Source organism: Chiloscyllium plagiosum, chromosome 7 (assembly GCF_004010195.1).
Source record: "Chiloscyllium plagiosum isolate BGI_BamShark_2017 chromosome 7, ASM401019v2, whole genome shotgun sequence".
Classification (NCBI taxonomy): domain Eukaryota; kingdom Metazoa; phylum Chordata; class Chondrichthyes; order Orectolobiformes; family Hemiscylliidae; genus Chiloscyllium; species Chiloscyllium plagiosum.
The window spans coordinates 100,856,291-100,994,095 of NC_057716.1; the positions used below are offsets into that span (position 1 = coordinate 100,856,291).

At 41.9% G+C, this 137,805-nt stretch overlaps 1 protein-coding gene across 1 annotated transcript; it reads right to left on the reverse strand.

Annotated features, from left to right (window-relative positions):
- Positions 1–10,120: 10,120 nt before the first annotated feature.
- Positions 10,121–77,498, reverse strand: slc49a4 (solute carrier family 49 member 4). The gene is made up of 9 exons (XM_043694263.1): positions 77,137–77,498; positions 58,598–58,691; positions 48,702–48,970; positions 42,654–42,783; positions 39,419–39,527; positions 38,420–38,487; positions 29,193–29,320; positions 27,262–27,444; positions 10,121–12,433 (listed from the first exon to the last, which is right to left on the reverse strand). Exons 1-9 carry the CDS (start codon positions 77,402–77,404, stop codon positions 12,318–12,320), a joined length of 1,365 nt encoding a protein of 454 aa, XP_043550198.1. The 5' UTR covers positions 77,405–77,498; the 3' UTR covers positions 10,121–12,317.
- Between the last annotated feature and the right edge of the window lie 60,307 nt (positions 77,499–137,805).

Consider the following 137,805-nt stretch of genomic DNA (forward strand, 5'->3'; position numbering starts at 1 on the left):
GACATGGCGCAAACCAAAGACCATAGAAGGGAACGGTCTTTGCGGAAGACAGAGAGGGGTATGCAGGGAGAGAGCTTTTTGATGGTCGTGTCTACTTGGAGTTGGTGGAAGTGTTTAAGGATGATACATTTGATTGTGGAGACTGGTGGGATTGTGGGTGAGGATAAGGGGGATCCTGTCTTTATTGCGTTTGGGGGAAGGGGGAGTCATTTAGACCAGTGGAATGGAGAATGGAGGTGGTGCGGTGGAGGGCTGTCTGGATGACAGAGGGGGGAAATGCACGTTGTTCATCTGGTGGACATCTGGGATTCTTGGGAGTGGAATGTCTCCTAGTCCGAGCAGATGCGACGGGGCAGAGGAATTGGGGAAACGGGATGGAGTTCATGCAAAAGTCTGGGTGGGAGGATGTGTGGTCCAGGTAGTTATGGGAGTCTGTGGGCTTAGTAAAGACAGCCTTGGGGGCAGTGTCCATGTGTATATTTAAGGCTGAGATAGATAGATTCTTGATCAGTTGGGGAATCAAGGGTTACAGGGAATGGGCAAATGAGAAAACTATATCTGCAAGTTCCTCTCCAAGCCATTCACCATCCAGTCTTGGAAATATATCACCTTTCCTTTAGTGTCATTGGGTCATGATCCCAGAACTCGCTTCCTAACAGCACTGTGGGCCTTCCATCAGCACATGGACTATAGCAGTTTCTGATGATGCTGCTCCTTTAACATGGTTAGTTTGTCCTTGTTTTTCTTTCCCAGAGAGGTCATAAATGCATAGATTCAAATATGTCTGGTTTGGAAGGGTTTTAGGGACAATTTGATTATAGCTAACAGATACTGTCTTAGGAAAAAGTCTTTCAAGTTTAAAAAACAAAACACTTGTACGATGAAAAGACAGTGGTCAATTCTCCCAGCTCAGCTTTTCTCTAGTTTGGTTTGGTTTTAGCAAGCAGTCAGGTTTTTTGAGGCTGCTGGTCAAACATACAGCTACAAGGTGTTCCATTCTGAATCTCTCTACCATCTCTCTTCTGTAACACCGTGTTTGATTTTACCATTTTTGCTAAGAGGCGTTGATGGGGATTGTGGCAGGAATTTGGAAATGCATCATTAAGTTGGGATAGTCTGTTGGGGTTTCAAATAGGTTAAGTATTCTATACTCTGTTCTCTTTTATTTGTGTTTCATTCGGTAATCTTGCAAATAAATTCTGTTTTGTTTAAAACTGTGTGGTTAGGCCAGCTGCATCACTCCTGGAATATCCACTCTGCACCTGCTTAAAACAACTAACAAAGTTAGGGTCTGGCCTACTTTCTAGAAATGTTTTGAGGGGGTCTGGCCTGATCCACAACAGACTGGGGGCTCTTTGCTGGATTTGTCCAGTGGTTCCAATTTGGCATTAGGGTTGCTAGACTCAAAGGCAGTGAGTGGTCAATGGTGGTGTCTTTTGTTCTGAATGTTGAATTTGATTGGTTTAAACAGTGCTTGGCGTAGTAATGTCTCTTTCAGTCACTAAAAGTTTTCTGGGGGTGGAAGAAGTGACTTTGGGGGTTTTACAAAAGGTGAACAAGAAAAATCTGTTGGAATTTGCAGACAAGCTGGAGTTGAAGCTGCCCTCTTCCATGAGGAGAAAAGAGATAATTACAGCAATAATTCAGCATTTAAATTTGCTGGAAATGCCAGACTCTTTAGAGATGGCTAAAGTTCAATTGAAAGTGAAGCAGCTTGAGTTAGAGACGAAAGAAAAGGAAAGGAAAAAAGAAGTGAAACTGTTTGAAAGAGAAAAAGAATGAATTGCTTTAGCAGAACAAAAAGAAAAGGAGAGAGAGAAGAGAAAGAGAGAGTGAGGAAAGCGAGAGAGAGGGAGTTTAAGCTTCAGAAATTGGAACTTAGACATGAAAGTCAGTTTACAACGATGGAGATGAAGGCAGTAGGTAAGCTTAGTGAGGATGAGCAAACCCATGGGAACCAAAGGCCTAGTGAGGATCTGTTTAAAAATATTCAAGCATTGCCTAAATTTGAGAGAGAAGGATATGGAAGCCTTTTCCATCTCATTTGAAAAACAAATGCAGTGGCCAGTGACCATGTGGGTTTTGTTGATCCAAACAAAACTTGTAGGTACAGTTAGTGAGGTATTTGCATCGCTGGGGTGTATGGGGAGGTGAAGAAAGCATCTTAAGTGCATATGAACATGTGCCACAAGCCTATGGACAACATTTCAGGAATCTAAGGAGGGACCTTGAGCTTGAAAGGATCAACCAAAATAATTTTGATAGGTGGATATGGGCATTAAAAATAGAGCAAACCTATGACGCTCTTAGAGAGAGGATTATTTTGGAGGAGTTCAAGCATTCACTTGCTGAGGTAGTGAGAAGTCATGTGGAAGAGCAGAGAGTTAAAATGGAAAGATCAGCAGCTGGAATGGTTAATGATTATGAATTGGTTCATAAATCAAAGTTTGGCTTCCAAAATCAATTCCAACCTGTGAGGGATAGAAATTTGAGAAACGAGAAATCATCACACGGAAAGGGAAAGCTGGATCTCAGTGAAGGTCATAAGGACAACTTACCACAGGGTAAAAAAGAAACCCTTGAAGGGGAAAGAGAAGTTAAAAAGTTCTGGCGTTTTAACTGTAATAAAGTAGGCCACATGAAAACACAGTGTTGTTGGGTTAGGAAAAGCGCTGGGAAGCCAGATGTAGGAAAACAGGATAAGCCAGTGAACTTTATTCAAGTGGTGATGGAAAGCACAGTGGAAGCTAGAAAGCTGCACCAGGATGTACAACCTGGTCAGAGGTTGGTTAAGGAGGAAGTGCCAGATCTTCTGAAAGCATATACCTGCCAAGGTAAAGTTACTCACATAGCCAGGAGCAGCATGTAAAGTGGTTACAATATTAAGTGATACAGGATCCTCTCTATCTTTGATGTTGCTAGATGAGGAGATATGTACCTCTGAAGGACTATTGCCAGAAAAGGTGCTAGTAACAGGAATTCACAATGAGACAAGAAACCTTCAATTATGTAGAGTGAGGTTAGTGTCCAGTAAAGAATGGAGAAGTCATGGTAGGAGTACTAGAGAAATTATCAGCTCCAGGAATACAATTTGTCCTTGCTAACGATATAGCTGGTTAACAGGTAAGAGTGCAGTCTACTGTGGTTGAAAAGCCAGTGGAAATTCAGGCAAATGATCTATTGCAAGAGACATATTCTGGGATTTTTCCTGACTGTGTGGTAATGAGGTCACAAAATCACCAGTTGACACAAGAGCGATCTAAGAGTATAGACACAAAAGTTGAAGTGGAATTGGCAGAGACCCTGTTTGATCAGATGGTTGACACAAACCAGAAGCAAAGACGACAAAGCAGACATCTTTAGCTCAAATAAATTAACTGAGTTACAGCAGAAAGATGAACATTTAGAGCAATTGTATCAAAAGACATATTTGGGAAAAGAATGTGACTGCATCCCTGAATGCTACTATCTTAAGAATGATGTCTTAATGAGGAAATGGAAACCATCACATACTCAGGGAGATGAGAAATGGGCAGAAATTCATCAAGTCATACTGCCAGTGGGTTATAGAAGTGATTCAGGTAAGGGGGTCATTTTGGGGTAAGAAAAACTCAAGTTAAAATACAAAAACATTTTTCCTGGTCTGGACTGCACAAGGTTGTAGTTGAATTTTGCCAGACATGTCGCACCTATCAGCTAATTGGGAAACCATGGGCAGTAATAAAACCCGCACCTTTAATACCCATTCCTGCATGAGGAAACTTTTACAAGAGTCTTAATTTATCACATAGAACTCTACCTAAAATAAAAACAAAAATCAGTATTTGTAAACAATGGATTTGTAAATAATGGATTTGTCTACTAGAATTCCAGAGGCTGTTTCATTACATAATATCACTGCTAAAAGGATTGTGGAGATGATTTGGAGATAGCGGTGTTGGACTAGGGTGTAGAAAGTTACAAATCACACAACACCACGTTATAGTCAAATAGGTTTATTTGGAAGCACTAGCTTTCAGAGCGTTGCTCCTTCATCAAGTGGTTGTGGCAAACCACCTGATGAAAAAGCAACGCTCCAAAAGCTAGTGCTTCCAAATAAACCTGTTGGACTATAACCTAGTGTTGTGTGATTTTTAACTTTAGATTGTGGAGGAGTAACTCAAAGTTTTCACAAGATACGGACTACCCACAGAAATACAATCAGATCAAGGGTCAAATTTCACATCAAAATTATTCAAGGAAGTTAGGAGGGTTGTTGTGACGAGGGTTATTCCTAATCTGAAATAAGATAATCTAACCTACACATCCCTCAGTTCACTACTGTCAATGTGCAAGTCCAGCAATCGCTTAAATTGTGGGGGCACGGTGGCACAGTGGTTAGCACTGCTGCCTCACAGCGCCAGAGACCCGGGTTCAATTCCCGCCTCAGGCGACTGACTGTGTGGAGTTTGCACGTTCGCCCCGTGTCTGCGTGGGTTTCCTCCGGGTGCTCCGGTTTCCTCCCACCATCCAAAGATGTGCAGGGTCAGGTGAATTGGCCATACTAAATTGCCTGTAGTGTTAGGTAAGGGGTAAATGTAGGGGTATGGGTGGGTTTCGCTTTGGCGGGTCAGTGTGGACTTGTTGGGCCGAAGGGCCTGTTTCCACACTGTAATCTAATCTAAATCTAAATCTAAATGTCCCTAATGACTCTGTTTCCACCACCACCGCAAGCAATGCATTCAATGCATGCACAACTTTCTGCGTAAAGAACCTACCTCTGACCTCTCCTCTATACTTTCGTCCTAATATCTTAAAACTATGACCCCCTCATGCCAGTCAATCCTGCCCTGGAGAAAAGTCTCTAGCTATAGACTCTATCCATGCCTCTCATTACCTTGAACACTTCAATTAGGTCACCTCTCTTCCTCCTTCTCTCCAGACAGAAAAGTACGAGCTTAGTCAACCTCTCTTTGTAAGACAAGCTCTCCAGTCTCGCAGCTATGTGTTAAGCTGCACTCACTGACAGTTCCTCACCTCACTATCTCGTGGCACCGGTAGCAAACCTGAGATCACTACTCTACTCGTCCTGCACTTCAACTTCCAACCTAACTCTCTGTAGTCACTTTCAGATCCTCAATCCCTTTCCTGGCTATATCATTGGTGCCAATATGTACCATGATTTCTGGCTGCTTACCCTCCCCCTTCAGAATCTTGTAAACCCTTTCGGCGACATCCCAGATCCTGGCACGGGGGAGGCAACATACTTTCTGGGAGACCCGTTCCTGACTACAAGATCTCCCGTCAATCTGTCTAACTATGGAGTCTTCTACCACAAGGGCTTTTCTATTTTCCCCCTCTCTCCTCAGAGCTCTGTTCAAAAATGTGCCAGAGTTTAGGGAACAATTAAATAGAGCTGGGAAATTGGCTAGACAGTGCTTAAAAAGCATTACAGCATACAATCAAACAGGAAACAGACAAGGTATTGGAGATAAGGTGTTAGTGTTCTTCCAGTGATAGGTGAACCTTTAAAAGCATTGTTTCGTGGACCTTATCAAGTTGAAAGGAGTTTGAGTGAGGTGATCTATTTGATAAGGACTCCAGACAGAAAGAAATCAGTGTCATGTGAATATGCTCAAAAGGTATTTTGACAGGGAAGGAAAGCAAAAGGAGACTGTTATTGGTTAAAAAAAGTGAAGAATCAAGTTCAGAGGAGTCTGAATTGGACATTCCCCAACTTGAATTGGATAATGATGAAGTTGTCAAAAATTGGGATAAATTATTCAGTTACCCTCCAGATGAAAATTGAAAATGACCTGAAAGAGTTATTGCTATCGCATGAAGAGATAGGTGAAAATAAGCTGGGAAGTACTAACCTAGGAAATACTAACCTAATTATGCATGATGTAGAGATAGGAGATGCTGCTCCGATTAATCACATCCTTGCAGGCATAACCCTCTAAAGTTGGCACAGGTTCAGGAGATTGAGCGCATGCTCCAAGACAACATAATCAAAGTGAGTTACAGTGAGTGGAGCTCACCCATAGTAATGATGTCAAAATCAGATGGTACCCAACAGTTACGTGGATATTTCAAAATCAATGCCGCTACAATGCATATCCGATTCCACATTTGGAAGACTGTTGAAAATGTGGGACAAGCAACTTAAATTTCTAAGATGGACCTGCTCAGAGGCTACTGGCAGACACTTGTCCGAAAGAGCCAAGACAATTTCAGCTTTTGTAATGTTAAATGGACTGCATCAATATTAAGTCACGCCATTTGGTATGAAAAATGCGCCAGCCACATTTCAAAGACTAACCAATAAGTTCATTTCCAGATTACCCAACTGTATCGTATATAGATGACCTGGTGAATTTTGGTCACACATGGAAGGAATATTTACAACATTTATCAGAATTGTTCAATCAACTTCGGGAGGCAGGCTTGGTGATAAACCTGGCTAAAAGTGAATTTGCCAAAGCCCAAATCACCTTCCTGGGCCATGTTATTGGACACGGACAAATGGCCCCATGGAATGCAAAAACAAACATAATTGGGGAGTTTGCCATTCCATTGACAAAAAGAGCTGGGATTCCTAAGGTTCCTGGGATTGAGTGGAGTTTATTGAAAGTTCATAATAAATTTTAGCAGTGTAGCTGCTCCAGTCACTGAATCGCTAAAGAAACTCAAGAACATTCAGTGCACAGTGTACTGTCAAAAGTTATCTGACAGCCTAAAAGCTGTGTTAACCACTACTCCACTGTTAGCCACACGTAATTTCACAAAGCCATTCAAGATTCAAGTGATATGGGTGTCGGTGCTGGGCTCTTACAGTAAGACAACAAGCTGATTGAAAAGACCTGTCGGGTATTTCTCCAGGAAATTGATCATTTTTTATAAATATTCGACACTTGAGAAGACGACTTTGAGCTGGGGTTGGAGTTACAACATTTGAATGTTTATGTTACCACTTATGTCTGAGACAATCATACTGATCATATCCCATTGAAGTTTGCGGAGAAATTTAAGGACAAAGATTCTGGACTGTTTAGGTGGAGAGTTTGTTGTTATAGCCATTCAACCTGAAAATTGTGCATGTGGCAGGACAAGAAAACATGATTACCGACACATTGTTGAGACTTGAAAAAGAAACAGAGGCATTTGGTGGTGAGAGTAAAACAGACTGAAACAGAATGTAGTAATGCATATTTTTATGTTTATAGACAGTGTAACATGATTGTTTTTGTGTACTATCTGTAAGATTAAGGGGTTTTAAAATGAAGCCATCTTTGTATAGTGATACTTTTTTTTCAAAAAATAAACAGGGTGAGGTGTGATGTTGCTACTCCCTTAACAAGGTTAGGTTGTCTTGGATTTGTTTTCTTTCCAGAGAGGTCATAAATGCATACATTCCGATATGTCTGGTTTGGATGGGTTCTAGAGTCAAATTGATTATAGCTACCAGATACTGCCTCAGACAAAAGGCTTTCAAGTTTTTTAAAAAAGTGTACAATGAAAGGGGAGTAGCCAGTTCTCCCAGCTCAGCTTTTTCTGGTTTGAAGAAAGAAAATGTACAGCCCAGGAACAGGCCCTTTGGCCCTCCAAGCCTGAGCTGATCCAAATCCACTGTCTAAACCTGTTGTCCAATTCTTAAGCACCTATATCCCTCTGCTCCCCACCTACCCATGCATCTGTCCAGACGCATCTTAAATGAATCTACCGCGCCTGCCTCTACTACCTCTGCTGGCAATGCATTCCAGGCACCTACCACCCTGGTAGGTTTGGTTTGGTTTGACTTTAGCAAGTAATCAGGTTTTTGAGGCTACTGGTCAAAGAAACAGCTAAATGGAAGAATGTTTCCATGCTGAATCTCTCCCTCTCTTTGTAAAACAGTGTTCAATTTTACTTGTTTTTGCCAAAGGGTGTTTATGGGGATTGTTGCAGGAACTTGGAACAGCATCATTAAGTTGGGGTTATCTATTGGGTTTTCAGATAGGTTATGTATTCTATACTCTGTTCTCTTTTGCTTGTTTTTCATTTGGTAAACTTGCAAATTTTGTTTTGTTTAAAACTGTGTGGTTGGGCCAGTTGTATCACTCCTAAAATATCTACCTTACACCTGCCTAAAACTAGCAAAGTTAGGCTCTGGGCTACTTCCTTGAAAGGTTTTGAGGAGGTCTGGCTTGGCCCATAAGTTCAAAATACCAGATCATCATTTTCTCAAGGCCAACTAGGGATAGGCAATAAATGCTGGCCCAGCCAGCAACATCCACATTCTGTGAATGAATTTAAAAAAGTTACCTATCATAGGTCCAGTTTGATTCAGAAGAATTGCTGACAGCTTTCAGGCTCAGTATAAGTTTATTGGCCCATCTCAAAGAGATTAATACTTCTTTTTGAAGACATGAGGAAACCTGCCATTTATCAAAATCCATTTAAATAATTGCTTCAGTGGTAGCATACTTTGGTTCATCTTTACCTCCATGTCCATCAAAACCTTAATTCGAAAGTTAACTTTTCTTATTAGATTAGATTAGTTACAATGTGGAAACAGGCCCTACAGCCCAACAAGTCCACACCGACCCTCTGAAGAGCAACTCACCCAGACTCATTCCCCTACATTTACCCTTTCATCTAATGCTATGGGCAATTTAGCATGGCCAATTCACCTAACCTGCACATTTCTGGACTCTAGGAGGAAACCGGAGCAACCCCACACAGACATAGGGAGAACGTACAAACTCCAAATAGACAGTTGCCTAAGGCGGGAATTGAACCCGGGTCTTTGGCACTGTGAGGCAGCAGTGCTAACCACTGTGCCACCGTGCCGCCCAATAGCCTTCTCTCAAAATATGGAACATTTCATCCCCTTATTAAAAGTTTGCCTCAGCATTGCATTTATCCAATTTTACATCTTTGCACATTGCTCACTCCTTCACTGCTAGAGGCTATATAGGGCTTTTATTTGCAAATCTCTTTCTCCAACAGTAGCCTATATACATTTTAAGACACTGTTTAAAACCAATCTCTGAACGAAGCTTTGGTTACCTGCTTGCCCAAACACCTCAACAACAAGGGGCGTAATGTTAAAGAGAAAGGCAAGAGGTTTAAGAGGGATTGGAGGAAGAACATTTTCACCCAGAGGGTGGTGGGGATCTGGAATGCATTGCCAGGTATTTGAGGCAGGAAACCTCACAGCCTTTAATAAGCACTTGGATGAGTAGCTAAGTGTTGTAACATTCGAGGCTATGTGTCGAGTCTGGGAAATTGGTCATAGTATATTTTTGAAAAAAGGAGAAAGGGAGGACTGAGGATGCTGGAGACCAGAGTTGAAAAATGTGGTGCTGGAAAAACACAGCAGGCCAGGCAGCAAATGAGGAGCAGGAGAATCGACGTTTCGGGCATAAGCCCTTCTTAGGAATCATTCCTGAAGAAGGGCTTATGCCCAAACCGTCGATTCTCCTGCTCCTCGGATGCTGCCTGGCCTGCTGTCTTTTTCCAGCACCACATTTTTCAACCGTAGTATATTTTTGGCAGTATAGATTTCATGGGCCAAATGGCCTCTTCTCTACTTAGCAATTTTATGATTTTTTGGGGGTTTTTTTTGCCCTGATCTCAGTCCAGTGTGAAGTATCTTTTTTTGGAATTAAAGGTGCTACCTTCTTAAATCAACATACATAACTTTAAGATACAAAATTACTTGAATGCAAAGTTGACAAACAATAATGAAGTCATACAATGAAAAACTGACTACACTGGCACAAGCCTCATTGATAATATTCTTGTTTATGATCTAATTTTACAACCAAGACACACTGATCCTAATTCTGCTATCATTAAAGCTGAACAAAGTTAACACTTACCTAAGTTTTCTTGTCAGTGATACTGTCAGTCATTAGCAATGTAAGGAATGATGACCAACAGATTTGAAACTGTTATTCGATAATGAGATTCTCTGAATGAAACTCTAGGGAGTACACCAACTATCCAACTGAAAAAATGAATGACAAAGACAAGGGGACTTTACATGAACTATACTTCATTACAGTGAGAAAGTTGTTGTTTAACCTGAAGTAGTGTTATCATGGCTGACAAGATGATGAAAGTAACAAATAACAGCTTCCACAATGTCCACAAGTTTCTTTCCAGACATTTTATTTACATTTCTACAGTTTGGGAACTTAACTAAGATTTGCCCGGCAAAACACATACACAAATTGCATACTGCAATTCACCAAGCTCAACGAACCTGTACATAACCTTGTGCGACGGATTAAAACCAATGATCTACAAGTCATTTTACAAATATTACAACTTAAATGTATATAAACCTAATCCACAGTTGCTCAAAACAGCAAACGTTAGAATTTTTAATGCAACATCATTTTCCAGACAAAGAGCTTAAAAACTTTGCTAAAATCGTAATTTTGTAAACAATTACAAAATAGAACATCCATATAGATGGTAAGGAAAGGCAAAGTCTGTGTTTGATCACTGTTTGTAAATTCTTGAGCATTTAACAGGAAAAGTTAGAATTTTATACATGAAAAAAATCTTTACACCTTACAATGGATTCCCCAAATGCACTTCCCAGTTAGCACGGGAAGGATTGTTATCCCTGGTGTCTATATTTTGCGCAGAACACAAGACTGCAGTTACCAACAGATTCCTACAGCCTCCCTCTAAATACCTGGGTTGGATTTAACAGCAAAAGACTGCTGTCCAAAGATTCTGCTCAAATACTAGTTGTAGGGGCTAACCTTCCAGTTTTGCAACAGGTAACCAATAATTAGGGAATATTGTCACCTTGAACTCAAGATATTCACATTACTTGACATTATTTCTTCTGGATTTGCCCTTTTGCAATACACCTTTTAAAATGTGATCAGAAAATGTTGAAGTCCGCAAATAGTCACCAGTCTAACCTGGAGTCATGCTGGACCATCTTTGATCAGAGAGAACCACATTCTCTCCGGACACTCCCTGAGCTTCAGTGCAAGAAAACATTCCAGGTAAGTTTGCTTCAACCATCCTGGCACACTTGAGAACTTCTGTGAGAAATGGAAGAGCATGGTTTCTGGGAAGCTGGAGGCAGGAAGGGATATGGATGGAGAAGGGAAGAGCCATCTGCAAGCAAGGCAACAATCGTCAAAGTTAGAGGAAAACATTAGCTGCAAATATGGATGTTTAAAAAACTGCAGACTCCTAGACTGGTATCTGTACTCTGACAGTAGGGATGTTATGTACGAAGCTAGAGGATGTTTCTGGATCACTTCATTAAATGTTCTCCTGACGACAGTAAGCACTCAGTTCTTTGGAGAGAACCCAGAATTCTGACATAAGATAATGTGAGTGAACTGGAGCAGGTGGTGAATCTGTGTATTGATGTATCTTTTGGTATCATTGCATCTGGGGCACATTCGTGTTTAGGCAATTCTTTCCATCACAACTGTTTAAAGACATCAATAGCTTGTGATTATTTGTCAGTGATATCTACACCAGACTGCCAGGAAAAGAATTAATGAACAACACAGTTGACTGAGGAAATAAAGATCAACAATAGGTTTGGCAAGACACAACAGCTAGGACTGGCTACATACCGAAATCTCTCAGGAGATAATTATCAGTATAAGCATAGAATATTCTAACCCATTTCCAAGACAAACTGTTAATCTGTATTCAGTCCATTACTAACATCTGCTCTTGGCAGTTTCAGTGCAGTGCAATTTGCAGTAACCACCTGTCTGCACTGCCCATCTAATAGAAAGGTCAAGACAATATAATATTTTAGACTTGAACTTGTTCTGGCAGGTTCCAGTCAGTCATTACATTCAAGGAGGGATATTGCACTTGATATTACCAATGCATATCTGACCACCAACCTTCCTTGCTCAATGTTATTAAATCGCAATCCTTCAGTATTAGCCTGTTCAGCTTGGACAGTAGTACTTGAGGCAGTGAGATCAAGAGGGCGATGGTTCAGTTGTGGTTGCCTCCAGATTTCCTGCTGCCTGGATCCAGTACACAGCTCTTAAACTGCAGCGCAACCTCTCAGATGTCTGCATTGATTGTACTCATTACTAAACAGGAATGCCTTCAAAAACAGCCCTTCTACTCAGAGAACACACAAGTCATCTTATTTTGCTTCACACACACGTACAATTTTACAATATTAAATTAGCAATTCCAACTTCTGAACACAGTGGGTTTGAAGTTAGCAAAAACTCCTTTTGTCATTATAAAAAAAAATTGTGCAATTTCAACCAAGTGTGCATTTGTATTCCAGGAGAAACTTCCAATCTCTTCAGAATTCGGCTGTTCCTTGCATCGCTATATTAGACGGAAACCAACACATCGAGGTAGAGTCTATCGTAGGATTCCTTGAACAGCAGAATAAGGAGAAGGCTGAAAAGACACGATGCAGTCAGGCACCAATTCAACCAGTTAACATCTGAAAAATAAGAACAACAGAATGTTAGTGTGATGAAAAAAAAACACTGGCCAATGTGCCTATAAACCAAGTTAAATTTGGCTGGAACCTTTGTTTTTAATCACTAGTTTGGGTTTGGCTAGCTCAGTTAGCTGGACGGTTTATTTGTGATGTACAGTGATGCCAACAGCACAGATTCAGAGAAAACAGAGGAAAGCTAACCCCCTATAATCCATTGCATAGGTGATTAAAGGCCACTAGTTTGCAATGTGAACTCTTACCCTCCCAAGATATTATCTGACCTGCTGCAAGAATTGGAGTGCCCACTTTCAAGCAGTGAAGGATGCAAGATTCTTTAAGAGCTCTCTAAAACAAAAATGGATAAATATCTGAAACCCAAAAAACTAACAGAAAGTGGGGGGAGTGGGGGAGGAGACGGTGGTGATGGAAAACAAGTGACTAAATAATAGCTCTCTCAGACAGCACAATCACTAAGAGCTGGGCAGTCCTTGATACTTTAGTAATATAAATGATTCAATAATATGGTCAATTTTTAATCTTGTAACATTACACAACAACAAAATAATATCATTGCTGCAAATCTTTAAGCATACATCAGCATTACAACTAAGAGATCATCCAAAGCCAATCCAGTTTTAGGGCATAACAGTTCAATATTCTTGACAGAAATGTGGGTTCTCCTATTTCCTAAATACTGCTCAATGTTCTTTTTATTTTACATATCATCCTAACTGTACAGTGGCAAAACTCATCGTAAATTTTCAACTATATGATTTCTACTCTTATAGAAAAGAGTACCTTTTCTATAAGAGCAGCAGCAGGGATTTGCAGAATTGAGTATTCAGTTATGTTGCAAAGGTGCACAAGGAGAAAAGCAATCCTAAATAAAAAAATGCACTGAACCATTCAGACCAGGTAATTATATGCTAAGAAATTCGGAGTCTAAATTATTGATGGCTGCAAGAAGGATCAGGATCAAATTTTAAAAATGGAGGCCTCACGTCAAAACAGTACTCAGAACCCTCTGATAACTGTCTGCTCTCTGATTAAAACCGTAATGAAGCTTATCCTGGAACACTTGGTTTCCAATTATAGTCATTTCAGCTCAAGCCATGATAAATGCAATAATTCAGACAAACAGACACAAGAGAAATTGCTCAATTTACCAAGACTGTGATTTGCACGATGACCTGTTCCTTGCAGCATTTAAACTAACAGCTTTCTGCAAAGGTTGTGATGAACCTCAAGATAGAACTCAAAGTGAATTCCTTTTTACAGTCCTTCCCCAACCAAACCGTAAGAACCTGCAAATCCACCTTCAGGCATACACACAATGACAGTTGCCCAAGCTGGAGTCACACAGGTTTGTGAGCATGAGTCTGCCTGCTCTTACCACATTCAGTATTCTCACCCAAAGCAAGATCAGAGGGTGGCTTTATCACGAATCATTTGTATTATTTAAGCCGTGCACAAACTATACAAATATTCATGCTACTGCTATAGCATGCAGATTGTGCACATGTAGGGTCTAAAACTATTACCAACTGGGAGTGCAAGATGAACCACCAGAAAACTGTGAACCTTGGTAAACAATGGGACAAATATATCACCTTAACCAAAGAGACTGAAGGATGGAGCAATAAACAGATGAGCTGAAGAGGGTGACGGAGTGGGGCAATTAAACAGTGAAACAAGCACAGAAAGAGGGAGGGAGAAAAGAAAAAATTGAAAAGAGAAAGTCCAAAATCAAAAATTTAAAAATGCACACATTTAAAATTTGCACATTACACAACCATGCTAGAAAGACAAACACAATCCCATTTATGTACAAGAATTACAAAGAATGCTTGCCCAATCCTTCCATTTAGCTACCGTGAATAATATAGTCCAAGAACACGTTATTTCATTCAAGCTTTTGAAATCTGGAGCTCTGTTTACTTTAATGCTTTATCTCTGCCATACATTCAGTGAAGGAATCTCAATTTATTCAGACTTGGACGTGACCTAAGCGAGCATTACTCGTGCATGCTAAATACTTCCTTCATGCCTTAATGATCAGGCAGAAAAGTTTCAATGCTGCCCTGGGGAATCCATAATTCATGAACCTCCAGTCCAAACTTTCAGTCTGCAGTTTGGCAGGGTGAGGGTGCGTGGGGGTGGGGGGTTGGGGAAGGGAGAGAAAAAGGTCACAACTAAGGTAGACAACTTGCAAATTAGTCTTGTGGGCTTAACTCTTTCTGCCTACACAGTTAAACAAATCAAATTATCCATAGCTACTTCAATGAATTACAAAGAGAGATTTCCAAAATGAGCTTAGGGGGAAAAATCAAAAATTAATGGGTAATTTTAGATTTTATAGAATCTTATGTCTGCATCCATTGGAGCACTGCCAACCACAGATTTTACTGGAATTACAACAAAGTCCAAATTCTGCGTACAGGGATAGGTGATATATTTGAGACAAACTATGAGCTTAGATAGCCTGCGTGCCACAACATGCCAGAATATTATGCAAGTGGCAGTGTGCAGATTAACAGATGCACATGTTATATGGCAAGCTAATTCATCAATATCTCATTAATCTTCATTACAGTAAATCTGGGTACAAGAGTTTCAAATGCACACCAACTCCATTTATATTGCTGAAGGTGTTATGTTTCACGACTATTATGCCAATCAGACCAATCTAAACTTACAGCACATTCGTAAGGACAAAAAATTTGATCCCACCAGCCTCAATGCCCTTTCCTGGTGACAAGTACTAATGAGATTCAGTGGAAAACCAATGGAATTGTGATGCAAGTAACATTAGGTGACAATATTAAAACAAGAAAAAGCACAAAATTAAAGCCATCGCACTGTGGAGAGGCATAAGAACGACACTTTTAGTTGAAAAATAGTTAATATGCAAGAACAAGGGAATCACTGAACTGCTAGCATTCTTGGCAAGATTGTTCCTCTGAAATGCTTCACGTGATTATTTCAACACAATCGTAATTTAGAATAAGCAGATTTATATTTCAGCATAAACACATCTCAGCTTAGGCTGTTTCCTTTTGATACATCACTCTGATGCAGTTAGTGAGACAGTAAAAGGCTTTTGGTTTTTAAATTATTAGGACAGTGCATTGCTACCATTCAACACAATAAAAATCGTGTTGATACCATCAGCAACTGCTATAATCGTTACCAGTGAGCCTGCAGAGCTGTGGAGGGAATGTTTATGGATGGGTTGCTTGTTAATGTAGAACTTGAATATTCCTGAAAAGAATCAAACTGGAGAAGTGTCTTTTTTTAATCTCACACTCAAGATGGATACAAGAATACCAAATTCCAAAGGGAACAACAATTTATACTGCACGAGAAATACCCGCTTACGAATGGATTCCTACAAGGTCAGATGATGATCGACTTCCAAGTAAAAATAGAAGAAGCTGGCAGCGACATACTTAACATGTCTGGCAGCAGCTATGGTAAGAAAATAAAATTAATGCTTCAAATCTATAATCTTAGGCTGATTTTCTTTTGTTCTACATATACTGTAAGATCTTCTGATTACTTAAAGCATTTCCTGCTTTATTTTCAGCTTTCTGGCATCTCCAGTATTGCAACATTGTGTGTGTTATCAAGTGTGTTATCAACTTGAAGTAACAGACACGTTCAAATAAAGTCTATACAGTAGTGATTGGAAGCGAGGTAGATAAACATAGCAAGTGTTCTAAACTGGATGTGTTCTTGGTGTTAGAACTACAAGAGAAGGCACATATTTATTTAAAGTATGTGCCTCAGTTTTCAAGGGCACAATATTTTTCTTTAAGTTTTCATGGAATGTAGGGGTAGCTGCCCATCACTAATTGACCTTGAACTAAGTTAAAAATCACAACACCAAGCTATAGATTTGCACTAGGGTTAGGATGCACACTAGCTTTCGGAGCGCCGCTCCTTCATCAGGTGATAGTGGAGGACACAATTCTAAGGCACAGAATTTATAGCAAAAATTTACAGTGTGATATAACTGAAATTATACATTGAAAAATACCTTGATTGTCTGTTGAGTCTTTCATCTATTCGAATACCACGATATAGAGGACACAATCTTAGAATCGTGTCCTCCACTATCACCTGATAAAGGAGCGTCGCTCCGAAAGTTAGTGTGCTTCCAATTAAACCTGTTGGACTATAACCTGGTGTTGCATGATTTTTTAACTTTGTACACCCCAGCATCTCTAAATCATGACCTTGAACTGAGTGACTTGCTGGGCCATTTTTAAGATGTTGAACTAGGAGATCTGGAGGCCGGTTCCATGATATTGAGAGACAAGTTCAAATCCCATCTAGGCAGCTGATAAAGTTTTACTGAAAGTAAATTAATTTCTAACTAAATATGAGTCAGCTACATTGCTGTGGGTCTGGAGTCATATAGAAGCCAGAATGGGTAAGGCTTCCAAAAAGGACATTAATGAATCAGATTGTTTCTTTTTCCAGCAATCGATAACATTTGTCATGATAGTTGCTGTCATGGAGATGAGCTTTTAATGCCAGGTTTATTGATGGAATTAAAATTCTAGTAGCTACTGCTCAATCTGTCCCCATAGGACATTAGCCCAAGTCTTTAAATTATTAATCCAGTGACACTATCACTATGCCACCAAACCAGATCACTAGCTGTGAACAAACAGCGAAACAAGAGTGTACAAAATCACTGCTTATACTGACACTTTCTTTCTCTATTCAGGCTCAGCAGTGCCACCAGTTAAAGTTCACATAACTGAAAGATTAAATATAATTCTCTCACCACAGATCTCCAGCACCTCTAATTTTAGGTTTCCAGCACCCAGCTTCTTTGCTTTCATTTTAGAAAACTTCCTCTTTCCTCTGGTCAATGTTACTGAGGATGCAGTTAGTAACATATCCCCCAAAGGAAAGATGGCTGGTGTCTCAGCAGTGTAGCAGATTTGAGGAACTGTTAACTTCCATCACTATCCTGTGACAATACCTTTAAGGTCCAAAGTTAGATATTGGCTTAATTCCCATTAACGTTAAATATTTGCTAATCACCTTCAAAGATAAACATCAAGCAGCACACAGAATATCAAATATATTGGAACTTAAGAAATCTAAGAAGTGGGCTACATTGCCCTTGTGACTGCTCAGCTATTCTACTGGACAGTAATACCAGTGTGTAGTTATAACATGACAGTGTAATAGTGTGCACCAGCCATTTCCACAATCAATTCCAGAGGAAAATGTCCTCTACTGTGAAGCAACAATCTACCTCAAAACTGCAACATCCACAAAACATGTTAGCTTCTAAACGCTGTATGACTTGCTAGGCAATTTTTAATAGTACACAGAATGCTCAAATTGAAATGCCTCAGGCTATTAAGGATATTTTGCAAAACTTCAATACAGGAGAGGTTGAAATCACAAGAGGGCTAGTGATCCTTACTTTGCAAACAAACAACCGGATGCAAAGAAAACTTTATGGAATTGTAGTAGATTCCCACTTTCCATGAGCTTTGAAGCAATTGATTATGCAATTCCAGATGCTGGAGTTACAGCACAACATTGTAGCATTACGGGAAATGAGATCAGGTTTATTCTTGGTCAACTGAATATTCACATATCATTGTACACTCCTCACACTGTGCAGCAGCCTTGGATACCAAGGCAAGTAACTCAACCTTATCAGCTACTGCAAGATACGTGCTCGTTTATTCTTCCTTCAAATGAGACCGTCAACTAAGTCTGCGTCAAGGGGAATGTAAAACATCCTTTCCAATCATCTTGGGCAGCATTCCCTGCTCCATCTACACCAATAAAAAACAAAGTTGACCACTTATTTACTCATCTATTATTTGTGAAAGTTTATTGCATGTTGGTTGCAAATGTCAACATAACCTATCAAACTTAGTTCCATGAAGATCTTGGAGATGTCCACGATGCTGACAGTTATACCCCCAGCATCCACAAAGACCTTGTCTGATTAAGCATTCACAGACATGAATCAACAACAGCGCAGCAGATGGTGAAAGCCATTCAGTCCATTTAATTCATCCTATCAGAGTATCAACCCTGCAGTCATTCAGTGATTCAGGCAGTTTTTAATTAAGTTCATTCAAGTGTCAAACACTCCCTGCTGATGCATCCCAGCCATAAGTCCCTTTTGTGCCACTACCTTCACCGCCCTGGATTTGCACGGCTACCATTTTTGAAAATTATTAAATCATGCTTCATGTTCTGTCCTGAGTTAACTATTCACTACACCAGAGTAGTGGAAGATGCCTCTTTTCAAAAAGAAAATGTCCTCTCAATCATTCCACAAATGCCCTTTGTTATACTGCCTGTGTATTGAACAACCTGTCATATTGTACTAAGTGTTCAGGTGTTTTCTAAGCAGAGCACTTTATATCTTCAGCACAACTGTTGAATGATCAAGGCAGTACATTCGAGCTTGTTGTTTGCCTTTTTTGCGTCACATATGGAAATACAAAGTGACATTAAAATACTCAGGTTTCAGCCTTCTCTCTGGCAAACGATATTCCAAGTATTCATGCCTTTTTAAAATTTTCAATCTGCTGTGCCATTAAATTTATTTGCATCAAATTGCCTAGAAGCAAGATTCTGGTTGCACCCTGAGTCTACAAGGAATTGATACATTTTCTGTCAAGCGTGCTCCATTTGCAATTTTTTTTAACCCTCTAATGGGATGTGGGCATCACTGGAAGGGTCAGTCTTTACTATTCATCTGAAATTGCCCTTCAATTGAGAGGCTTGCTCGGCCATTTCAGAAGGCCATAACTGCTGGGGTCACATGTAGGTCAGACTGGGCAAGGATGGCAGATGGCAAGGAAGGGCATTAGTGAATCCGATGGGTTTTTAACGTTGGTCATGGTCACTAGTGTTGAAATCTGTGGATTGCAGCATTTATTGAAGGCAGCTCACACCACCTAGGGACACCTGGCATCTAGGGACACAAGGGCAATAAATGCCGACCCAACTAGTCACATCCATGTCCCACAAATGAAAAAAAAAGAAAATTCAAGACTTCTTAACTGAATTGAAATTCCAACAATTGGCATGAACCCTAAAGTGTTTGTCTGGGCCTCTTGGCTGTTAGCCCTGTGACATTGCTATGCCACTAGTTACCCCTCATCTGATTAATTCGGTACCCTGGAGCACTGAACAACAAGAGGTCGTTTCAGATTTACACCACAACGCTAATCACCCAGTTCAAGACAGCTCATTGAACCAGCACCCGGACTACTAATCTTTACACAAACTTTGAGATTGAAGAGATTTTTCAATCAACGTATAAATACATTTATTTGCCCAGAGAGGTAAATATTTATGATTTTCTTAACATATTTTCAATCAAGACCCAAAACAAAAACAAATTTCTGGAGAAATTCAACAGCTGTAGACAGAAAACAGTTAATATTTGGAATCCAGTGATTCAGAACAGATTCATTAAGAACTTAAACATTGGTCATGTAGGTGGATTAGTAATAATCATTATGGTGCCGGACTATACTGCACCAATGATAAATGACAAGTTTAAATGTCAACATGGCATTTGGGGAATGCAAGTTCAGTTGGTTAAACATACCTGAAATAAAGTGTGAAGCTAATACTTGTCACGGTAAGCATAAAACTACTGATTATTCCAAAACTTCAACAGTTTCACTATTAGCAGAAAAGGAAAGAAAGCCATTCTTAGCTGGTCTCAACTCCACTGGACTTTGAACAGAATTCCTACAGTTAGAGAGACCTTCTGGTCCATTGAGACTGCACCAACCCTCCAAAGATCATCCCACCGAGATCCACCCTGACCTTCCTTCCCCGAACCCCACATTTACCATCACTAATCCAGCAAGCCTGCACATCCCTGGAACTATGGGGAAATTTAACATGGCCAATCCACCTAACCAGGCACGGGGAGAATGCGTAAATTCCATCCAGTCATCCAAGGCTGGAATCGAGCCCGGTTCCCTAGTGCTGTGAGGCAGCAGTGCTAACCACCATGCCACTGTTCCACCCATTTCAGATGCACAATACAGTTGACATTTAAATGTCCTCTGAAATGGCCAAAAGCCACTCAATTGTCAAAAGGGTGGTTCACCACCATCTTCGAAGGCATTTAGGGACAGGCAATAAAAGCAGGCTTGCCAGTGATCACATCGCATGGATAGTCAGTCTGAGGAAGCAAAAATACTGACTACATCAGTAAATGTCAACTTGCTCTTAAAAATAAGTGTGTGCAACCCAGTGCATCATGATTCTTTACAGGATTTAGCCTACTCAGCTGGAATTTTTTTTAAAACATTCTTATTGCCTCCCACTCAAACAAATTATTTTCCTGAGACCTCAAACTATGAAATTCTTTAACTTCTTTCAGTATTTCCCACAATCTTCAGATACTAAAATACAAGTTTAGTGATAAATTACCATATAATCAGATTTACCAGGATGTTGCCTGGTCTGGAGGGAAGGTCTTAAGAGGAAAGGCTGAGACACTTTGGGTCTATTCTGACTGGAAAGAAGGTGGCTAAGTGGGGATTGGGTATAGAGACATACAAGACGATCAGAGGATTAGAAAGAGTAGACTGTCTTTTTCCTAGGACGATGATGTCAGCTTGTATGAGAGGGCATAACTACAAATTGCGGGGTGATAGATTTAAGACAGATGTCAGAGGCAGGTTCGTTATGCAGAGAGTGGTAAGGGCGTGGAATGCCCTACCTGCTAATGTAGTCAACTCAGCCACATTAGGGAGATTTAAACAATCCTTAGATAAGCACATGGAGGGTTTTGGGATAATGTATGGGGACGAGCTGAGAATAGTTCACAGGTCGGCGCAACATCGAGGGCCGAAGGGCCTGTTCTCTGCTGTATTGTTCTATAACCCTTACATTATTCTTCAATTCCAACCTTCATTGAATAGAATTAGGGGAGGAAAGACTCTCATAATGGCAATGCCGCTGCAAGTGGGCCTGAAGTTCTTGGCGAAAGTGAGGACTGCAAATGCTGGAGATTAGAATAGAGTGTGGGGTGCTGGAAAAGCAAAGCAGGTCAAGCAGCATCTGAGGAGCAGGAGAATCGACATGTGGCGCTTTTCCAGTACCACACTCTTGACTGAAATTCTTGGTTCAAGCCCCACCTACCTCGTTAATGTGTCACAGCAGGAATATGAAGTAGTTACAAGGATATCAATCATCTTATTGTGGACAGGCTCAAGGGGCAGAGGACTTATTCCTTTCACTAAATTCTATTTATAAATTATAAGTTGCCAGCGTTGGACACCCTGAAGTCACCTTGTAGGAAAATTACATTACATCTATTTGTGTTATCAACACACTTATCTTGCTACGAATTCTACGTGTTCAAATACAATGCATTTCCTTTTGTCCTTTTAAACATCGTTCCTTAGTTGGACTCCATTTTATGTTGACATTAGTTTTCGCTATTTTCCAATTTTCATTTTCAACTTTTCTGCTTCTCATAACCAGACTTATTTTTGTCCTTTCTGAATTCCCTCCCATTCTCCTAACACACTGCACTGGCAACCTTGAAAGAGTTCTAATTGTGACCTTTCGTCACTATGACAAAATGGAAAAAAAAAACACAATTTAACTCGAAAGAAAACTGACAACTTAAAATCTAATCAGAGGATGGTTCATGTCACAAAAAGAGATGCAATTTCCAGTTCTGATGAAAGATCATGGACTCAAAATGTTGCCTGTTTCTCTCCACAAATGCCATGTAACCCACTGATATTTTCCAGGAGTTGACCATATTTATTTTAGATTTTAAACCTGCTTCAAATACTGATAATCAAAGCATAATGTGATTTCTCCAATTGCTACAATCAGCACTCTGAATTTGGAATTGTGAATTATTAATCATACACAAAGAATACATAACTGTAGCATTCTAACTATTCCACATATTAAGAACTGAACGTGTTCACTCTTGCTGTGGTATTGTTTCACGGGAGCCAGCTAACGCAAATAAAGTGCCTTTACTTTCTGTGAAAACGTTGGGTGGGGAGGTGCTTTCCCAAACCCAAACAGCCCAGTTTTAATCTCTCTTCTCAGACCATAAGCTATAGTGGCAGAATGAGGCTATTCAGCCCATTGGGCCTGCTCTGCCATCCGATCACAGCTGATATATTTCTCAACACCATTCTTCCGCCTTCTATTCATAATCATTGATTCCCTTCTTAATCCCTCATGTTTAGTCATGGGCTTGAATTGAGGGGCTGGAAAGGCCATTCTTAGGAGTTGATGGATAACTCAACATCAAAACATGAAGATCCATTTATGTGAAGAACTTGAGATGAACTTGAAATACACAACCTGGGATTAAACTTTATATTGAGCCCCCGAGATGCCAAATAATATGCATATTTGGTCCACAAAGCAAAAGTTTGCAGACAGCAAGGAACACTGATCATTTTATTAAAATTATGGAAAAACAAAAACATTCCAGTGAGTCACTACAAAAAGTTAAATATCTGGAGAGCAGTGCTTATAAAATACAGATTTTTCAGTGTTCTATGAGTTCTTCTCTGTGAAAGGCATTTCATAAAAGCATATCTATTTTCATTGCCGGAAAAGAATCTCTTTCATGTCTTTGCAAGGGAGCAACAGTAGTGTAGTGGTTACGTTGCTAGACCAGCAATCCAAACACCAGGGATTATGATCCAGAGAGAAGTTCAGATTCCATGAGGAACTCAAATTAAATTAATTTAACCCAAGATAAAAAAAAACTAGTAACAGCAACAGGTACCATGGACCATTGAATTGTCAGAAGAACACATTCGATTCATTCAACTCCTTCAGGGAAGTAAAGCTGGCATCAATACTCTTAACTGCTATCCAAAATGGTTTACCACTACTTTCACAAAGACATATTAGGACAATACAATAAATGCTGGTTTTGCCAATGACAGCTGCATCCCACAAACTAGGAATTAAAATACTCCTGCAACAATCTGCGCTGTAACATAACCTAACTCCAAAGATCTGTCAGTGAGAGACGAGAGGGAGCACGGGAATATTTACAGCTGAGAGTTCATTACTTGGAATTCAGTACCACAAGTAGTTGATGCAAAAACATTGAATGCGTTCAAGAGGCTCAGCAGGCTTGAAGAACCGAATTGCCTCCAGCTGCTCCTATCTTCTATGTTTCTCCCTCAGTCAGTTACAGCATTTAAAGTCTGCTTAACATTACACAAACCTTGTGACATACCACATCATGGGAACACTGCAATTCATGAAGAAAATAAGTTGAATAGTTTTTAACCTACCCAACATTTGGAGTACACTAAGCTCCTCAGTCAATCAGAATTGACATTCACCTTGCATCATCCGATTAAAGTGGATTTTGACACTATTTTTCCCAATACATTTGAGATCTTATGATCAATCATTAATCCTATCAACATACTTGGCTCACAATTGAGTTAGATGCAGAACATTTTAGTAAAATTATGCAAGTTACAGTTCATTTGGAAATATTTACTTTTTTTAGGACAGCACAGTGGTTAGCACTGCTGCCTCATGGGCCATGGACACTGGTTCAATTTCACTTTGGACAACCACCTGTGGAGTTTGCGGGTTCTCCCGTGTCTCCATACTATAGGGATGCTATGATACTCCAGTACAGAGGATGGGATTCAGGAAGACACTCCGTTAATGCTCCATGATGATGCAGAGGAACCCGTTTGGTTTCTCATTTTGTCTCTGGGATAGATGGATAACAGGGAAAGATTATCACTTCAACAAGGAGGGAAACGTTTATTTCTGTCTCAATGTAAATCAGGTAACCCAAGTGCCCTCTTAGGGCATGCAGCATGGGGTCCTAAAACTACATTTAAATTAGGAACAACATTAAATACAGATGACACAGCCTATTTAAGTGCAGAAAATAAGAAAGTTTTCCCAAGGATTAAAAGACACAGAAATCTTAAGTCCTTTGGACCTTGCTCACCCAATTGATCAGGAACTATATGCAGAGCGAGAAACAGAGCAAACCTTTCACTGGAACTCTGCATACAAATATTTTATCTTCTTCCGAAATAAACATTGGTTAAAGTCTTTTGGTAAAGCTGACTAACAAACAGGTAGACATACACATGGCTGCAATCAGCACAAAAGCTGGTCTCAAATGGTTGTTCGAAGTATAGAAATAGTTGAATGAAATGGATTTATATGCAATTAAATTTCTAATAACCTAGCACATCAATAACTGGAGTTCAACAAATAATGGTCAACTCTACTTTCACACTGCAAAGTTGTCATCTGCACAGCACGCTCACATTGTTGTGAAATTTACTCATCGTGAACATTCTGCCTGGACTTTGTTGTAATGCAGAACAGAATTCAGCAACAGCTCCCAGCTTCACACAGCTACTAAGCACTGTCTTCAGTTCAAAGTCCCTTTAGAGAACTGAAAGTTCAGCCAACATGGAATCAAAAGCAAGGGGTTATGGTCGCGTACTTTTAAGTTTCACAGGCAGGTTTTAATTGAATTTCTGAATGGCATTCGCAAGATTTTGATTCCAAACTCAACCTGAACTGCATTGTAAATCAGTTGGAATCAGTGACATACAAGATAGATGATCTAATTAGCACTTGTGGATGAATGTGGAAGGAATTGAAATGGAGGCCTTGGTTCAGTGCAGTCTGATTGTATTGGATTTAAATCCCCTTGCCAGAAGCTGCAGCACAATATGGACAGTCACTCCAGTGTAACAGATCACATGGTAAAGAGGTGTCATCTTTAGGTAAGAAATTGAACCAAAGTATTTCCAGCCCTTTTCAGGTGGATGTACAAGGTCCCATGCAATTGTTTGTTGAAAAAAAACAGGAAAACTTTGCCACTTTTCAACACTTACCAGTCAATCAACATTACCATAAAACAGATTATAGAGACATTTCTTTCACTGCTTTTGGGGTCCTATTGTATGAAGTTGGCTATGAATTCCAATTCCTCAACCTTGTTGACTTTTCTGCAAGGTTATTTTTATTTGCGAACATTCTGCTGCCTTCAGAACATTGAATTCTAAATTCCACTGCATATTTCCCGTTTGTAAGATGTTTTGCAAATGTTCCCAAGTTTCTACACATCACATTTCTTCAGGTTATGCTGGAGACATTTCCACTGATTCACTGAGGCCATTTGTCAAGTCATCAGCTCGAAGAATTTGATGTAAGGAAACTGCTCATCTGACATGTATCTGGCTCATTCATGTGGAGGTGCCAGTGTTGGACTCGGGTGGACAAATTTAGAAATCACACAACACCAGGTGACAGTCCAACAGGTTTATTTGGAAGTACAAACTTTTAGAACACTACTCCTTCATCAGTTAGCTAGTGGGACAGGATCATAGGACACTGAATTTATAGTCAAAGATCAAGTCTTCATAAACTGATGTGATGTATTGAACAAACCTAGATTGCTGTTAAGTCTTTAATCACAGAATGGGGTTGCAGGTTTACATTCATTAATATGTAAATGCCAGAACCTCTTTCAAGTCACATTCTTGAGATAATTTAAGGTTTTATAAAAAAGGGTAATATCTCAGCTCAGACTTTTTAAAAATAAAACCTTACGTTATCTCAGGAATGTGACTTGAACACAGTTCTGGGATTTACATATTAACGAATCGAAACCTGCATCCCCATTCTGTGATTAAAGACTTAACAGCAATCTACGTTTGTTCAATACATGGCATCAGTTGTATGACACTTTGATCCTTTACTATAAATTCTGTGTCCTATGATCCTGCCCCACCAGCTACCTGACAAAGGAGCAGCGCTCTGAAAGCTAGTACTTTGGGGTGGCACAGTGGTTAGCACTGCTGCCTCACAGCGCCAGAGACCCAGGTTCAATTCCCACCTCAGGCAACTGACTGTGTGGAGTTTGCACACTCTCCCAGTGTCTGCATGGATTTCCTCCTGGTGCTCCGGTTTCCTCCCACAGTCCAGAAATGTGCAGGTTAGGTGAATTGGCCATGCTAAAAATTGCCCATAGTGTTAGGTGAAGGGGTAAATGTAGGGGAACGGGTCTGGGTCAGTGTGGACTTGTTGGGCCGAAGGGCCTGTTTCCACGCTGTAAGTAATCGAATCTAATCAAATAAATCTATTGGACTATAGCCTGGTGTTGTGCACTTTTTGACCCTCGTTCAGTAAGCCTGACCTGGACAACCATGACTTCAATGTAACTGGTTTTACCTACATTACTTTGAGGCTATGCCCACCTTTCATAACTTATTTTCAGTAGTTCCATATGCCCAATGGGAATGGATTTGTCACCACTCTAAGCGTAGGGAATACAACTGTACGCACATACCAATAACTGATTGACAGCATAGTTGGGAGTAGCTGCAATGGCCACCGATGCAGACTGATTGCATGCTTCCCAAAGCACCTACTGTACTTTGAAATGGAAAAACATTTATGGACAAGTGTGCAGCATTGCTGACTGTTTACAATTTCTTATGTACACACAAAGGTTTCAGTCAAGATTCCACTACTTTCATGAGAAGGAACACTATTTAAGTACCTGTAAGCATAAGTACTTACAAATTCTTTAATGCATTCAGCAAGTTGACAAAAAACCTGAAATATTACATGGACACATAATGCAAAAACAAATAACTTATTTGCTAATAGCTAAATTCCTTGCATCACAGAAGCAAAATCTTAAGAGACAAAAACAATTAATATGCGTTTACTCATATCACACAGCTCAGATTCATGTCTAAAAAACATCAATACGTTGGCAAATAAATTATCCATCAAATAAAAAGGTTTCAAATTACCTGCATGATAAAATGCCAGAAACATTAATAACAATCCCATGAAGACATTACTCAAGAAGGTCACAAATCCACAGGTTATTCCCTCAGGCACTGGGTATACAGTCTCCACCAGCAGTTCAAAGAAGAATGGAACACTGCTGGTTATAAATACCCCGACTAATATGCAGGATGTATATAATGTTGCTGCAATGACAAATAAAGCCATTTTAAAAAATTAAACAGGTTTCACGTATTGTAGAGCGATATCAACATGCTATCAGAGGAAGACAAGTAGGTTTTTGAGAAGGTAATGGGGTGTCATTAAGGATCTATTTTCCTCTGCATTATCGCCAATGAAGAGTAGCGATGCAATTTGGAAAGGGACGAGAACAAAGGAAAACAGCATAAACATACTAGAAGAAAGGCAGTTATACAGAGAAGAAGAAAGAGCAAATGAGGGAAAAAACAAAACTGCACACACTGGTATTCAGAAATAATAAATTATTGGAAAAACTCAGCAGGATCTGGGACCACCTGTGGAGAGAAAGCACATTAACTTTTCAGGTCTTAACAGAACAGACTATTGCTACGAAAAGATTGGTATGTAAGCTGGAGATGTGAAGAAAGGGTGAAAAGATAAACAATGGTTGGAGTTGGAGCCCAGAGAGAGAGAGCTATGTTGAACAAAGAAATGGGTAAAGGTTAGCCTGGGAGAAACAATAGCTGCTAATGGGGGCCAATAGCAGCTGACAATGGGAGTTTACAGCAATAGCCCATATAATGTGGGGCTTGGGTTAAGGACATGGGAGGAAGTGATCAGGTCTAGAATTATTGAAATTGATATTGAGTCTTTAAGGCTGCAGGATCCCCAAGCAGAAACTGAGGTGCTGTTCTTCCAGCTTGCAGAGACCTTTGCTGGAGCACTGTGATAAGCCTGTGACAGAGATGTTGGCCAGGGAACATGGTGATGTGTTGAAGTAGCAGGCAACAGAAAGCTCGATCATTTTTGTCGACAGGACGTAGGTGTTCTGCAGACGTGTTGCCCAATTTGCATTTCGTCTCCACAGTGTAGAGGAGACCAGATTGTGAGCAGTGAATACCATTGACTAGATTGAGAGAAGATTTTGGATTAGTGGTGCTGGAAGAGCACAGCAGTTCAGGCAGCATCCGAGGAGCAGTAAAATCGACGTTTCGGGCAAAAGCCCTTCATCGGGAATAAAGGCAGAGAGCCTGAAGCGTGGAGAGATAAGCTAGAGGAGGGTGGGGGTGGGGAGGAAGTAGCATAGAGTACCTGGGAGTTGCAGTGGGAGAGGGACTCCCTGAGATTCTTGTAGAGAGAGGAGGAAAACTTCTTCAAGGCAGGCATCCTTGCAAGAGGATTCACAGTAGGGTTAAAATCAACTAGGTAAAAACAATGACTGCAGATGCTGGAAACCAGATTCTGGATTAGTGGTGCTGGAAGAGCACAGCAGTTCAGGCAGCCTCCGAGGAACAGTAAAATCAACGTTTCGGGCAAAATTCCTTCATCAGGAATAAAGGCAGAGAGCCTGAAGCATGGAGAGAAGTGCAGGTAAGCCACTGCTTCTTCTGGAAGGTGAGTCAGAGGCTTGGATAGTGAGGAGGGAGGAAGTAAACAGGCAGGTGCTGCACCTTCTGCGAATGCAGGGGAAAACAAACACCTACTGCAGGTAGTTTAGAATAAAATGGATGTTCCGATGATGATAAATAATGCGTATATTTCTCTATGACCCAGCAAACTAACAAACTGAAACCATAATCAATGCACTGTTCACATTGAAAAATGTAATATGATTTGGACATGATAAAAAGAACAAACAAACCTCTAATTTGAATTAGGCAATACTAAGATCTGGATGCAAGGCACAGCTCTGACAAGCTAATAAAAGCAAGTTTGCTCTCTTAAGAAATGCAAATTGAGATTTATTAAATACCTGGCGTTACAGGCAGGTGAGTGACACTGTTGAAGCAGGTGAGGGCAACCCACGCAGATGACAACGTGGCTCCAGAGAATAGCAAGAGCAGTATGAGCTTTAGCACTCCCCTGAAGAAGTCTGCAAATCTGTAATATTAAACAAACGATGAGCCTCTCTAGGATTAACCGAATTAAACTGTGCATAAGGGAAATGTTAAAACACAATACTTGCGTTTAGGGAAGAACTTGCTAGAGACAAACAGATGAATGATCAGATACATTCATTATGAGTTTGGAATGCTGGCCACAACATGGAAGAGTTCCAGATATGCAAAGTGAAGCAAACTATGATGGGAAAGGGGCAAGTGAAAATCAGAAAAACATTGTACAAGTTTGGAAATCTGCCCAAAGTCAGAAATGTCTCATCCCTGTCTTTATAAAGTTCTTTGACTTTGCAATGACATTTGGCCTTTTTGAAAATGTTCAAAAATATTCCAGGCTTGGCAGAGTCATTGACAAATTTTCTAGATTTTCCATGATCTGATTTACTCCCCTTGCATGATTAAGCATAGAAACCGATGGGTTTTGACTGAATGTTCTGGATGTAGTGTTTGCTCGGTGAGTTGGAAGTTCAGTTTCAGACATTTAATCACTACACTAGGTAACATCTTCAGTGAGCCTCCGGATGAAGCACTGGTGGTATAACCCGCTTTCTATTTGTGTTTGGGTATCCTTGGGTTGGTGTTGTCTGGCAGTTATTTCCGAGATGTCTTTGATGTTGGGGAGAGTGGCTAGGGCTTCTGACGTGTTTTGTCTGCTTTTTTGGGTCTGTTGTGGAGAAATCGGCAGACTATGTTCATTGATACCAATTCTTTTTGAATACACTGTACAGATGATTTTCCTCTGCTCTTTGTAGTTCCCCTGTGCTGCAGTGTGGGGTTGCTCATTGAAATAATGTTCTAATGCAGCTTCATTTGTGGCTGTTGGGAAGATTGCTTCTGTCATTCAATATTTGGTCCATATGTGTTGTTTTCCTGTAGATGCTGGTTTGATTAGATTCCCTACAGTGTGGAAACAAGCCCTTTGGCCCAAGTCCACACCAACCCTCTGAAGAGTAACCCACCCAGACCCACCTCTCTCTGACTAATGCCCCTAATACTACAGGCAATTTAGCATGGCCAATTCACTTGATCTGCACATCTTTGGACTGTGGGAGGAAATTGGGGCACCCGGAGGAAATCCATGCAGACATGGGGAGAATGCGCAAACTCCACAGACAATTGCCCGAGACTGGAATCGAACCTGGGTCCCTGACATTGTAAGGCAGCAGTGCTAACCACTGAGTCACCATGCCATCCCAGACAGATGAAATGAACAGATGACAGAGGAAATGAAGTTCCCCATTGGCTGTTTGCTCTATTGCGACATCTAGGAATGGCAGTTTGTTGTTGTTTTCCTCCTCTTTAGTGAATTTTATGCCAGTAAGGGTATTATTGATGGTCTTGAAGGTTTCCTCCAATTTGTTTCGTTTAGTGATGACAAAGGTGGCATCCACATAATTGACCCAAAGTTTGGGTTGGATGGTTGGGAGAGCTGTTTGTTACTGCCTCTGCTAAGAACCCCGCTATCTGAGATCCCGTGGATGTTACGTTGCTTTGTCTGTAGGTTTTGTTGTTGAAGGTGAAGTGGGTGGTAAGGCATAGGTCCACCAGCTTGATGATATAGTCCTTGCTGAAGAAGTTAGTGGTGTTTGGTGTATGTGTCTTTGGGTCTCCTAATAGTGCAGCCAGTGTTTCCTTGGCCAGGTTAATGTTGGATGTATGTGAACAGGGCTATTACGTCAAAGGAGACAATTAATACATCCTCTTCTATCTTGGTGTCTTTGATGGTCTTCAGGAATTCACGGGTGGAGTGGTGTGAGTCTTGTACTAAGTGTTTTAGTCTTTGGTCTAGCTCCTTCGCCAATCTGTAAATTGGTGTTCCAGGTAGCAAGACTATGGATCTGAGGGGGGCTCCTAGTTTGTGAATTTTAGGTAACTCGTAGAAGCGTGGTGTGTTGAATCTATCTGGTTTCATTTTTTGAAAGTCTGTCTTATTTATTTCTCCTGATTTCTGAAGATTTTTGGTTAGGGCTGTGATTTGATTCTCTAGTTGTGGGAATGGGTCTATTGCCACTTGTTGGTAAGTGTTGTTAAGTGGTAGCTTTCTCAATGTAGTCTCTGATTTAAAATGACTGTCAAATGTCCTTTGTCTGCAGGCAGAATAACAATTTTTTAAATTTTCTACTGTTTTCCTTTCTAGAGTGTTTCCTTCCTTTTTCCTGCTTAATGTTGGTGCGACTGCCTGATGTTTTGCTGCGTTTCTTCTGTGAGTCGGTTGTCTTTCAGTGTTGTTTCTAATAGTGTTGAGAAATCTTTCTTGTCCACATCCTCGAAGTTGTAATTTAACCCTCTTACTAAGACGGCTTTTTCAGTGTCTGTTCAGGGTTGGTCAGATAAGTTTTTTTTTCAAGCTGCTGTGTTGTCTGTGTTATTTTGTGTAAGTTTGTCTAGTTTTTCCTGCAGGTCTAGTTTTTTCATTTTCTGTGTTTGTCACTAACTAATGTCTATGGCTTGTACTGTGTCTATCCATTCATGGTCTGTTGCATGTCTGAATGTTGCTTGGAAAGACCAGTTAACAATATAAAATACTCTCAATATTGCATTAAATTTACAGAGGTGTGTCTTGCGGAAAAACCACAACCTCTTTATCAGTACTGATAGCTCTAAGCCAGCTGGACTCTCAGCAATCCAAAGGTATTCATAGATACGTGGAAAATATGCATTGGAAGAGAGTATTTAGCCCTTTGGCCTACTCTGCCATTCAATGTGATCACCCTACTCAGCATTCTGTTCCCACTTTTGCCCCATCCCCTTCGACGCCTTTAGCCCTAAAAACTATATCTAACTCCTTGAAAACATTGAGTTTTGGCTTCAATTGCTTTTTGTGGCAGAGATTCCCACAGGCTCACCACTCTCTGGCTAAGGAAATTCTTCACCTGTCTCTTTACTCCCTTTGTAGAAAAATCTCAACTTTCTTGAAGAGTTGACACATATCAAAGAACTGGGTTAGAAAATAGATTTTTAGCAAAGGATGACTAGCATGTGCCGGACACCACCTGGTGATGCAGGCTGCTCATTTACTTCAGAGAACTGTTGAAGCTTCCCTGAGAACTTCAGTGGGTAAAGGAGGACTCCCTACTAGAGTCTACTCAACCTTTCCTAGTTCTTTCCCTGAGATCGTTCAATTGCCTGGAATAAAATTCTTACAAGCAGTCCATTAAAGGTTTATTAAACACTTACTACAGTATCACAGTTACAGAGTAATAAGACACCAAGCCCTAGTCGAAGTAGAGGTTCTAAAACCTCAGCAGAGTAGTGGTACCAGCACTTACCAACTTCGTGCTCTCTCAGATTACTCCAAAAGTGGCACTCTCAATGTTCAATATTTATACAGCTTTTGCCCACTGAACAGGTCATTCAAACTTCTGATGAGCACGATGTCCTCCCCACATTCCTGCTGTGTTTGTGATTAACTTGTTAGTCTTTTGTTAACTGATCACATTACTAGAATAGCAATAACGAAAGTGCGCTTGTACTGACTCAGGTGATGACATTAAATGTTGATATCCTCTAAAGTTTGGTTGCGTACTCATCACCTCATGTCCTTGTTTAAACCTGATCACTGACTGTCTTTTATGTCTTAAACCCATTGTTTTTCACCTCACATGCTTGGTCAGTAAACTCTTTATTCAAACCCCTATTGTCTTTTCTCGTAGGTACATTCAGTTTGAAGAGATGTGTCAAACGCTTTTGTTCCTCCTTGATGACTAATTTTTAAGTTTCGCAGCTGCCCAAGCTTGTTCTTGTACAGAGCTGGACCTCCTGCTTTTCCCAGCAAAGCTATCTTACTTAATACTTTTTCCTTTTACTTTACTTCTAACATTCTTTGGTTTCTTTAATTCTACGCTTTTCCTTTGTGTCTTTTCTCAGAACCATACAGCACAGAAGGAAGCCCATCAGCTAAATGTCCCATGCTGACTTTGAAAGAGCTATTCAAATGAGCCCCATTGCACCTTCTCTTTCCAAACTGATCTACAAATGCATTCCCATCAAATATATATTCAATAACTTAAGAGTTAAATTTTGGGAATTTCAGACAGGGATGAACAAGAATAGGCACGCAAGTACTTCCTGACCAGTAGGCGATACAATCTTGACACTGTCCACCCACCTCTTCAGCCTAACAATGAACTCTTCAGAAAGATGCTTTAATAAAAAAAAACAACCTTCTTCCATCTCATCCAAGCAAGCTCCAGGTGACTGTGGCAGCCTATAATGCATTGCAAATTTAATTGCATTTTCAAAGACTAGAAATGTTCTCTTCTTTTAAATGCTGATGCTTATACAATGCAGGAGGATACTCAGCCCATTGTGCTTGTGCTGTCTCTTTGACAGAGACATCCAATAAGACCATTTTCTCATGCTCTTGAACGAAGAAATTCCTCAAGAATATATCCAATGTTTGCTCCTTTGGACAGTCTTCTGTGCTACAACACTGTGATTAGCATTTGTAATTATTTGGAGAGAAATAAAGAGCTGAAAGAATATTTCTACATTTGCATCACAGCTATATAGTGTAATCACTAATTCTTCTAATGCTGTCAGGGTACTTCAGTCTGTATCAAGGCCTAACCTAATGCTGGAGTGAAGCACAGTGAAACACTCTACAGCAGGAAATATCAACATGTCATGCTTTAGACTCAGTTTGGATATCAATAACAAATTTATATTACACACAAATGTCAGTGGACCTTTTGTGGAAAATCGCGCCCTAAATAGGAGTGGGAAGCAAACATCAAATGGGATATTATTATGCACAAGTAGAGAAACACATTGATCAGTCATTGATGAGGCAAATGACTTTCGCTTGTGTCACTCAATGATAATAACAGAAATGAAACACGTTTCTACCTCTCCGGCACACAGTACAAGTATAGTACTTATGTAGTAACAGAATGAGGAAAGTTGACCTAAGCCGGATTAAAATTAGAGTTCTGAAGCTTTTGAAAGATTAGAAATAGCAAGGGAACAAGATTTACAGTTGGATGTAACTGGAAAGTTGTTGCTTGTAACTTACATATAACTTGATTTAAAGATTAAAAGCATCCAGCAAAACTGAAAGCTGAGCCAAAGATATTATGGCAGTTGAATATTAGTCAAAGCACAAAATAAACAAACTTTAAGAGCCTGCAGAGAAAAGCAACAAGCTTGATCCCAAGTGTAACAAGGATTAGTTATGAGAACAATTAAGAGAAACTGGAGTTTTTCATCAGGAGAGTAAAAAACCTCATCAAAATAGAGACAACATTAGTTCAAAGGCAGAAAACTAGGACCAGAGAACATAAATGGAAATTAATTCATCATGAATGGTTAAGGAAAAATAATATTTTGGTGATAGTTATCATCTTGAATATTCTTTGTGAAAATCATCAATAATTACAGCCTTTAATAAAAAAGGCATGTGTTTCTCCCCAACGTACAATGCAATTCAAATATACATTAACAAACCCTCGACAGTACAATTACTTTTTTTCTATTTGGAATGATTTAATACAAATATACCAACTAAAGCAAAAGCCATTGGAATAAGTTATTCTGCTCTGAACAACTCATCAAGTGCACAAATCCTATTCAGTTTTCACCCTTCGCCTTCAGTGATCCACATGCCAATGGGTCATCTATCAGGTTCCAGAGACAGTCATACAGCACAGACACAGACCCTTCAGTCCAACCAATCCATGCCACCTTCATGCATTTGGCACACATCCCACCAAACCTTGCCAATACACGTTGTTATCTGAATGCCTTTTAAATGTTGTAATTATACCGCATCTACCACTTTCTCTGAAAGTTCACTTCACTCATGAACCTTTGGGTAAAAAAAATTACTTTTCATGTCTTTTTTAAAATCTTTCTTTCCTCTCACCTTACAAATATCCTCACCAGCCTTGACATCACCCACCCTAGGGAAAAACACTTGTCATTCACCTTATCTATACCCCCTTGGTTTTATAAACCTCTGTAAGGTCACCTCTCAACTTCCTATGCTCCAGTTAAAAAAAGTCCCAGCCTATCCGTATTACTCAAATTCTTTCCTCCCAGCAACATCCTGGTAAATGCCTTCCGAACCCTCTCCAGTTTGATAATATTCTTCCTCTAACAGAAAGACCTGAACTGGACACAGTATTCTAAAAGAGGCCTCACTAAAGTCCTGCACAACCTCAACATAATGTCCCGACTTCTTTGTTCAAAGGTCTGAGCAATGAAGGCAAGCTTACTAAATGCCTTCTTTACCATCTTTTCTATTTCTAAGACAAACTTCAAAAAGAGTTATGTACTTGAACCACTAGGTCTCTCTGCTCCAAAACACTGCCCAAGGCCCTAATTTTATTTGTAGAAGTCTTGCCTTTGTTTGTTTTGCCAAAATGTAATGCCTCGCATTTATCCAAATTAAATTCTATTTGCCACTCTTCAGCCCATTGACTCAACTGAACAAGATCTCTCTGTAATCTATTTGGTAACCTTCTTCACTGTCCTCTGCACCAGTAATCTTGGTATCATCTGGAAACCTACTAACCATACTTTCTACACTTGCACCTAAATCATTTTTCATGTGAATCACAAACAAAAGTGGACCCAACATCAATCCTTGTAGAACACTGCTGGTCACAGGTCTCCAGTCCGAAAAGCAATCCTCAACAACAATTTATTTCCTGTTGTTAAGCCAATTTTGTATCTAATTGACAAGCTCACGCTGAATCCCATGTGATCTAACTTTACTAGTTAGTCTGTCATGTGGAACCTTGTCAAAGGCATTACTGAAGTCCAAGTAAACAATGCCTACTGCAATGCCCTCGCCAATCATCTTGATTACTTCCATCAAAATCCAAGTCTGAGAGAGACATCTTGCCTTGCACAAAACCATGCTGACTATCCCTGATCATTCCTTGCCTCTCCAAATGCATACAAACCCTATCTTTCAGGATCACTTTCAACAACTTACCCACCACTGAAGTCAGACTTACAGGACTATAGTTTCCAGGCTTCTCCTTACATCCATTATTAAACAAAGGCACATTAGCCACTCTCCAGTCATTCAACACCTCACCCATGTTTATAGATGATCAAATTCTTCTACAAATTTCCCCAGCTGTTGGAAATCTGAAGATTAACTGAGTACGTGTGTGACCACTTGGCTAAGAATACTTGAAAGAAGTGATTTCCAACTGTCACTAGTAATAAAAAGTGGGATAGCTTTCCCACATCAGAACAATGACTGCACCTCAAATGTACTTCATTGGCTGTAAAATAACTTTGGGAAGCCTGAGAACATGAAAGGCACAATGCAAAAGTAAGTAAAAAATAGAATCAGTTAGCAGATGAGGCAGAATTAGGGAAGGAGAAAGAAAAAGTTAATAGCAGAGTTTTCCACATGCAAGGCTTGACCAAAAGGTAACAACACATTGGATATAAGGTATGTTGGCAAACTGGATCCAATAGCTGGCTTACAAACAGGACGTAAATAGCGATAACAGAGCATTGTTTTATAATTGGAAGCCTGTGGCCAGTGTACCATAAAGTTTTGTGCTGGGACCCTTACTGTTTGTTATAGATACTAACAACTTGGATGTGAACGTTGGAGGCATAAGAAGTTTGCAGATGACGTGAAAATTGGGGCTGTTTTTGATAGTGAGGAGAATGGTCTCAAGCTACAGTCTCATTTTGATCAGCTGTTAAACTGGGCAGAGCAATGGAAAATGGAATTTAATCCTGATAATGCGAAGTGATGCATTTTGGAAGGTTTATTAAGGCAAGGATATACACCAAGTATGGTATGTCTTTAGGGAGTACTGAGGAGCAAAGCGTACTTGACGTACAAATCTGGAGATACCTCAAGGCGTCAGCATAGGTAGACAAGGTGAAGAAAACATATGGGATGATTGCCTTCATTAGCTGTAAGTCTTGTTTGTAACTTTATAAAACATTGGCTAGGTTACAGATGGATACTATGTGCAGCACTGGTTGCCACACTATCGGAAGGATGTGACTGCATTGGAGAGGATGCAGGGGAGATAAACCAGGATGCTGCCTGGGATGAAAAGTCTCAGTTGTGCAGACAGACTGAATAGGCTGGGTTTGTCTTCCTTGGAACAAAGGATGCTGAGGGGAGGAATCTGACTGAGGTATAGAACATTATGAACGACATAAACAGGATCTCTTCCCCATAGCTGATGTTTCTAAGACAACAGTGCTCAAGTATAAAGGGGCATAAAATGTTTAGAGGGGACCCGAGGAAGCATTTTTCATCCGGAAGGTGATAGAAGTATGGAATTTGCCACCTGAAGGGGTGGTGGAGGCAGGTACTCTCTCAACATTTAAGCAGCACCTGGATGAGCACTTAAATGTCAGGGCATAGGTGGTGTTTGTTGGTCAGCATAGACATGGTGGGCTGATGGGCCTATTCCTGTGCTATATGAAACTACAATTCTGTCACCATCTAAACCTGTGATTTCTCGCCCTTGAAACTATTTCTTTGACAGGACAGACAAACAGTATAACTAGACCACAGACTGCAGCAGCTGAAGACAGCAGTTCACCAACTTCTCAAGGGCAATCAGATAAAACCATTTATTGCCAATTTCTATGAAATTCAAATCCCATGAATAAATTAAAAAACAAAAAGTCAGGACTCAAAAGGGATTGGATCTGGATTATAAAACATTATAACCAAACTAGTCCATTCATCTGAAGGACTCGTCAAATCGTTTTTGTAATCAAATTTTGTTCCTTGTTGGACTTGCATTAGATCCTATGTCTAAAGGGTTTTACTGGCCTCAGAACTATAAAGGGATCTTTTCATCTGGTGGCACTACTCAGCAAACTTTCAGAAACATGCATCCATTCCTGAAAACTTTAACAGGAGTGCATTAATTGTCATCTTCCTTTGAACTGCGAAACATTTGGAAAATACAATTAAGCATGTTGTCCTTCAAATGTACAGCATCCTTAGAAACAAATTCATACCAATCATTGATTATATAGTTTGAGTGTGAAACTTGCCAGAAAATGTAAGCTGGATGTATGGCTGAACTATGTACATCAAAAATTTGAACTCTTGGATGGGATAAACATAAATTGAACTGACCTTGCAATCAATATTCCAACAGTACAGCCACCAATTGTTGACCAAAAACCAATCCAACCAGCATCAACCTAAAGAGAAACTGAAAAATTAATACACGACGAATGGGTTGCTTTTACCAACTTTTCAAAAAGGAAAGCTATACATGCATCTCAAACTTGTTTTATGGGAGTATTTGTTTTTGACTCAACAGTTAAATGTTATGGTCTCATTGAAAGGGCACCTGCTGCTCAAGTACAAAATCATAAAATAATAGAGTATAGAGATCATTCATTCATATGTACCACTTTAGAAAATCTATTCAATTAGACTTTACTCAGAAAATTTTCCCCATCACTTATTAGATAGAAATCTATCTTCAGACCTTTATGAAATTCTGGCCCATAAACTATTCGAAAAGTGCACAGCGTGTCACTTTGGTTTCTGGAAATATAGCTCTTAAATCAAATCAAATCAAACCTTGCTCATTTGGTGTTCTATATACCCATCAGGTGGCAGCCCACAGCCTTAGAGGTTTTTCTTTAGACAAGAATCATTCACCTATTTACTGTCCTACCTGGGACTTACTACTGAAGGTCTGCAAAATGAGTTAAAAATCACAACACCAGGTTATAGTCCAACAGGTTTAATTGGAAGCACTAGCTTTCAGAGCGCTGCTCCTTCAGCAGGTGGTTGCCTGATGAAGGAGCAGCGCTCTGAAAGCTAGTGCTTCCAATTAAACCTGCTGGACTATAACCTGGTGTTGTGTGATTTTTAACTTTGTACATGTCAGTCCAACACTGACATCTCCAAATCATGCAAAAATGAGAAAATCCTTAAATTCGGATGCCTAAATGAAGTGAGAATAATGAAGGTAATCCTTAAGTAACACTGGCACATTCTGCAAGGTGACCTTGGCACATCGTGTTAAGGAGTGGTACCTATGTCATGTAGGAATTGGTTATTCTGGAACAATTTTCAACAACAAACTTTGGATCAAAGAACAAAAAAAAACTCTCTTACCTGGCTCACCTTAAGTGGTGTTAGAATTACATCTAAGACTCCTGACCATCCTGCTAATATTCCCAGAGGCACAGCAAAAGCCAATGCAATCATCAAAAACCTGAAATTGCTACGATGACAAAAGAACATTAATAACATTACTTTCAAATAAGAGTCGAGGCACTGAATCAACTTGTATACAACAACTGCCTCATACTGCACAAGGTTGGTTGGGCTTTTATCTTCTTTATGACGTTTTAGCAGCTGAGTAAACAAAATCTAATCAGAGGGTCACCACATTTACACAGCATCTTATGTGACTACAAAGTACAGATATGATTCCAAAGAAAGCTATAGACCCTGTGGCTCAACGTGTGAACATACTGCCTAGCACATTACTGAGCCGCACAGACTAAGACACCTCTTGGTTTCATGGCTAGCCTGTGTTCCATCAGCTGGCCTCCACCATGGCAGCAGATGGGACAAGTAGGTGGGGAGAGACCCAAGGTTGGAAATTTTGCTTTGAGAGCCAGTACCAATCAGTGAGCACAGGGATGAAAAGGAAATGGGACTTGGTATGCATAACAATACAGGCAGAGTTTTGGGTGCACATTTTTTTGATTCCTGAAGAAGGACTTATGCCCGAAACGTCAATTCTCCTGCTCCTTTGATGCTGCCTGACCTGCTGCGCTTTTCCAGCAACACATTTTTAAGCTCTGATCTCCAGCATCTGCAGTCCTCACTTTCTCCTAGAGTTTTGGGTGGTCTAAAATTGAAGGACTATACAATGTGGGAGACAGTCCAGAGCAGTAATGGAATTGCAGAATCATGTGTTAGCGAGCAGAGTTTATGGCAGAGGCCAAAGAAACTGAAGAAAACTTCTGCTCATCTAGTACTGAATATCAGAAAAGCAGGCTGAGAAATTTAGCAAAAGTGAAGTGACAGGGGTGATGGTGAGGAACCACTGGGTGTCATCAGCATACATGAGAAAATAAATGCTATGCTTTCTAATGCCACCAAGAGGCAACATTCAGAACACAAATAGGATAGGGGCATGTCCTGGACCTCATGTAGATGCAACTGTCAAGACAGCACAACAACACCTCTTCTTGCTCAGGTGACTTGGGATATTTGGCATGTCCATAAGGACCCTCACCAACTTTTACAGCTGCACCATACTGTCCAGGTGTGTAACGACCTGGTATAGCAACTGCTCTATCTAGGATTGTAAGAAACTACAGAAGATGGTCTGCGTTGTGCACACAATCACGGAAGCCAACCTTCCTTCCATGGACTCCATTTATGCCTCTTGCTGCAGAAATGCTGCAAAATCAAAGACCCATCCCATCCCAACTTCATCTGTCATGCCGAAGATACAGAAGTTTGAACATGTGCAGCAAAAGGTTCAAGAACAGCTTATTCCCTGCCATTATTAGACTAATGAATAGACCAACTCCAAATGTTGTTGATCCTGATTCATGCATGTCCTGTACAGCGTACCCTATATACCTCACTTTGTCCAAGTTTCTTTCACCCTATGATCTGAATGCCTTGCTTACTATGATCTGGCTGTACTCCTCACAAACATAGCTTTCACTGTATTTAGGTACACGCAACAATAAATCAAATCATATCAAGATGCAAGAGCGGAAGGAGCACATTTGGCCTCCTGAGTCTGCTCCACCAATTAATTAGATCATGGCTTTATGTGATAATCCTCAACTCCACTTTCCTACCTCTTCCTCATAAGCCTTGATACCCTTGAACATACTTGATGACCCAGCCCCGATGGCCCTTTGAGATAAAGAATTCTACAGTGTGATCTATTACCCTGAGATTCTGCCCTCTGGTCTGAGGGTAGATGCTAAGTGGCAGTCTGAATGAACCCAAAATTTCCAAGAGATTTGCTTTAATGTTGCATCTTATTTAGCTCAACATTTCACACACAACAAATTACTCGAAATGCTATAAATCGCTGCACAGAACTACTTTGCACTAAGATATCAGATTCCTCAGAGTGAAAAGTCAAATTTTAAAACAATTTTGTATGATCAATCAGGAGTCGATCAATCAGCAGAACATTCTTCCCATGGTATTTTAGTGCCATAGGATCTTAACCTTCTACTTAAAATGCCAGAAAGAGCAGAAAAGCACACATCATCTGAAAGTGAGCATTATTCGCCAAGAATTGTACTTGGGGTGATCCGATGAGGAAAGGTTCAGCAAGTTCGGTCTAGACTCAATGAAGTCCAATGACGAGAGGCAATTTTACTGGAAGATGGAAAAATTCTAAATGGACTTTATGGGCTAGATGCCAAGAGGATGCTTATTCCCATGGGGGTAAATCTAGAAGTACAAGGTGCAATTTAATGACAAGGGTCTCCCTTTTTCAATGGGGATACGGGAGGACTTTCTTCTCTAAAAATGTTGTTAGCAAGTGGAATGCTTTGCCACAGAAAGCTGAGGTATAGGCTGGAATATTGAATACACAGATGGTTGATATTGAAGGAAGTTAAAGGTTCGGGGGACAGGCGAGACAGGATGAATGACTTAATCCCAGTCCTATTTCTTAAGTTTTCAAGTATTAGATTAAATGATGCAATCAAGTCCTGCAGTCATGCTTGAACCTATGATCCCCGAAGAGAAAGGAATTCTTATCAGTAGTCACAAGAGATTACACCAGTAAAGAAACAAAAGGTAGCAAAATCAGCAAGAACATTAAGATGGTTTTTTCTGAATGCCACAGGGAGATTCACCATCTTCTCGGATCACATTTAATACATTCAAGTTAAATTCAGTTTAGTCCTTAAAATGTCAAATCAGTAGGAACGTTGATATCTGGATACAGGATAAACACAATGTATATATATTGAAGAACAAAGGGGAAATTGCAAACAAACTCCTATCCAACACCAACCCAGTGATCCTGGATTCAGCAACTATTACAGAAGGTTTAATTATTTAATAACAATCTTCAAGACAAATTAACAGTGTTCTCACAGTAGCAAATTCAGAATCTGACGGGATACTTTAGAGATGCTCACAGGTTTGAAAAGTAACAATTTTCTTCAGGCGTTGGTAATGGTTTGTGGATAAAGTTACTCTACACTTTAATGACACAAAGCTTGCAAAGAGCACTCTGTACTATAAAAGCTTTGCTGAGCAACAAGATGTTCACGAGATCTAGTAACTTCTTTGCAGATAGATTTCTCTGCCAGAACATAAAGTACCCCAAAATTATTCAGGACAAACTCACCCAAGGAGTCTGCAGATACTGTTTCTGTAATTGAGCCTCTGGCTTGCAGCAGCTATACTGGGCGGAAGAGGAGGGTGGGATGGGAAGTAGGCTATCACAACAATCAACAGCAAAGCAGTTGCACCAAATTCTGGAAGAGGTTAAAAAAGTCAATGTGGCAAAACATATACTAACTGCAGAAATTCATCCTCAGAGAATTTAATTAGACCAGAAATCATTACATCATGTTGAGCACTGTTAGCATTATATTGCTTTAGAAAGTATTCTCTTAATTTCTCTTTCTTTTTGTTAAAACAGATCCTTGGTACTTAAGTTGTAGAAGTTACTTAACTGCTTAGTCATGAACTACATTAAGTAGAATCATAAAATTGATGACCAAAGTACTTTAAACAGGCTGAATTATCCAATCACTGCATTAAATTGGCAGGCAAGATACCCTTGTGGATTTATTTTCTCAAGAATACCAACTCTTCGACACACCCTCCATAAATCACTTCTGTCTCCTTTTGCAAAAAGCTGTTACTCGAGAATCAAGTGTTCTCCAACTTTTTGGAACACAGCAGAGACCTCTACACAAATGGTCAGAAATTATGTGATGACAAAGATGAAGGTTGTAACAACTTAGGATAATTTAAAAATAAAACTGCTTTAAAAGGATGACCTTCTCATTGAAGACAAGATGACAAAAGATAGAACCTGTTATAAAATTGTTGCCCCCATTTCCCCACCAATTTAATTTGATTATCTGAAGTGTCAGACACGAGCACGAGGGCAGGTATAGTGAGGAACCTCCTGAAATAGAAACCAAGCTGGGTGCCACAACAATCATCTATTTTCAGCAGAATTCATTGCTGCTGCAACCCCATGAAATTAGTCTTCACCATAAATGTCATCCTCTGGACTTGCCCCATAAGCATCAGAGTTAGAGTTAGGAATGTAAAGGAGAAAGGCAATCTTTCTAGATTTGTAATAGCTGATTAGAAAGACTTCAGTTTAAATGAATGGCATTTCACCCGTGATCCTCAATCTGCAAAAGTGGACGTTTAAAACCTGCACATTAATCACTTGCTTAATTTCCCATTTAGAATTTCAGCAGGGGTGCAATTTTTGGCATCATGTAAAAGCATAGTAAAGAACTGTTGGATATCGTTCAAAAGTATGGCAGCTTTATAGAAGCTGTGACATTATAACAGACAACACAAAGAACACTAACGGTTAAGAGAGCATGATGAAATCAGTGCATACCACAATTGATTCAAAAGGGTAAAGTTGCAGTTGCTAAGCTGAATTCAAGATTCTGCCCACATTCATATAATATCTAAATTATACAAATTTGTATTGAGTAACAACTCTGATGATGATTGAAGTAAATGGGCCTGGTAAGGGAAAGGGAAACATTTTATCACAGGGCATGGACTAACAAAATCCATTACAAGATTATAAAAGATATCAGTGAGGGGAGATTGAAGTAAATTGCAGTTGGAATATATAACAGAGAAACCAAATTTTTCATCAAAAAGGCTGTTTTGTAGCCTGTGAGTCAGTAACTGGCAGCAGCAAGCCCAATATTGGCATTAATTTGGAGCATGCATTACTGCCAACCAATGATAGCAGTTGCTTCAAACTGCCTCAATGTGATATAATTGAGGTCTTTAAAATTATACAAAGTTCTGATACAAGTACAAAGAACAGCTGTAGTTTTGGGGGGTAATCACGCAGCTAAATGTCAACGACATGTTCTGACTTATATTTCAATTGTTTGAAGGTGTGGGCAGCAACTTTGCATTTACTTGCGCACAAACATGTTTTGTATTTGTTCGTTCTTGGAACATGGGCTTCACTGGTTAGGCTAGACTCATGGCCCATCCATAACTGCCTTTGAGAAGCTGGTGCTGAGTTACCTTCTTGAATTGAAGTCCAAGGGATCTAAGGATGCCCACAGTGCTGTTTGTAAGGGAGTTCCAGGTTTTGACATCCTGACAAAGATGGATCAGTGATATAGTTACAAATCATGAGTGTGACTGATTTGGTGGGGAACATGCAGGTGATGGTGATCCCAACCAGGCTGCTGCCCTTGTCCAGCTGGTAAAGTCTGCAGCATTGGAAAGTACTGTCGAAGCAAGCTTTGAGAGTAGCTACAGTGAATCTTGTAGTTGATATATCCTGTTGCCAAAGTGTGCCATTGATGAAGAGGTCAATGTTGAATCTAGGTGGATAGGGTGCCAATCAAGCAGATTGGTGCAGGTTTGAGTGTTGTTGGAGCTGCACCCATCCTGCTAAGTGGAAAGTGTTCCATCAAACTACTTAATTGCGTCTTGTAGATGGTCGACAGGCATTGAAGAAATAGGAAGTGAATTATGCTGCAGAAATCCTAGCCTACGACTTGTTCTTGCAGCCCCAAGAGTCCCGGTACAACTAGCTCAGTTTAGTTACTAGTCAACAGTCCCCAGGTTGTTGTTAATGGGGAACTCAGGAATGGTAATGCCATTGAATGTCAAGTGGAGATGGATGGGTTCTCTTGATGGAGATGGTCTTTTCATGGAATTTTTATGTTACAGATGTTACTTACCACTTGTCAGTCAAAGCCTAAAAATTGTCCAAGTTTCTCTGCTTTGAATATGGATGTTTCTGTATCTGTGAAGTGGTAAATGGTGTTGACCTTGGTGCTATCAGTGAACATGCTCACTTCTGATTTTATGATAGAGGAAGAGCATTGATAAAGCAAATGAGGTCAGTTTGGCAGAAGAATCTAGCCTTGAGGACTACTTGCAGAGATATCCTTGGACTGAGACGACTGACCTCCAACAACCACAACCATTTTCCTTTCTACTAGATATGACTCCAACCCAAGAGATTTTTGCAAGGGTTCTGTGATGTCATACTCACTCAATTCTGGCCTGATATTAAGTGCACCCACTCTCACGTCACCTCTGGAATTCTGCCTGTTGACATGAAGGACAGGAGCCATGCGGCCTTGGCAGAACCCAAAATGAGTATGAACAGTTAACCAAATGTTTTCCATTACTTCACTGACGATTGAGAACAGACTGATGCGGCAGTAATTGGCCAGGTTAGACTTGTCCTACTTTTTGTTTACAGCACATACCTGGGCAATTTCCAATATTGTCAGGTAGTTGGTTTTGGAGCTGCATTCGAACAGCTTGGCTAGGGGTGCAGGGGATCCTGAAGCACAGATCTTCAGCACTATTCCCCAAAGTGTTGTCAAGCCCATAGCCTCGGCAGTATGCAGTAACTCCAATTGTTTCTCGATACGACATGAGCGAATCGATTTGGCTGAAAACTGGCCATCTATACTGGGGACTTCTGGAGGAGGCTAATGTGGATCATTCACTCAGCAGTTCTGGCTGACAACTGTTGTAAATGTTTCAGACTTATGTTTTGCATCGATTTGTCCTGCCTTTTGCAGACAGCTCATGTCTGGGCAATTTTCCATACTGTTGGATCAATGTCAGTATTGCAGGTGTACTGGATCAGCTTAGCTAGGGGTGCAGCTAGGTCTTGAGCATGTGCCTTCAGTATTATTGATAAAATGTCATGAAAACCCATACTTGTGTAGTTTCTCATCCCTTCGAATCTATTTGTGTGGAGTGAACTGGCAGAAGATTGTCATCTGTGATGTTGGCCATCACGAGAAGATCAATATTAATCTCCAATCTCAGCACTTCTGAGTGAGCTTGAGCTTTGTTTCCGCACAGATGTGCTGGGCTCCCCATTACTGGGGATTGGGATATTTGTAGAGCCTTCTCCTCCAGTGGGTTGTGTTACTCTTCACCTCCAATCAGGGTTGCGCAGCTTAGATCTGATCTGTATTACTATCTAACTACAGTTAATAAGTTTTATCCAGCAAGTGATACGTCTTGTGATGTAGAAATGTATTCAGTCTGTTGAGTGCGTAAACTAGTCAATTGGGGCGGCACGATGGCTCAGTGGTTAGCACTGCTGCCTCACAGCGCCAGGAACCCGGGTTTGATCCCAGCCTCGGGAGATTGTGCAAACTCCACACAGACATTCTCCCCATGTCTGCGTGGGCTTCCTTTGGGTGTTCTGGTTTCTTCCCACAATCCAAAGATATGCAAGTTGGGGAAATTGGCCATGCTAAATTGCCCATTAGACCATAAGACACAGAAGTGGAACGAAGACCATTCAGCCCATCAAGTCCACTCCGCCATTCAATCATGGCTGATGGGCATTTCAACTCCACTTACACTCTCCCCATCGACCTTAATTCCTTGTGAGATCAATAATTTATCAATCTCTGCCCTGAAGACATTTAACGTCCCAGCCTCCACTGCGCTCCGTGACAATGAATTCCAGGGATGTGTTAGTTTGGGGTAACTGTAGAGTAATATGGTAGGGGAATGGGTTTGGGTGTGATACTCTTCGTAGGGTCGGTGTGGTCTTGTTAGGCCGAAGGGCCTGTTTCCACACTGTAGGGATTCTATGACCTATGAACAAGAAACCTGTCAATAAAACAGTATGAGCTTATTAGACAGGCAATTAATTTGTTTAAAGTGCCCTTGGTGGCCAATAGATGTCAGCACCTGTATATATTGCATACTTACACTGATACGTATATGAGCTAAAAAGATGCAATAATTTAAAAAGTACAAGGAGGCAGAAAAATACAGAGGCCAAAAAGCAATACGAATCACACAAAATCAAAAACCTAAGAAATAGGTTAAGCCCATGTTTCTGTGAACCTGCTCCACAATTTAGTCAGATCATGACTTATCTTTGACCTTTAGAAGCCCAGTGCAGAAAGATGGGATGAATGGTTTACTCCTACACTTAAACAATTCTATGATCAACTTCACTTGCCTAGTGGCGGCATGATGGCACAGTGGTTAGCACTGCTGCCTCACAGCGCCAGAGTCCCGGGTTCAACTCTCGCCACAGGCAACTGTCTGTGTGGAGTTTGCACATTCTCTCCGTGTCTGCGTGGGTTTCCTCCAGGTGCTCTGGTTTCCTCCCACAGTCCAAAGAAATGTGCAGGTCAGGTGAATTGGCCATGTTAGATTGCCCATAGTGTTAGGTGAAGGGGTAAATGTAGGGGAATGGGTCTGGGTGGATTGCTCTTCCGAGGGTCGGTGTGGACTTGTTGGGCCGAAGGGCCTGTTTCTACACTGTAAGTAATCTAATCTAATATCCCCTCTTCCTTTGAACAAATCAGTGTTCACCATATTCTTGGGCAATGTGCTCCAGGTTCTGATAACTCCACGTGGAAAAGTTTTCACTCGTCACCACAGATTCTTTTGCCAATTGCCTTCTTGCCCACAACTCTTCTACTCAGCCGGTTGAAAGCGAGAAAATGTACCTATCTTTCTGAACTTTTGCTCTCAGAAGAGCAACCATAACTTCCCCAATCTGTCTATATAGAATTGAATAATTACACAGTAGTTTTAGTTCAAACTTGTACACTTGAATTAACTCTCATGGAGCTCTTCAGCCTAATTTCGAGACAGTTAAAATACAAACAAAAGAAAGAGTAATTTAGAACAATTATTGGAAAACTTAACCAAATAACAGATGCAGTACCAATTACTAATTAACTGTTCCAATATAGCAATATCCCATTAACACCCCCCGGTAAAAGGCAAACTCAGACACAGATTCTCACGCGCAGTTCTCCTATCCAGGAGGGAAAAAAAAATTGAGAAAATTTGGAGAAAGTCGCAGCTAGGAGACATCCACTGAAGCTTCCAACTCTTTCAAGACCCCAATGGCTTCTGATGTTACCAAAGAAACCAAAATGGTAGACTAGAAAACAGAACACAATAGAATCCCTAGCGTGGATCTGAGAGAGCTAACCACACCCATTCAGGCTGTTAATAATAAAAACCCGAGGCCTCACAAATTGTTTAGTTTCTTACAGAGAGCTCTGCACCTGTCTTACAATCTCTCTTCAACAAAATAAAGACAAAATATCACAAAGTGATAGCATCATCATAATATATTGCATATATCTCTAGGTATTAGACAAAGATTAACAAGGAAAGAGATTTTTAAAAAAATGTTTACATTATTCACCTGCATATAATAGAGCTTGAATACGATCCTTTATAAAATCAGTATGATGGTTGGAGGCAGTAAACAGTGATGTGGTACCATTGGGTGCTGGAACTATCAAAGGGCCTACCAAAAATGCACAAGCTGAACCAAAGTAATTGAACAATGATGCAACAGCGGTGGCTGTGGCCCTCTGGTCTGGAGGGAACCAAGTTGTTGACAGAAAAGGAGGAGCGTTCATTATGACAGGACCAGCAAATCCATTGAGCAGCTGTCCAGCATGGATCAACCTAAAAGGATAGAATTAAAATTACAACACTGAATAGAGATGCCAACATCAACGAAACATGACTCAGAATAACTTTTAAGAATCAGATTTTGAATAAAGTGAAATGAAAGCCATGCAAAGTTTGACCAAAGACTGTTCCAATTGAATGAACCGATCTATGGAGCAAACCTTGAAATCAGGAGAAGAGATGAACAATTCGCGGACTAAAGCCCAAAGGTGTTCCAGTGTAGTCCAGTCAGACTGAGCTATTCGTTAGACAGTTTTAGTGTCTTATGCAGAACATTCATGTTTGCAAAAGTGAAGAGCATTATCGATGAAGACACAGTGCGCTGAAGCCCATTTGCTGATGCTGTCTTTGCCAAATAGTTAACACAGTCTTTCTGGAAACATTTCATGTTGCACAGCGCCAAGAACATAGTCAAAAGGCTTCACAGACGTCCCTAGTCTGGCAGGACAATTGCAGCTTTGTCAGCCCTAACAAAATACTAACTCAATAATGCTTTAAATCCACTGGCAAAACGTTGATAAATCAGTAGATTACTTCAGTAGTGATAAAAAAAAACTGACAGAACACAGTATACTACAGTAAGGCATTGCTGAAGAACACACTCAACGCCAGGTACCACTGACATTTCTTTTCAAGCTATTCAAAGAGAAAAGGAACCCTGTTCTTGCAATTAGAACATCTCAATAGATTCATTAACCACTGACATATTATTGCCCCTGAAGAGAGACAAAATTCTTAGCTTTATTTTTGCAGTGCAATTTGTAATCCGAAATGGATTCATCACAAGGATTGAAAAGTGAACCCAGGAGGTGACCATTCAATCCTTCAGACTTACACTCTGAAAGAACTTCCAATTAGTTTCAGCCCCCTTGCTATTTCACTGCAGCTGTGCAAATGCTTCTATTAAGTACTGTTCCCAGTCTTCTTTGGAAGTTGTTGAATCAACTTCAACCATCTTTTCAGACAGTGCATTCCAGATAATAACTCGGTGTGGGACATTAATCTCCTTGCCAGCAGAAACCGATCTCCATGACCAATGCCAATCAGCTCCATCCCTCTCCCTGGTAACTGTCTTGTCCTGAATTATACAGTCTGCAAACTTGGTGTCATATCTGACCTAGAAATGATTCAAATTCACTCAAATAGTCACATCAAATATGTAGATCACATATTTTCACCTCTATATCATTGTTCAACTTCATTCTTAACTTATTTGCTGCTGAAAGCCACAATCATGTTGGTGTCACCTCCAGACTTGACTATTCTAATGCTGATTTTTCATATTCAATCCTCTATAAATTTCAATTTACCCAGCACTTTACTGCTCAGAACCTAGTTTGCACCTAAGTCCTGTTTATCCACTTTGCTTGACCTACACTGGTTTGTGGCTAAGGACTTCAATTTTAAAACTTCAATCTTTGTTTTAAATCTCTGCACAGCCTCACTTTTTTTGCTTCTGTAATCTCCGCAGCCTCACAATACTCCCAGACAGACTTATTCCAATTCAAGACTCTTAAGCACTTTCAATTTTAATCAATTTATCCGGAGTGGCTGTGTCTTCAGCAGCCTAGACCATAAGGCCTGGATTTCCCTCCCTACCTCTCCCTTTTGAATCTCAAAATCTCAAGATTGTGATCATCTGTCCTAATATCTGGGCTAGGTGTCAACTTCTTGCTTCCTAACACACTTTTATTGAGGTGTTTTATTACATTAAACATGCCATGTAAGTACAAACATGTTGTTGCTGCACTTTTACCAAAGTTTGAACAAAAAATTGAATTACGCTCCCTTACATTTCCATCAGTTTTTCCCCATACCTTCACATGAGAAAGTTTTTTATCCTAGATGCCAAACCAGCATGTAACAATTATTTCATAATGTCAAGTGCAAAGTCTATGGAATTCCTCAAGAAAATAGTAAATGAACAAATGTAAAATGGTACCATCAAACCTTGTTAGTACAATTTGTAGAAGTGTGTTAATCCCTTCATATTTTTGAAATTTTGGTTCACAGTTGCCAAGATGATTAGAGTTCCTCCATAGGTTCAGGGAGCAGTTGACAAAATAAGGAAGGGTTTTGTGATTGCCAAGCGCCCTGCAAATTTCAAGACTTACCAGTTGCAGGGTAACTGCTGACCACGCTCCCCCCCCCCCCCCCGCAGCAGCAAAAATGCAGACGTTCAAGTGAATTTGTGCAATAAATGGCCACTTGCCATTGAAAGTTGCTTTCCCTGATTAAATTAAGCAGGGGAGAGACACAGGGTGAGAGGCAGCATGCGGGGGTGGGGGGGGGTGTGGCACAGAGAAGGAGGCGCACACACAGAGAGGGAGGGGAGTGATTAACATCCGGGATTTTCAAATCTCTAGAATTAGAGGAATGACAAAATTGACAGGTGCAATCTGAACAGTAGAGTACATTAAACGCTGGTAAAATTGGGAATGTAGTGAGTTTCAGAGTGAAGGGAAATCCAAGTTTACGAGTGTACTTTCTCATTCAAAATTCAGTCTCATGCTAATGAGCATAATAGTAGCGCCAAAAGAATTTTGATGGATCTCAGTCTGCGTTCCTTGTGATGGAAGCCCATTTGGAAACTTAGTTCTAAAGTGCAGAAAGAATGGATTTCACTTTCCAAATGTAAAGATGCAACGTTTGTTTACAGGAAACAGTCAGACAGAAAGTCCTTCCAGGAACTCATGTGATTTTAATTAAATGACTAGCAAACTACCTGGGGAGATAGTGCTGCTGTGAGTTTGCTGAGTTGAGTTTTAACTTGTAAACAGGTTCATTCAGAGGGAAGCTGCTAGCTTCAGGATCTGGAACAGTAAGTGCACAGAGCTAGGGGGAAATCATAAGAATCACAGTCAGAGATGTGCAGCATGGAAACAGACCCTTCGGTCCATCCCATCCATGCTGACCAGATATCCCAACCCAAATCTAGTCCCACCTGCCAGCACCCGGCCCATACCCCTCCAAAATCCTTCCTATTCATATACCCATCCAAATGCCTCTTAAATGTTGCAATTGTACCAGTCTCCACCACTTCCTCTGACAGCTCATCCCATAAACATACTACCCTTTGTGTGAAAAGGTTGCCCCTTAGGTCTCTTTTATATCTTTCCCCTCTCACCCTGAACCTATGCCCTCTAGTTCTGGACTCCCCCACCCCAGGAAAAAGACTTTGCCTATTTATCCTATCCATGCCCCTCATGATTTTATAAACCTCTATAAGATCACCCCTCAGCCGCAGACACTCCAGGGAAAACAGCCCCAACCTGTTCAGCCTCTCCCTGTAGCTCAGATCCTCCAAATCTTTTCAGAACCCTTTCTAAGTTTCACAACATCTTTCCGATAGGAAGGAGACCAGAATTGCACGCAAAATTCCAACAGTGGCCTAACCAATGTCCTGTACAGCTGCAACATGACCTCCCAACTCCTGTACTCAATACCCTGACCAATAAAAGAAAGCATACCAAATGCCTTCTTCACTATCCTATCTACCTATGACTCCACTTTCGAGGAACTATGAACCTGCACTCCAAGGTCTCTTTGTTCAGCAACACTCCCTAGGACCTTACCATTAGGTGTATAAGTCCTGCTAAGATTTGCTTTCCCAAAATGCAGCACCTTGCATTTATCTGAATTAAACTCTATCTGCCACTTCTCAGCCCACAGGCCTATCTGGTCAAGATCCTGTTGTAATCTGAAGTAACCCTCTTTGCTGTCCACTACACCTTCAATTTTGGTGTCATCTGCAAACTTACTAACTGTACCTCTTATGCTTGCATCAAGTCATTTATGTAAATGACAAAAAGTAGAGGGCCCAGCACCGATTCTTGTGGCACTCCACTGGTCACAGGTCTCTCGTCTGAAAAACAACCCTCCACCACAACCCGCTGTCTTCTACCTTTGAGCCAGCTCTGGATCCAAATGGCTAGTTCTCCCTGTATTCCATGAGATCTAACCTTGTTCAGAAGAACACTCCAGAAGTAAAAGACTGTGGCGAGATCAAAGTATATTAGGAGGAGAATAACCAGGAAAAGTATAGGGTCTGTTAGGAATCAAAGCAACAATGTTGTCAGAGCCAGAAGACAGCTGAGGTTGTTTTTCAAAGTGAGTATCTGTATTCACTGCAGAGAAGGACTATATCGGTGTAGAAATCAGGGAGGGAACTGTGATATACTTGAACAAATTGAGGCGGGGATGGTATTAGCAGGCTTAAAACTGGATAAATCGCAGGTCCTAGTGATACACATCCCAGGCAAGGCAGGAGGCAATGGAAGAAACTATAGGACTTTGGATATTGATTTTCAAATCCTCTCTGGCCACAGGAAGGGTGTCAAAGGATTGAAGGTCAGCTGATGTGGTACCATTATTCAAGAAGGACACCAAGGATAAACCGGGCAACTACCAGCCAGGGAGTCTAACATCTGTGGTAGGGAAACTAATAGAAAATATTCTGAGCAACAGAATTAACCACCACTTACAGAGGCAAGGATTAATCAAGGGCAGTCAGCTTGGTGTTTCTGTGGTTGCAGGTAGGACTCCAGGACATATAGAAAGGGGAGGGAGGGAGAGGTTGTGGTTCATATTGGAACTAACAATACAGGCAAGAAAGGAGGTGATGGACCGCAAAAGGAATTTAGGGAGTTAGTCAGAAAGTAAAAACCAGTACCTCTCAGATTATACCCTTGGGATTACTCCCCATGTTAGCGAGGTCAGAAATAGGAAGACAGTTCAGCAGAAAGTGTGGTCAAGCTGCTGGATGGAGGAAGGGGGCTTCAAACATCAGGATCATTGGGATCTCTTCCAGAGAATGTGGAACCTGTACACAAAGGACAGGCTGCACCTAAGCTGGAAGGGTACAAACATCCTTGTGGGGAGGTTTGCTAGTGCTACTCGGGAGGGTTTCATACAATCTGGCAGGGGAGTAGGTACCAGAGCAGCAGGTCAGCATGAGAAGAGAAGGTTAAGGATGAGGATGGAGGGCCAGTTTAATGAACAAGACTGGACTAGAAGTGTAGTGAGTAAACAGGGAGGGAAAAATAATAAGCTGCTGAAAAACAGTAGTGTCGAGACAAATTAGAGTTCTTTATAGAAATGTAAGGAATAAATTCAATGACCTGCAGGCACAGACAAAGATTGGAAACTATGATATAGGAGTCTTTATGAAGAGATGACTGCAGGATGGTCAGGACTGAGAATTAAAGATTGCAGGTTATAAGGTTTTCAGGAGGGATAGAGAAAATGGCAGAGGGGGGAAAGTAGTGTTACTGATGAAAAAAAAATCACTTCTATGGAGATGGAGGATACAATGAGAGCAAAGCACCCAGTGGAGACCTTATGGGTGGAACTGAAAAACTGTCAAGGACCAAAACCATAATAGGTATCATACATAGACCACTTGGCAGCAGCCGGAAGTGCTAGGTTGTATGAATGTTAAAATTAGGCAACTATGTAGCAAAGACAGTAGTATTAAAGGGGGATTTTAATCTGAAACTGGGTGTGATATCCAAGCACCTGCTGGAGAGATTGCGAATTTCTGTTGTGTCCGGGATGGCTTCCGAGGGCATTACGTCTTCAATGGAACAAAGGGACAAGCAATATCAGATTTAATAATGAGCAATGAGCCTAATTTAGTGATCTCGTTGTTCGTGAGCATTTGTTGAATCGTGATCACAACACAATCAAGTTTTGAGTTGCGCTTGTAAGAGACTGAGCTACAGCTGTCACATTAGGTGTTGGCGTTTACCAGATAGTGGAATTTTGGATTGAAGGCAGGCTTTGATGGGATGAAGCAAAGACTGCCCACAGTGAACTGGAAAGCCTTGAGATGACGTAGTATGGAGATGAGCAATTTCTTCAGCCAGAGGGTGGTAAATCTGTGTAACTCATTGCCACAGATGGTTCTGGAGGCCATGTCATTGAGTGTACTTAAGATAGAGACAGATAGGTTCTCGATTACTAAAGAGATCAAAGGTTATGGGAAGGTGGCAGGAAAATGGGGTTCAGAAATCTATCAGACATGACTGAATAGTGGCGTAGACTCAATGGGCCGATTGGCTAATTCTGCTCCACATCTTATAGCTCCTGCTAATAGATAAAACAACTGAGGAATACTGGAGGGTGTTCAAAGAAAATGTTCATGGTATTCCGAAACAGTTTGTACCCATGAGAAGGAAAAGCTCCACCTCACACAAAAAAACAGCTATGGAGAAAATTAAAAGGGGTTATAAAAATGCAAACAGTAGTACAGATCCCACAGAATGGGATAAATACAAAGACCAACAAAGGGCCACAAAGCAGTGCTAAAAATGATTATGAAAAGAAACTTACAAGGGACATAAAAGACAGTAAGAGGAAATTTTATAGTTACATAAAGAGAAAGTGGCTGTTTAAGAATGTCATGGTCCACTCAAGGCTGAGAGTACGGATATTAGCAATGAGAGGGGAAATGACAGGCATACCGAATGAGAATTTTGCTTCAGTATTCACAGCAGATAATGAGGATAGTGTGCTGCAAGCCCCAAAAAGAAAATAACAGAAGATCAGGGACAAGATCAAGATAAACTTAGCTTAAGTAAAGCATCAATAATGGGGAAATTAATGGAGGTGAAGAGTGATAAATCACCATGATCTGATGATTTCCATCTATGGGTCGTGAAGAGAATATTGTCAATGCCCTAACTATAATTTTCCGAGTTCCCTAGATTCAGGGGTTGTATCTCTGAATTGGAAATTTGCGGAGGTCACTCTGCTCTTCATGAAACGTAACAGAGGGAAACCAGGGAATATAAGATCGGTTAGCCTGATATCTCTGGTTGGGAAATTGGTTGAGTGGTAGGAAGCAGAGTTGAAATAATGGGTAAGTATTCAAATTGGCAGTCTAGTAGTGGTGTCCTGCAGGGATCTGCGTTGGGGCCTCAATTATTCTCAATATTCATCAACAACCTGGATAATGGCACAGAATGCACAGAAATTAACTGAACATGATGATTTATCAAGAGATAGTAATGACCCCTCAGAGGTTGGGGTATTAATAAGGTTATTTTGTGGTAACAGCTGAATTTTGCTGACAAGCATTATGATTTTGTTTTTAAGTAGTTTCTTGCATAGTGTGTAGTGTAACACAGTTCATATTTTTCTTTTGTGCAATAAACTTTTCATTTTGTTAGAAGTATATTGGCAGTCTTTTGTGAGTATGTTCAGTGACTGAACTCCAAGGTAAACAAACAGAATAAGTCTAGTACTGCACATAGACCCTCTATCCTGTGACAGAAATTTCCCATTCCTCTATTTCAGCCCTTGATCGTCCAGCTTTATTAAATTAGCAGCACAGAAGTCGATGAAATGAGCCAGCTTCCTTCCTTTTCCAATTCAGTACTGCCGACAAGAAGCACCTCTAGAGGGGTGATGATATAAACAAGGCAGCGGCACGAAGACATCTGATGGTGCTGATAGTTCAGGAGGATATGACCATAGCCATCCACCCCTCTCTTCTGCCCCTAACTGCTTCTAAAGTAGTCACAGCTTACTCAGCCATTTACTCACTTTGTGCTTAAGGAGTGCTTCTGGATTATTTAACTGATGTTCTAGTGGGTCTTATAAATGAAGATTACAGCAAAAAGTTATCCCTTGGGTCCCTTTTAAATTTTTCCCCTCTCACCTTAAACCTGTGCCCTCTAATTCTGAACTCCACTACCCTGGGGAAAAGACCTTGCCTATTCACCCTAACCCTGCCCCTCATCATTTTATAAACCTGTGTAGGGTCACTCCTCAGCCTCCAAAGCTCAAGGCAAAGTAGCCCCAGCCTAGTCAGCCTCTCCTTATAGATCAAACCTTTCAACATTGACAATGTCCTTGCAAATCTTTCCTGAACATTTTCAAGTTTCACAACATCTTTCCTACACCTGGGAGTCCAGAACTGAATGCAGTATTCCAAAACTGGCCTAGCCAATGTCCTGTACAATTGCAACATTACCTCTCAGAGGATGGTGCATATATGGAACGAGCTGCCAGCTGAAGTGGAGGAGGCTGGTACAATTACCATATTTAAAAAGCATGTGGACAAGTACATGAATAGGAAGGGTTTGGAGAGATATGGGCCAAATGGGACTAAATTAATTCAGGATTTCTGGGCAGCATGGATGAGTTAGACTGAAGAGTCTGTTTTCATGCTGTACATCTCTTATGACTTTATGAGCATGCTTCCAGACCATGATCTGATATTTGTGGTCTCTTGGAATATATCCACCTTCTGCTTTCTGCTCAACTCATAACACCACTCAGCCCAACTTGAAGTTCCAGTGCGCTCAAGGGGACATCTTAACCTTATTACGATTTTTCTTGATACTGCAGTAATCCTCCAAACCTGTAAAGTACTAATGCCTTTTAGATGTTTAACAGATCTTCCTGCCAGTATTTTCATATGCATTGCAGTCAGCATTTTTCCAATTCTCCCTCGTGATCCTTACAGGAGAAAATGCAAGGTAGTTAACTTCAATTATAAATAAAAAAACCTCTTAAGACAGCAAGGCACATTAGGCAAGTCATAAAATCAATCATGTCCAGGCTGAAGATTACACAAGGCATTAAATGGTCAAAATGTAGTACTTAAACTTTAATGATTTTGGTCAAATCAAAGATGTGTCTAACATAATGTATTTTTATCTTATACTACAGATTTGCTTCCATTATATATTTAAGTATCAATAATTCCATAGATTAAATAATGACAGAAACTTTCGACTGCACTCAAGTTTGCACAATTAAAAGGGATATCACTGATTTCTTTATGAAAATCAGTTTATCTTAACAGCGTTTTCTTCACAAAAGCAAACATGGACCTTTTGCATTTTCTTATGCAAATTTTATAAATTCCTGCTAGTTTATATGTATATAATACATATACCTTAAATTCCATTAATATTAAATCTGAATGTGTAGCACTTAGCTAAAATTTTGCCATTTTAAAATAAAAATTCTTAATTTCTGATTTCTGTCAAGAAAATTTAATTCAATCGCTTAATTCTGCACAATCTGCAATGCTGACAATTATAGCTCAGACTCCTCGAAAGCAAGTATCTGAATATCAGACCACACTCCAACATTTACGTGGTACTTTTGATGCTACTTTACTTTGAATCAATTCACTGCAACCTTCCAGGGATTCACTCAAACACTGAATTACACAAAATGCTCAGGCTGCCTTTGAGGTTTACAAGTGTTTTTGCATCAAGTTGGCAATTTAGGAAAAGATATCTCAACGAGACTAGAAGGGATCACTCTGCATCTATTGTGGACAAAGAACTAAGGACACAATGCAAAAGATCTTGTGTTGAGCCACGCAGACGTCATAGAGACACACTTCTGTATCAAATTACTGTGCACTTCTGCTTTATACAAATCTTCCAAAAAGACAGTTACAGGACAGGCCAAACAAAAACAAATTGTTGGAAAATCTCAGGAGGTTTGGTAGCATCTGTGCAGAGAACTCAGAGTTAACGTTTCGGATCTCATGACTCTTCTTCAGAACCATACAGACCCTATTGGTGTATTATCAGAATTATACAATAGCCAATTCCCCATCCTTCTGACCCAACTGTTCCATCCAATGATACCTACCATTTCTTAACTGTTTGGTTATCTACAGGAATACATCGCAGCAACGCACCGGTCATCATGAAAAAGGAAGTGAGAACCACAGACAGCCGCAGGCCTGTGAAGACAGCAGTTAATGAAAAGCTAAATTCAATGACATGTGACTTTATAAACAAAATACAATATGAAGAGCATTTGATTAGTGGGGGTGGGAGAAAGGGGCTTCCAAACTAAAGAATAAATACCTCTTCAAATCTCCACCCCTCCCCCCATCTTCGAAGGGAAAACCGCACAAACCTTCTCCATTCAAGGCCTGGGAAGATAACAAAACAAATCCTAGAGAAAGTCAACAGCCATGTACTGCTCATGAACTATAGCTTGCAAGTGACCTACCCAGTATACAGTGGCAGGGGACCAGTTTCCCACACATGTTGCAGTGAGAAGCATTTTCATTTATTGTGACTATTCAGAGTTTTTCACAAAGGTCAAGATATAAATAAAAAGCTCCATAAATGATATAGCGGAGATAGTTCAACATTTTCCATCTATATCTTTGTTTAGACGTCAACAAGATCACTGGATGATTTCTTTAATTAGCACAGATTAGAATCATAGAACTTTCTGTACAGCAGTTGGTCAATATAGCTCACTGTGCCAGTACCACATTTATTGGAGCTCAATTTCCCAGCCCTGTTCTGTATACTTGAATATTTTCTGTCTTCATTCTTTTAATTAACTGCTGCTCAAATCCAGCAATTGTCTCAAATCATTACACAGTTACATAGGAAAACATTAAAAACACTTCACAGCAGATGAAAATGAACACTGAACTGTAAGAGGGAACATCTGAATCCAATGGCAAAATATTTGAAGAGTAGTACGCTTTTTGAGTTGGAGAGAAAAATAGTGAGATACTAGTTTTAGAGTGTTCTAAGAGTATGAACCCCAAAATGAAAAAAAGGCAACAATACACTTTAGCACCAACACCCAACACAATCTCAGCTGTGGCTCAATGGGCAACAATCTCATCTCAGGTCAGAAGTTTGAGACTTGAATTTACATATTAGATTAGATTAAAACTGTGGTGCGGTATATAAGGAGTGCTAAACTTCTCAATAATGCCACCTATTGAATGAGATGTTAAACCAAAGGCTTGTCTGCCCTCTTTGGTGCAGACAAAGGATCCCATAGTCCTACCTTGAAGGATAGCAGTGTTCCCTCTGGTGGCTTAGCCAATGCTTGTCCATTAGCTTACATCACTGGGAACAGATTTGGACATTTGTGATGTCTGTGGGACCTTGCAATGTGCAAACCAATACTGAATTTCTCTATATTACAATAACAAAAATCAATGGGAATTAGAGGCACAAATATGCAGGGATACTGGGGAGACTTGCAGGGAGTAAGGTTGCCATAGTAGGGGGTTTTAACTTTCCTAACAGACTGGGATGGCCAGAGCATTAAGGGCTTAGATGGTGCGGAATTTGTGAAGTGCGTTCAGGAAGGTTTCTTCAAGCAATATATAGAGGGTCCTATTCAGGAAGGGGAAAAACTCTACCTACTCTTGGAAAAAAGGGCAGGACAGGTGATAGACAGTGGGGGAGCACTTTGGAACCAGTGACCAGAGTTTTAAAATTTTAAAATAGTTGTGGAGGGGACAAAACTGGCCCACAGGTTCAAATTCTAAATTGGGGCAAAGTGAATTTTGATGGAATTAGACAGGAGCTTGCAGGGGTACGCTTCAGGCTCTCTGCCTTTATTCCTGATGAAGGGCTTTTGCCTGAAGCGTCAATTTTACTGCTCCTCAGATGCTGCCTGAACTGCTGTGTTCTTCCAGCACCACTAATCCAGAATGGAGTAGATTGTTTGCAGGAGAAAGTGAGGTCTGCAGATGCTGGAGATCAGAGCTGAAAATGTGTTGCTGGAAAAGTGCAGGTCAGGCAGCATCCAGGGAACAGGAGAATCGACGTTTCGGGCATAAGCCCTTCTTCAGATTGTTTGCAGGCAAAGGGACCTCTAGCAACTGGGAGGCATTTGTTCAAGGTCGATATGTTCCTGTGAGGGTGAAGAGCAAGGTTGGCAGGAACAGGCAATTCTGGATGACAAGAGATATTGAAGTTTTGACCAGAAAAATAAGTAGGTATGATTCAGGTACAGGCAGCTGGGATCAAGGGAATCCCTGGAGGTATACAGGGAATTTATTAAAGGAGGAAATCCGGAGGGTGAAAAGGGAGCATGAGATAGCCCTGGCTGAGAAGATTAGGGTGAATTCAAAGAGGTTCTTTAAGTATATTAAAGGAAATAGAATATCTAGAGAGAAAATCAGGCCCCTCAAAGACCAAAGTGGACATATATGTGTAGGATTGTAGGAGGTGGGTGAGCTTCTCAATGAAGATTTCTCCTGTGTTTACCATGGAGAAAGACATGAAGACTTGGGAACTTGGCAAAGTTAATGGAGATATCTTGGGGACAGTCCATATCACAGCAGAGGTTGGATATATTAGAATGTATGAAGGTAGACAAATCTCCTGGTCCTGACCAGATATATCCAAGAACAATGTATGAGGCTAAAGAAGAAATTGCAGGGGCCTTGGCTGATATTTTTGCATCATTGGCCATGGGTGAGGTCCTGGAAGACTGGAGGGTAGCGAATGTTGAGTCATGAGTCAAGAATGGCTGCAAATGACTTAACATCAGTGGCAGGTACGTTACTTGAGAAGGTTCGGTGCAAAGATATACATACATTTGGAAAGACAGGGTTTGATTAGTAGTAGTCAGCATGGCTTTATGAGTGGGAGATCATGCCTCATAAATTTGTTCGAGTTCTTTGAAGAAGTGATCAGAAAAGTTAACAAAGGCGGTAGATGTAGTCAATATGAATTTCACTAAGGCCTTTAACTAAATTCCACATAGAATCCCAACAGCGTGGAAACAGGCCTTTCGGCCCAACAAGTTCACACCGATCCTTGGAAGAGTAGCCCATCCAGACCCATTCGCCTTCATTTAACGCCTGACTAATGCACAGAACCTACACACCCGTGAATACTGTGGACAATTTAGCACGGCCTATTCACCTAGTCTGCACATCTTTGGATTGTGGGAAGAAACTGGAGCACCCGGAGGAAAACCATGCAGACATGGCGAGAACGTGCAAACTCCACACCGAGTCACCTGAGGCTGGAATCAAAACCGGGTCCCTGGCTTTGTGAGGCAGCAGTGCTAACCACTGAGCCACTGTGCTGGGTTGTTCCAGAAGGTCAGATCCCATGGAATCAAGGGTGAGCTGGCAAATTGGAAATAAAATTGGCTTGATGGTAGGAAGCAGAGGGTAATAGTGGAAGGATGCTTGTCAGACTGGAGGCCTGTGCTGGGCCCATAACTATTTGTTATCTATATCAATGATTTGGAAGAGAATGTACAAGGCATGTTTAGTAAGTTTGTTGATGACACTAAAATAATTGGTATAGTGGACAGTGAGGAAGGTTACCAGGAATTGCAGCAGGACCTTGATCGGCTGGGAAAGTGGGTAGAGAAATGGCAAATAGAGTTTAATACAGACAAGTATGAGGTCTTGCATTTTGGAAAGTCAAATCAAGGTAGGGCCTTAATAAGTGTAGTGGAACGGAGGGATCTTGGAGTTCAGGTTCACAATTCTCTGAAAGTGGAGTCACAGGTAGACAGGGCAGTCAAGAAGGCTATTGGCACACTGGCCTTCAATCAGGGCATTGAGTATAGATGTGAGGAAGTTATTTTACAGTTGTACAAGACTTTGGTGAGCCCCCACAGTATTCTGTTCAGTTTTGGTCACCTTGCTATAGGAAGCATGTTATTAGACTGGAAAGAGTTCAAAAGAAATTTACAAGGATGTTGCCTGCAGTCAATGGTCTGAGTTTTAGGGAGAGGTTAGACAAGCTGGGACTTTTTAGAGCATAAGAGACTGAGGGGGACCTTATAGAGGTGTATAAGATCATGAGGGACACTGATAGCATGAATGCACTCAGTCTTTTTCCCAGGGTAAGGGAGTTGAGAATCAGAGGGCATCAGTTGAAGGTTAGAGGGGAAAGAGTAAAAGGGAACCTGAGGGACACCTTTTTTTATACAGAGGGTAGTACACGTATGGAACGAGCTGCCAGAAGTGGTTGATGCAGGTACATGAACATTTAAAAAGCATTTGGCCAAATACATGGGGAGGGAAAATTAGAAGGATATGGGCCAAGCACAGGGAAATGGGGTTAGCATGGATGGATAGTTTGGTCAGCATGGACCAGTTTGGGCAAAAGGGCCTGTCTCCGTGCTGTAGGACTCTGACTCTCTGACAACTGTACTGCTAGAGTGCTTCACCAGCTACATAGCACTTCAAGGCATCCTTTCATTATGCAACGTGCTGTATAAATGCAAGACATAACATAGCAATGGATGACAATATTCCACTGCCTGAAACAATATCTCCCACTGTACACTTTAGGGGAGGCAGGGACATAGTGGTAAGTCACTGGAATAGTGACCCAGAACCCTACGTAAATGTTCTGGAGACATGCCTTTGAAATGTACAGTGTCAGATGGCAAACTTGAATTCAATAAAAATTTGTATTTAAAAAAACCTAGTCTAATAATGACTAAAAAGCTACTGTTGATTACCATAAACATCCATCTGGTTCACTAATGCCTTTTATGGAAGAAACTGCCATCCTTACCTGGTCTAGCTTACACATGACTCCACACCCACAGCAATGTGGTTGACTCTGAACTGCTCTCTAGACAAATAGGGATGGGCAATAAATACAGGCCTAGCCAGTTGAGCCCACATCCCATGAGTGAAAAAAATCATGTGTCCCTCATCAGTGGACCAGTTTCACCACTCTCCCGAAATCTTAGCACTGCCATTACATCCCTGTCCGCCTCGAATTAGTGATAGGTTATTTAGTACAATGGAGTTATTTCTTTTAATCCCATTGCCTGAGTGAATTGGCGTTGTAATATTAATTAATGACCACTAAAACATCATACTTAGTTCGGGGTTGATTCAGAAAAGAAAAAATTGGTGAGGAAGTGAAATATTACAAAATAAAGCTTACAGAAATCCAATAAAAGTCATGTGAATATTTTGTTGTTATAAAATTATGCATAAAGCTTGCAGAGATTGGCATGCTACTCCTAATCCCGTGGGCAATCTGTCAGCTTTCCTTTAGGTGCTCTCATGGTTTGCTTATATGGGTAATTTTTAAAACAAGAAAGGGAACACAATTATGCAGTCTCACAAGTGACCCTTTGGGAAAAAAAATGACAAGTATGGATATTTGAGGGAAACACACGACTTTTAGTATGCAAATTGAGCTGTCACAAACAAAAATTCCTCGTATGCAATTTTAAACAAAATTGCAGAAGTTGAATAAATTTGCTCGCGAAAACGAAATTTAAAAAAAATAAAAACATAACCCTCAATTTTCAATGGAAAACTCAAAGAACCAAAACCAAGAAATACCTACAAGCCCTTGCCCCAACCCCAAATAAAAGTTAAATTCTGAAAGTTCAATTTACATTTTTAAGAGCAAGAGTTCCTGGAAATGAACAAAAGGTACAGTGTATACTCATCACAGCAAGGTATCACTTGGAGACTAATGGTGAAGCTCCTGTTTTTTTAAAGAAATTCTTCACCTCCCCTCATTAAGGCATTGCAGCAATGAGGGGAAAATCTCATTGCCTACAAAATTCTAAACAGGACTTGATAGGGTAGATGTACAAAGATGTTCCACATGGCAGAAGAGTCCAGATTTTAAAAAATAGTGGAATAAGAGCGGATTGAATCTTGCATGGATCTGTCTGGTTCTATAATGAGAGATCACAGTAAGAACATAAGGTAAAGTATTTAGGACTAAGATAAGGAGAAATTTCTTCACCCAGAGAGCAGGGAGTCTGTGGAATTCACAGAATGCAAGCGAGGCCAGAATATTGCCTGATTTCAAGAAGGAAGCTCTCGGGTTGTATATAGTATTTTGGGCTCAAGGAAAAAGTAGGGGCTGGCTATTGACTGGGACGTTGAACTACGATAACAACAAATGGTGAAGCCGGCTTGAAAGGCTGAATAGCCTACTCGAACTCCTATTTTCTATGTCTCGATGAAATATTCCTACCTCTGAGCCAGAGGGCAAGTGTTCAAGTCCACCTACTCTCGAGGTGTGTATGAACATCTCTGAATAGGTTGCTTATGAACATGTCAAACCCACCCTCAAATCCATCTCCTCCACCCAATAAGGAACACCAGGAAAATATTGTTAATGAGCTTATCAAGCCAGTATGCTTTAAAAACCCTGAAAAGTTCCAGTTTTGGACACAGGAATTAAGGCAAAGAAGCACCAGAAGTCTTTTGTAATCTTGAACAGCAAACTGAAGAGTACAATTAAGAGTTTGCTGAGAGTCAGATATTTTCCTGCTACCACAAGCCTCTGAAGTACTGATATTGTTCAAAGAGCAGCGAGCTGGAATCGCAGACCAGAGGCAGACTTTATGTAGTTTTAGGGCTTCAAACATATCATGCAATTGAAAAAAAATGGACTGAACAACACAAATGCTGGATAATTCAAACAGCATGCAAAATGAAAGAAAGCTAGGATGAGTATTCTGCCAGTCGGTTTCAAGGAAAAAAGCTCTCAGACTAAATGCCAACCAAATTTGCTCTTTACATTGTACATTGGCCTGGTATACATTGCCAGCATTTGCTTCATTTGAATCAATATCAGAGATTTTTTTAAACCATTCAAAATGGGCAACACCATGCAACACATTTAAGATTAGATTCTCTACAATGCGGAAACAAGCCCTTCAGCCCAACCAGTCCACACCGACCCTCCGAACAGTAACCCACCCAGATCCATTTCCCGCTGACTAATGCACCTAACATTGTTGGCAATTTAGCATGGTCAATTCACCTGAATTGGGTTACTCTTCAGAGGGTCGGTGTGGACTGGTTGGGCCGAAGGGCCTATTTCCACACTGTAGGAAATCTAATCTTAGATGTGTTGCATGGTGTTGCCCAGCCTGAATGGTTTTAAAAAATCTCTGCTATTGATTCAAATGGAGCAAACGCTGGCAATGGAAACCAGCATATCCATGGATTGTGGGAGGAAACCCACGCAGACACGAGGAGAATGTGCAAACCTCCATACATACAGTCGCCCAAGGCCAGAATCGAATCTGGGACCCTGGCACTGTGAGGCAGCAGTGCTAACCACTGTGCCATCGTGCTGCCACTCCAAAGTACTACATCACTGTCCCTCACAGATGTATACAATACCAGTAAATGATTTTCCTCTGTCCTTGTAAATCGAGAATGCAATGTGACACATATCACAGGACATAAACCTTCTAGCCCTCAGGAAACTAAAAGATTATTAGCTACAAAGGCAGGATGCACACAGTGGCATTAGTGGTCTATATAAAAAAAACATAGCTGCTATTGTGGCCCCCTTACAAAAGATGTCCTGGACAATGTTTACCATGCAGTCATCACAAAAATATATGATCACTACAATGCTGCTTGTGGGAACCTGCCAGCTCCCTTTCCTGCAGTACAACAACTACCCTTCATAAGTCCCTGTTTGAATACAAAGTACTTTGGGACATGTGATAGCAATAAATCAGTATACTTTGTTTAGCAAAGGGATAGTGTACTAATTGGATGGGAACAGTGGTGCCCCACAAGAATCTGTCGTTATGCCACAAATATTTACATTTAATAACTATGACAATGGAATGCCACAGATCCAAAGTTGCCAATGACAAATGGTACTGTAAACAGTGTAGGTGGTGACAACATTATATTCAGGTATTAGCAAGATGTGAATGGGCAAAGTTCTAGAAAACAGATTTCAATGGAGGGAAGCATGGGGTTGACTTTGAACATTTGACATGAGAGAAAAGTGTAATTTCCAAACGGTCTAAGAATAAGGGGCAAGCCATTTATGACTGAGATGAGGAAGAATTTCTTCACATGGACTTGTGAGCCTGTGTAATTCTCTCCCACATAAATCTACTGGGGCCAAGATATATTGAAGAGGAAGCTGGACGTGGCCTTTGCGGCTAAAAGTGTCAAGGGGTATTGAGAGAAAGCGGGAACGGGATACTGAAATTGAACATATTGAATGGTGATGCAGGCTCGAAGGACAGAATGGCCTACCCCTGCACCTATTTTCTATGCACAAGCTGAAAACAATGGACATCTAAAGTGACTTCAACTCCAAATAGACAAATCATCCAAACGTCATGAACAGGTACAGAAAATGGTTATGGTAATAACAGGATACGGTGCTTCACATTTAAAGTAGATGAAACAATGCTTCACAAATCCATGGTTAGACCACAACAGGAATTTTCTGCCTGGTTCCAAGCATGACACCTTAAGGGAAACACATAATTGAGTAATTCCAGTGCAGAAGAAAGTGAGGATTGCAGATGCTGGAGCTCAGAGTCGAGAGCGTGTTGCTGGAAAAACACAGCAGGTCAGGCAGCATCCGAGGAGCAGGAGAATCAATGTTTCAGGCCTAAACCCTGATGAAGATTCTTGATGAAGGGCTTATGCCCGAAACATCGATTCTCCTGCTCCTCGGATGCTGCCTGACCTACTGTGCTTTTCCAGCACCACACTCTTGCCCCCGATTCAAGTGTAGATTTACCAGAATGACAAAACCACCAAACATTAAATTACAAGAGGAGATTATAGAAACATGGATTCATTTCTTAGAAGGTTAAAGGGTGATCCATAGAATGAGGAGCAGGAGTAAAAAAATTCAGCCACTCAAGCCTGCTCTATCATTTCATACGATCATGGCTGATCTCAACTCTGTCCCCACTCCACTTTCCTGCCAGCGCTCATGTTAATATTTCTGTCCTGGGCCCACTGCAACATTCCAATGAAGCACAATGCGAGTTCGAGAAACAAGACCTCATTTTTGTTTAGGAATTTTATAACCTCGAGGCCCCTAACTTTAGAAACTGACTACATTAAATCCGTTCTCCATTTTTCTTACATTCTCTCACGTCTGCTTCCCTCCAAACATTGATCTTGGTAGTTTTGAGTCCAGTGACCATTCTTCAGACCCTTGTTAATGAAATGATAACTCTTCAACAATTTCTGATTTTGTTTCAGATTTCCAGTATCCACAGTTCTTTGTTTCATAATAGAAAAATATATCATTCAGCTCCCTGAAACCTCGGGCAGTGATTTCCCCACCTTGGTTACACTAGGCAAACATAAAAACAAAGGGATGCAAGAGTTTAACAACCAATCATCATTTATGCAATTAGAAGGGAAGGCAAATCACACCCTCTCACACAAGCACTGAAAAGCAATCTGGAGCCAGGCTATGTACCAGCCCTCATCTCACTTATAAGGAAAACAAAATTAAGATAAAAGCCTTGAAATCAATTTGAGAAGTTATTTCCAGAATGCTTAATGTAATTTCCTAAAACCAAATTAAATTTTTCTGCACTATTTTAACACTGTTGGCAAACAGTATAAAATAAACATTGTAAGATAGTTGAGATAGAAATTTGCTAAGAGTTTAAGGGATGCCATGGGTCAGTGCCAAGGTCAAAACTTTAAGATTCTCACTATTAATTGCAGGCCTCGTCTTTTGGAATGGAGATAGATATAATGGCAATGCATCAGGAAGCGGTGTTTGCTTGTGTTACTGTGTTGAAACCAGCAGAAGAGAACTGGTTGCAGTAGATGATGAGACAACTTTCTCTCAGCTTGGTTCAAGTATCAACATGGCACCATTGGTTAGACACTGAAGTGACAAGGTTCTGCATTTAAGTTCCATTTCAGGAGCTGAGCACAGAGCCCATGCAAAAATCTTGGGATTGTGCTGGATGAATGTTGCATTGTGTTTCAGATTAAATGCCAGGTTTAACTTCTTTCCAGGCAGATACAATCGATCAGGAGAAAGTGAGGACTGCAGATGCTGGAGACCAGAATTGAAAAGTGTGGTGCTGGAAAAGCGCAGGCCAGGCAGAGTGTGGTGCTGGAAAAGCGCAGGCCAGGCAGCGTGTGGTGCTGGAAAAGCACAGCAGGCCAGGCAGCCTGCTGCGCTTTTCCAGCCGATACAATCAATCACCTGACTTGTTCAACATAACTTGCATTACTGAGAGTTCCATTAAGATGTTAAAGCATCACAATGGGCTTCATAAGGACATTAAGAGCTCAAGAGTACAGGAGCAATGACATCTTACTGCAATTATCTAGAGACTAAAATGGCTTTACTGGGTGCCATTTTGGTCTCTTTATACATTATTTGCCACTAAGGGACAACAAAGGCACACCAAACTAATTCCTGGGATGAAGGGATTGCATCCTGAGCAAAGATTAAATTCTCTGGAGTTTAGAAGAACAAGAAACAATCTTATTCAAACAGAATTTTCTTACAGGAATCAATAAGGTAGATGCAAGTGGATGTTTCTGCTGGCTGGGAGTGGCTTAAACCAGGGAGAGGGTGTTAGATTAAGGATGCCATTTAGGACTAAATTTAGGAGTTATTTCTTCAACCAGGAATGGTGAAACTTTGGAACTCTCTACACCAAAGGACTGCAGAAACAGTGTTTAGCATTGAAACTGATAGATTTTTCCATTTTAAAAACATCAAGGGATACAGGGATGGTACAAGTAAAGATGCTGAAACAGAAGATCAGCCAATGATGGACTCAGCTTCAATAGCTGCATGACGTACTCCTATTCCATACATGTTAATGTGCCTGACGACTTGGTCAAAGTATTAAGTTTTAAGGATTTTGTTCGAAGAGAACAAGGGCAGTAGAGAAGAATAAACTTGGGGAGAAAATTCCAGTACTACAGACATCAGCAGCTAAATTGTAGCCACAACTGGGAGAGCAAATGAAAATTGGGTATGAAGAAGAGGCCAAAACTGGAAGAGCACCAAAGTCAGAGAGCTTCAGGACTGCAGAAATTGACAGAGACAAAACGACAAGATCCCTTTGTGTCTTGGCAAACATTCCTTCACAATATACTTGCTAATCATTCAAGTCACTGCATATATTCAACCTTGATTGCATGGTTGTCAATGCTGTGTGTTGCCATTAGAAAAGCCACTGTCTTTAAGCTAATGTACTATATTTTTCAAGCACATACTTCATGCAATAAAAGCATGCTTGATTGAGTGGAAACTTGAAATGTATGAACACATTGATGCAGAAATGCTAACTTCATTCAGCCACCGTAGTTTTGTTTTATTTTACAAGTGGTTCAAACTCTCAAATACTTCCATTTACTCTCTCATTAGCAAGAGGAAATTGGCATGTGCTAATCTCACCCTGTGACTTGGCATCAAAACCTTTTACAATAATCTCTTCCATGAAGTTAAAAATCACACAACACCAGTTTATAGTTCAACACGTTTATTTGGAAGCACTAGCTTTTGGAGCTAGTGCTTCCAAACAGACCTGTGGGACTATAACCTGGTGCTGTGCGATTTTTAACTTTGTCCACCCCAGTCCAACACCGGCACCTCCAAATCATCTCTCCCATGAAGTGCCTTAGCACATGTAACTATGCTAAAGATGCTACATAACTGTCAGTTGTTATGTTTACAACAGTGGAAACACAATCCACAAATAAAAGCCAGCTGTGTAACAGGGGTTTACCAGCCTCAAAAATTGAATTACACTGCAGCTCAACAGCACATGATAACCAGTCTCTGGATGGAGCTCGTCAAATGAAACCAAGGTTCCTAAAATGATAATGTGTGACTACAAACAAACAACTGTGGGATGTCTAATCACAATGTAATGAGTCATGCATGAACTGCTGTGTAATAATTTTTAATGGATATAAACTTTGTCCTCCAGTTCCTATTCAAACAAAGCATTTATTTTTTATTTTGCTTGCATTAACATATTTTGTGTTAAGTAAAGCAGAAGTAACAAACCACTCCAAAATGAAGCACCAGCTCAATAATGTGTAAAATACAGTGATTTGTTTTTTTTGGGATGGGGAATGTTCATTGAAAAATTTGTATAAAACGAGCATTTACCGCTGTGTTCTTTTTTTTTTAACAGATTTGTATAAGAAGGGCCATTTATAAAATCACAAGCCGAGATGTCAGAAGACTGCACTTTCCACAGAGATGCTTCAAACAAACATGCTTTATTACATAGAACATTCTCAACATCGGTGCAAAGGAGCAAAGTTAACGCTTTGGGTAAAGGATCTTTCATCAAAGCTGTAAAGGTTAAGGGACAACATAAGTTTTAAGTAATTACAGAGCTTGGTGGTGGTGGCTGGGGGGAGTTGATGGTAATAGGCCAAAAGTTAATTAACAAAAGGTGGATGCAGATGAGCTGTAAAAGATAAACAAAGAATAAATCAGATGCCATTCGAATCTCAACCCAGGGTTCAACTCCAATTGCGAGATGCGTCCTCCATTTCCTCACATGTGCATTCTTATCCTTTATCCTCTTCCCCACAATTACAACAAGACTCCCCTTGCGATGGGTAGGTCATTGCTGCGGATCAATGCTGAAGTCTTAATTTTCTTTTTCCCCATGACGTATAGAAATGACTCGGATGAAGAGACCAAAGATACAGTTGTTAAATTTGATGACAGAAAGACAGGTAGCAAAGTAATTATAAAATGGACATATGGAGGCTACAAAGGGTTATAAATAGGTTAATCAAAGATCTTCCAAATGGAGGATGTGCAGAAAATGAGAAACTGTTTATTTTGGCAGGAAGAATAAAAACAACTATTTCCTGAACAGTGAGAGATTGCAGAGCTCAGATCCAGAGGGAGCTGACTGTCTTATTGCATCAAAGGTACAGCAAGAATTTAGCAAAGCTAATAGAACGTTATCATTTATCACAAGGAGAAATAAATCCAGGGAGTCCAGTACCAGGAGTCACAGTCTCAGCATACAGGATAGGAGCAGGGTTCTGAGTTGAATGATCAGTCATGATCCTATTGAATGTGACTCGAATGGCTTACTCCTTCTATTTTCTATGTTTCTCTGCCTCAAAAATCAGAGATTCTACTTTTATTGCCCCTTGAGGACAAGGGTTCCAATCACTTCTAACTGTCTGTGGAAAGGCAAAATTCTCCTCAGCTCTATCTGAAGGGTGACCCCTTATTTTTAAAACAGTGTCCCTTAATTCTAGATCATAGAAAAGTACAGCAGAGAACAGGCCCTTTGGCCCACGATGTTGTGCCGCGATTTAATCCTAATGTAAAATATAGTAACTTAAGCTACGCACCCCTCAACTCACTGCTATCACTGCTCACTGCAGAAGGAGTAAGCCATTCGAGTCTGCTTCACATTCAATAGGATCATGACTGATCATTCAACTCAGAACCCTGCTCCTGATTTCTGCCCACACTCTGTGATCCCTTCAGCCTAAAGAACTATATCGGAGTCCTTCTTGAAGACATTCAATATTTTGGCCTCAATACCTTTCTTCAGCGGAGAATCCCACAGGCTCACCAGTCTCTGGGAGTAGATATTCCTCTTTATCTCAGTCCTATTCAGCCTATCCCGTATGCTTAGACTGTGCCTACTGGTCCTGGACTCCCTGGTCAATGGGAACATCCTTTCTATGTAATCTTCTGTTGACGATATGTAATCCTGTTAAAATTTTCTAAGTTTCAATGAGGTCTCTTCTCATTCTTCTGAACGCCAATGAATGTAGTCGTAACCAATCCAGTCTCGTTTCACATCACTCTTGCCATCCCAGGAATTGGCCTGGTAAGCCTTTGTTGCACTCCCTCCACACCAGAATCTTTCTCAGATAAGGAGACCAGTACTCCAAGATGTGGTCTTATCAAAGATATGTACAACTGCAACAAGTTGCTACTGTACTTGAATTTCCTTGCTACAAAGGCCAACATACTATTTGCCTTCTTCACTGCCTGCTGCAATTGCATTGGCAGAAGTGAGGACTGCAGATGCTGGAGATCAGCGTCAAGATTAGAGTGGTGCTGGAAAAGCACAGCAGGTCAGGCAGCATCCAAGGAGCAGGAAAATCAACGTTTCAGGCAAAAGTCCTTCATCACGACTGCTGCAATTGCATGTTTACTTTCAGTGACTTTCAGGTCATATTGCACTTCACACTTTCCCAATCTATCAATCATTCAGATAATAATCTGCCTTCCAGCTTTTGCGACCAAAGTGGAGAGGCAAATATACTTAGTAAAGGGGTTTAAAAAAATTAGAACAGTAAGCAGATCATGCACGATATTACCGAAAGGCAAGGAAGCTAAAGGAGCCAAGTGGCTTGCTCCTGTTCCCCAATGTCCATATGTCAGTTTCAACAGCAGAAATTCCTATCAGCACAGCATTCATTTCCTCCCTCCCCCTCCATCCCAGTTCCTAGAAACGAATATTTTATTTTCCTTTTCAATTTAAGAGCAACTCCTCCTGTTTGTACAGATTGCACCATCTCATACTCACTGTAGTGACTAACGAGGTCAGCTAGGTGAACCTCAATATGAATTCCCTGATTGGGGTTGTTAACCTGTCCAAACAGGGAGCAGATATAAACAGGAGTGTCAGAAGTTCTGTCGACTCAGTTGGTTCTGAGGAAGCTACGTCACTATGAATGACATTCCACACGTAAATAAAGTGTGACTTGCTAATGGGATACCAGCCACTGTGGAGTATTTCACTCATGGTGACATGTACGATAGGATTTACACCTGAACCACTCTAGTAGAGAGCTTTACAAAAGGAGCAACAATGTGTATTCATTTCCGTGCAATGTACTCAGGAAAGCATGCAGAGACATGTTACAGGGCTGTTAGCAAAACCTGACATTGAGCCACATAACAGGAAATTGAGACAAATGATGAAAAGATTGGTCAAACAGACATGCTTGAAGAAGCATCTTAAAGAGCCATGATTTGGAGGTGCCGGTGTTGCACAGGAGTGTACAAAGTTAAAAATTACACATCGGGTTATAGTCCAACAGGTTTAATTGGAAGCACTAGCTTTCAGAGCGCTGCTCTTTTGTCAGGTGATGACAACCACCTGATGAAGGAACAGCACTCCGAAACCTAGTGCTTCCAATTAAACCTGTTAGACAATAACCTGGTGCTGTGTGATTTTCATCTTAAAGAGAGGAGTGTGGTTTTGGTATGGTATTCCTGAGATTAAGACCAAGGCAGCTAAAAAGCACAGTAACCAGCCAGCAATTCAAAATAGCAAGAGACCAGATTTGGAGCAGCCCATACCTAAGCATTATTGTGCTTGTGGAATCTATGAACAAGGATAAGAAATACAAAATCAATGAAAGGGGATCCAATGCAAGTCAGAACGCCCAGAGTGATGAGCAAAGAGGGCTCAGTGCAAGCTGATGTGGAAAGCAGAGTTTTGGAATAAGCTCATGTTTACAAAGGGTGGAAGATGTTTACCAAGATGAAAATGTTTGCAATCGTGTTAAAGACCCATTCCAAATATACAACACGCATCAGCTGCATGACAACTCCAAGAAGTCACGCAAGTCTTCACACACAACATGACACATGAACTGGCAATGCCTGCTGCTTTGGTTTATAATGCTCCCTCTCTGAACCTTCTGCAAGACAAGGCTGCCAGAGTAAGGACCCAGCAACCCAGACTTTTGTACAGAAATGACTGACAAAGATAACCTCGCTTTTGCTATCTTATTATGCTCAAAACTCATGAATGCAGCTGGCAGATTTTTTGAGGGGTGGGAGGGGTGGTGTTGCAGTTAATTTTCACAATTAATTCAAACATTACAAATGCAGCAACTGTCACACAACTCTATTATAAAAACTATTATTTTCTATAGCACCTATCATGGCCCAAAAACACTCAAACTTTATAGGCAGTGAAATACTTTTGAAGCATAGTCCCTGTTATGCAATAGCAAAGACAACAGTCAATGTACATACAATAAACTTCCACAAATCGCAATGTGGTAAATGTCCAGGTGACCTATTATAAGTGTTGCTGATTGAGGAGGAAATATTGATCAGAATTCTGTGAAGGCAAAGTGTCCTTCAAATCCATACACAATATCCACCTACTGCTGCCTCACTTCAAGCTCTCAAGCTCCCATTCTCCATCCCTCCAACCAAACATGAACCATAATTCCCCACACAGCCTTACCTCCTGACTGATCATACTAATTCCACCAACACACCCCATGTCTATCCCAAATTAAGACTCGTTCCTCACCCTTTCCCAGGAATCAACCCCATTGTGCAAACCCCACTCATTCCACCATGCATTTCCTCCTTCCCTCCATATGCCAGATTTCTCACTTCTTTCCCCTCACTCCTCCAAACTATTTTCTCTTTCCAAGTTCTCTCTCCCCACCCTTGGGGAGAGGCAACGTGGTGACTCAGTGGTGGGTCTGCTGCCTCACCGTACCAGGGATCTGGGTTTGATTCCACCCCCGGCCGACTGTGTGTGGAGTTTGCTAATTTTCTCCCACGTCTGCATAGGTTTTCATTGGGTGCTCCAGGTTCCTATCAGCCTAAAGATATGAAGTCAGGTGGATGACCATGCTTGAATTGCCCTCAATTTGTAGTTATGCCCTCTCGTACAAGCTGATGTCATCATCCTAGGAAAAAGTCTTTCACTGTCCACCCTATCTAATCCTCTGATCATCTTGTATGTCGCTATCAAAACTCCCCTTAGCCTTCTTTCCAATGAGAACAGACCCAAGTCTCTCAGCCTTTCCTCATAAAAGCTTCCCTCCAGACCAGGCAACATCCTGGTAAATCTCCTCTGCACCTTTTCCAATGCTTCCACATCCTTCCTGTAATGGGGCGACTAGAACTGTACACAATATTCCAAGTGTGGCCGCACCAGTGTTTTGTATAGTTGCAGCATGATATTGTGGTTCCGGAACTCAATATCTCTACCAAGGAAACCTAACACACTGTATGCCTTCTTAACAGCACTATCCACCTGGGTGCAAACTTTCAGAGATCTATGCACATGGATTTCAAGATCCCTCTGCACATTCTCACCACCAAGAATCTTTCTTCCTGTTATTCTTCCCAAAGTGCGTCACCTATCCCTCTGCACACACTCCTTCCGTACATCCCCCGACCCGTCTGCACACACTCCTTCTGTACATCCCCCGACCCCTCTGCACACACTCCTTCCGTACATCCCCCGACCCCTCTGCACACACTCCTTCCGTACATCCCCCGACCCCTCTGCACACACTCCTTCCGTACATCCCCCGACCCCTCTGCACACACTCCTTCCGTACATCCCCCGACCCCTCTGCACACACTCCTTCCGTACATCCCCCGACCCCTCTGCACACACTCCTTCCGTACATCCCCCGACCCCTCTGCACACACTCCTTCCGTACATCCCCCGACCCCTCTGCACACACTCCTTCCGTACATCCCCCGACCCCTCTGCACACACTCCTTCCGTACATCCCCCGACCCCTCTGCACACACTCCTTCCGTACATCCCCCGACCCCTCTGCACACACTCCTTCCGTACATCCCCCGACCCCTCTGCACACACTCCTTCCGTACATCCCCCGACCCCTCTGCACACACTCCTTCCGTACATCCCCCGACCCCTCTGCACACACTCCTTCCGTACATCCCCCGACCCCTCTGCACACACTCCTTCCGTACATCCCCCGACCCCTCTGCACACACTCCTTCCGTACATCCCCCGACCCCTCTGCACACACTCCTTCCGTACATCCCCCGACCCCTCTGCACACACTCCTTCCGTACATCCCCCGACCCCTCTGCACACACTCCTTCCGTACATCCCCCGACCCCTCTGCACACACTCCTTCCGTACATCCCCCGACCCCTCTGCACACACTCCTTCCGTACATCCCCCGACCCCTCTGCACACACTCCTTCCGTACATCCCCCGACCCCTCTGCACACACTCCTTCCGTACATCCCCCGACCCCTCTGCACACACTCCTTCCGTACATCCCCCGACCCCTCTGCACACACTCCTTCCGTACATCCCCCGACCCCTCTGCACACACTCCTTCCGTACATCCCCCGACCCCTCTGCACACACTCCTTCCGTACATCCCCCGACCCCTCTGCACACACTCCTTCCGTACATCCCCCGACCCCTCTGCACACACTCCTTCCGTACATCCCCCGACCCCTCTGCACACACTCCTTCCGTACATCCCCCGACCCCTCTGCACACACTCCTTCCGTACATCCCCCGACCCCTCTGCACACACTCCTTCCGTACATCCCCCGACCCCTCTGCACACACTCCTTCCGTACATCCCCCGACCCCTCTGCACACACTCCTTCCGTACATCCCCCGACCCCTCTGCACACACTCCTTCCGTACATCCCCCGACCCCTCTGCACACACTCCTTCCGTACATCCCCCGACCCCTCTGCACACACTCCTTCCGTACATCCCCCGACCCCTCTGCACACACTCCTTCCGTACATCCCCCGACCCCTCTGCACACACTCCTTCCGTACATCCCCCGACCCCTCTGCACACACTCCTCTCCCCCCAGACCTCTGAATACCCCACCCCCTCTGAGTAGACCCACCCTCTTTCCCCCTCACCTTTCTTGTCCATCAGCCACATAAAGATGAAGCAGGGCAGGAAGCCGATGGGGCCCCACAGCACCAGCAGCGTGATGTCCAGGGTGCTGAATCCCAGAGCCTGCTTGGCTGAGTTCTGGATGGGGCCCCACGAGTTCCACAGGAGACCCTGCAGGAATCCCAGCGCCGAGAAGGCGGCCAGGATGAGCCAGCGGCGCCGGTACAGGCGGCTTCCAACAGAAGCCGGGCCCAGCAGCGGCTGGCCTTCCTCCTGCTGGGCGGCCCACATCCCCCCGCCCCGGTAAAGCTGACCGTTGGCAGCCGGCCCCGCTCCCAAATCAAAACAAGGTGCCGGCACAAACCGGACTCCCGCTGCTGCTCCCCACCCCCTCCGACGTCATGACGTCACCCGCGCCCAGACCGCGACGTCATGACGTCACCAACGCCCAGACCGCGACGTCGTGACGTCACCCGCGCACAGACCGCGACGTCTTCGCGTCACCCGCGCCCTGATCCCGACGTCGGCTCGCAATCCGCGCTCGAATGCGACGCAAATGGCGTCATCAACGCACGTGCTACCGTCTTTCGACGTCACCCTCGCTCTATCTCTCACTTGATCGCGTCGCTTGCTCGGGTCGGGAGTGCAGAACACTGCGCGTGCGCGCCGCTCTTCCGCCCTCCAAGACATTTGCTGGAGGCGCGTGCACCTATCGTCGGACCCCATTGAGGACCCAGAGGCGCGAGTTCAAAACACACCATGGACCCAGGGGTTATTTTTTTAATTTCAACTCATTAAACCCAGCATCATAGGAGAGTCTGGGACCAGAGAGCATTGTCGCAGAGTACTGGAGGGCCAAATTAAGAGTGAGATGAAGAGGAATTAATTGCTCTCTCACAGGGTTGTGAATCTTTAGAACTCATTACTACAGGTAGTTGTGGGTATGCAGGAGGCTGGAATAACACAACAAACCAGGCTGCATCAGGGGGTGGAGAAGTCAATCTTTCAGCTGTAATCCTTCTTCAGGACCCATCTCCACCTTCTGATGCAGCCTGGCTTGCTGTGTTCTTCCAACCTCCCCTCCTTGTCTACCTTGGATTCTAGCATCTGCAGCCTTTTTGGGGTTGTGGGGAAAGAGTCTTTGAGTGTATATAACGCTGAGATAGATGCCTATCAGTCAAGGAATTAAGGGTTACGCAGAAAGGGCTGTAGAATGGACATGAGGAATGTCAGATCAGCCATGATCCTACTGAATAACGGTGAAGGCCCAAGGGTGTGAGAGGTATACTCCTGTCCATATTTCTTATTGTCTTTGGCTCATTGAGCTGAAAATGTGTTGCTGGAAAAGCGCAGCAGGTCAGGCAGCATCCAAGGAACAGGAGAATCTACGTTTCGGGCATAATCCCTTCTTCAGGCCCACTTTCCTCATTCCTGAAGAAGGGCTTATGCCCGAAACGTCGATTCTCCTGTTCCTTGGATGCTGCCTGACCTGCTGCGCTTTTCCAGCAACACATTTTCAGTTCTGATCTCCAGCATCTGCAGCCCTCACTTTAGCTCATTGAGGCTCTATTGCAATAGGTATACTATTGTAGCCTTGCATGCTATGGCATTCAAAGTGTTTATCCAAGTGAGGGTTACCGACCTGGACTATTCTCCAAGGCAGTGCATTCCAAATCCTAACAGTAAAGTCACCATAGTCACACTATCTCATTAGAAAGAGAGAGTGACTGTCAAAGTGCTTCAGGAGACAGGAGAGTCATAGAGATGTACAGCATGGAAACAGACCCTTTGGTCCAACCCGTCCACGCCGACCAGATATCCCAACCCAATCTAGTCCCACCTGCCAGCACCTGGCCCATATCCCTCCAAACCCTTCCTATTCATATACCCATTCAAATGCCTCTTAAATGTTGCAATTATACGAGCCTCCACCACTTCCTCTGGCAGCTCATTCCATACACATACCACCCTCTGTGTGAAAAAGTTGCCCCTTAGGTCTCTTTTATATCTTTCCCATCTCACCTTAAACCTATATCCTCTAGTTCTGGACTCCCCTACTCCAGGGAAAAGACTTTTTCTATTTATCCTATCCATGCCCTTCATAATTTTGCAAACCTCTATAAGGTCACCACTCAGCCTCCGCACTCCAGGGAAAACAGCCCCAGCCTGTTCAGCCCCAACCCTCTCCCTATAGCTCAAATCTTCCAACCCTGGCAACATCCTTATAAATCTTTTCTGAACCCTTTCAAGTTTCACAACATCTTTCTGATAGGAAAGAGACCAGAATTGCACGCAATATTCCAATAGTGGGGCTGAGAAGGTGGGATCTTCATGATAACCTCAGCTGGTGTGGGAATTGAATCCATGCCGTTGGTGTCATTCTGTGTCGTCCAGTCAAGTGAGCTCATCCTTTGGGTGAAAAAAAATCATTCAAATTCCCTATATCCCATTTCACAGTGAAATGCAAAGTATGACTCATTATTATCAAGTCGTAGAGATGTACAGCATGGAAACAGACCGTTTGGTCCAATTAACCCATGCCGACCAGATATCCTAACCTATCCTAGTCCCATTTGCCAGCACTTCGCCCATATCCCTCTAAACCCTTCCTATTTATATACCTATTTAGATATCTTTTAAATGCTGCAAACGTACCAGCCTCCACCACTTCTTCTGGCAGCTCATTCTTTACACGCACAATCCTCTGTGTGAAAAAGTTGCCCCTTAGGTCCTTTTATATCTTTCCCCTCTCACCCTAAACCTATGCCCTCTAGTTCTGGAGTGCCCCATCTCGGATTTATCCTATCCTTGCCCGTCATGATTTTATAATCTCTATGAGGTCACCCCTCAGCTTCTAACGCTCCAGGGAAAACAGCCCCAGTCTATTCAGCCTCTTGCTAAAGCTCAAATCAGTTATGACACGAGGTAAAACCCTCTGCTAATTTAAACCAGCAACGCAGAAAAGATTCATACTGTGCTGTAATCTGTTAACATTCAAGAGGCAAAGAACTATCCAGAGGTAAATATTTAAAGTAAAAATTAGCAACTTTATTCTTCAAGTTCAACAGAGAATATTAAAATTAACAACTATTTACAACTCCTTTCTTTTAAACCTATCTTTTACCTCCCACTCGACAATACTAGTCCGATAAAACAATCCTGATTAAGATTTAAAAAAATAAACATGTTTCAAAACCAGTCAGCTTTGCTGAGTTTCCACTGTAGATTTTCCTTTGTAGATTCTTTCCAGGTCAGTTTCACAAACAGGTACCTCTCAGAGAGCTCTTGAGCTAATAGCCTGGTCTTTTGGCAGTTCTCTCTCTACAGTTCAAAATGTCTGGTTTTATACCCCAAGACATTGGATTGTTTAATTGGTTTTAATATTATCAAAATACTAAATTCACATTTGATTGGATTTTGGTATCTTGGGGCATAATTTAAATGGATTGGCTGAACTTGAATTGTTTTTGTCTCATGGCAACTCGGTTCCACTATTTGTGTCGACCATGTGTTTCATAGTTACCTTTTCAGAGCACTTTGTGCTGTGTCAGGCAGTTTTGCTGGCTTTTCAACTTTCTTACAGGTACAGTACCTCTACACCTTCATAACACCTCCTTCCTTAAAAAAAAATGAACCACCATAATGAAAAGATAGCGTAACATTTTTTCTGTAATCCTTAACTACAATATCATGACATACATATAACTGTAATCTAAGTTCAGAATTAACTTCTTCCCACATAAATATAGTATTGAATAGATATCAACCTTATCTATACTTTATCAGTTAAATCTTTAATAATGCAAACGAGATTATATTCTTATGGCCAGCAACATGTATGATATGTAAATTAAAAGTCTGTAACATAAGACTCCAACAAAATAGTCGCATATTCTTGTCTTTAAAGTGTTCTCAGAATGTAAGAGTATTGTGATCTGTGTACACGACTGTCTCCAACACGTTGTTCGTGACATACATGTCAAAATTTTGTAAGGCCAGGATCAAACTCAGTAGTTCTCCTTCAATCTTGGGGTATTTCTTCAGGTGGATGTTGAGTTTCTTCGAAGAATAACCAACTGACAGTTCAATCCCATCATCATCTTTCCCTAGCAGTACAGCTCCAACTCCTATGTCAATAGCATGGGTGGCAACTTTAAAACGTTTTATAACGTTTGGTGAAGCTAAAACTGGTGTGATGGTTAACATTGCTTTCAAATGGTCGAACGCCTCTTGGCATTGTTCTGTCCACCAAAACCTTGTGTTCTTCTTCAGCAAATAAGTTAACAGTGCCACTACACTGCTGAAGTTTAGAACAAACTTCTGATAGAATCTGCTGAGTCCCAAAAATCAAAGCACCTCTTTCTTTACGCTTGGTCTTGGAAATTCCTCGATGGCCTTCGTCTTTATATTCCATGGGGTCAACCTTCCATGACCGATGTTATGTCCCAAGAACGTCACCTCTGCTTTCGCGAATTCTGTTTTATTTAGGTTTATCACCAATTTTGCTTCTCGTAGTTGTTCAAAGAGCTCTGCCAACTATACCATGTGATCTTTCCAGGACTTACTGAAGATCACTACATGGTCCAATTAGACTGCACAGTTTGTTAACCCAGCCACAACTCTGTTCATGAGTCTTTGGAATGTGGCAGCTGCGTTCTTCATTCCAAAGGGCATCACTTCAAACTGACGTAGCCCATTTGGGGTTACAAACACAGAAATATCTTTTCGCCATGTCTGATAAAGGTACCTGCTAGTAACCATGCAGTAAGTCCAACATGGTGATGTAACTGGCTTGTCCAACTTTCTCAATACAGTCCTCCAATCTAGGAATTGGATATGAGTCCAATTTTGTAATGTCATTGACCTTCCGCTAAGCCACACAGAATCATTGAGTGCTGTCTGGTTTGGGAACTAAGATGATTGGCAAACTCACTCGCTCTGGTTTGGTTCGATGATGTCCTCGTCGAGCATGGCCTCCATCTCCATCTGGACCTGTCTGGCTTTGAAAGGGTTACGCCGATAGGGGTGCTGTTTTATCGGAGCAATATTCCCTACGTCTACTTCATGTACAATAGCATTAGTCCTCCCCATCTGATTCTTACCTATGTCCGTATACTGCAGTAACAAGCCTGTCAACTGTGTTCTATGCTCCTGAGATAGGTAGTTTACTAACCTATCCCATTCCTCAAGGATGTCATTTTTTAACACACTTTGAGGCACATCAAAATTCACATCATCTGGATTTGATTCTTCACTCTGTGAGGCAGTAACTAGCACCTGTCTCTCCAATTCTTTCTCTCTAGTATAATGTGGTTTCAACATGTTCATCTGACTTACCCGATACCGTTTTTTCCTATCTGACATCTTTACTAGATAGTTCACCTGAGTCAACTTTTTCTCAATTTGATAGGGACCATTAAACCTGACTTTGAAGGGGTCTCCTATCATTGGTGACAGTACTAACACATCATCCTCTCGAGAAAACATCCGAGTCTCAGAGCTTTTATCTGCCACCTGCTTCGATCTGTGCTATGCCCTCTTTAGGTGTTGTTTAGCTAACTCAACTACTTGATTTAATCTCTTTCTCACCTCTGGTAAGTAATGTAAGTGTGAGATCTCCAACTTTTGTCTGTCAGTTTTTCTTTAATTATTTTTATGGGCCTCTCACTTCATGCCTGAATATTAACTCAAACGGAGTGAACTAAGTAGATTTGTTTGGGGCATCTTTCATGGCAAGCAATATGAGTGGGATACCTTTATCCCAATCATTTGGGTAATCCCGACAGTATGCTCTCAACATGGCCTTCAAAGCCTGATGCCACTTTTCTAAAGCTCTCTGGAATTCAGGATAATACACATTGGATTTAAAGTGCTGTATACCTAAGCCATTCATAAGCTCCTTAAACAGCTGAGCAGTAAAATTTGACTCCTGGTCTGACTGAATCTCTGGGTAGCCCATACCGTGTGAAGAAAGCTACTAACTCCTCTACCATCTTTTTTGCCTTGATACTCCACAATGGAATTGCCTCCAGAAATCTGTTGGACACATCCATTATGGTTAAAAAGTACTGGTTCCCACTTTTAGTTCTCGGGAGGGGACCTACACAATCAATCATAGCCCGTGTGAAAGGTTATTCAAACGTGGGAATTGGCATAAAAGGGTTTGGTTTTATTACCGCCTGTGGCTTACCTACCATTTAGCATGTATGACATGTTTGGCAAAAGTTAACCACATCCTCATGCATCCCAGGCCAATAAAAATATTTTTGTACCTTAGCCTGAGTCTTTCATACCCTTAGGTGCCCTCCTCCAGGTAGTTCATGTGCTACCTATAACATCTCCTGTCTGTATGTTACCAGCAACAGCCATTTCTCCTCTGCACTAACCTGCCATTGTCTCCATTTCCATCTTAGGATTCTATCTTTTAGATAATAACCCTCTGGAATATTCTCTGCCTCCTTTTCGGAATACACATCCACATATATATCTTTTGTCATCTTGTCTTTCTGTTGCAAGTCCCTTAGCCTTTCAGGACCAAACACTTCTGTCTGACCCTACTCCTGTTCAAGTTTTTCCTGTACCATTACGTCAAACAGGGTATCCGTTAACTGAACCTCAACTCCTTCATCTTTCTCTTTAGTTTTTGCTTTGTGCTGTGACTTTTGATACTGGGATCTGGGTTACTACACAATTTGGGAGAATACCAGGATATTTCTGTTTTAATTCCTCAGTTTCTTAGTCTTCCTTGGGTTTCTGCACAACAAGGGATGTCACTCCCACCTTGGTCCTGCTAAATCATTCCCAAGAACAAATTGGATTCCTGGTACTGGCACTCTGTCAATCACTCCCACTGTTACTTCTTAGTCTTGAGTTGGCACTCCAACCTGATTTTACATAGGGAACGCTAAAGTTCTGTCCATCTATCCCACAAATACCATACTCTCAGGTAACAGATCAGAAAAAGTTGCTCATCTCTTACTATCAGTGACTGGTTAGATCCTGTATCTCTCAAAATTATAACTTCTTGCCCTTCTCCCCTTGTTCTTCCTGAGTAAACTTTACCCACAGATGTGAATTATTTACAGAGGTAAGGTACTAACTCCATACCTAGCCCCTGCCCAGGCTGTGCACTCTCCTGCAGCTCCTTGGCTGTTCTTGGGGTTCCCTTTGCTACTTTCAGGAATGCCACTGGCTTAATTTTTTTTAATCACATCTTTTCCCACAGTGCTTTTCTTTAATGATCAGCATTGTGGCTTTATGTGTCCCACTTTACCACAGTGGAAATATCTGAGGCCATTCACCTCCTTTCCACTCTCTTGGGCTTCTTTTTTAACCTGTGGTAAACTCTTAGCAGAATTGTCTACTTTTTTGTTTCGAAGTGTAGGATGACCCCTTCTCCCAACTTTTATCCCTCACTGGACAAATTTCTGGCTTGAAGCTTGTCTTATGCACCAACATGTTTTCATCTGCTAATTCTGCTGCCCTTCTCACTTCTTGAACTTTATGTTCCTCTACATGAATTCTTACCATCTCTGGAAGTGAGTTTTTAAACTCTTCCAGAAGCATAATCTCTTTTTGAACCTCATAGGTCCTATCTATTTTTAAGGCCTGTACCCATCGATCAAAATGACTCTGTAATTCTTTCAAACTGAATATAAGTCTGATCTGGTTCCTCCTTTATGTTTCTAAACTGCTGTCTATTTGCTTCTGGTACCAATTCATAAGCATTTAAATTAGCCTGTTTGACCTCTCCATAATCTCTTAACCCCTCATCTGACAGTCCGACAAATACCGCACTAGCTCTGCCTACTAGTTTAACCTAAACTAGCGTTACCCATAAATCCTTGGACCACTCCATCTGCCTAGCCAATTTTTCAAATGAAATAAAGAAGGCTTCAAAATGTGGCGGAGTTTTGGCATATTCGTATATATCACGACCTTCTCTTTTAATCTCCATCCTGTTAACTTGACTTTATGACTAAGTCGCAACTTCTCAAGTTCAAATTCTCTCTTTTTGTCTCTTCCTTTCTTCTCTCTGTCTTTGCTCAGCTAAGAACCTTCTCTCTTTTTCCTCTCACTCTTCTTTCTCTCTTTCTCTCTCCCTCTCTCTTTCTTCTGTCTCCCTTTGTTTATCTTCTAACTTCATTTTCCTCAGTTGTAATTTAAGTTTTTCTACCTTGACTACACTCGTCTGTTTCTCTGACACACTGAAGTGTTTGATTAATTCCCTTACAATATCAGCTTTCCTCTTGTCCTTGGTTAAACCTAAATCTTACTTCTTTGCTAATTCTCAAATTATGGCCTTTTTCTTTCCTTTTAAACTTTCTTGGCAAATTTGAGAATCATCTTCAAATTCCAGAATGACTTTAGCAATTTTAAGAGCCATTTCTTTCACTTTGAATTTAACCAACCAAAACACTGAAATTAAACAAATTGTCCACCTCCATTTTACTGAAAGATCTAGGACACTAACCTGCAAGTGTTTAAATCTACTGGGATTTTTTGTACCCCAAATCTATTCAAATCTGCCTAAACCTGTTCAAATCCCGGATGAGCCCCCAATCTGTTATAACACAAAGGAAACCCTTCTGCTAATTTAAACCAGCAACACAGAAAAGATTCACCCCGTGCTCTAATCTGTTAAAATCCCAGAGGCAAAGAGCTATCCCAGAGGTAAATATTTAAAGTAAAAATTAGCAACTTTATTCTTCAGGTCGAGCAGAGAATATTAAAAATAGCAACAATTTACAACTCCTTTCTCTTAAACCTATCTTTTACCTCCCACTCTACAATACTAGTCCCATTAAAAAAATTCCGATTAAAATTTACAAAAAAAATAACTTTTCAAAACCAGTCAGCTTTGCTGTAGATTTGCCGTACAGTTTCTTCTGTAGATTTTCCTCTGTAGATTCTCTCCAGGTCAGTTTCAGTGTTCTGTGGTGCAGACACCTCATAGACAGGTACCACTCAGAGAGCTCTTGAGCTACCAACCTACATGTGTTGATTGTTTGGCAGTTCTCTCTCAACTGTACAAAATGTCTGGTTTTATGCCCCGAGACATTGGATCATTTCGTTGGTTTTAATATTATCAAAATATTAAATTCACATTTGATTGGATTTTGGTATCTTGGGCATAACTTAAATTGATTGGTTGAATTTGAATTTGTTTCTGTCTCATGGCAACCCAGCTCCTCTATTTGTGTTGAACATGTGTTTCAGAGTTACCTTGCTCAGATCAATTTGTGCTGTGTCAGGCAGTTTTGCTAGCTTTTCAACTCTCTTAAAGGTACAGGACCTCTACACCTTCATAATACTGGCAACATCCTTGTAAATCTTTACTGAACTCTTTCAAGTTTCACAACATCTTTCTGATAGGAAGCAGACCAGAATTGCATGCAATATTCTAAACATGACCTAACCGATGTCCTGTACAGCTCCTATACTCAATGCTCTGACCAGTAAAGGAAAGCATACCAAATGCCTTCTTCACTATCCTATCTACCTGCGACTCTACTTTCAAAGAATTATAAACCTGCACTCCAAGGTCTCTTTGTTCAGCAACACTCCCTAGGATCTTATCATTAGGTGTATAAGTCCTGCTAAGACTTGCTTTTCCAAACTGCAGCACCTTGCATTTATACAAATTAAACTCCTCTGCCACTCCTCAGCCCATTTGCCCAACTGAGCAAGATCCCGTTGTACTCTGAGGTAACCTTCTTTGCTGTCAACAACACCTCCAATTTTGGTGTCATCTGCAAACATACTAACTATATCTCCTATGTTCACATCCAAATCATGTATATAAATGACGAAAAGTAGTGGATCCAGCACCGATCCTTGTGGTACTCCACTGGTCACAGGCCTCCAGTCTGAAAAGCAACCCTCCACCATCACCCACTGTCTTCTATCTAGTTATTGATTATTCAACAAAGAGTAACAGATGCCTGTTCTGCTTATCACTTTGTGGAACATGGTATGCAGAACGTTTTTTGTTCCTATCTTACTTGTGTCGTATCCCACAACTCTTTCTTCATACCTCAACAGCAACATAGATGCTACTTCCTTCTCTTCAATATGTGCCCCATTCTCACCATCCCTTTCCATTCACAACATCTGTTTCCATTTCTAGGGATAGACTGACCACTAATATCTACCACGATCCCAATGACTACTCAAGTTACCTTGACTATACGTCCTCACATCCTGCTTCCCATAAGCACTCCATTTTATTCACCCAGTTACTTCATTTCCATCACATCCGTTCTGATGATGCCATCTTCTCACTACCCAAGGCCGCAGACATACCTTCAAGATGAAGCAGTGATCTACCTGAATTTCTCTCAATCTAGTCTGCTGTGTTCACTGTGTACATCGGGGAGACAAAGTACAGACTGGGTGACTGCTTTGCCGAATACTTCCTCTCTGTCCATAAAATGATTCTGAGCTTCCTGCTGCCTGCCACATCAACCCCACTGTGTTCCCTGGCCAGCCTGCCTGTCTCAAACCTGCTGCAGTGCCCCAGTGAAGCTCATCACAGTCTGGAGGAACAATATCTCATCTTTGGTTAGCGACCTTGCATCTTACATCAGAACTGAGACGAGTGACTAGACCTGAAATGTAAACTTTGTTTTTTTCCTCTCAAATGCTGCTCGACCCAAATATCTTCAACAATATCTGACTTTGTTTCAGATCTCTTTGTTTTATTCCACTAGTTCCAAGCTGTTTTCAGTTCTGTTAAAGGGTCACAGGACTCGACTTGAGTTAACTCTGTTTTTCTCAGCACAAATGCTGCAAGATCTGCTGACTTACTCAGCAATTCCTGTTTTTGATTAAAAATATATCTACCTTTGAATTTAAATTATTTAATAACTTTGCATCCATACCTCTTACGAGGGAATTCTAAAGAATCACCACCTTCTGAGGCAAAAATATCAATTTCTCATCTCTTAAGTGGGCAGCCTCTTATTTTTAAATGATGCTCCTTAGTTCTACAAGTCCTGATTTACTGTAAGGGAAAAAGAGTGGCTTTATTTTCCATTCGAGTAATGGGAAGGTGGTAGCATAGTGGAAATGTCATTAAGACAGCAATCCAGAGCGTCAGGCCAAGGTTCTGCTGATCTGGTTTTGAATTTCACCACAGAAGATGGTGAAAATGGAATTCAGTAAATATCTGAAATAAAGAGAGCCGGTCTAATGGCAACCATTGTTGGATTCTCAGAAAAACCCATTTGGTTCAGTCATGTCCTGAAAGAAAGAAATCTGCCCTCTTTCTCCAGTCTGTAGACTGTAGACTCACTGCAATGTGATTTACTTTTAACTGCCTTCTGGCCAGTCAGTGCTAGCCTAGCTAGCGACATCCACAAAACATGAAAAAAAGTTTCAAAAAAGAGAAGGCTGAGGGTGGAATCTGATTCATGTGTACAAAGTTCTCAGTGGTAGATAGGGAAAATGTTTCCTCTTGAGTAGAGGGGTCAATAACAAGGGACAGAGTTTTTAAGTCAAGGAACAGAAAGTAAGGAGAGGATTTGAGGAAAGATTATTTTCGTCTAGAGGATGGTCAGTATCTGGGACTCACTGCCTGAAAGATGGTAGAGACTGCGACCTACAACATTTTAAGTGTACAATTGAAACACTGACATGTAAGACTCTGGGTCAAGTGCTAGAGTAAATTGATGATTGACATGAGTATGATGGGATGAAGGGCCTCTTTCAGTGCTGTAAAACATGTATGACTCAATAACACTAAAAACTAATACTTGCAAAACTTATTCTTTCATTGAGTGGTTCGGGCATAAAATACACAGCCTGGAAGTGTGGTGGAGACAGTTTCAATTGAGACACTAAAAAGGGCATTGGATCTTTATTTAAATGGAAATAAAGTGCAAGGGTATGCTGAAAAAACAGCAGATTAGCAGTCGGTAATGATGCTCATTTGAAGAGCTAGTGGACTATTGTAGCTGGGTGGAAGTGGGTACTGCAGATGTTTGAGATTAGAGTCGAAATTAGAGTGGTGCTGGAAAGCACAGCAGGTCAGGCAGCATCCGAGGAGCAGGAGCATCGACGTTTCGGGCAAAAGCCCTTCGTCAGCCCCGATGAAGGGCTTTTTGGCTGAAACATCGATTTTCCTGCTCCTCGGATACTGCCTGACCTGCTGTGCTTTTCCAGCACCACTCTCATCTTGACTATTGTTGGTGTCCCTACACTGCATGAACTACAATAGTTCAAGACTGCACCACCACCTTCTTAAGAGCAATTAAGGATGGATAATAAATGTTAGGCACAGCCAGCAATGCCCACATCCATCATGAATAAAAAGTTAGCATCAGTAAACTACCAGAGTCCTGCAACATATTTGTTTCACTAATGCCATTTAGAGACGGAGATCTGCCATTCTAACCTCATTTGTCTGACATGGGACCGTGGAAGCAGGGCAATGTGATTGATTCTTGATTGCCTTCTGAAATAGATTAGAGTGGTGCTGGAAAAGCACAGCAGGTCAGGCAGCATCCGAGGAGCAGGAAAATCGACGTTTCGGGCAAAAGCCCTTCATCAGGAATAGAGCTAAAGCCTGGCAAACAATTCAAACCAAATTCCTGTGGATGCTAGAAATCTGAAATAAACATGAAATGCTGGAGAAACTCAGCAGGTTTGGCAGCATTGTGGAAAGAGAAACAAAGTTAACATTTTGGGTTCAGTATGACTCTTCTTCAGAATTGAAACAAATCAGTTGTATTGACGATGAGAGCTGACCATCACTTCTCAAGGACAGTTGGGGATGCTCAGTTAATGTTTGCTGGTGATGGCCCTGTCTTGTGACCAAATGACAAAAGCAATTATCTGGGGATTCAAATATTAAGATGCGCTGAACAATTTTCGCCCCTGCAGCCTCTGAATCAAACAGACCCCGAACATGCGTGATGGTGTCTACTGCCTTCAGCTTCTTTGGCAGAGCTTTCCATTCTTGAAACAGAAAAAAATAGGAATAGGATTAGGCCATTTGGCCCTTCAAACTACTCCTCCACTCAATATATTCATGGCTGATCATCCAACTCTTGTTTCTCCTCATGACCTTCAATCCCTTTAGCCCCTCATGGGGCGACACAGTGGCTCAGTGATTAGGTACTGCTGCCTCACAGCACCAGGAACCCGGGTTCAATTCCACCCTCTGACGACTGTGTGGAGTTTGCATATTCTCCCCATGTCTGCGTGGGTGTCCTCCACGTGCTCCAGTTTCCTCCCACAATCCAAAGCTGTGCAGGGTAGGAGGATTGACCATGCTCAATTGCCTGTAATGTCCAGGGATGTGTAAGTTTGGTAGATTAGCCATGGGACATGCTGCTTTACAGGGATAGGGTACGGGATGGGTCTGGGTGGGTTTCTATTCAGAGCATTGGTGTGGAGTCAATGGGCCAAATGGCCTACTTCGATATGCTAGAGATTCTAAGAGCTATATCTACCTGCTTCTTGAAAACATTCAATGGCTTGGCCTCAACTGTTTTCTGTGGCAGAGGATACCACAGGATCAACACTGTCTGGGTGAAGAAATTTCTCCTCATCTCAGTCCAAAATGACCTACCCCATTTCCTTGTGGACCCTGGTTCTGGAACAACCCAGCATTCTTGTATTCAGGGAACCTCTTAACCTCTCTTGGCTTTCAGTGAGGATTTAATTTGATATAACTTGTCATTGACTGCCCAAGTCGAAAACATTGTCTACTAAAAACTTTGCATAATTACAAAAAGAAATCGCAGTTAAATTTCTTCCTTCTCTGCTCCAGTGAAGAGTGTTTTTTTCTGGTATCAATAGTAGCTCCCTCCCAACTTAATTTTTCTCAAGCCAGTAACTTTGCTGCTACATCATTTGTTGCCTAATGTTTTAAAGTCCACAAGTTTTGAGTGTCAGCATCTGAATGACGAGGCATAGAATGAAAGAAGAGGAACTAAGTGCTGAATACCGGATGCAACTGTCTCGTGGGATGTCTTGCCCCATGTGCCTCCAGATACGTGGTTAAAGAATTGGTCCATCCAGTCACATGGCAGAGAGAACATCATCTTGAAAATGAGGGAGAGCCAATGGTGAATGGCCCCGAGCCTGTTCCTATGCTATGTATTGTTCTTTGTTCTTTGTTCCAAGTACTTTATAAGAATGTTTCTTGGTCTATAACAATACATAATAAGACACATGATGCATCAATTAACCTCATGCTAAAATTAAATCTTTTTCACTTTTCAGACATCAATTAGAAACAATTCCATAGCAATTTATATTAATTGGCTCAAAGTTTTGCACAATAAGCAAGTACTTGTTTCTCAGAAACGAAAGCAGAATTCATTGATGCCTCTGTCTTCCACAAATTTACAGTGAATTCTGCTAGTCACAACAAGACGTGAGCATACATAATTCATGGAGTCCGAGAATGATTACAGCACAGTTAGAGGCTGTGCAGAGGAGAAAGTGCTAATGGACTGGTAATCCAGAGCCACAGGTGTTTTTTTGGGAGCATAGTTTCAAACCCAAGGCAGATGGTTAAAAAAATCAGGAATAATTCTGGAGTTCAGAGGTTGGCTTTAGCGGAGAGATTGATTAGATTAGATTCCCTAAGGTGTGGAAACAGGCCCTTTGGCCCAACCAGTCCACACCAACTCTTCGATGAGTAACCCACCCAGTTCTTTTTACCTCTGAAAAATGCACCTAACACTATGGGCAATTTAGCATGGCCAATTCACCTGCCCTGCATATCTTGAGAGGAAACCAGAGCACCCATAGGAAATCCACACAGACACAGGGAGAATGTGCAAGCTCCACACAGACTGTCACTCGAAGCTGGAATCAAACCTGGGACCCTGGTGCTGTGAGGCAGCAGTGCTAACCACTGAGCCACCATGCCACCATAACTTGTATAGATTGGAACTATACACATTGGAACTTAGAAGAATGAGAGGGGAAATCTTATGGAAACATATCCAATTATGAAATAAATAGTTATGTTAGAAGCTGGGAGGTTCTTTCCATTGGCGGTTGAAACTAGAATGAAGGGGCACAGCCCCAAAATAATAGGGAGCTGATTTAGGATTGAGTTGAGTAGGAACTCCTTCAACCAAAGGGTGGTGAATCTGTGGAATTCCCTGCCCAGTGAAGCAGTTGAGGCTATCTCGCTAAATGTTTTTAACATAGATTTTTGAACAGTCAAGGAATGAAGGGTTATGGTGAGCAGAAGTGTAAGTGGAGCTGAGTCTATGAAAAGATCAGCCATGATCTTATTAAATGGCGGAGCAGGCTCGAAGGGCTAGTTGGCCTACTCCTGCTCCTAGTTTTTATGTTCTCTTATGTTCGAAGGCGTTCATCTAATGGTCAGCATTGTTGTAAACACCCATACGGTTTGGAAATCTGCCATTCTTACCTGATCTGGCCTACTTGTGACTCCAGACCTGCAGAAACATGATTGACTCTTAACTGCCCTCTGGGTAATTAATACTGGCCTAGCCTTTGTAACTCTGCTGGCTCTGTAATTGAGCTATTCACCCAATTCCACTAAAACTGCACTACTCCCCAATCCTACACAAGCAATACTTTTATTTCATTTCCAAGCATTTAACTCATTTTCTTTGAATGATTATGATTACAGTGAACCTTCTTCCACCACCCTTTCAGGCAGTGAGTTCCAGATCACAGGTGTATGAAAAACATGCTTCCTCATTTCACCTCCTCTTTTGCATCCATCACTTTAAGTCTGTGTACTTGGTTACTGTCTCAACTGTCAACTGAAGTGCTATTGACAGTTTCAAAAACATTCCTTGGTTTGGACAGCTCATCATAACCTACTCCTAACATTCTCTGTGTTAAGGAGACCACATAGTTTGAGTATGAACTCATGTGACTGAAGATGATCGTGGTTTGGTTGGTGGGATCTTGTCAATACAATTTTGCTGTGCAGTATCAGCGGTAATAGTTACTCATGTCTCTGAGTCAGAAGTTGATAGTTCTCCTTCTAAGATTTGAGTCTATGTTGACTTCCCGGTGTCATACTGAGCAAACATTGCATTGTTAGAGGTACTGTTTCCTTAAATAAGGGGACAAGCTGCTCCCTATATTCTAGGTGTGGCCTAGCTCGGGTCCTGTATGTTGTTTGAGCAAAACGTCCCTTTTTTATACTCCATTCCCTACAAAACAAAGACCAGCATTCTGTTTTCATTCTCCATTAGCTCCTGAAACTGGATGCTAGCTTTTTTGCACTAAGACTCCTAAATACTCCTTTCTTGCAACTTGTGGTGCTGTGGTTCTCCATTTCAACACAATAATCAATTTCTCTGCTCTTCCTGCCAAAGTGTATAACTTCATATTTTCCCAAATTATGGTCCATCTGCTATGTTATTTCCCACTTACTGAATCTGTTGATATCCCTTTGGAGACACTTTGTATCATCCTTGCCACTTGCCTTCCCACTTACTCTTTCTGTCATTTGCAAACTTAGCAATTAATTGATTTCCCTCATTCAAGTCATTAACGTATGTTATAAATAATTGTGGCCCCAGCACCAATTCCTGTGGCATTGCACTAGTTACAGGCATCTTGGAAAGGCACCACTTCTCCCAATTGTCTGTGTCTATTAGTTAGCCAACCCCTTAACTATGCTAACGTACTACTCCAACATCATGGACACTTATTTTATCAAGTAATTTTACATGTGATGCCTTATCAATGCCTTTTAGAAATCTGAATATATTACACTTACTAGTTCCCCTTTATCCTGTTGGACTATAACCTGGTGTTGTGTGATTTTTAACTTTATCCATCCTACATGTTATCTCCTCAATAAATTCTATTACAAGGTTTGTGAAGGTTTGTAGCTCAGGTTGAGGTTTAGGGTGTAGGTTTGCTCGCTGAGCTGTAGTTTGATATCCAGACATTTCATTACCTGGCTCGGTAACATCATCAGTGGCGACCTCCAAGTGAAGCGAAGCTGTTGTCTCCTGCTTTCTATTTATATGTTAGTCCTGGATGGGGTTCCTGGGTTTTGTGGTGATGTCATTCCCTGTTCGTTTTCTGAGGGGTTGATAGATGGTATCTATCAAAAGACCCAGTACAACCCATGGACAAAACCAACGTCATCTACAAAATTCCATGCAAGGACTGCCACAAACACTACGTACGACAAACAAGAAGAAAGTTAGCCACCAGGATACACGAACACGACCCTCTCTCCCTCGTAGCCCTACACACAGATGAAAAAAAAACAATTCGACTGGGACAACACATCTATCCTGGGACAGGCTAAGCAAAGACATGCCAGAGAATTCCTAGAGGCCTGGCACTCCAACCACAATGCCATAAACAAACACATGGATCTAGATACCATCTATCAACCCCTCAGAAAACGAACAGGAAATGACATCACCACAAACCCCAAGAACCCCATCAAGGACAAACATATAAATAGAAAGCAAGAGGCAACAGCTTCGCTTCACTTGGAGGTCTCCACTGATGATGTCACCTAGCCAGGTAATGAAAAGTCTGGATATCAAACCTACAGCTCAGCGAGCAAACCTACACCCTGAATTCTATTACATTTGTCAGGAATGATTTCCCCTTTGTGAAGCCATGCTGGCTCTGGTTAGGTGTATTATATATGCTCTGTAATCACACCCTTTTTGTTAGACTCTTAACATTTTCCCAATGACAGATGTCTTGGTCACGACTATCATTATCTGTTTTGAAGTTCCAAAAGACCAGAAGATGAAATTAGCTTATTCAGCCCATCCACTCTGCTCCACCATTCAATCATGGTTAGGGACAAAAAAAAACTGCAGGTGCTGGAATCCAAGGTGGGCAAGCACGAGGCTGGAAGAACACAGCAAGTCAGGCAGCATCAGGAGATGGAGAAGTAAAATTTTCTGGTGCAATCCTTCTTCAGAACTCAATTCTTCATGAAGTGTAACTGCTCATAAAGCTTTAAGATTATTTTTTGCATGACACAAAAAACGTCGCAGAACAAAGAAATGCAAACTAAAAGAACGAAAGTAACTTCATGAAGTCATTTGGCAAACTGCATAAAACCTATTCCCTTATTCACTGAGATGAGGAAAATTCTTTTACTCACAAAGGGTTATCGATGATTGAATCTCTTTTCCTCAAAGTAGAAGTCAGGTTCTTAAATATTTTTAAAGGAGAGCTGCATAGATTCTCCACGAGCAAAGGGGTGAGGTGAAAGGTTGTCAGGGAGGGGGCAGATAGGAATGTTGGTTAACCAGATCAGCTATGACCCTATTGAGTGACAGACAAGGCTCGAGGGGCTGAGTAGCCTCCTCCTACTTCTACTGTTTGTCCATAACCTCAAAAATATGATGAGAATGAGTTGATCATCAATGCTTGAAGGTGACAATCAAACTGAAAAGTGACATTCACAGCAGGGCAAGGATGTAAGTTTTAACATTGATAGGACAGGAGGAGACAGAGAAACATAGAAGATAGGAGGAAGAATAGGCCATCCGGCCCCTCGAGTCTGCTCCGCCATTCAATGTATTCATGGCTGATCATCGAGCTCAATACCCTCACCAGCCCCCTCCACCCTACCATCATCCCTTGATCCCTTTAGCTACAAGAGCTATATCTACCTCCTTCTTGAAAACAGTGTGTTTATATCTCACATGGTAGTGAATTCCACAGGTTCATCCCTCTCTGGATGAAGAAATTTATTCTCATGTCTGTCCTAATAGGTTAGCCACTTATCCTTAAATTATGACCCCTGGTTGTGGATCCCAACCATTGGGAACATCCTTCCTGCATCTACCCAGTCTCATCCTGTTAGAATTTTATAGGTTTGTATGAGATTCCACACACCGCACCCACCCACCCCCACCCCGGCCAACTCATTATTTTAATTTCCAGTGAATACAATCCTCACCAACTCAATCTCTCATCAAACGCCAGTCCTGCCAGCCCAAGAGTCAACTTGGTAAACCTTAACTGCACTCTCTATAGAAAGACTATCCCTCCTCAGATAAGGAGACCAAAGGACACAAGAATCCAGATGTGGTCTCACCAATGCCCTCTATAATTGCAGCAAGACATTCTTGTTCCTCTAGTCAAATGCTCTTGCTATGAACGCCAACACACAGTTTGTCTTCTTTACTTCCTGCTGCACTTGAGCACTTACTTTCAGCAACAAGGACACCCAGGTCTTGTTAAATATTCCCCTCTCTCAATTTATAGCCATTCAAATAATAATCTGCCTTCCTCTTGTTGAGTGGACATCCATACATTTATTACATTATACTGCATCTACAGCGAATTTACCCAGTCACTCTAAATGACACTGCAACATCGCTGCATCCTTCTCACAGCTCACGCTTTCACTTCAGCTTTGTGCGTCTGTGATGGTGTCATGGATTAGTCATGAGACTAGCTAATTCACTAACCCCTAAAATGTTCTGAAGAATGTGGGTTCAAATCCCACCATAGTCAGTGGTGATATATCAATCCAGTAAATATCTAGCCTGAATGCAAACATCAGTGATTGTTGTAAATGCTCATCACTGATACCAGTGTTAATTGTCCAGGTGATAGTTAAAAGTCTATTGTATTGTTTTGGGTCTGGAGTCACATATAGGCAGATTACAGATTTCTTTCCCTAAATATTGATCCAGATGGGTTTTTAGCAACAGTTACGTTGTTAGGTTAGTTATTATTATTAAATTCAAATCTTACCATTTGCCATGATGGCATTAAAACCCACATCCCCAAGACATTAATCTGCATTATTAGTCCAGGAACATTATCACTACATTACCATCTGCCCTTAAATGACTATTGTTGCCTCTAAGAAACCCCAACATGGAAATTCTACATTTATGTTTTCTAAATAATTTTCTCATCATCTTTGCTTTGATGACTTCTGAGTGTCCCTTTTATTTTCGTGGGACTATAGTCCTTTTAGTGTGAATTAAAACTCTGAATTTTGAATTTCACTTTCCCACTTGAGTTGCATTTCAAAAGCTGCCTGCACTGGCTAATGTGAGTAAAATCATTTTACCCATGGGAAAAGTCACCCAAATATGACTAATGCATGAAATTAAAAATAGTGCAAGATTAACAGGTGACATTTATAAAGAGTCACACTGGGAATGAGAGGTTCTCAGAATTCAACAAAAAGACTATCATGAACTTCATTAAGGAAGAAACTGGAGAGTAAGAGAGTAAACTGGCAACAAACTTAAAAAAAAATGAAGGAAAAGATTAGCAAACGCACATCATTTACAGACAGAGACAAGAGAATTATAATTGGCAATTATAAGGAAACAGCGAAGATATTAAGCAAATATTTTGTACCTAACTTCATGGTTGAAAACTCAAAGGAAACATCCAGAAACAATGATAAGCCAATGGGATAGTAGAAATGGAGCACTTGGCAGTAACAACTGGAAAAATGTGACTTGTAGTTAATAAATCCATGGGCTTGTATCTTTAGGGTTTAAATGAAAGAGCTGCAGAGAAAGTCAATGCCTAAGTCAAAGTCAGTGTCTAAGGATTGAAAAATAGCAAACACAATGTTACTAGTCATGAAAGAAGGGAGAGAGGAAGGAAGTTAAAGGAGAGATAGCCCGACGTCAGTGCAATATTAAAACCTGATATGGGATAAGCAGATACTTGGAAAACTATAACATAATTAGGCAGAATTGACATGCGTTCATGGGTGGGAATGGATGTTTGAAAAACATGTTCAGAGCTTTTTAAGGCTATAACTATGACATGGAACCCAACGAATGAACTGTAATATTCTCTCAAAAGAGATTCAATTAAGTGTCACATAAGAGGTTAGTTCTGAAGGTCAGAGTTCTTGGCTTTGGGTGTAAAATATTGCCATGAATTGAGGAGCTAGTAACTCCCTGTAATTCCCTGAACAAGATCTCAAAGGAGTGAGACTTAATATACAGGTCCTCATCAAAATCTGTCATATCAATGTTAACTGCAAGTCAGAGTGTACAGAAACAGACCCTTTGGTCCAATTCGTCCATACTGACCTGGTTTCCCAAACTAAACTAAATTAGTCCCATTTGCCTGCATTTGGCCTGTATCCCTCTAAACCTTTCCTATTCATGTACCTGTCCAAATGTATTTTAAATGTTGTAACTGTACCTGCATCTACCACTTCCTCTACCACTTGTCGGTTCAATCCATATATGCATCACCCTCTGTGTGAAACAATTGCCCCTGAGGTCCCTTTTAAATCTTTCCTCTCTCGCCTTAAAGCTAACAAACAGGAAGTGGGAATAAATGATTTGTTTTCAGATTGAGAGGCGATATCTAATGGAGTACTGCAAACATCAGGGCTTGTGCCTCTGTTTTTTTTGTTGGACCTTTGAAATGAAGATTGCTACATGCACCATCTGAAGTGTATGGGGATAGTCGGGCGAATATATATGTGATTGCTAAGGTTGATTTATATCTGCAAGTTTTTGCTGCTAATTCCGTGAATAGCTATATCAAATTCGTGCTGCTAATGGCCATTGTGTAATTACAGTATGCTATAATAGCTCCTGCTCATAATGAAGGTTTCTGTGACTACTGCGGACAAGGACTAACTCACCAATCTGGAAGAGTCTCCTGTAATTATCAGGATTCAGTTTACTGCATGTTTGCAATTACTTCCCTAGTGTAGGGGAATTCAAAACTTGAGGGCATAGTTTTAAGGTGAGACAGGAAAGATTTAAAAGTGACCTGAGAGGCAACCTTTTTCACACACAGGGTGATGCGAAGTGGAGATGCAGGTGGTCGAATCATAGAGGTGTACAGCCGTCCACGCCGACCAAATATCCCAACCCAATCTAGTCCCACCTGCCAGCACCCGGCCCATATCCCTCCAAACTCTTCCTATTCAAATACCCATCCAGATGTCTTTTAAATGTTGCAATTGTACCAAACTCCACCACTTCCTCTGGCAGCACATTCCATACACGTACCACCCTCTGTGTGAAAAAGTTACCCCATAGGTCTCTTTTATATCTTTCCCCTCTCACCCTAAACCTGTGCCCTCTAGTTCTGGACTCCCCCACCCAAGGAAAAAGACTTTGTCTATTTATCCTATTCAGTACAGTTACAACATTTAAAATACCTTTGGTCAGGCACATAAACCGGAAATGTTTAGAGGGATATGCAAGCAAATGGAACTAGTTTAGTTTGGGAAACCTGGTCAGTATGCACAACCTGGACCAAATAGTCTGTTTCTGTACTCTATGATTCTATGACTTGCAGATAACATTGATATGATAGATTTTGAGGATGACCTGGATATTAAGTCTCACTCCTTTGATATCCTATTCAGAATCCAAGTCCACATGACAATAGACAATAGACAATAGGTGCAGGAGTAGGCCATTCTGCCCTTCGAGCCTGCACCACCATTCAATATGATCATGGCTGATCATCCTTAATCAGTATCCTGTTCCTGCCTTAGCTCCATAACCCTGGATTCCACTATCCTTGAGAGCTCTATCCAACTCTTTCTTAAATTATTCCAGAGACTGGGCCTCCACTGCCCTCTGGGGCAGAGCATTCCACACAGCCACCACTCTCTGGGTGAGAAAGTTTCTCCTCATCTCTGTCCTAAATGGTCTACCCAGTATTTTTAAGCTGTGTCCTCTGGTTCGGCACTCACCCATCAGCAGAAACCTGTTTCCTGCCTCAGAGTGTCCAATCCTTTAATAATCTTATATGTCTCAATTAGATCCCCTCTCAGACTTCTAAACTCAAGGGTATACAAGCCCTGTCGCTCCAGTCTTTCAGCGTAAGGTAGTCCTGCTATTCCAGGAATTGACCTCGTGAACCTACGCTGCACTCCCTCAATAGCCAGAATGTCTTTCCTCAAATTTGGAGACCAGAACTGCACACAATACTCCAGGTGTGGTCTCACCAGGGCCCTGTACAGCTGCAGAAGAACCTCTTTGCTTCTATACTCAATCCCTCTTATTATGAAGGCCAGCATGCTATCAGCCTTCTTCACTACCTGCTGTACCTGCATGACATCTATATACTACCCTCCAACGGGGAGGGCACTGAGCAGGGGAAAGTGAGCAGTTGGGACAGGACCCTCAACAGCAGCTAGTGACAGTGCAGGATGGCAGCTGGAGCAGTTAAACCATCCCTTAGGAAAAAGAGCATCTTCGGAGGAGGGTCGCCTCATGGACCAGGAAATAGACAGACAAAGGATTCCTCAACTTGGAGGCTAGTGTTTTGTGATTTATACATGAGGACTCCCAAATCTTTCTTTGCTGCTGGTTTCTATAAGCAGATGTTCCTTGTGTGGAGTGGACATGTTGCTACTCTGTAGACTTTCACGTTGGTGGGCAGACTTACTTCTCTTCATTCTCACATGGATGTTTGAAACCTGCTGGAAGTTACATTTGCTTTGGGAATTTGTTCACTTTTTTTCCATCAGAACCATTGGAGAGAGTTTATACTTGAGATAAATGAAGATATCCATTGCTGAAGGCATTCATGGACTGTATCTTTGACCTTGATGCTTACAATCTATATCAATGGCTCAGGTGAGGAGACTAAATATATTGGACCCAATTTGCAAATGATACAAAGTTAGGTGTGAAAGTAAGCTGTGAGATGGACACACAGAGGCTATGAAGAGTATCGAGAGCTTGGGTGAGAAGGTGGAATGTAATGTGGGAGGTGTCAAGTTATCCACGTTGAAAGGAAGAATAGAAACACAGGATATTTCTTCAATGCTGAGAGACTGGGAACACCAGCATTCAGAGAAACCTCAGTGTTCTTGAGTACAAATGAAGGAATGCCAGCATGCAGAAAACGATTACAAAGCAAAGTATGATATGTTAAACATACCTACACCCATGTTGAATTAAGCAGCAAACAACTTCCAGAGATTATCAAGAGTTTTACACTGCAACCTCGATTATCCGAACATCAATTATCCGAATTTCGAACAAGATCTCAAGGTCCCAAAAAAACGGCATTAGGCAACTCAGCATTCATTTATCAGTTAAACTGCATTATGGTTTGCATTGCCAGATAACCTAGAAATGATTGATAATCAGTACTCAAATTACTGCTTGTTTACGAGAGATGAGTTATCGGTTAAATGGCATTATGGTTGCATTGCCAGATAACCAAGAAATGTTCAGATAACCGGCACTCAAAAATTACTGCTTGTTTATGATCCCTGACTAATGCACCTGACACAATGGGCAATTTAAAATGGCAAATTCACCTCACCCGCAAATCTTCTGGATTGTGGGAGGAAACCAGACCACCCAGAGGAAACCCATGCAGATACAGGGAGAACGTGCAAACTCCACACAGACAGTTGCCCGAGGCAGGAATTGTACCCATGCCCCTAGCGCTGTGAGGGGGCAGTTTTAACTATTGAACCGCCATGGAATGCCGCCCATTCCATCTTTCCCTCTGGACCTATTCCTGTCCAGGAGCGAAGTCCCCAACAACAAAGAACTTAGCTCTTCTTCTTACAGGAAGAAACCACGCCCAATGAGCAGTAGCTGATTTCTATTGACTATGGGTCTATTTTAGTTCACCTGCCCATGCCTGGTTGGTTGAGATGGCTAAAGCATGGCATTAATAATGCCAAGGTCATTCGTTCAGACCCCACACTGGCCAATCCTGCTGGCCTCCAACTGGGGCTTTAATACCTTCCATTTTCTTTAAGGGGTTGGGTACAATGGTAGTGTCCCTACCCCTGGATCAGGAGGGCTGCATTCAAGTTCCACTTGCTCCAAAGGTGTATTATATCATCTTCGAGCAGGCTGAGTGGAAAGTATCCCAATTTAAGGAAAGGTTGCCTTGTCTGACTTACACGGGGTTCCAAATTCACAGCAATGTAGGTCCCTCTGAAATGACCCACTCAGTACCAGGTTCATAAAGGACAGGCATGGAATCCTGAACCTGCCAACGATTCCCCCACTCCACTGAAGAGTAAAGGAAACATGGGACTTCCTATCCTAAAAAGATGACAGTGCCTTTTCAATTAAAATGTTCAATTCTGAGAGCTTGATTAAAGGTTAAAGATATGAAAACCCTTGGAGCATCGGCAGTTAAGTGACAAACAAAGAGCCGCAGATGCTGGGATTCTGGCGTAAAAACAAAATATTGTGGAAATACTCAGTAGGCAAAACTGCAGCTATTGAGAAAAAAAAACACTTTTAATATTTCAAGTCGATTAACTTTCTTCATCACCAGGAAAAGTTAACAAAATAATAGGTTTCAATTCTCAATAAGTGAGGGGCATGGATAGGGTAGATAGACAAGGTATTTTTCCTGGGGTGGGGGAGTCCAGAACTAGTGGGATAGGTTTAGTGTGAGAGGGGAAAGATAGAAAAGAGATTAAAAGGGCACAAATGATGGTGTGTGTATGGAATCAGCTCCCAGAGGAAGTGGTGGAGGCTGGTACAATTGCAGCATTTAAAAGGCATTTGGATGGGTACATGAATAGGAAGGGTTTGGAGAGATATGGGTCAAGGTGGCAAATGGAACTAGATTAGGTTTGGATATCTCGTCGGCAGGACATGTTTGGTCTGTTTCCCTGCTATATATCTCTATGACTCTATGACGCCAAGTTTCATTAGAAAGAGGATTAAAGGGTAAAAAAAAGGTTAAATGGACTTAAGGAACAGATTAACCATGATCAATTGTTGGGGGCAATAGACTTGAAGGCCTCATTGACCTACTCTCCTGTTCAAATGTTTCCAAATCCTTTAAATGCTGAGGCCACTCAGAAAGAATTAGTTCATTCAGTTGGCAACTGTGTGATTCAGAATAACATTGACTCCATAAATCTGTAAAACCTGCACCCACACCTCTCACCTCACCTCCATCCAAGGCCCTAAAGGATCCTTCCACATCTGGCAGAGATTTTCCTGCACATCCATCCACCTCATCTACGTTTGTCCGTTGCTCTCGATGTGGTCTCCTCTATATTGGGGAGACAGGACGCTAACTTGCGGAACATTTCAGAGAACATCTCTGGGACACACACACTAAACAACCCCACCGCCCTGTGGCTGACCACTTCAACTCCCCCTCCCACTTTGCCAAGGACATGCAAGTCCTGGGCCTCCTTCACATGACAAATCCAAGCCACCCGATACCTGGAGGAAGAACACCTCATCTTTCTCCTTGGGGCCCTCCAACCACACAGCATCAAGGTCAATTTCACCAGTTTCCTCACCTCCCCTCGCCCCACCTTATCCCGGCTCCAACCCTCCAACTCGGCACCACCATCCTGAACTACTCCACCTGTCCATCTTCCTTCCCATCTATCCACTCCACCCTCCACTCTGACCTATCACCATCACGCCCCACCTTCATCTACTTATAGCATTCCCAGCTACTTCCCTGCAGCCCCATACCCCTCCTGTTTATCTCTCAGCCCCCTCCCCCCCACCAACATTCCTGATGAAGGGCTTATGCCCAAAATGTCAACTCTCCTGCTCCTCGGATGCTGCTTGAGCTGCAGTGCATTTCCAGCACCATGCATTATGATTCTATGGACTTGATTCCCAATCTCGTTTGGGTGGTAATGGTAAATTATCACAGACATAAACTGTCAAAAAAAACCTACTAGACCTGTGCTTGACAATACACTTCACATTCGAGAACCAAATATATGAACAGATCAATGGAACACCTATGGGTTCACCCATCTCTGAGCTCATAGCAGAAGCAGTGATGCAAAGATTGGTGATGCCCTCCCACAACTCCAACCCCAACTCTGGATCAGATACATGGACGACACTTTTGTTATCATTAAGAGAACAAAAATCAAGAACACACACTGGATCATCAACACCATGTTTACAGGGATCCGATTTACAAGAGGGGAGGAAACCAACAATCAATTCCCATTCCTGGACGTGATGGCACAAAGAACACAGAACGATGAATGCACCACAAAAGTGTACAGAAAAGTCACACACACAACCAGCTTCTGAACTACAACATCAACCACTTGAACACACACAAGAGAAGCTGCACTGGGACCCTGTTTAAAAGGGCAACAGTACACTGCGAAGGGTCTTCGCCAAAAACGGTGAAGACAGCAGAGTCTTCCTTGCAACTTCATCTGCAGATGCCTAACAGACAAACAACATGAGGAGGACATGCCATGACCTAACTCACTAGCCACGCTACCTTACATAAAAATGTCTCAGAACTGACAGCCAGACTTCTCCACCCACTGGGATTCACTGCAGCCCATAAACCGACAACCAAGCTCAACAACTCACCAGAACAAAAGACCCAATACTCTTCATGTGCAAGACTAGTACAATTTACAAGATTCCATGTAAAGACTGCACAAAACACTAGATAGGACACACGGGCAGACAACTAACTGTGCATATCCACGAATACCAACTCACCACTAAACGCCACAACCAGCTGTCCCTGGTAGCCATACAGAAAGATGAAAGGACCATAAATTTGACTGGGACAACACGACAATAATAGGACAAACCAAACAGAGGACAGCCAGAGAATTTCTAGAAGCACGGCACTCATCCACAGACTTTGTCAACAAGCACATTGACCTAGACCCAATATTCTGGTCACAATAACGGAACAGGCAATTGGCAGCAGCAGAAATGGAACCAAATAAATTCCAGAAGACACAGTACAGGAGAGCTTCACAGGAGGCTCCAAAGCATTGAAGATGTCGCCTAGGCAGGGGACAAAACATCTACAAATCAACTTCCCAGCAGAGCGAACATATCCACAATCATGACAGTTGAGGATGTGACATGTTATGTTTCATAGCCATTATGAGGAGTCTCATGCTGTCATCAGCATATCATACCATGTGACCTGAGTGTAAAGAGTCATAGAGTCATACAGCACAGAACCAGACTCTTTGGTCCAACTCATCCATGCTGACCAAGTTTCCCAAGCTAAATTAAGCCCACTTGCCAGCATTTTTCTCTTGTCCTTTTCAACCTCTCCTATTCATGTACCTATCCAATTGTCTTTTAAATGTTGTAACTGTACCTGTATCCACCACTTCCTCTTGGCAGCTCGTTCCACATATGACCCCCTTCTGTGTGAAAAAGTTGCCCTCAGGTCCCTGTTAAATCTTTCTCCTTCGCCTAAAAAAAATCCCCTAGGTTTGGAGTCACCAACCCAGGGAAAAGACCTTTGCGATTTACCTTATCTATTTTAATAAGATTTGTAGCTCAGATTGAGGTTCTGGATGTAAGTTTGCTTGCTGAGCTGAAAGGTTCATTTTTAGATGTTTTGTCACCATACTAGGTAACATTTTCAGTGAGCCTCCAGTGAAGCGCTGATGTTATGTCCCACTTTCTATTTACATGTTTAGATTTCCCTGATGTCATTTTCTGTGTTGTTGATGTCATTTCCTGTGGTGGTATTGCCATTTCCTGTTCTTTTTCTTAGGGGGTGGTAGGGTGGTACCTTATCTCTGCCCCTCATAGAGAATAGTCATACAGCACGGAAACAGACCCTTCAGGTTAACACATGCGTGCTGACCAGATATCCTTAATTAATCTAGTCCCATTTGCCTGCATTTGGCCCATATCCCTCTTAGGGTGGCATGGTGGCTCAGCAGTTAGCACTGCTGCCTCACAGCGCCAGGGACCCAGGTTCGGTTTCAGCCTCAGGCAATTGTCTGCGTGAAGTTTGCACATTCTCCTCGTGTCTGCTTGGGTTTCCTTCCACAATCCAAAGATTTGTAGGTTAGGTGACTTGACCATGCTAAAGTGTTCAGGGATGTGTAAGTTGGGGCATTGGTCAGGGGAAATGTACGGAATGGGTCTGGGTGGGATACTCTTCAGAGAGTCAGTGTGGACCTGTTGGGTCAAATGGTCTGCTTCCCCCATTGTAGGGATTCTATAAAACCCTTCCTATTTATGTCCCTATCTAGATGCCTTTAAATGGTGTAATTGTATCAGTCTCCGCCACTTCCTCTGGCAGTTCATTCCATTCATGCACCTCCCTCTGATGAAAAAGTTGCTTCTTATATCTTTCCCCTCTTACATTAAACCAATACCCTGTGGTTTTGGACTCCCCTACCCTGTGGAAAAGACCATAGCTATTCACCCTATTCAGGCCTCTCATGATTTTATAAACCTCTATGGGCCACTCCTCAGCCTCGGACACTCCAGGCCCATGATCTAACTTTACTAATTAGTCTACCGTGCGGAACCTTGTCAAAGGCTTTATTTAAGTCCATGTAGAAAATGCCTACCAGTCTTCCCTCATCAATCTTTCTGGTTACATTCTCAAAAAACTCAATCAAGTCATGATTTCTACCAGTTTCAGTCTCCACTGTAACTGAAGTCACAAGCAGCATGACATCGTCCTGGACATGTGCTGCTGATGGTAACTGAGCCGTTTCATATTAGCTCAGATGCTGAAGTGTCTGTGACTATAATATTTGTTTAGATTAGAATGGTGCTGGAAAAGCACAGCAGGTCAGGCAGCATCCGAGGAGCAGGAAAATCGATTTTAAGGGCAAACGCCCTTTATCAGGAATGGAGGCAGGGAGCCTCCAGGGTGGAGAGATAAGTGTGACTATAATATGTCTATTCCAGTAGCTGTAATAATTGTAGGCTGAATCTTTCTGTTCTACATTATCTAAAAATCGAGTTATTATGTTATGGGCGCTAACTTATGTATCAGCTCATCAGGCATATGGAGGTAATAGTTGACAATATGATCACAGACTATGATAGCAGATCAGCGTGAAGCATCGACAGATGATAAATCAAGGACGTAACCTCAGGCAGTGCATGCTTAACATACTATTGTACGTTTACATTTTATTTTTAAGCTGCAAGTTTTAACCTCGACAAGCTCACACATGCTTAAATGACAACATTTGCCACTGTAATAAATTTTTTAAGTGAAAAGATTAGTTGGAAAGAACTGGCAATTATCTATTGCCATTCTCCCCTTCAGAATCTTCTGATGTGTTTCAGTCAATCGTAGAGTCAAGAGCAGTTGAGACAGCCATTGGGTCCATCATACCTGTGCCAGCTCTTTGAAAGAGCTCTCCAATTTGTTCCACCACTCAGCTCTTACATCCCCTAGTCCGACAAACCTTTCTTTCAAATTACTTTTCAAGTGTAGGCACTGCTGTTTTGTAAGTAAACTAATTTGTTTGCAATAAGTTTCTGCAAACAGTAGCAAGATAAATGAGCATTTTCGCTTGCTGTGGTTGAGTGATGAATGTTCACTAAGACGCTGGAAGTGCTCTCTGTATTTTGTCCAGCTGCATAAATGAACATTGATTGTTTAAGTATTCTGCCCCTGACATGACTTTGTTGAAATACATGGAACTTAATTTTTCAGTAGCCATGGCTGTAACAGCATCTTTCTTCCATACGGTTGATGGATTAATTACAATTACAGTGGGTACTTATTCATCTATTCGTTTAATTAAATGCACAGTCATGTGAAAAACATTCACTTTTTCCTCTTCTCCCTGACCCTTCTGGGCATGTTTTTGTTTTTCCAATTTAAAATATGACAGTCAGCATCACAGTTCTTGGTCATGTCAGATTAATAGGTTGAGAGTGAAGGAGGTTTTAAAAAATTAAAGGTAATAGTGATTCCGTTTTAGAATCTTGCAGATTTTTGACAACAATTTTGATGTCGGAAGCAGAGGAGGGGTGTTTGTTTCTCTTCTGGTTTGGAGCCTTCTGAATTGAAAAAAAGTGTTTCAGGTAGAGTCATACAGCATGGAAAAGGACCGTTTGGTCCATCTCGTCGATGCTGACTAAGTTTCCCAAACTAAACTAATTCCACTGGCCCGTGTTTGGCCCACATCCCTCCCTTTCCTATCCATGTACCTTTTAAATATTGTAACTGTACCTGCATCTACCACTCCCTCAGCCAGTTCATTCCATACATGCACTGCCCTCTGTTTGAAAGAGTTGTCCCTGAGGTTTCTTGAGGTCTCCTCTTATTTTAAACTTCTTTCTCTTAATTTCAAACTCTCCAAGCCTAGGGAAAAGGCCTTTGTTGTTCACCTTATTAGATTCCCTACAATGTGGAAACAGGCCCTTCGGCCCAACAGGACCACACTGACCCTCTGAAGAGTAATCCACCCAAACCCCTTTGCCCCTCTAACTAATGCACGTGACTGACAATTAAGCATGGCCAATTCACCTAACCTGCATATCTTTGGACTGTGGGAGGAAACCGGAGCACCCGGAGGAAACCCACGCATACACGGGGAGAATGTGCAGACTCCACACAGACAGTCACCCGAGGCTGGATCGAACCTGGGACCCTGGAACGCCTCTCACAATTTTATAAACCTCCCTAAGGTCACCCCTCAACCTCCAATGCTCCAATGAAAAAGTCACAGCTTGTCCAGCCTACCCTTCCAGTCCCAGCAATATCCTATAAATCGACTGGTTAGACAGGATGTGAAGCAGAAAGGTATGCATTTATAATGAGACGAGATGAAACGTCCTCACCAGAGAGCGATGAGCATGTGGAATTCTTTACCACAGAAAACGGTTGAGACCAAAACATGGCATGTTTTTAAGAAGGAGTTAGATATAGTTTTTTTTAGGGCTAAATGGATCAAGGCCTATGGGGAGAAAGCGGGAACAGAATGCTGAGTTGGGTGATCAGCCATGATCATATTGAATGACAGAACAGGCTCGAAGAGCGGAATTGCCAACTCTTGCTCCTATTTTCTAAGTTTCCAAATGGTGTGCTTTTTTTTTCTTCATTCACAGAATGAGGCCCCCACTGGCTAGGCCATCAGTTTTTGCCCATCTTTAATTAGAGGGGGGGGGGGGGGGACACAGTAGATAGCACTGCTGCCTCACACTACCAGGGATCCAGGTTTAATTCCAGACGTTGAGTGACAGTCTGTGTGGATCTCCTCTGGGTACTCCAGTTTCCCCCCACAGTCCAAAGTTGTGCAGGTTAGGTGGATAGCCATAGCTAAACATCCTGTGCAGGGATGGATCGGGGGATGGGTCTGGGTGGGATGTTCTTTGAAGGATCAGTGCAGATGTGAAGGGCCAAATGGCCTCTTTCTGCTTCATAGGGATTCTATGAAAACTGCACAGAGGGCAGTTAAGAGTCAACCACATTGCTGTGATTCTGGAGCCACATGTAGGCCGGGTCAGGTAAAGTTAGCAGTTTCAGTCCCGAAAAGGGCCAGTGAGCCAGATGGGTTTTTCCAAGAAACAGCTCATGATCACCATGATAAGCTTAATTGTAGACTTTTCTTGGATTCAGTCTCCATCAGCTGCCATGGTAGGAGTCAAACCCAGGTTTCCAGAACAATGCCTGCCTTTCTGGATTAACAGTTCAGTGGTAATACCAGAAGGCTATCCCAGGATATCCCAAAGTGCTTCACAGTTTTCAAAGCATTTCTGAAATGCTTTCAATGCATCAAATCTTCTGTGATGGAGTAGAAGCTCAGTTCTAGGACTTTCAGTGGCTGGGACAGCTTTTCTTGCGCCATTATGCAGTGGTCAGCTGACAACATCGGTGGGTGGAGGACCTTGTGGTGGAGGCAGGCAGGCAGGAAAGTCCACTCCCCTCCCGTTACTTCCCAGGGTTGAAGGCCTTGGTACCATTTCAGAGGGCACCTGAACTGGCAATCATACCCTGCAAGCAGGGAACACTGTGGAGGCATTGTTTGCCATCCTCTGACTGTACTGCAATATGGTGGTCTGTATTAACAGTGTTTCAGCTATGCTTTGAAAGACCAGGATTGGAATTCCCAGCTGGAAGTGCAGAGCTCAGCACTAACATAGAAAATTATGGGTGAGCAGCAATCTGACTGTGATTGCTACTCTCTGTGACTTGGGGTGGCATGGTGGCTCAGTGGTTAGCAGTGCTGCCTCACATCACCAGGGACCTGGCATCAATTCCAGCCTTGGGTGATTGTGTGGACATTCTCCCCGTGTCTGCGTGGGTTTCCTCCGGCTGGTCTGGTTTCCTCCCACAGTCCAAAAGATATGCAGGTTAGGTGAATTGCCCATAGTGTTAGGTGCATTAGTCAGGGGTAAATGTGGGGAGATGAGTCTGGGTGGGTTACTGTTCGGAGGGTCAGTATGGACTTGGGCCAAAGGGCCTGCTTCCACACTGTAGGGAATCTAAGCTACTCCTCAGGATATCTGGGCCGGTATCATTATTTGGGAATTTGAGTTATAAAGTAGTTAGTCTATGGTCTTATCCATCAGTCTTACATTTTCAAGAGGGCAGCTCACCACTTCCTTCTCTAGGACAACTAGGGATGGGCAATAAATGCTGGTACAGTCAGCGATGCTCACATCCCATGAGGAATTAAGAAAAAGTGCAGGCAAACTGTGAATGTTGCCATTGTAATGGCTCTTAATGACTCCAACCTTCTGGAAGAAAGGAAGACACACAACCAGAGAAATAGGGTAAGACAGGGGACAGACTGCCTGCACTTTGGGTCCTTACCACCTTCCAGGAACGAGTTGTTGAGTTGCCAGGGGAGCACGGGGGAGTGGGCCTGTGCATAAGATGAGTTTAGGCGCGTGCAGTAGGCAGACAGTTTCACACAGCTGCACCTCAAGCATCAAAAGTTGAGTGCAATCCCCCTCAAAGAGGCAGGGGACCGGGAGGCACCTTGAGGCACTGACGCATGTTCATATTTTTCTCTGCAGCTTCCGGTTCTTAGTTATAGAATGCATAAGACCATAAGATAAAGGCGCAGAATTAGGCCATTCGGCCCATTAAGTCTGTTCTACCAGTTGATTGTGGCTGATACATTTCTCAACTCAGTGTTCCTGCCTTCTCCTTGTAACCCTTGATCCCATTAATAATCAAAAACCTATCTACCTCTGTATTAAACTCACTCACTGACCTGGTCTCCACAGCCATCCATGGCAATGAGCTCCATAGATTCACCACCTTCTGGCTAAAGAGATTCCTTCTCATCTCAGTTCTAAAGGGTTGTTCCTTCTCTTTGAGGTTGTACCCTTGGGTCCTAGTCTCTCCTTCTGGTGGAAACATCTTCTCCACATCCACTCCGTTCAGGCCTCTCTGTATTCTGCAGGCTTCAATGAGCCCCCATATCCTTTTAAACTTCATCGAGTACAGACGCAGAGTCTTCAACCGTTCCTCATATGACAAGTTCTTAATCTCTGGGATCATTCTCGGAAAGCTCCTTTGTACTCCTTCTAACGCCAGCACACTCTTCACCAATGGGAATTATGGAAGACAAGGAAAAGCCCCATCCCTCAAACCCGCCTCATGCAAATGGACTTTGCCTCACATTAGTGTGGCATGAGCGTTAATCGCTTCATGAATACCCAGTTGAAGTTTGAAAGGAGCCAGTTTTTAGGAAGTTCAATGCTGATGTGATTTTCAGCCTCACAGCCTCCCAAAGTGAACTGCTGAGGATCAGTGGCTAAGTGGATTAGTCTGGGGAAACGTAGAGTAATAGGGAAATGGATATGAGTGGGATACTCTTCGGAGGGTCGGTGTGGACTTGTTGGGCCATTTGGCCTGTTTCCACGCTGTAGGGATTCTATGATCTGCCTGCAGAGGGTGCCAAATGTAGGTTACAGACTCTCTAATCTTTAGAGTCATTGATTCATAAGGATGTACAACACAGGAACAGACCCTTCAGTCCAACTCATCCATGCCGACCAGATATCTTAACCTAATCGAGTCCCATTTGCAAGCATTTGGCCCATATCCCTCTAAAGCCTTCCTACTCAATTACCCATCCAGATGCCTTTTAAATGTTGTAATTGTACCAGCCTCCACTACTTCCTCTGGTAGCTCATTCCATACACGCACCACCCTCTGTGTGAAAAAGTTACTCCTCAGGTCCCTTTTAAATGTTTTTCCTCTCACTCTAAACCTATGCCCTCCAGTTCTGGACTCCCCCATCCCAGGGAAAAGACCTTGTCTATTTATCCTATCCATGCCCTCATGATTTTGTAAACCTCTATAAGGTTACCCCTCAGCCTCCGACGCTTCAAGGAAAACAGCCCCAGCCTATTCAGCCTCTCCCTATAGCTCAAACCTTCCAACCCTGAAAACATCCTTGTAAATCTTTTCTGAACCCTTTCAAGTTTCACAACATTCTTCCTATAGGATTTGATTTGTGAATGTTTTTACTGTCCCCATGTACTTAAGTATAGCGAAAAGTTTTTTTTGTGTGCAGTACAGGAAGACTATACTCTACAAAGTGAATGAGGTTATAGAGCAGAGTGAGGAATACAACATTACAGCTGCAGAGAAGGTGCCACAAAGAGAAAGATCAACACTTACATTTGAAATTAGAGAGGTCTATTCAGAAGTCTAATAACAGTGGGGAAGAAACTGGTCTTGAATCTGTTGGTACGTATGTTTAAGCCTTTATATCTTCTGCCCGATGGAAGAGGTTGGAAGAAATTATAACTGGGGGTGGGACGGGTCTTTGATGATGTTCACTTTCTTTCTGAGGCAGCGAGAAATGTCGATGGAGTCAATGGATGGAAGGCGGCTTGTGAGATGGACTGGCTATGTTCACAACTCTCTGTAGTTTCTTATGTTCCTGGGCAGAACAGCTGCCATATCTGGCTGTGGTGCATATGGATAGAATGTTTTCTATGGTGTATTTATAAAATTTGGTGAGAGTTCTTATGGACGTGCCGTATTTCCTTAACCTCCAGAGGAAGTAGAGGCGTTGTTGTACTTTCTTGACTGTAGCGTTGATGTGGTTGGACCAGAACAGATTATTGGTGAAGGTGAGGACTGCAGATGCTGGAGATCAGATTTGAAATGGAGGAGAACTTTTTCAAGGTGGGCATCCTTGGAAGAGGCTTCCCTCCTGATGAAGGGCTTATTGCCTGAAACATTGATACTCTTGCTCCTTGGATGTTGCTTGACCTGCTGCGCTTTTCCAGTGCCACATGTTTTGACCCAAGACAGATTGTTCGTGATTGTTACTCCTAGGAACTTGACATCCTCAACCATCTCCACCTCAGCACCATTGATGTGGATAGAGGTGTGCCCTCCACCTTGCTTCCTGAAGCCTATGACCAACTCTTTCATTTTGCTCACATTGAGGGAAAGATTGTTATCTTTAGACCATGTCCCAATCACTCTATCTCTTTCTATCTTACCATAGTTAAGATTGGGCCCACAGTGGTGGTGTCATCAGCAAACTTGTAGATGAAGTTAGGATGGAATTTGGCTACACAAGCATGAGGGTTTAGGGAGTAAAGTAAGGTGCTGGGTACGCAGCCTTGAGGGGAGCCAGTGTTAAGACTATTGTGGAGGAGGTGCTCACTGATTGCGGACTGTGGGTCAGGAAGTCAAAGATCCAGTTGCAGAGAGTGGAGCAGAGACCAAGGTCTCGGAGTTTGGAGATCGGTTTGGTTGGGATTATGGTGTTGAAGGCGGAGCTGTAGTCAATAATTGGAGCCTGAGATAGGGATCCTTAATTTCCAGATGTTCCAGGGGTGAGCATAGGGCCAGGGAGATGGTATCTGCCAAGGACCAGTTGCAATGATAGGTGAACTGCAAGGGATCAAGGCAGCAAAGACATCTCCTGGAGGTAGCTGGAATGCTTTCTGCACAACACTTCTTGATCAAGTGGGAGACAGTGAGGATTGCAGATACTGGAGATCAGAATCAAAAAGCGTGGCACTGGAAAAGCACAGCTGGTCAGGCAGCATCTGAGGAGCAGGAGAGTTGACATTTCGACCCCTCCCCCCCAACATTCCTGATGAAGGACTTAGGCTCAAAACGTAGACTCTCCTGCTCCTTGGATACTGTCTGACCAGCTGTACTTTTCTGGCACCACACGTTTTGACTCAACACTTTAGAATCGAGTGACTGATAGTATGGAGGACCCTGGTTCCCATCTTCATTTGCTCCATGCACCCCTCCCCCTTCCGGGCTTCAAAGTCCGCTCTTTTTGCTATTCCATTGGGTTCCTCCTTCTCCTTCTCCACCACCTCAGTCTTCGCAATGCTGGGCTCAGTGCTTGCAGCAGCTGGCACAGATGTTCAGATCCGTGTCAACGGAGGTATATGCTTTTTATTTGAGATCTTGAACTGGTAAATGTTCCCTCTCGGCCGTTCTCACACTGTACCTGTGTTGGGTGAAGGGTTGCCTGATAACCACCTTTGTTTGGAGAGGACCATTCTCTTTAACCCTAGGCTGACCCTCTTCTTTCCTGATTCTGATGAGTGCTCCATCTCTGTGCTGTTTACATCAGCATTGCATTCCATGTAACTACCTTTCCTGGGCAGCATTGTTTGAGTGAGCCAGTTTGGTGAGAGCCTAATGGCTTGGTCAGCCTTCAACCCTCACTCTGCCGCAGGGATTGCAAATGTGGAAGCCTGATCTGCGCTGAATCCAGTTTGTGACAACATGGAGTCCTTTTTGATTTAATTCCAGAATAGATCTGCACCATTGACCAGTTTTGCCACTTGCTTAAAGAATGAGTTTTGTTTAGAATAAATTTTGAGTTTATTAAAGAAACATGATGAAAGCTGTTTTTATTCTGGATCACATTAATCAAGGGAAACAAGTTGTCCATTTTGACGCATTTATATTAATGATGAACTCACTGAGTAAGGTGCCTTGATAATCAGTGAAGTCCTCCCTGCTGTGTTGTAACATTCTGTAGACTTGATGCAAAGTGCAATATAAGTTGACTCACTGCCCTCTGGGAGGGAAGGCAACCAGAACACAGAAGGAACCGCTTAAAATATCAATGAAAAAACATTGTGACCTCAGTGTAACCCACACATCCTCTGACCTGTTTCAGGATGTATTTCCCTTTTCAGTCTACGCTTGTTCCCAAGCTCTGTCACTTATAAAACTCCATCTTGTCAGCAATGCATAACCAAGACAGTGATTAATGTGAACTAAAGAAGAAGTTTAACATTAATCAGCAGCAAGGGCAGGCAGCAGACTTCCAAAATATCCAAACATTCAATTATTGCAATAACACATCAAGATGTGTACAATTACAAAATAAATTGATGTATCGATTTTACATTGACTTGGGTTTATTTCCAGGACAGGTTGATTTTTTTGTTTCCTGATTTCATCTCCTGCTTAATGTGAAGCCTGAAGAGTTAAAGACACAAGAAACCAGAATATTGAATTACTCATATCGCATGCTGTTTTGGTTCCCAATCTTGAGGAGAGATTTAATTGCATTGAAGACAGTTCAGAGAAAGTTTGTTAGATTAACTCCAGAGATGAGGTGTTTGTCTCGTGAAGAGGGATTGAGCAGTTTAGGCATACGCTTGCTGGAGTTCAGAAGAATGCAAGGAAATCTAATTTAGGTGTTTAAGACGCTAAAGGGAATTGACAAAATCGACATAGAGAGGATGTTTCCCTTTATGGGGAAATCTACAATGGGAGGTCATAGCTTTAGGCTATGCAGTGACAGATTTAACAGCAAGGAGGAGAAATTACTTCTCCCAATGAGTTGTGAATGTCATAGAATTCACTGCCCCAGAGTATGGTGGAAGCTGGAACATTGAGTATATTTAAGGAGGAGATAGAGAGTTTTTTAATGGGTTGAAAAGTTATGGAGAGGGGGCAGGAAAGTGGCGTTGAGGCCAAGATGAGTTCAGTCATGATCGTGTGATGGAGCAGGCTAGAGGGGCTGAATGTCCTGACCTGCTCCTAGCTCTTATGTTCTTACACTGTATTCATCTCACTAACTCTGTTTCTCTCTCCACAGATACCACCAGATCCATTGATTTCCTCCAGAACTTTCTGTTTTATTTCAGATTTCTGCCATCCATAGTATTTGGGCTCTATCTTTTTTTTATTCATTCACAGGGTGAGGGCATCGCTGTCTGGGTCAGCATTTATTGCCTATCCCTATTTGCCCAGAGGGCAGTTAAGAGTCAACCACATTGCTGTGGGTTTGGAGTCACATGTAGACCAGACCAGGTAAGGATGGCAGGTTCTATTTGCCCAGAGGGCAGTTAAGAGTCAACCACATTGCTGTGGCTCTGGAGTCACATGTAGGACAGACCAGGTAAGGATGGCAGTTTCCTTCCCTAAAGGACATTAGTGAACCAGATGGGTTTTCCCCCTAACAATCAACAATGGATTCATGATTATTATCAAACTCTCAATTCCTGGACATCATTTCACGCAACTTATTACCAGAAAGGAGACTCCACCAACTCCTTTTAAAGAAAAGCAAACCCGAACAGTTCTGTCCTCTACACCTATATGGCTGGTCGACTTAAGTCAACATGTACACAAAGTTCTTCACTTTCTCTAGTGAGTCGAACAAATGTATGGATCCATTATGATTGATCTGAAGCGCTGTTGGATATCTTAAAGAATACTGGATCTTAAGCTCTCTCAATCTCCTTTTGATGTCATCATAGGACTTTCTTTTCTGGACCACTGCCACCGAGAAGCCTTGAAAGAACGTGACCCTGAAGCCACCACATACCAACGCCGTCGGGTCCCTCCCCTGCGCTCTAGAGGCTTCTATGACCCTCTGCTTGACTTTATAATGATGGAACCTGACCAGAACAGGGCTTGGGCACTGATCTGCACCTTCGATGCTGGCTGACCTGCTGTGCTTTTCCGGCACCACTCTAATCTAAACTCTTTCAATTGTTATCCTTCCCTTCTCAACCTTCAAACCAAGGAACTCCGGGAACCACTTCTTGAAGAACTCCATCAGCTGCTCACCTTCCATCCCCTCCTGTTTACTGACAACACACAGGTTCTTTCTTCTGCCCCTGTTTTCGAAATCCAACAGACCCCAGACCTGTGTTTCCTGGCTTTAATCTGGCTCTTGGAGGAGTCAGTCTCTGCCTCTACCCCTGCAGCCCGGCCCTCGAGCTCATTGGTCCTTCTTCCCAGGTCTTCCAGCATAGCAGATACAGGAGCCAGCCTCTCCTCGATTTTTTCCTGGATCTGTTCGGCAGGACCTCAACCAGGGCCTTTATCTTACTCAGTAGCTTTTTGTATGGCATCTTGTCAAAGGCCTTCTTGAAGTCTAGGTTGACAACATCCATTGGCTCCCCATGAGTTAAATGGCACTGGATGCATCCCCGAAGAGCAATGTGAATTGAGTTACCCTCACTCACAGACACACTTCTTTAGTGGTTTGATAGGTGTGAAAGGCGACAGAAGCAAGGAAAGTGTTAATATTTATCCAGCACCTTCCAAATCTACAGATCATCTAAAACTCTGCATTGCCAATAGATTATTTTTAAAATGCACTAACTGTTGATTGAATGATTTATTGTTGTTCCATGTACCGAGATACAGTGAAAAGTATTGTTCTGTGTGCTATACAGGCAGATCGTACCATGTAAAGTGCATTAGGATAGCAGAACATAACACTGCAGTCGCAGAGAAGGTGTAAAGAGAGAGAGATATCATAGTATCCCTACATATGGAAACAGGCTCTTCAGCCCAACAAGTCCACACCAACCCTCCAAAGAGTATCCCACCAAAATCCATTCCCCAGCCTAATTACTCTATATTTATCCATAACTAACATATCCCTGAACACTACAGGCAATTTAGCATGGCCAATTCACCCAACCTGCACATCTTCGGATTGTGGGAGGAAACTGGAGCACCCAGAGAAAACCCATGCAGACATGGGGAGAATGTGCAAACTCCACACACAGTTGCCCGAGGCTGGAATCAAACCCAGGTCCCTGGCACTGTGATGCAGCAGTGCTAACCACTGAGCCAATGAGCCACTGCATATCACCCTTAACATTTAAGAAGTCTATTTAAAAATCTGATGACAGCGGGCAATAAGCTGTTCTTGAATCTGTTTCCACCTGCTATATTGTCTGCCCAACAGAAGAGGGTGGAAGAGGTTTTTGATGGGAGCTAGCAATGACTAGTGTCTTGGTTGGAATGCTTGGTTTTCAAACAATATATTTCTTTTTAAGATTGCTTTCCTGAGGCAGCAGAAGTAAGATGGAGTCAATGGATGGAAGGCTGGTTTGTGTGATGGACTGGGCTGTGTTCATGACTCTCTGTGGTTTCTTGCGGTCTCAGGAAGAGCAGTTGCTAAACCACACCATGACAGCTTAGTCTCAAAATAAAAAGGCACTAATTTAAGACTGAGGTGAGGAGGAACTTATTTTCTCAGAAAGTTGTGAGTTTTTGGAACTCCTTGTCAGAGAGAAAGGTGAATTGGCAAAGTTCTTGTGCATTGTTAAAGCTGAGGAAGATAGATTCTTGTTCAGGAGGGGAATCATGGGATATGGGAAAAGAGCAGGAAATGGATGCGAGGAATGTCAGATCAGCCATGATCTTATTGAACGACAGAGCAGGCTCAAGGATCTGAATAGCCTACTCCTGTTTCGATTTCTTATGGACTTTTGATTTTTAGTCATAGTTTTAAAAGGGCAGAGAGATAATGGGAGAGAGTGCAATAAGTCTTTCAGAGCCCTGGAACAGGAGTAGGTCATTCAGCCTCTCAGTGTTGCTTTGCTATTGCAGATCATGGCTGATTATTTATCTCAGTGCTATACTTCTATCATCTTGGTCTTGAATGTACTTAATGACTATATTTGCATAGCCATCCGGGAAACATCCTGTTTTGACCTACTCTTTCTATCCATTTAAGATCTGTGCACGTTTCTGTGGGATCACGTCTCATTCTTCTAAAGGCCATAGGATACAGGCTCAGTCTCCTCAATCGCTCCTTCGCCATTTTTTTCCACCATCCCAGAAATCAGTCTGGTGAACCTCCAGTGCACTGCTTCTCAGGCAAGTATCTCCTTCATTCGGCAAAGGGATCAGAATAGCACACAATACACCATTTTGGTTTCAACAGTGTTCTGTACATGGAAGGTTGAGAGGGATATGGGTCAAGTGGTGGCAAATGGGACTAGATTAGTTTAGGATATCTGGTCGACATAGATAAGTTGGACCAAAGGGTCTGTTTCTGTGATGTACAGCTCTATGACTGCATAATTGAAGCAAGACATCTTTGCTACTGTACTGACTCTACAACTTCACTCAAATCCTCTTGAGAGAAAAGCTGTCAAACCATTTGCCTTCTGAGTTACTGGCTGCATTTGAATGCTTGTTTTCAGTGACTTATGAACAAGGATGCCTCGATCCCTTTGGACATCGACACTGTCCAATTTCTCATCACTTAAGAAATAACCTAGATCTTTGTTCATCCTACCAAAGTGAATAAACTCACAATTATCCATATTTTATTGCATCTGCCATGCTCTTGCCCATTCACTCAGCCTGTTTATTCACATCCACTACACAACTTGTTTCTCACCATGCTTTGCATTAGCTGGAAATTTGCTAATGTTATAATTGTTCCCCACATCTGAATCATAGAGATAGATTGTGAAAAGCTGGGGACCAAGCACGAATGGTTATGCGACCCCACCATTCATAGCCTGTCAACCTGAGAATGGCTATATTGTCAGGCTTAATGGGTCTGTTACACCCTTTGTTTTCTCTCCTTCCTTTCTTAAACAATGAGGTTGTAGCTACAATATTGCAAACTGTAGATCTTATTGCAGAATGAATAGACATTTGAAAGATAATCATCAATGGATCTTTTATCTCAGTCACCATCTCATTCATCATTCTATGATAGAAATAATGGCCAACATTCCATTAGCCTTCCTGATTACCTGCTGCACCTCTGGACTAGCTTTCTGTGTTTTGCGCACAGGCATCCCCAAATCCCTTTGTGCTGCAGATTTATGCAGAGTATCCTGGTGCAGTCTAACCAAGGTTCGATACATATTCTACAATTTTCATATTTGTAATTCTCTGCCTCTAGAAATAGACCCGAAGGCTTTTTTGCCTTTTTGTCATAACCTTGTTGAGAATGCATCATGATTCATGGTGATTTGATTCATGACGTTCCCTGAGGACTATTTCTCACCGCCGCAGCATTTAGTTTCCAACGTACCAAATAGTATTGAAATCCACATGTTTCTTAAGCAACTTTCATCATGAAAATTTATGAAAATTAATCCTCATGTTTTAATACATGTTCGTCTGTGTTGAAACTCACTTGCAATTGCATACCCATTTTGCAAGTTTATTTGAATTGCTGGAAATATCAAAATGCATGTCCAGATTTTTTGTTTTGTCATTACTGATGGGGGTAACTGCCTCGGTCAGCACTTGTTGTCTGTCCTAAATTACCCTTCACTTGAATGACTTGCTTGGCCATTTCAGAGGGCTGTTAAGTGTTATGGAATTTGAGCTACGTGATGTGCTTGTGGTTTTCTGTACGTCACATAAAGCAGTGCAGGCACTCAACACTTGGGATATCAGTTGGGTTGATTTAGGGTTGGCGTCAAGAGCAAATACTGTCAGTCATGGCTGTGCTGCCACGTTGGGCTACGAGGGGGGGATTTGGAAGGATGATTTTGTAATTTCATCCTCAGCTGCCTGCAGTTTGCAGGGAAATGTCTGATGACAAATCACTGCCCTTGAGCATAAAGCAATTCAAAACGAGAAACCTGAAGTCAGCAATGGGGCGAACGGAAAGTGACATTTCCACATTCCAATTCAAGTGAAGATGTGACGCTTGTTAAAAGCCACTTGCTGATACTTGTCCACAACAGTGTTGTCGCTCTGAATTAAATCAGCTGCTCCAGAAAGTGGGAGTGCGTCAGAGATTTGAAAGAAATACATCTGTGTGGAGAACACAAACAAAGAAAATAGACATTGGCTTTCCAAATGTGAAGTCATTCGTAATCAACTGACTGGAATTTGAACTCGTTCTGGCAATTGATGAAGTTGTGAACACATTAGGATCTGAAGTATACTGCAAGCTGTCTGATGGACAATGCTTATGTTATGCTCAGTAACAAAGACCTTGGCAGCTCAAATTGGCCTCTGATCAACATACTTCAAGAAGAATCTGGGTGTGTTCCAAGAAGACATCATGTGAATCATTTGTATTTCAAATGGAGGGAGCCAAGGTAGTGATCGGGTTCAAAAAACTGGGTCTTCTTTCACTGGATCAGAGACAGGCAGAGGTAGGATGGAGGGGCAAGTCTAACCAACATTTTCCACATGAGGGCATGAAGAGTGAAAGGTTCTTTAATCAGGTTGGCAAATGGGCAGCAAGAAGATGTCAATGCTGAGGACAATCACCAGGAGAGTGCAAGGTTGCATAAGCAGTTCACGTTAAAACCTTGTGAGAAACATGGAATATTTTCCCATTGGAGAGACTGCATAGGCGATGACAACAACGGGGGGCCAGTAAAGTTGAATCTAAAAGGGCATGAGGAAAGATGGATTCAGTTGAAGAGTTCACCTGGAATCAGCTAAACGGGCTCCTTCTGTGCTGCAATTTCACAGATTCCCAGGCAACAACAGAAACAACTGCATTCATGTGGTGCCTTTAAGGAAACATCCAATGTACTGAGGTTATTTAGCTGCTTCAGCCTGTTTTGTCTTTCTATTAGACTGTGTCTGATCTGTATCTTGTTTCTCTCACTGTTTGTTCCCTTGCCCAACAAAATATCTGTCGATCTCGGTTTTGATCTCAGCCTCAACAGTTTTCTTTGAGAGAGTGAGTTCCAGATTTTTACTATTTTATTTGTGTGAAGAACCACTTCCTGACATCAACCCTGAATGACCTGACTCACCCATCAGAGGAAATAAATTCTCTCCATCAACTCTGTTCAATCACAAGAAGATCATCCTTAACCTTCCAAACCAAGGAAATACAAAACTCATGCATGAAACCTGTCCTCACAATATAAGCTTCTTAGTTCGAGATGCTAGGATGTCTTGGACAACTAACAAAGGCCATGAAGCAAGTCAGTGAGGAAATTGGTTCCTCTGACTTTCCTCACACATGTGGAACAATATAACCAGCATGCTGATTTAAACTCTCAGGGCAGTACTGAATGATGGCTTTTTGTGGCTGTGAGCCCACACTGTCCGGAACTATTATTTTTTGTAAGCTGCAAGCTTTCCAGACACTGAAGAATGTTTTGTTTAAAGTGTTGCTGTTGACTTTTGCAGCTGAAATTACTCGGACCGTCTTGTGAAGAAAGGAAGTTGCCTGACTGCTGAGAGGCACCTGAATCCAGCCACACTCCCACTGCATGACATACATGCAGACACACACACTCACATACACACAGACACAGAAACACAAACACATACACACACAGGCACGCACATACACACACACAAACACATACATGCAGACACATACACGCACACAGGCATGCAGACACATACGTGCAGATACATACACACACATAGACACAGACAGATGCACACACAGACATATATGCAGACACACGCACATACACACAGACACAGAAACACAGACACATACACACACAGGCATGCACACACACACATACATGCAGACACATACACACATACAGGCATGCAGACACATACATAGACATATACATGCAGACACATACACACACTCTCGCACACACACATACATACACACAGATACATATATAGACACACACAGACATATATGCACAGACACAGGCATACATGCATACATGCATACACAGGCACTGGCACACATAGATTTACACAGGCACACTCTGACACACACAGGCACAGGCACACACACATACATAGACATAGACACTGACAGACAGACCTGCACACGCACACAGATACATGCACACACATACAGACACATATACACAGACACAGTCACAAACAAATGCACTCACACAAACACACATATGGACATGGGTACACACAGACATGCACACAAACATACAGCTACATTTACACAGGCACAAACAAATGCCCTCCCACAAACATCCATACACAGACACACACATAGACACAGACATATATATGCAGACACACACACACAAACACACATACACATACACACAGCTGTCCTTGTTCGGTGAAAGGATAAGACAAACCTTGTTTAAACTACAAATGGTTTTCACAAGGGATGTAACAGGAGGAGCTGAAAACATTACTCCAAGTATTGGCTAACAATGAAAAACAAGGCTTGGAGTCCTTGGGGCTGCTGATTTTAATTGTCAAATGAATGAGCGAATGACCAAAGGCACACTGACCTACGCCTGTGGGCTTGGGGAGTTACAGGGGTGGGTCACGTCGATTGTTATTCTCACTTTCCCTGGTCCGTCGGGTTTACTCTGGATATCAGTAACCCAGGGCAATTCTATCAACTGGATATGCAAAATGTTCTTTAAAAAAGCAAAGCACACAAAACATATTGCAAGTGTTTACCCGTTTCAATGCTTACAATCACAAATGAGCCTTTCTACATGAACTTGTTGAGGGTCAGCACAAAACAGGTGATCAGCCTCCTCTGTACTAACTTGTTTGTAATGGATGCGCAGAATGAGGATGTCTCTGGCTTGGCCAGCATTTATTGTCCATCCCTAATTGCCCAGAGAGCAGTTAAAAGTCAACCACATAGCTGTCTGGAGTTACATACAAGCCAGATCAGGAAAAGACGGCAGATTTCCTTCCTGAAGGACATTTTTAAACCAAATGTTCATCAAAAGACTCTTAATTCCAGATTTTTCAGAACTGATAATTTCAAGTCCCACCATCAGTCATGGTGGGATTTGAAGACAGGTCCCTAGAATATTACTTGAGTTGCTGGATTCATAGTTCAGCAACAATACCACAAGGCCATTGCCTTCCCACTTCCCATTTCTTTGTCTGCCCAACTGTTATCTTTTCTCCTGTCTGGGCTCCATCTCCATCAATTGTTTGCTCCAGAGCCCTCCCTCCATCCCTTCTCCTGCTTCTGCAACCTCTTCCAAGCTGTCATCAATTCTGAGGAAGGGTCACTGGAGCCAAAATGCAATCTTTGGTTTCTCTCCACATTTACCACCAAACCTGCTGAGTTTTTACAGCAATTTCTGGTTTTGTTTCAGCTTTCCCAGAGTTACTACGACAGTCCACTTTATGACTGCTCAGCTAAAAAACTTTATATAAACACACAAAACACACAGAACTTATTAAAACCAATGTCCTTTCTAACAGTAGGTCATCACTAGGCTTTATGTATTTGCTTTCCCTCAGCTCATTTCATTTCATTTCAGCTAACCCAACAAATTTTAGGTTAATATCTGTTTGTGGTGAGGATGGTTAAACACCCACTCTAATGTAGGTATTGTTGTGCTATCCCAAATGGATAACATTTGGATGCTATTTGTCAGTGAATTCCAAGCGATGTCTGTGCCATTATGTACCTTGCTGCCATTTGGAGATGAAGTGAGAGGATGGAGGTTTCTGAGGGCATCACAGAGTGGAATGAGGATTGTGGGTGATTAGGGACTCAAAGAGAAGGGAGGTCCTCTCTCCAGTTTCTGTGAGGGAGGGTTTCTGCACCTCCTCAGCTCTAGCAACACATTCCTCACTCAACCTTTTCCTTATGGAGAAGATGCTGGAAAGGTGAAGGTTTGAAGGTGAATAACTCACCCAGAACAGATGAACAACAGGGGATAAGCGAGGAGATTGTGAAGGCATCGATGGTGATCTTTCAGGAAGCATTGCAGTCAGGGAGCTCTAGAGGACTACAAAATAGTGAATGTAACACCTCTGTTTATGAAGGGAAGAAGGCAAAAGACAGAAAATTATTAGCAGGCTGGTGTGACCTTGGTTGTTGGTAAGATTTTAGAGTCCGCTATTAAGGATGAGAGTGTGGAGTATTTGGAAGTGCATGGTCAAATAGGACTGAGAAAGTAAGATTTTATTTCGGGGAGGCCATGCCTGACAAATCTGTTAGAATTCTCTGAAGAGGCAATAAAAATGTTAGACAAAGGTGAGCCAGTAGATGTAACCAATTTGGATTTCCAGAAGGCCTTTGAAAAGGTGCTGCATAGGTGGCTGCAAAATAAGATAAAAGCCCATGGTTTTAGGGACGAGGTAGTGGCACAGTTAGAGGATTGGCTGACTGGCAGAGAGTGGTGATAAAAGGGTCTTTTTCAAGATGGCAGCTGATGACTAGTGAAGTTCTGCAGGGGTCAGTGTTGGGACCACAACTAATTATACATGAATGATCTGGATGAAGGAACTGAGGGCATGTTTGCTAAGTTTGTAGATGAAACAAAGATATCTATGATCCTATTCTATTCTAATCTATTCTATTTTATGAAGTGGACAGACAGGTAGTGTTGAAGGAGAGAAGAGGCTGCTGAAAGACTTAAGACAGACTAGGACAGTGGGTAAAGTAGTGGCAAATGGAAAACAATGCGGGAAAGTTATGCTCTTGAGTCGGAAGAATAGAGACATAGACTACTTTCTGAATGGGGAAAGGCTTCGGTAATCTGAAGCACAAAGGAATTTAGGGATCATAGTTTAGGATTCTCTTCAGGTTAACATGCAGGTTCAGTTGATCAGTAAGGGGTTCAAAGGTTATAGGGAAAAGGCAGGAGAATGGGATTGAGAAACAAGTCGGCCATGATCAAATGATGGAACAGACACAAATGGGCTGAATGACATAATTCTACTCCTTTATCTTATGGTCTTGTGATAGATCTTTGATAAGCAAAGGGTTGCGAAATTATTGGTGATGGGCAAGCATATGGAGCAATCACAGCAGTCATGATCACATTGAATGGTTGAGCTGGTTCGCGGGACTGAGTGGTCTGACTCATATATTTGTGTGTAGTGAGTTCCTCATTCTCACTGCTCCTTCAGTAAAGAGATCTGAGTTATCTATTGGATTCCTGGGTGACTACCTTATTCTGCTGAGGACATGGAGGTCCTGGGCCTCCTTCACCGCCGCTCCCTCACCACCAGATGCCTTCAGGAAGAACGCCTCCTCTTGTGCCTCGGAACACTTCAACCTCAGGGCATCAATGTGGACTTCAACAGTTTCCTCATTTCCCCTTCCCCCACCTCACCCTAGTTCCAAACTTCCAGCTCAGCACTGTCCCCATGACTTGTCCTACCTGCTCCTACCTGCCTATCTCCTTTTCCACCTCCAGAATCTGGTTTCCAGCATCTGCAGTCATTGTTTTTACCTATCTTATACTGTTGCATCTCCTCACAAAAAAGAATGTTCTGTCAATGTCAATTTCCCAAAGTCTTTTGTAATTACAAACATCGCTCTAAACACCCCTCAGGCTTCTTTTTTGGAGAGAAGAGACTCCAGGTTGTCAGTCATTTCCTAATGTTTACACTCATGCATCCTTGTAAATCTGCACCCTCTCCAGTGCCTCTTTCTATTTATATCCTTTTTATAGTCTATTTATATCCTGAACTGTATGCAGTGCTCTACGTGTGGTCTAACCTTGGTGCATTAGACACAGATTTTTCCACACTTTTTCAACCAGCCAGAGAGTCATAGAGATGTACAGCAAGGAAACAGACCCTTCTGTCCAACTTGTCCATGCTGACCAGATATCCTAAATTAATCTAGTCCCATTTGTCAGTAATTGGCCCATATCCCTCTAAACTCTTTCTATTCATGTACCCATCCAGATGCCTTTTAAATGTTGCAATTGTACCAGCCTCCACCACGTCCTCTGGCAGCTCATTCCATATATGCACCACCTTTTGTATAAAAACGTTGCCCCTTAGGTTCCTTATAAATCTTTCCCCTCTCACCCTAAATGTATGCTCCCTAGTTCTGGATTCCCCCACCCCAGGGAAAAGACCTTGTCTATTTACCCTATCCATGCCCCTCATGATCTTATAAACCTCTATAAAGTCGTCCCTCAGCCTCTGACACTCCAGGGAAAACAGCCCAGCCTATTCAGCCTCTCCCTATAGTTCAAACCATCCAACTCTGGCAACATTTTTGTAAATCTTTAATGAACCCTTTCAAGTTTCACAACATTCTTCCTATAAAAGAGAGACCAGAATTGCACACAATATTCCAAAAGTGGCCTAACCCATGTCCTGTACAGCTGCAACATGACCACCCAACTCCTATACTCGATGCTCTGACCAATAAAGGAAAACATACTAACTGCCTTCTTCACTATCCTATCTACCTGAGACTCCACTTTCAAGGAGCTATGAACCTGCACTCGATAGTCTCTTTACTCAGCAACACTCCCCAGGACCTTACCATTAATGTATAAGTCCTGCTAAGATTTGCCTTCCCAAAGTGCAGCACCTCGCATTTATCTAAATTAAACTTCATCTGCCACTCGTCAGCCCATTGGCCATCTCATTAAGATCCTGCTGTACTCTGAGGTAACCTTCTTCGCTGTCCACTACACCTCCAATTTTGGTGTCATCTGCAAACTTACTAACTGTACCTCATGCTCAGATCCAAATCATTTACATAACTGACAAAAAGTAGTGCACCCAGAACTGATCCTTGTGGCACACCACTGGTCACAGGCCTCCAGTATGAAAAGCAACCCTTCACCACCACTCTCTGTCTTCTACTTTGAGTCAGTTCTGTATCCAAATGGCTAGTTCTCCTTGGATTCCTTCTGATCTAACCTTGAGGAACCTTGTCAAACGCCTTATTGCAATCCATATAGATCACATGCACTCGTCACTTTGCCCTCATTGATCTTCTTTGTTACTTCTTCAAAACGTCACTTCTATCTCTCCCAGAAGGAAAGCCTGGTGCTTGGTTTGTTTGCGTTTTCCTGACCTTGCTTTCATTTTCCACATTGGCCAGTCCCAGAATCTGCAGAAAATTCCAGGCCAATGGTCAATGAAAATCTTTGAGCAAGATTTTAGCAGTTGGAAGGAATTGGAAATACTGGAAATTGTATCAAACCATCAGGAACACTGTTGTTTCCTGTGTCTGCATATTGCTAAGCAACAGTGAATTGGATTCTTCCTCAGTCACATTCATTTTTTGACTTGATTTATTATTGTTGCATGCACCTAGGTACAGTATTTTGCGTGTAGTGCAGGCAGATCATACCATCAGTTGGTAGAACAGAGCGAGGAATATGAAGTTATAGCTGCAAGGAAGGTACACAAGAAGCAACTCCAGATTTAAAAGTAGATTTAAAATTCGAAAAGTCCATTCAGAAGTCTAAGAACAATGGGGAAGAAGCTGTTCTTGAACCTATGTACATGTCTTTACGCTTTTGTATCTTTGTGTATGATCACACATAGGAAATTCTTGTGATTGGTTGTAGCATCCCTACTTCTGGAGCAGAGGTGTCTAGATAGCAGCCTCCCCATGGTAAGAAGCTCTGTCGCAGCATCCTGCCACGAGCAAATGGCATCCTCATTCAGGATGAACTACCACACACAATGACCGTGCCAATGTCCCACCGCAGAGTCTGAACTCCAATCATCTTAGAACACCCTGGCCACTGGGCCAAGACTGTACGCTGCCAAAAGTTGGAGGTCCCCACTTCAAATACAATCAAACCATGCACTGGCATTTTCATCTTGTCAAAATGTTCTTTGGGCCTTGAACTTATTGGACAAGAGTGACAGACCTGGGCATTACGTCAATACTGTTGTCAGATGTTGGCCTTTTGAAATAACAGTTAGCTAATTATGATTAGAGTGGTGCTGGAAAAGCACAGCAGGTGCTGGCAAATCGACGTCGACCTGCTGTGCTTTTCCAGCACCACTCTAATCTAGACTCTGATCTCCAGCATCTGCAGTCCTCACTTTCACCTAGTTACCCAATTGAGGCAGAAATCTATTTTCAGGAAGTATTTGATAAGATGCCACATCAAAGGTTATTGCATAAATTAAAACCTAATCATAGAATGCCTGCAGTTGTGTAGCAGGCCTTTTTTCCCACCAAGAATACACTGACCCTCGAAAGAGCACCCAACCCCTCCCTACTCTTTAACCCTGCATTTCTCATGGCTAATCCTCCTAACCTACACATCCCCTGACATTATGGAGCAATTTCCCATGGCCAATCCGCAGAACCTGCACATCTTTAGACTGTGGGAGGAAACTGGAGCACCCAGAAGCAACCCATTCAGACACAGGGAGAATGTGCAAACTCCACACAAACAGACATCCGAGGCTGGAATCGAACCCAAGTCCCTGACACTGTGAGGTAGCAGTGCTAACCACTGAGTCACTACACTGCCACTAATAGTAGGGGATAAGATGTTGGTATCATTAGAAGATTGGCTGACTGACAGGGTGCAGAGAGTGTGGGGATACATGGGTCTTTTTCAGCCTGGCAGGATGTCACAGGTGGTGTGCTACATGGCTTGGAGCTGGGGCCTCAACCTTAATATAAATGATTTAGAAGAACGATATAGCCACTAAATTGGCTTATGACACAAAGATATGTAGTTATTTTGTAAAGAGGATATTAAGACCCTACAACGGAAAATAGATAGTTTAGGGGAACACAAAAACATCTGGAAAATGGAGTATAATGTGGGAAGGTATGTATTTGTTCATTGAGATACAGCGTGATCTGGGTGTCTCGTGCACGAATGACACAAGTTTAGTTTGCAGGTACAGCAAGTAATCAGGAAAGCTAATAGAATGCTATGTTTATAGTGAGTACAACTGAATGCAAGAATAGGGAGATATGCTTTAGTTATACAGGGTATTGATGAGACTGTATCTGGAGTACTGTGTACCATCCTGGTCATTGAACTTACAGAGGATGTTAATGTGGTGGAAGCTGTTCAAAGAATGCTTCCAAGACTAATACCTTGAATGAGCAGATTGTCTTACAAGGACAGGCTAAGCCTATATCCTCTGGAGTTTATCAGAGTCAGAGGTGACTTAATTGAAACGTGCTAGACCCTAAGGAGACTTGTCCAGATGGATGTTGAAGGAATATTTCCTTTAGAGAAAGAATCTAGAACAAGGGGTCAGAGTTCAAAAATAAGAGAACACCCATTTTAAACAGAGATGCAGAAGCATTTTTATCTCTGAGAGGGTTGTGGATCTTTGGAATTCCCTTCCTCAAAAGGCAGAGGGTGAAGAACATTAACAATGTTTAAGGCGAATGTAGATAGAAGTCTGATTATCAAGGGGATGTAAGATTATCAGGGTTATGCAAGAATGTAGAATTGAGGTTAAAATCAGATCAGTCATGAGGGTCAGAAGAAACTCAATGGCCTATTCATGTTCCTTGTTCACCAGACCATTCTTGGAAATTTTCAGATAGGATTTTATAAGTATGTTCCGTTTAGATATAATGCATGAGTTAGTTAGACAAACTCATTGACAGTTGAGGTTGGTTTACTGATGTCAAACGACATTCAGGCTGTGAGCACAGAGTGTATCGATTTTGTGAATGTGATGGAGGCAGCATCCTGCTCTCCACATGGGGACTCTCCCCTGGTTTTGTTTCCTCCTCCTCTTCCAGCTGAAGGAGGCAGCTGCCTAGCATACACTACAACGACTTTACAAGGAGAATCATGTACCTCTGAACACTTGTTAATGTATTTTAATTCAAAAGATTGGCAGCTTATGCTGTATCAATCATCCACTTCCAATTTTCTAGCCAATGGACATGGGACAGCATTCATGATGTCAGATGAACTATTGTCCCTGACCCATGTTCATCTGAAGGTTAGTTTTCACTCTGCTCGGGGAAAAAAAAGCTTTAATTTTCCTAAACGCTGCATTGATAGGAGGGTACATAAAGTCCCTGGCTGTTCTTTGTAATCATTTTATGGAACATTGTTACCTCAGCAATCTGTATTGTCGTATTCCTATGTCCTTGTTTATTAGAAATTGGTTATGCTTGGGAAGAGGAAGTAACCGCTGTAACATAGTTGCCTGGTGTCTCATGACTCACAGGAACTACTAGAAAACTATAGTTTAAAGGGATCCTAAGTTCTATCAATGGGGCTCATTAATCTCGACATTTGCATTACCCTCCTGAATGAGGCAAGGCACTGGCGACATTGAGAGACCCCTGAGAGAAACTCAGCTGGGCTTGCCACATAAACACAATGGTTACTAGAACAGGTCAGAGGCTAGGTATACTACTGGGAGTATCTCACCTCCTGACCTCCAAAGCCTGTCTATCATCTACAAGGCACAAGTCAGGAGTGTGATGGAATACTCCCCACTTGTCTGGATAAGAGCAACTCCAGCAACACTCAAGAAGTTTTACACCATCCAGGACAAAGCAGCCCACTTGATTGGCACCACATCCACAAGCATCCATTCCCTCCATCACCATGTGTATTATCTACAAGATACACTGTAGAAATTCACCAAAGATCCTAAGACAGCATATTCCAAAATCACGAACACTTCCATCTAGAAGGTCAAGGGCAGCAGACATATGGAAACACTACCACTTGCAAGTTTACCTCTAAGCCACTCACTGTCCTGACTTGGAAATATATCACCATTTTTTCAGTGTTACTGAAAATCCTGGAATTCCCTCCCAAAGTGCATTGTGGGTAAACCAACCGCATATGGGCTGCAGACGTTCACAATGGCAGCTCACCACCACCTTCTTAAGTGCAACTAGGGATAGGAAAGAAAAGCTGGCCCAGTCAGCAATGGCCACATCCCATGAATGAACAAACCAAAGAGACCTTGCCAGGAGCATGCAAAAATGAAGTCAAAGCATCAGAGGGAGTACACAAGCCTCCAATCAATCCATCCGCCTGACCTTTTAAGCACCATTTTTTCAACATATGGCAGAGTTTGCAACAATGCATTAGTCTTACCAGCAGTTTTTGGAACCCATTGAAATGGAATGGGAGCAAGTGATCCTCAAACATAAAGGCAAAAACAGGAATTGCTGGAAAAGCTCAGCATTTCTTGCAACATTGGAGAAGAGAAATTGAAGTTAATATTTCGGGTCGAGTGACCCTTCCTCAGAACAGAGGGTCTTAAGTGTCTGCCTAAGAGAAGAAGATTACAGCGATGAAAGAAGGTTGGGTGTGGTGGGCCAACCAAAAGGTGCGTCAACAGGTTGGTTTTAAGCAATAATTTTAAAGGTGAGAGTTTGAGATCAGAAATTTCAGAGCATGGAGCTTTGGTTGTTGAAGATACAGCTATTGATGCTGAGGTAAGAAGGAAAGTGAGATGATTCAAAGCAGCCAAACAATTGGAGAGTCACTTTTGCTCACATCAGTCCATTATCAGATGATACGAAGTTAGGTGGACAGGCAGGTAGTACTGAGGAGGTGGGGAGGCTGCAGAAAGATTTAGACAGTTTAGGAGAATGGTCCAAGAAATGGCTGATGAATTTCAATGTGAGCAAATGTGAGGTCTTGCACTTTGGAAAAAGAAACACAGGCATGGACTGTTTTCTAAACAGTGAGAAAATTCATAAAGCCAAAGTACAAATGGATCTAGGAGTGCTAGTCCAGGATTCTCTAAAGGTTGACTTGCAGGTTGAGTCCATGGTTAAGTAAGTAAATGTAATGTTGTCATTTATTTCAAGAGGGTTGGAATGTAAAAGCAGTGATGTGCTACTGAGACTTTATAAAGCCCTGGTTAGGCCCCATTTAGAATACTGTGCCCAGTTTTGGGCCCCACACCTCAGGAAGGACATACTGGCACTGGAGCGTGTTCAGCAGAGATTCACATGGATGATCCCTGGAATGGTAGGCCTAACATAAGATGAACCTGAGGATATGAGGATCCTGGGATTGTATTTATTAGAGTTTAGAAAGTTGAGGGGAGATCTAATAGAAACTTACAAGATAATGCATAGCTTAGAAAGGGTGGATGCTGGGAATTTGTTTCCATCAGGTGGGGATATTAGGACCCGCGGGCACAGTCTTAGAGTCAGAGGTAGTCAATTTAAAATGGAAATGAGGAGACCATAGTCCATTCTCCAGTAAAGGACTGGAGAATGGACTATTATACTTTGCTCCCTCAGATAGGTGTGAATGAACCTACACCACTTTTCAAATAAATGGTGATGGTCTTTCTGATGTCAAAGCCTGGAGTGGACTGGAGGTGAGGAACCAATGTGTGGGCTGGGTTGAAAGGACCCTTGTTCTGAACTTTTTATTTCATTATTTTCTAATTAATTCTACAATTCTACTTCTTATTTATTTATTTTTCTAATTTTTTTCCCTAAGAATTTGTACTAAAAAAACTGTACCTCGATACCTTTGTATTTCAGATGGTGCCATAAGTGTACTCGATTGAGTATATGTGACAATGAAGTTAATTCAAATTCAAATATTTCATATTTCAAAGAGAAGTAGGGAGGTGCTGATGATGTCCTGGTCAATATTCAGCGCTTAACCAACATCACCATAGAACTGATTTTTCTCAGTCTTTCATGGACGTCCCTGTCAGCTCCATCATTTTGTTATCCAGCCTTAATTGCTCTTGAAGTAAATGGCTTGTTCAGCCATTTCAGAGGACTGTTGAACCAATCATATTGTGTGGGTCTGGAGTCACACGCAGGTCAAACATGTGGCAGATGTTCCAGATGAATTCTTGTAATAATTAATGAGAATTCATAGCCATTACTATTGAGAATTAGTTTACATTCTGAATTTATTAAGTTAATTTTACAGGAAGAGAGTGGGAGCATGGTGGAGAATCAGCTATGATGATATTGAATGGCAGAGTAGGCTCAATGGGATAAATGGCCGATCCTTGTTCCTGTTTTCGATATTTCCAAGAATTTAAACTCCGCTATGAGATTTGAACATTGTGATATTGCTTCCTGTGTGCAAACTGGTTGTCATAGTTCCTGCACTGCATTAGCATCTGTAAACAAATCCCTCCCCTAATCTTAAGAGATCATGCTGCGATGTAAAACATTTTTGGAGAGGCAAGAATGTGGTGCAGAGGTAGATCGATACAAAGAAAACTTATAATTTGCATTGCCATACCGCCTTTCAAAATCTGAGAACATCCCAAAGGATTCCTGAAGAAAGGCTCATGCCCGAAACGTTGATTCTCCTGCTCCTTGGATGCTGCCGGACCTGCTGCGCTTTTCCAGCAACACATTTTCAGCTCTGCACCTCAATTCTCCCAATTATCTTTGCATTTTCATCAAATTCTTGAACACAAAGCATAAGTTAATTGGAATACATTAACAAGGACCACTCTGAAATACAATTAATGGTGACTTATCAAGTCAGGTGTACTCCAGCAATTTATGAGGGTTTGAGTTATTGGGAGAGGCTGAATAGGCTGAGGCTATTTTCCCTGGAGCATCTGAGGCTGAGGGGTGACCTTACACAGGTTCATAAAATCATGAGGGACATGGACAGGGCAAATAGACAAGGTCTTTTCCCTGGGTTGGTGGAGTCTGGAATGAGAGAGTAAAGGTTTAGGTTGAGAGGGTAATGGTTTAAAAGGGATCCAAGGGGCAACTTTTTCACACAAAAGTTAGTGCTTGTATAGAATAAGCTGCCAGAGGAAGTTGTGGTGGCTGGTATAATTACAACATTTCAAAGCCATCTGAACGGGTATATGAATAGGAAGCGTTCAGAGGGATATGGGCCAAGTGGTGGCAAATGGGACGAGATTAATTTCGGATATTTGGTTGGCATGGACGAGTTGGATCAAAGGGTCTGTTTCCGTGTTGTATATCTCTATGATTCTATCTCTCTGTGTGCTTCATGCTTTATCCAATGTATATCAGTTTCTAGAGCAGCAGCAAGTCTTCTGAGCTACAGATGTTATTCACACGCGCAATGCTTACTGAAGTACTGAAACCAACTATCACCTGTCATATGCACATTACAGACGGGCTGTACTTGTTCAGCGCTTGAGAAATGTTGACAGATAAACAGTGCGCTGGGTTTTATTTCACGATCACGGCAGAATTCTCACAAACACAGAAAGATTTATCTCCTCTCCACAGACTTAAAGCTGCAACCAGTGAAGGGGAGAACTGGTTTAGAAAGAGAATGCACACCTCCTGCTTCTCAGAGCAACATGACATTTATATAAACGGAGGGAATCCTTTATCATCTTTGTCGAATCAACAGTTTATGTAAATTGGGAATTTATTTTCCTCAGTAATATCTTGCCATCCAACTGCGCAATTTCTAATCTCACCAGTTCCTCTCATATGGGGATCATAATGTGGATTAAAATCGAATATCCTTTATTGTCAGGCGTACTCCAGGACAGAGGTACAGTGAAACGTTTTTACAATAGCTGCCTCTAAAGGTGCCAGCTTCAGTACAAGTACCCAGGTACAAATCAAGGATACGAAGAGGAATAACAGGACTAAAAGGAAAAACAGTAGCATTACTTACAGTGTCTAAAACATCAGTTAGGAATAGGATAGTTATAACATAGTTTAAGGAATACAGTCCAGTAAAGTATATCAAATAACAGGAGCTCAGCACATTGTCTGACCGTCCGCCCCAGGCCCGAGTCCAACAACTCGCATGGCTGAGGAGCTGTGTATGGGAGAAGGATTCACATTTTTGGATCATTGGAATGTATTTTGGGGTAGAAGTGACCTGTATAAGAAGGACGGATTGCACCTAAATTGGAAGGGGACTAATATACTGGCAGGGAGATTTGCTAGAACTGCTTGGGAGGATTTAAACTAGTAAGGTGGGGGGGTGGGACCCAGGGAGATAGTGAGGAAAGAGAACGATCTGAGACGGGTACAGCTGAGAACAGAAGTGAGTCAAACAGTCAGGGCAGGCAGGGACAANNACTGGGATATCATAGCAATTATGGAAACATGGCTCAGGGATGGGCAGGACTGGCAGCTTAATGTTCCAGGATACAAATACTACAGGAAGGATAGAATGGGATGCAAGAGAGGAGGGGGAGTGGCGTTTTTGATAAGGGATAGCATTACAGCTGTGCTGAGGGAGGATATTCTCAGAAATACATCCAGGGAAGGTATTTGAGAAATAAGAAAGGGATGATCACTTTATTGGGATTGTATTATAGACCCCCCCAATAGTCAGAGGGAAATTGAGAAACAAACTTGTAAGGGGATCTCAGGAATAATAGGGTGGTTATGATAGGGGATTTTAACTTTCCAAACATCGACTGGGACTGCCATAGTGTTAAAGGTTTAGATGGAGAGGAATTTCTTAAGTGTGTACAAGACAATTTTCTGATTCAGTATGTGGATGTACCTACGAGAGAAGGTGCAAAACTTGACCTACTCATGGGAAATAAGGCAGGGCAGGTGACTGAAGTGGGGGAGCACTTTGAGGCCAGCAATCATAATTCTATTTGTTTTAAAATAATGATGGAAACAGATAGACCAGATCTAAAAGTTGAAGTTCTAAATTGGAGAAAGACCAATTTTGACGGTATTAGGCAAGAACTTTCGAAAGCTGATTGGAGGCAGATGTTCGCAGGTAAAGGGACGGCTGGGAAATGGGAAGCCTTCAGAAATGAGATAACAAGAATCCAGAGAAAGTATATTCCTGTCAGGGTGAAAGGAAAGGCTGGTAGGTACAGGGAATGCTGGATGACTAAAGAAATTGAGGGTTTGGTTTAGAAAAGGAAGCATATGTCAGGTATAGACAGGATAGATGAGTGAATCCTTAGAACAGTATAAAGGAAGTAGGAGTATACTTAAGAGGGAAATCAGGAAAGCAAAACGGGGACATGAGATACTTTGGCAAATAGAATTAAGGAGAATCCAAAGGTGTTCACAAATATATTAAGGACAAAAGGGTAACTGGGGAGAGAATAGAGCCCCTCAAAGATCAGCAAGGCAGCCTTTGTGTGGAGCCACAAAAAATGGGGCAGATACTAAATGAATATTTTGTATCAGTCTATACAAGATATAGACTGTAGGGAAATAAATGGTGACATCTTGCAAAATGTCCAGATTACAGAGGAGGAAGTGCTGGATGTCTTGAAATGGTTAAAGGTGGATAAATCCCCAGGACCTGATCAGGTGTACCCAAGAACTCTGTGGGAAGCTAGAGAAGTGATCGCTGGGCCTCTTACTGAGATATTTGTATCATCGATAGTCATAGGTGAGGTGCCGGAAGACTGGAGGTTGGCAAACATGGTGCCACTGTTTAAGAAGGGCAGTAAAGAAAGGCCAGGGAACTATAGACCAGTGAGCCTGACCTCGGTGATAGGCAAGTTGTTGGAGGGAATCCTGAGGGACAGGATGTACATGTATTTGGAAAGGCAAGGACTGATTCGGGATAGTCAACATGGCTTTGTGCGTGGGAAATCATGTCTCACAAACTTGATTGAGTTTTTTGAAGAAGTAACAAAGAGGATTGATGAGGGCAGAGCAGTAGATGTGATCTATATGGACTTCAGTAAGGCGTTCAACAAGGTTCCCCATGGGAGACTGATTAGCAAAGTTAGATCTCACGGAATACAGGGAGAACTAGCCATTTGGATACAGAACTGGCTCAAAGGTAGAAGACAGAGGGTGGTGGTGGAAGGTTGTTTTTCAAACTGGAGGCCTGTGACCAGTGGAGTGCCCAAGGATTGGTGCTGAGCCCTCTATTTTTTGTCATTTACATAAATGATTTGGATGAGAGCATGAGAGGTACAGTTAGTAAGTTTGCAGATGACACCAAAATTGGAGGTGTAGTGAACAGCGAAGACGGTTACCTCAGATTACAACAGGATCTGGACCAGATGGGCCAATGGGCTGAGAAGTGGCAGATGGAGTTCAATTCAGAAAAATGCGAGGTGCTGAATTTTGGGAAAGCAAATCTTGGTCAGGTCCGAGGGAGTGTTGCTGAACAAAGAGACCTTGAAGTGCAGGTTCATAGCTCCTTGAAAGTGGAGTCACAGGTGGATAGGATAGTGAAGAAGGCGTTTGATATGCTTTCCTTTATTGGTCAGAGTATTGAGTACAGGAGTTGGGAGGTCATGTTGCAGCTGTACAGGACATTGGTTAGGCCACTGTTGGAATATTGCTTGCAATTCTGGTCTCCTTCCTATCA

What these genes read in the sequence shown, in the direction of transcription:
- slc49a4 (XM_043694263.1), bottom strand. Translation starts at nt 77,404, where the DNA reads ATGTGGGCCGCCCAGCAGGAGGAAGGCCAGCCGCTGCTGGGCCCGGCT. An exon ending in TCAAGCTCTATTATATGCAG is followed by an intron (nt 42,784 to 48,701) that starts GTGAATAATGTA and finishes AACCTCTTCCAG; the next exon opens with AATTTGGTGCAACTGCTTTG. An exon ending in AGTATCTGCAGACTCCTTGG is followed by an intron (nt 39,528 to 42,653) that starts GTGAGTTTGTCC and finishes TTGTCATCGTAG; the next exon opens with CAATTTCAGGTTTTTGATGA.